General features: G+C 37.7%; 1 protein-coding gene across 3 annotated transcripts; it reads right to left on the bottom strand.

Moving 5' to 3' along the window:
* Positions 1 to 43,463: 43,463 nt before the first annotated feature.
* On the bottom strand, positions 43,464 to 116,645 carry SLC38A9 (solute carrier family 38 member 9; the record flags this gene model as incomplete). 3 transcript variants are annotated; one of them, XM_079702383.1, is made up of 14 exons in its annotated part: positions 43,464 to 43,629; positions 44,834 to 44,923; positions 49,255 to 49,403; positions 50,991 to 51,104; positions 61,129 to 61,235; positions 71,865 to 71,972; positions 74,759 to 74,953; positions 77,582 to 77,641; positions 88,242 to 88,412; positions 90,045 to 90,138; positions 90,768 to 90,831; positions 90,966 to 91,087; positions 94,522 to 94,654; positions 116,530 to 116,645. In XM_079702383.1, 14 exons carry the CDS (start codon positions 116,640 to 116,642, stop codon positions 43,464 to 43,466), a joined length of 1,686 nt encoding a protein of 561 aa, XP_079558509.1. The 3 variants fall into 3 exon arrangements, with proteins under 3 accessions (XP_079558509.1, XP_079558508.1, XP_079558510.1); XM_079702382.1 differs by lacking the exon at positions 74,759 to 74,953 and having other exon boundaries at positions 116,530 to 116,642; XM_079702384.1 differs by lacking the exons at positions 71,865 to 71,972; positions 116,530 to 116,645 and having other exon boundaries at positions 94,522 to 94,593.
* Between the last annotated feature and the right edge of the window lie 1,749 nt (positions 116,646 to 118,394).

Below are 118,394 nucleotides of genomic sequence, written 5' to 3'. Positions count from 1 at the left end.
CTTGGATGGAATCTGAACTTTTGACCTGATGAAGTTATCAAAAACACCGGCCAGAAACTCAAGATACTTATCGGACCCTTATCCTAAAATAACTCTTGACAGTCTATCTACTTATCAGACCCCTACCTTAATACAACTAGTGATCCCTTAAGGACAAATATTTTCATGTCAAAGTTTATCATAATTCTCTCCAGGCAACTTTTAACAAACTTGTGGCTTTTTGTCTGTATAAGCTCCTGACTCTTTCTTTTCCTTGGAACACTCCTTCGGAGTTACCCAAATCTGTGTCTCCCGAAATGCAATTCTTAAGACCCCAGATAAACTATTTTCTTATTTGCAGCCTCCTGCATCATCATCATCATCATTTTTATTATTTGGTTGGCAAACTATATTACCTTCAAATGATATCTGGGCTCTATACAACTCAATAAATCAGATATTTTGAAAGATTTGGTACAATATCCCAAAGCATAAATGCAAAGCTTGAAGCAACACAAATTGTTTAGTCTCTGTCAAACAATTACTGAAAGTGAAACATAACTGAAATGTGCTCCAGATTACCACAAAATGTTCTTTTTGGTCCAAATCATCCAGAAACTTTACCTAAATTCTCTCCTGTGTTTGGACACAGCCAGTAAACTAAGCTTGGTCATCATTTTGAATGTCAAGGTGAAGTGACATTTCAAAGAACTCCACTGGTCCCATATTAAGAAAGTTTTAAAAAGTATATGTCAAAAAGATTTTGCCAAACAACAGAAGTAATAATTGAAATCTAGCTGGTTTCCTGCAGAGCTTTATCTTCTCTTTCTGTGGATTTGTTCTTATGCAAGTTGTGGGGAATTTATTTGGTTTGGGGTGTTTTCCTGCTGTGTGACTGTGGTTGAAATAATAAGTTGTTCTGAATCAGTTGCCTCTTCTCTAAGGCTGTCCTGTGATTAACAACATATCTGAACTAATTTCTTTGCTTATGTCAGGCTTACTGGCCCAAGAAATGATTGAAAAGAGTGATAAATACACAGGACAGGGATTTCCCTGGTGGTGCAGTGGTTAGGAATCCACCTGCCAATGCAGGGGACACAGGTTCAAGCCCTGGTGCGGGAAGATCCCACATGCCGCAGAGCAACTAAGCCCGTGCGCCACAACTACTGAGCCTGTGTTCTAGAACCCGTGAGCCATAACTACTGAAGCCTGCACACCTGGAGCCCGTGCTCAGCAAAAAGAGAATCCACCACAGTGAGAAGTCCGTGCACTGCAAGGAAGAGTAGCCCCCACTCGCGGCAACTAGAGAAAGCCTGTGTGCATCAATGAAGACCCAACACAGACAAGTAAATAACTTAATTAATTAATTTTTAAAAATGTACAGTGCAGGTTTTAATGGCCAGACAAAAACAGAATTATTCTGAGGACTTATTACTTATCTCTACTGTGACAGATGCTGATGTATCTGTCTTTTCTTTAGGCTTGGAGCATCTCTCTCACCACTAAAACTGTCAAAAGCCAGAAGAGAGGAAGGAATGAAGATAAATCCTTTTCTTTGTGGCTTCATATCACAGTCCCATCTGTTTCCATAGTCAAGTGGAAATTTATGATAAATCATGCTCTGTGATGCCATATAATTCTACCTTTGAAATATAGTTAATTGCTCAGATTAAAATGTCTATTCCAAAAGGAGAAGAAAAACCCCCACCAAATTCTTTTATTGGGTTTATTGAATTAGCACCTTGTTTTGAACGCTAAACAATGGCATACTATTATTGTGCTCTGAACAGAGTGGTGTTCCACAAATTCTTGTTAATTATCCGAGGTAAGAAGTGAGAAGAAAAAAATCCTCATATGGAACTATCCCAGTTGGAATTTGATGAAGACATGTGGCTTAAACAGAATCCAACCCTCTTCTTTGAAAATATGTTTCTACTATTGCTTTCCTTTAAATTAAAAATATTCTGTCTGTACAGTAAGAGCTAAAATTTATATCTCGGAATTTCCTAAGATACCTTACAATTATGGCACGAGGTCAAGCCACCAAGAAAAGACAATGGAGTGAATTGATGAACAGAGGAGGAAGTTGCATGCTTGTCTGGGCTTCTTCCTCTCAGGCTCCCACGAACTATACTGAGGAGAGGCTGCCAGTGCAGTACAAAGGTCTGCCCTTTGCTACAAATAACTGTGCTATTCTGAGGCCATCAAGGCCTCCACAAGGCAATGAAGCCAGTGCATTTGTGAGCTGAACTCAGTCATAAACAATTTAAGATTCCAGCAAGGAAGTTTCTAGTGGATCCTGCTAAATCAGGATGAAATCAGTATTAGATTAATTCCTTTATAAAACTATATGTGCTGAGAGTGGGAAATAGTGGGAATTCTCGATGGCACTTCTAAGTCTGAATCCCACAGAGACAAACTAGTTTGGCCCTGATCCAAGCTTGCAAATTTCTCTCTATTCCTAGTCAATTGCGTTACCAGTGACAGTTGTTCAGAAGGGTGAGAGGAGGAAGAAATCTATGCATATCCATCACCCCTAGAAAACCAAGTATAAGCCCAGCAGCTGGTTTTTTTTATAACATCTTTATTGGAGTATAATTGCTTTACAATGGTGTGTTAGTTTCTGTTTTATAACAAAGTGAATCAGCTATACATATACATATATCCCCATATCTCCTCCCTCTTGCATCTCCCTCCCACCCTCCCTATCCCACCCCTCTAGGTGGTCACAAAGCACAGAGCTGATCTCCCTGTGCTATGCGGCTGCTTCCCACTAGCTATCTGTTTTACATTTGGTGGTGTATATATGTCCATGCCACCCTCTCACTTGGTCCCAGATTACCCTTCCCCCTCCCCGTGTCCTCAAGTCCATCCTTTGCAACTGCATCTTTATTCCTGTCCTGCCCCGAGGTTCTTCAGAGCCATTTTTATTTTTATTTTTAGATTCCATATATATGTGTTAGCATACAGTATTTGTTTTACTCTTTCTTACTTGACTCTGTATGACAGACTCCAGGTCCATCCACTTCACTGCAAACAACTCAGTTTCGTTTCTTTTTATGGCTGAGTAATATTCCATTGTATATATGTGCCACATCTTTATCTGTTCATCTGTCGACCAGCAGCTGTTTTTATAGTCAAAAGACAGAATGTTAACTAATAATCAGAAAGTTAACACAAAATTATCTCAAATTAATCTTTCTTTTGCTGTTGCAATCATAATATTCTGGGCCATGCCAGGATATAAGTTGGTAGGAGCAATTGTTGTTATGACTATTTTTCTAGTCAGCACATCTCCTGATGTCACTATTTTTGCTAATGGTTCCATCACTTACCTATCATCCAGCCTTGAAACCTCAAAGACTCACCTTAAACTCTTCCATCAATTGCCACATATAATTAACCAATACAGTCAATCTATTATTTTTTTATCCCCTGCCAAATGTCATACTCAGTATTGGGCTGGTTCTTCGTTTTTTGTTTTTTTTTTTTTAATAGTGTTTATTTTTACTTGTTGACAGTTTGCTTTATTTATTTATTTATTTTTGGCTGTGTTGGGTCTTCGTTTCTGTGCGAGGGCTTTCTCTAGTTGTGGCGAGCGGGGGCCACTCTTCATTGCGGTGCACGGGCCTCTCACTATCGCGGCCTCTCTTGTTGTGGAGCACAGGCTCCAGACGTGCAGGCTCAGTAATTTTGGCTCACGGGCCCAGTCGCTCCGCGGCATGTGGGATCCTCCCAGACCAGGGCACGAACCCGTGTCCCCTGCATCGGCAGGCAGACTCTCAACCACTGCGCCACCAGGGAAGCCCTGGTCCTTCGTTTTGAAGAGCTTCTTTATCAGACTTATGTTGTTTTTAAAGCTTCATTACTTGACACGGTGGCAGAAAATTATGGAATCCAGGCTGTGGTCAGTTACTGAGCCTCATCTACGGATCTATACATTCTGGAATCTGGTGGGTTCTATATGATAAATGCTTCTGTATATGAAGCAATTTGATTTTTAGGTGAAAAGTACTGAAATGTGAAACATTTTGCCAAGAGGAATTTAAGAGACTGACTTGTACTTTGCTATTCAAAGTGCGGTCCACAGACTAGCGTTGTTTCATCTAGAGCTTGTTAGGAATGTAGACTCTTGAGTGCTACCCTGACCTCCTGATTAGAATCAGCATGTTAATAACAAGGTTCCCCTGAGGAGATATGCACAGCAAAGTCTGGGAAGCTCTAGGACAATCCCTATCTTGAGATCCAGAATGATTGTATGACAAGATGAAATGAAAGGGGCAGTGTGAGATAATAGAAATAATTCTGAAGTAGGAACCAGAAGTTGTGTGTTCCATGTTTACAAGTTGGGACCCCGGAAAAATCACTTAACCATCCTGGGCCTCACTTTCCGATATTTCAAGTGGGAATAATATCTCCTTGCTGTTTCATGGGGTGGCTGTGAGGTTTGCGAAAAAAATGTGAAAGTGATTTAAAAATCATGTAACATTTACACATATTTTAGAATCATTTTTTAAAATTGCTTTTCTCAGGATCACACAGCTTCTTTGTAGCAGGGCAGGGACCGCAACACAGCTCCCTGACTTCTAGTCCAGTCCACAGCGAGTGAGGCTCCCGTCACCACAGACTTTAGAAGGCCCTTGGCGTTGCAAGAAGCAGTGTTGGAACAATCTTTTAAGAAAAGAATTTGACAATTCATCTCAAGAGTGTTTCAATGTGTTAATACCCCACGACCCTGTAGTTTCTCTACTACGAACCTAACTTAAGGAAATAATTGAAAAGAGATGAAGAGTCTTAAGTAATTATGTTCACCGCAGATTTACTTATTATAGAAAAAAAAACCCTGCAAATCTTAATGTCCAACAACAGGGAATGGTCAGATACGTTGTAAGACGTCACAGGACAGTATATCATGCAGCTATTAAAATTTTTGTCTAAAAAGAGTTTTCAAGAACATGAGAAGATGTTTGATATAATATTAAGACAAAAAAAGAGATAGATCAGAAAGTTATATAAGTATGATCTCAACTATGCTCAAAAAAATATGTGTGGGGAAAAGGCTACAAGGAAACATAAGAAAATATGAACTGTGCTTGTTTCTGGGCAGCAGCATTTTTTGTTCTGACCTTCATTTTTTTAGAATGAGACTGAATGATTTTGATCAGTGTATGTGGGCATGCCTAAAATGGATTAGGAGAAGTGACAGTTTTTCTAACGATTTGTGCAATGGAAATTGAGTTGTGTTTGTTGGTTAGTAACTGTGGCTACATTTTAAACAATTTTTTCTGTCTTTGTCTCTGTCTCTCTCTCTTTCTCTCTCAGCTTGAATAAAGCATATATGCACAAGTTAAAAAAAAAATTGAAGTGGTCCCAGCAGTACAGTTAGGGAAACTATATAGTAAATCTCCCTCCTACACCATTCCTCAGGCCAATTCCCCATCCCAGAAGGAAACACTGGTATCAGCTTCTGTTTCCTTCCAGAGGTAGAGTATACATTTCTCCCAAAAGGTAGTACACTATAGACTGCTGTGCACCTCTTGTTTCTTTCTTTGTAAACTTTTTCTTTTTATTTATTTATTTATTTATTATTTTTTTTATAAGGTTTTTTTTATTAGTTTCTGCTTTATAACAAAGTGAATCAGTCATACATATACATCTGTTCCCACATCCCTTCCCTCATGCATCTCCCTCCCTCCCACCCTCCCCATCCCACCCCTCCAGGCGGTCACAAAGCACCGAGCTGATCTCCCTGTGCTCTGCGGCTGCTTCCCACTAGCTATCTACCTTACGTTTGGTACTGTATATATGTCCATGCCTCTCTTTCGCTTTGTCACAGCTTACCCTTCCCCCTCCCCATATCCTCAAGTCCATTCTCAAGTAGGTCTGTGTCTTTATTCCCGTTTTACCCCTAGGTTCTTCATGACATTTTTTAAAAAATTCCATATATAGGTGTTAGCATACGGTATTTGTCTTTCTCTTTCTGACTTACTTCACTCTGTATGACAGACTCTAGTCTATCCACCTCATTACAAATAGCTCAGTTTCGTTTCTTTTTATGGCTGAGTAATATTCCATTGTATATATGTGCCACATCTTCTTTATCCATTCATCCGATGATGGACACTTAGGTTGTTTCCAGCTCCGGGCTATTGTGAATAGAGCTGCAATGAACATTTTGGTACATGTCTCTTTTTGAATTATGGTTTTCTCAGGGTATATGCCTAGTAGTGGAATTGCTGGGTCATATGGTAGTTCTATTTTTAGTTTTTTAAGGAACCTCCATACTGTTCTCCATAGTGGCTGTACCAATTCACATTCCCACCAGCAGTGCAAGAGGGTTCCCTTTTCTCCACACCCTCTCCAGCATTTATTGTTTCTAGATTTCTTGATGATGGCCATTCTGACTGGTGTGAGATGATATCTCATTGTAGTTTTGATTTGCATTTCTCTAATGATTAATGATGTTGAGCATTCTTTCATGTGTTTGTTGGCAGTCTGTATATCTTCTTTGGAGAAATGCCTATTTAAGTCTTCTGCCCATTTTTGGATTGAGAACATTTTCTTTTTAAAAAATTCAAACCTTCAGAAAAGTTGCAACACTAGTAACATAAACTCTCGTATGCCTTTCACCTAGATTCATCAATTAATATTTTGCCACAATTGCATTCTCTTTATATCTATAGATAATTTTGATTATCATTATTATGGTTACTATTATTATTGCTGAACCATTTCAGAGTGAGTCGCAGTGCTCAAGCTCAGCGGCCATGGCTCACGGGCCCAGCCGCTCTGCGGCATGTGGGATCCTCCTGCACCGGGACACGAACCCGTGTCCCCTGCATCGGCAGGCGGACTCTCAACCACTGCACCATCAGGGAAGGCCTCAGACATCTTCATCCCTAAATACTTGTTTATGTATCTCCTAAGAACAAGGACATTCTTGTACATAACCATGATACAATGAGCAACTTCAGGAAATTTAATTGTCCCAGTACTATCCTTGGTGACAATTTTTTTTATCTGCGTATATTGAAACATATTGTAAGCAGTTTGTAAAGCAACCTATTTCTTTTTTAACAGTAATATAGCATCCCACTGAATGGATGAAGCATCATTTACTTAATCAGTATCCTATTGATGAAATTTCAAGTTGTTTCCAATCTTCCCCTACTCCACACAATATGCAAGCTGCAAATTTCTTTGTACACCTATACAAGGAGGTGTGTGTCTATCTGATAAGTTGCTTGAGATGAGATTGTTGTGTCAAAGATTATGTACATTTTGCTTTTTGATGGCTGTTGCCAAAACATAGCTTCAAAGAGGATGTACCACTTGACACTTCCACCAAAAATGCGTGTGATTGCCAACTGTCTTTCATCTGACCTAATGCTGTTTATTATCAAATCATTTGATCTTTGATAACGCATATGTGAAAAGTGTGCTTTAATTTTTTTATTTTTCTTATTGTGAGGTAGAAAATATTTCATATATTTAAAATGTAATTTCATTTCCTTTTTTATGAATTGTCTTTTGTTATTATTTTTGGCTCTGTCTCAAACTCACGCATAATCCCAAGTTGGGACTCCCAGGAAGCAGTGCTTTTCTAGAAAGCAGGGGTTTTTTTTTTGTTTTTTTTTTCCACGTTAAGTCTCAGGTATCTCCACAGCTTGAGACCCCAAATGTTTGGGGATCCTATTGTCCATTCTTAGCAAGCACTTGGCCTATCAATTGTTCTTTAATAAGCAGTGCTTTCACTGATGAATTGGGTATATTCTAGGCCTTTCATCATCGGTTCTCTCCTTTACTAGAGTCCAGATGGTACCAGTGGATGTATTGGGAAGCCATAGATGTCATCCAAGACAGGTCTAGGTCTAAGTTGTCCATGAGGTGAGCCCATCTGTGCTCTTCTGCAGACCACTCCCGTGATATGAGGTTTCTCAGATGACAAACTGGTCTGCTTGATTTTGTTCTCTGCCTCCAGGCCTGTCCCTAACGTTTGTGGAACCTAGGGAAAGAATACAAATGAAGGCCCGCATACAATGCATCTAATTATGAAAAATAATAAATCAAGCCAACATGCTTGATTTATTTCAACCCCCTTCCTTTATAAAAATACCTTCATAATGACCTGGAAGGCTGGCTTCAAGTTTGGCATTATCAGAGTTCTTCAGAGTTCCGCACTGGAATGTGGAACACCAGCTTCTGGTCTATTCCCCATTCCCTTTGCACCCATTGCCCAACCCAGGTTCCACTCCTGGGATTCTTGCACACACATGTGTGGACACCCCAGTCACCCATACCTCCGCCGATGAACACCTGTTGTTCACCTTTTGGGCTTGGAAAATGCACACTACCAGCTCAGTGACCCTCTGGAGGTCACATTTCGGGAAGAAGGCTGTGCAAGAAGCAGGTGCAGGGGCCTGTTCTGGTTCCCAGATGCTTAGAGCATGATCTAGAAGTGGATGAGCTTGGCTCCTTGGATTTCTGGGCCTGTGGGAGAGATGGAGGCCAGAGGAGGACCACAACTGGGCTCCCTAGATCCTGTAGCCCAGGAAAGGCCCCTTGACCAGGCCTAAGCCAGTGCCATCTGCCTCCTTGTCTACCTAGTACGTCATCACACAGTGTATTACTGAAGAACTCTCTGTGACTTGGCTTTTTGTATACTTTTGGAAAAAAATTTGAAAGTTTGTTGAGTTTTCCTGGTGGCAAGCTTCTACAAGGACTTTGTCATCTTCAGGTTATCGCAGCAAGATGTGTAAAACTACAAAGTACTTTATGCTTACTTTCATGTGTATGTGTTTCAATAGCACATGTATTCATAGAGATATTTATTGCTGTTGTTGCTGTTCTAACTAAATATACATTTTTTCTTACATAAAAGTAATATATGCTTAGAATAAACAATCCAGACATCGCTTAAAGGTAAAAAGAAAAATGCAAAAAAACCCACCTATAATCTCACCATTTAGGAAGAACCACAATTTACATTTTGGTATAAAGACTTCTAAACATTTTTCTGTGGATACACACACACATGCTTTTTTATGCAAAGATGAAATTATTCAATTCATTCAGTTTTGTGCTGTGCTTTTCCTTTTAACAATAGTTGACAGATAGCTTTCCATTTCAGTGAATTTAAATTTGCATCATCATTTGTAATGGCTATAGAATATCTACTATATTTATTTGTTTATTTATTCAATAAATAGTCATATATGTACCAGTCACTGAGCTAGGGTCTTGAGATACAGTCATATGTAAGCAAGTTTTTAAAAACACAAATTTCCCATAATTCATTAAATTAACCCCCTATAGCTGGACAGTAAAGTTTTTCAATTTTGCTATTATAAAAAGTTACGATGAATATCCTGTACATAGATTTTTATGCCCGTGCCTGAATAGTTCCTTAGAATAAACTCCTAGAAGTGTTAATTGCTTGATCAAAAGTAAATATATTGGGCTTCCCTGGTGGCGCAGTTGTTGGGGGTCCGCCTGCCGGTGCAGGGGGCGCAGGTTCGTGCCCCGGTCCGGGAGGATCCCACATGCTGTGGAGCGGCTGGGCCCGTGAGCCATGGCTGCTGGGCCTGTGCTTCCGGAGCCTGTGCTCCGCAATGGGAGAGGCCACAACAGTGAGAGGCCCGCGTCCCGCAAAAAAAAAAAAAAAAAAAAGTAAATATATTTTAAATATTGATAGAAATGCAGATCAACTTTCAGAGAAGTTGTTCCAATTGACATCTCATCAATAGCACTGACTGCTCCATATTCTTGCCAACACCAGGTGTTAACAATTTCTTAAATCTTTGCCAATCTAGTGGGCAATAATTAAAATAAGCGTTATCTCTTTTTCCCTTTTTCTTTTGTAAACTGACAGTTCATATCTTTTACCTTGGGATGTTCATCTTTTTCTTAGTGAAGGTAAGAGTAATTATGTACATTAAGGGAATTGTCACATATTTTACAAATACTTCCTAATTTTTTGTTTGTCTTTGGACATGGTTGTGGTATTTTAGACACACTGAAGTTATTTTTCCCCAAATAGAACTGCCCATAAATTTTTTTAAACATCTTTATTGGAATATAATTGCTTTTCAATGCTGTGTTAGTTTCTGCTGAATAACAAAGTGAATCAGCTATACATATACATACATCCCCATATCTCCTCCCTCTTGTGTCTTCCTGCCACCCTCCATATCCCGCTCCTCTAGGTGGACACAGAGCACCGAGCTGATTTCCCTGTGCTATGCAGCTGCTTCCCACTAGCTATCTATTTGACATTTGGTAGTGTATATATGTCCATGCCACTCTCTCACTTCATCCCAGCTTACCCTTCCCCCTCCCTGTGTCCTCAAGTCCATTGTCTATGTCTGCGTCTTTATTCCTGTCCTGCCCCTAGGTTCTTCAGCACCATTTTTTTTTTTTTAGATTCCATATACATGTGTTAGCATATGGTATTTGTTTTTCTCTTTCTGACTTACTTACTTCACTCTGTATGACAGACTCTAGGTCCATCGACCTCACTACAAATAACTCAATTTCATTTCTTTTTATAGCTGAGTAATATTCTGTTGTATATATGTGCCACGTCTTCTTTATCCATTCATCTGTTGATGGACACTGAGGTTGCTTCCATGTCCTGGCTGTTGCAAATAGTGCTGCAATGAACATTGTGCTACATGACTCTTTTTGAGTTATGGTTTTCTCAGGGTATATACCCAGTAGTGGGATTGCTGGATTGTATGGTAGTTCTATTTTTAGTTTTTTAAGGCACCTCCATACTGTTCTCCATAGTGGCTATATCAATTTACATTCCCACCAACAGTGCAAGAGGGTTCCCTTTTCTCTACACCCTCTCCGGCATTCATTGTTTGTAGATTTTTTGATGATGGCCATTCTGACTGTTGTGTGGTAATATCTCATTGTAGTTTTGATTTGCATTTCTCTAGTGATTAATGATGGTGAGCATCCTTTCATGTGTTTGTTGGCAATCTATATCTTCTTTGGAGAAATGTTTATTTAGGTCTTCTGCCCATTTGGGTTTTTTGTTTTTTTGATATTGAGCTACATGAGCTGCTTGTATATTTTGGAGATTAATCCTTTGTCAGTTGCTTCATTTGCAAATATTTTCTCCCATTCTGAGGGTTGTCTTTTGGTCTTGTTTATGGTTTCCTTTTCTGTGCAAAAGCTTTTAAGTTTCATTAGGTCCCATTTGTTTATTTTTGTTTTTATTTCCATTTGTCTAGGAGGTGGGTCAAAAAGGATCTTGCTGTGATTTATGTCATAGAGTGTTCTGTCTATGTTTTCCTCTAAGAGGTTGATAGTGTCCGGCCTTACATTTAGGTCTTTAATCCATTTTGAGTTTATTGTTATGTATGGTGTTAGGAAGTGTTCTACTTTCATTCTTTTACATGTAGCTGTCCAGTTTTCCCAGCACCACTTATTGAAGAGGCTGTCTTTTCTCCATTGTATATTCTTGCCTCCTTTATCAAAGATAAGGTGACCATATGTGAGTGGGTTTATCTCTGGAGAACTGCCCATAAAGTTTAATAGTGATTGATGATTAATAAGCTTATTGAGTTGAAAGAGTTTGAAGTGATCAGGATCTTTGTGTGTAGAGACACAAGTATGAGTGTTCAGATCTCCTGTTGAATTCTTGGCAGAGTGAATTGAAGCCCTTAGAAACATGCAAGAGGAACAGTAGAATTACCTGAAATTCTGTTCCTTTGCATGGGGCAGCAGTAGTTTGTGTTGAGAGGAAAATGCAAGCTAAGTGATTTAAAGAAAGGGAGTGGGGAAAGAGGAAACAACCAGTTTGGCTGTAAGAGGTCTCAGGAGGAAGATGAGGCAGAGAGAGAGAGAGAAAGAGATGTAGTGCCTGTGGTGGGGAGTGGAAATCTGAGGAAAGAGAAAGAGGTTTACCTATAATTTTTAGGAAGTTTGTTGGTATGATAGCCAGTTCTCACAAAACCTGTGGAACAGAAACCACGTTACTCATCCTACTTTGAAGTTGGGTTTGGATATATTTTTGGATACAAGAGTGGGAGATGAACCCCAAGGCAGCTGCTGGTGAGTGCATTGCCAGCCCAAGGCACCCAACTGTGTTTAAGGTCCCCAGCATGGTCACACTGAGGTTGACTCCCCAGTGCTCCATCCATTGCCACATAATTAATCCAAGCTGCTCATGGTAACCGCTCCCTCACCAGGACTCTGTTCAGGAACTTCTGCCAATGAGATGTCAGGGAATCCTTGCTGGGGCTTTCAGAAAACAGAAGTGAGTGTCTCTCCTGTTGAAAAATAACAAGGAAACACATTGTCCCAGGTTGTGTGACCTCAAGGAGAAATTGCTTTAGAGAGAAGCTGAACAGATAATTAGCAGAGAGACAGACAGAAAGAACTTGGGTCCCTAGTGACATTGTTTTTGTTGTTGTTTTTTATTTTATTTTATTTTTGGCTGCATCAGGTCTTAGTTGCAGGATCTTCATTGCAGTGCGCGGGCTCTTCCATTGTGCGTGGGCTTCTCTGTAGTTGTGGTGCATGGGCTCCAGAGCACCTGGGCTCTGTAGTTTGCAGCACATGGGCTCTTTAGTTGAGGTGTGCGAGCTCAGTAGTTGTGGCATGCAGGCTCAGTTGCCCCGCAGCATGTGGGATCCTAGCTCCCTGACCAGGGATCAAACACCCGCACTGGAAGGCAGACTCTTAACCACTGGACCCCCAGGGAAGTCCCCTAATGACATTGTTAAGCCGATGAATCCACCAACCCTGAAGTCTGCCCACCCTGTCATATGAGATAATAAATGTCCTTAATCTTTAAACCTGTGGGAGTCAGCCTCTGTTACTTGCAGCTGAAAACATTCTAACAGACTGACACAGAGTAAAGTGTGAATAAGCTGGAACCCTGGCAAAGTGCTGAATTCCTAAATGTAATAGTCTGGACTCAGTGCAGACCAAATGTTTAGATTGGACCTGAACTGCTTTCAGTTCCCAGAACATGCTGTGTTCTCTCCCACCTCAGGGTCCTTGCATATGCCATTTTCTCTTTCTCCTCAGTCTGCTCTTTGTATCCCTGACTCTGGCTCAACTTCAGGCCTCTAGTAGGAAGCAAGGGGTCCAGAAAGATTTCCCTGGCCCGTCATGTCTGAGTGGGTGTTCCTTCCACATGCTCCCACAGAGCCGTGTGCTGTAAATTGCCTGTATCTCCCTGTGAAGGCAGGAATATATCTGTGTTGGTCACAGTTTGGATGAACCTTGAAGACATTAGCTAGGTAGAAGAAGGCAGACACAAAAGGCCACCTGTCATATGATTTTATTTATATAAAATCTCCAGAACAAGCAAATCCGTAGAGGCAGAAAGGAGATTTGTAGTTGCCAGGGGCTGGAGGGTAGGGAAATGGGGAGGGACTGCTAATTGGTATGAGGTTTCTTTTTGGGGTGATGAGAATGTTCTGGAATTAGATAGTGGTTATGGTTGCAGATATCTGTGAATATACTAAAAACCATTGAATTGTATACTTTAAAAGGGGGGGGGAGGCTATGCTATGTGAATTACATCTCAATTTAAAAAAAGAAAAAACCTCCACCGTTTTCCTGTTTTAGCTGATGAAACCAGCTAAAAGAAAATGAAAAATATCAATATATACTCATTTATTTAGTGAAATACATAGAATTTCACAATAAAGTATAAGTCATACTAATTGTAGCGTATGTCAGGGCTTCATTCCTTTATGTGTCTGAATAATGTTCCATTGCATGCATATATCACATTTTATTTGTCCATTCATCAGTTGATGGATATTCGTGTTGTTTCCACTTTGGGGCTATGATGGATAATGATGCTATGAACATTAGTATACAAGTTGTTATATGAACATATGTTTTCAATTCTCACAGGTATATACCTAGGAGTGGAATTGTTGGGTCATATGGTAACTCCATGTTCAACTTCTTTGAGGAACTGCAGGACATTTCCAAAGTGGCTGCATTGTTTTACATTCCCACCAGCAATGTGTGAGGGTTCCAACTGCTCCACATCCTAGCAAAGATCCATTTGAGTAAATTTATTTTAGGCAAACAGAATGCTGACCTGGAGAAATAGGAATGATACACTTCATACTTACATAATTAATGTGCATGAATCAAATGATCAGTAATGACCTTGCCAATCTGCCTTTTGACATCCAAGAGCTCATAAGGAAAAGGCAAAAGAAAAGAAAACGACTAACTTGGGAATGAATAACTGATATTATCTGTTTAAAAAAAAAAGGCATACATTTTGGCTAAAGAGCCTACAGTAAATTTAAACTTGAAAGTTATATAGCAATGGTCTCCTTAGCTTAAGCCTAAGCCATCCCCTGCTGGGGTTCAGATGTGTCTGGGCCTGTTTGGTGAAGTCAGATGTCAGAAACCGATTTTTTAGAGGAAGAATAAACTTGGGAGAGAGAACTAATTTAAGGGAAGACAGACTTAAACAGAAAAGTTTATTAGGCTTTTGGTGAGAGGCATAGTTCCGAAAACACAGGATTCCCCAAACCCTGGTCTTGCCTCCATGTACCCAGGACTGAGTCCTAGAAGAGAAAGGCCTGTGCGTAAAATTTGAAAGCATGATTTCTATGGTTTGTGTCCTCCTAAAATTCAGTTGTTGAAATCCTAACCCCCCAATGTGATGGTACTAGAAGGTGGGGCTTTTGGGAGGTGATTATTAGGTCATGAGCTTGGAGCCCTCATGCATGGGATTAGCACCCTTATAAAAGAGACCCCACAGATTTCCCTAGCTCCCTGTGCCATGTGAGGATACAGCAAGAAGTCAGCAGTCTGCAGCACAGAAGAGGGTCCTCCCCAGAACTCAACCATGATGGCACTCCGATCTTGGACTTCCAGCCTCCAGAACTGTGACAAATAAATTTCTGATATTTATAAGCTCCCTAGTCTGTGGTATTTCTGGTATAGCATCCCGAATGGGCTAAGATAATTATTCTCATTAAAAACTCTAAGAGGGGGCTTCCTTGGTGGTGCAGTGGTTGAGAGTCCACCTGCCGATGCAGGGGACACGGGTTCGTGCCCCGGTCCGGGAAGATCCCACATGCCGTGGAGCGGCTGGGCCCATGAGCCATGGCCACTGAGCCTGCGCGTCCGGAGCCTGTGCTCCGCAACGGGAGGGCCACAACAGTGAGAGGCCCGCGTACCACAAAAAAAAAAAAAAACCTCTAAGAGGGACTTCTCTGGTGGTGCAGTGGTTAAGAATCCGCCTGACAATGCAGGGGACACGGGTTCGAGCCCTGGTCTGGGAAGATCCCACATGCCTCGGAGCAACTAAGCCCGTGTACCACAGCTACTGAGCCTGCGCTCTAGAGCCTGTGAGCCACAACTACTGAGCCCGCATGCCACAACTACTGAAATCCTCGTGCCACAACTACTGAAGCCTGTATGCCTACAGCCGGTGCTCCACAACAAGAGAAGCCATCACAATGAGAAGCCCGCGCACCACAACAAAGAGTATCCCCCGCTCGCTGCAACTATAAAAAGCCCGCGCGCAGCAACAAAGACCCAACGCAGCCAAAAATAAATAAATAAATAAACAAACAAATTTATAAAAAAACAAACAAAAAACCCCTCTAAGACACTGGATGAAAGATAGTAGTGCCTCAGTATTCCATTCGTATAGATATATTACCCAAAAGGGAGAGGACTTTCTCCCATTTTGTCCCCAAACTTCATGACCTCCAGAATATTCCTCTCCACATTGGTACACTGAAGGCCCCTGTGTATTGGGGGTGGTGGCAGTGGCAATGTGCCTGCATGAGGTGTTGGCTGGGGACATTGGAGGCAGCCTTGAGGGACCATCGTACAGCTGCCTGGGGAGTGCAGCCTGGGCAGTTGACATCACTGGAGAGGGACAGGGCAGAGGAAGACAGTGGTGGCAGCCCATGATGGTCCTGCGCTTTTTGGTGAGTCCAGGTGAGATGCTGTCTGGGGACTCTCAGAAGGGGCTTTGGTGGGGACTAGAGGTGAGGATAAAAGCAAGAGAGACTCAGATCATCACTCTTTGTATATTCAGAGTGCACAGCATTCTGGCTGGTGTGGCCTAGAGAAATACAGTCTAACCACTATTGAAAAAAAAAGGAAAAATAAGTAGGTAGCTGAGGAATGAGCCAACTTTGAAATGAATGGCTAAAAACACATTGTTCTTCTGGGATGACTGGTAATCTTATAAAATAATAATTTTTCCACCCCAAGAGTCTTTGCTATTTGTGATAGCTGACGTAATAGAACTGTTTAGTGGCCTTTCCCACCATAGGTTGCTGTGTTGTTCTCACATCTGGGAACTTTCCATTGCTTCAGAGATGAACTTTCTCACAGTTTTCTATCTCATGGCATCTGAGGTTATAGATGAAAATGTAACTAGTGGTCAATGGCAGGAAAATTAAGTGGCTGATAGAGTGTGTAATAATCAAAAAATGAAGCAAGTTCAATTCGATCCAAGATGTTGCGTTAACACAAAACCAATGCAACAGAGCCAGTGAGGACAGCCATAGCCTGGGTTCTCCCATCTCACAGGGGAGGTGAGGGAAGCATCTGTAAATGCTGCCTTCTTGACCTCAAGGAAATGAAACCACGTGATCACACTTCTATTTTTCTAGGAGAATAAAATACATTAAGTTCAGGCCAATGCTCTTTTTTGAAAATAACACAAGTTATTATTAGACTCATTTTCCATCAAAGGACACGTTCCAACTTTTAAGAAAGAAATACAACAAATCTCACCCGATAAAGTTCTTGGCATGTGTTGAAGCATAAAAGCAGTTTGCGGGGTGGGGAGTGTTGTTTGGGGAGCAGCTGTGGAGTCAGGATCAGAGAAGATCCATATTCCCTCTGTGTGTGGGGAAGACGGACCAGAACAATGGCTTTCAAACCCTGGGTTCCATGGGGCCGAACAATACCCTGAAATTTCCCTGGGGTGACTGGGGGAGGGGCCACGTGGGTCCACAGCCTCCACAAAAAATCAGACAGACTGAATCTTGATCTCTTTTGTGTAATGGTTTTTATCTAAAATGTATATTTGAACATAGGGATTTGCTGCCAAAGAAAGGGAAAAGAGAGAGAGGGCCTGCGAGAGAAAGAGACTGAGATTGAAAACCACTGGGGTTTGCTTGAATCCACGTCTGCAGATGTTATGGTTTCTCAGGAGGGGCCTTCTACCGGAGGAATCCTGCATGTTAATCACAGTCGCAGCAAACTCGGTTGCTGTTTTCCTTACTCACACCGGGAATTCATCTATTCCTGGCTCCCAGAACATGGTCTTGGCAATACTCGTCCTGGCTGCTTTGTTTCTGAGCCGCATGGTGGAAACTGAGCAGAGCCCTTGGCTGGATCCGTCACACCAACCCCTGGCTGACCTTCTGAACTGTACATCTCCACATACAGAGGAAGAAAACTCAGGAGCCCCGGAGAGGAGAGGGCTGACCAGCTGGTCCTGTCCAGAATTGGGGAAGCTCTGCTCAGGACAGCTGAGATTAAAAGAGAGTCAGGAAAGAGAAATCAGCGATTCCTTTAGGGGCCAGAAAACTTATGGAAATGCCAAAAGATGGCAAATCCAGAGGGCTTGGAAATTTGGTCACTTTAGCACTCAGCTCTCTGACCTTTGGAAATGACACATTACAGTACTGAGTCCAAAACCAGCTTTGATAGATTTTTTGTTCATCTTTGTACTCAGGCATTTTAAGACACTGTAGAGAGGTCTTCTGATGTTTTCCACACACCATAATGGCATAAAACCAGGAGAGGAGCAGCGACAGCCAGAAAGAATTACAAATAGATAATAGAAGACAAAAAAATGTGTGTGGGGGGAGGCTAGGGGTACATCTGTGGGCTTAATCAGTAACTTAATCTGGCAATGCAAACTTAACCAGTTAAAAGTAAACAGAATCCAGTTAGGCCCCTGCCTCCTAATGAGCCCTTACCCCTACCTTGGGCTTTTGGGGTCCTCAGCCAACAACATGCAGACATGTCAGTTCCTGCTGGCGTCAATCCTGTCTGGCCTCTGGAACAACGGCCAAGCACTTGATCATTCAGCATTTCTCAGTCCTGAGCCTCCGAAGGCTACACGTGGCATTATTGGGAGTTCTTTGCTTATTCGTGGGCTTGGAATTTGCCTGCTGCACCCACATCTGGCCCCCAGATGGTGGGATTGACCCAGGTGTGCACTAAGCTGTAGGTTCCCTGTGTTTATGGTCAGTGTGCCTGCCTGGTCCCTGCTTTTTCCCTGGGACTGGAACGTGGTCCAGAGCTGGCTGGGGCTGCCGTGCCTCCCCTGGCTTCTGCCAGTCTGCTCAGGCCATCTTTTCCCTCTCACTGCCACTCTTCCACCCTACAGCAAAGTTGAGAAAACAGTACAATAAATAGCCGTATATCCCTCACTTAGATTTACTAATCGTTAACACTTTACCACATTTGTTTATCTTTCTTTCTCTTCCTATGCACACAGACACACACACAATTGTCTTGATAATGTCTTTTTTAAAAAAATAAATTTATTTTATTTATTTTATTTTTGCTGCGCGCGGGCTTTCTCTAGTTGCGGTGAGCAGGGTCTACTCTTCGTTTTGCTGCGAGGGATTCTCATTGTGGTGGCTTCTCTTGTTGCAGAGCTTGGGCTCTAGGCGTGCAGGCTTCAGTAGTTGTGGCTCACGGGCTCTAGAGTGTAGGCTCAGTAGTTGTGGCGCACAGGCCTAATTGCTCCATGGCACGTGGGATCTTCCTGGACCAGGGCACGGACCTGTGTCCCCTGCATTTGCAGGCAGATTCTTAACCACTGCACCACCAGGGAAGCCCTTGATAATGTCTTTTATGGCTGTATTGTTTTTCAGTTCAGGATCCAATCAAGGATCATGCACTGCATTTAGCTGTCATGTCTCTAGTTTTCTTTAGTCTAGAATAGCTCCCCCCACCTTTTTTTTAATCTTTCTTTTTTTAAAAAAAAATTTTTTTTGGAGGATAGTTGATTTACAATGTTGTGTTAGTTTCTGCTGTACAGCAAAGCAAATCAGTTATACATATACATATATCCACTCTGTTTTAGATTCCTTTCCCATATAGGTCATTACAGAGTATTGAGAAGAGTTTCCTGTGTTATACAGTAGGTCCTTATTAGTTGTCTATTTTTATATAGTAGGGTGTCTTGACTTGGATATTTTTGAAGAGTTCAGGACAATTGTTTTGTAGAACGTCCACAGTTTGGATGTCTGATTATTTCCTCCCGATTAGATTCAGTGGGACCACAAGGATTTCTTTTTCCATTCCCTGCGCTGCTGCATATGCAGCATTTTTGGCAGGAATACCTTCTAGTTACGACTGCCTCTTAGGCATAGGCTGTACCCAATGCCCACTTGCTTTCCTCTGTACATCACTGTAACCACCTCCTCGCTGTCCCGGCCAGAAGGCGACATGGCAAGGGTGGCCAAGGAGCTTGTGCCGGGCAGACCTGGGCTCCCAGGGGCCTGGAAGGGTTGCTGCCACCAGACACCACTCTGACTATTCAGCCCAACTGGATTGGTTCAGAAGGGAAATAGCTTAAATGTTCTTCTTTGGCTCCCACTTTCATTTGTCACAGCTGAGCTCTCAGATATCCTGGGCTCTTAGAAATCTGTCATAGTCCAGTGGTGGTTAGGCTGAGGAAGCAAACAGGGCAGAGATCCCACAGAGGCAACATCTTAGAGGCTCCATAGGATATAACCTTTGGTATGTGGACAAAACTTCTGAACTCAAGTGGGAACTCCAGGCAAAGGGCTGCTGTGCTGGGCTTCAGAAACAAGAAGAACCAGGAGAAGTTGGGACCAGGTGTCTGGTCGAGTTCAGGGATTTGGCAAGTATCCATGTACTGCATTAGCAAGAAAACCAAGTTCCTCCTTGGAAAGGAAGCTATAAGTTCAAAAAGTCAAAGTCAAAACCCAAATCCAGAGCCCTCATAGGTTGGAGGAGACCTGGAACCAGGAGTTCTTCCAGGGCAGGAAGGCTTTCCTATTATCCTGTGCATCCTCATGACTGAGCACCATGCTTGGTGGGTGGGAGACACCCAAACCTTGCTGTTGAATGAATGAATGGATGAATAAATAAATAAATACGATTTCTAAAGAAGAAGAGTCAAGTTTAGTATCCAAGAGTCCAATTTAATTGGGAGGATTTAAGAGTCAGTGTCTGAGGGTATAGATGGGGAGAGACGGCAGAATTTCGAGATACATACATCAAGGGTAACTGAGTTGAAAAAGGGGGTTGAGCCACAGTAAGTTGTTGAAATGTGTTATAATTCATCCTCAATCGACCTAACTCCAGATTTTTCTTTTATGATGAGCTCATTGGTGTCCTGGTTTTCTTCAGGCAGAGAGAGAGCTTTTGTTCAGCCACTGTGCAGCCAGGAACATGCCTGTCCCATCAGGCACACAATCTGCCTCTGAGAAGCTGGGAATGGGGCCACAAGGATGATTTTTCCCCCCTTTCCTGCCCTGCTACAGGTGGCAGAAACAGAAGGTGAGATGTGGACACACTCATATAATATCCAGGCTTTTCAAACCTGATACAGTGACACGCAAGCTCACTCTCCAATATCATAAAAGCTGGGAGGAAAGTCCAGGAGTGGGAATGGAGAAATTCCATGGAAAGAAAGCTCAGGAAGCTCCTAATAAAACATAGCTTAAACATACAAATTTGGCACTTTATCAAGACAAGGAAAATAGTGAGGGGTCGGTGACTGAGCTACGGACTGCATTTAGCATCTGGAGTGTTGGAAGCTTCCAGCAAGGCCTGCTAGATTGATAAAGGGGCCCTGGAAGATCTCTTAATGGATATAAGTGCTGTGCAGGGGGGAAAAGACTTGTCAGGTGATTCAGAATAAAAGTATTTTTAAGTTGAGAAGAGTGCAATTGTATTACCATTCCCACATTTAGAGATGAATAAAAAAGGCACAGAGAAAGGAAGTGGGCTGTTACTGGGCCTCCCATAACTACAGTCCAGCTCAGCTTCCTTATATAGGTTTCTTTTCACACACATGCTGTCAGGTTAGGTTTCTAAAACTCATGGTTTTTATTTATAGGTTAAGCAAACCCCAATTTTTCTAAATACTGAAGACGATGCTGGCCAGAACTTAATTTGGGTTATCACCATGCCTAGCAGTCCCTCCCTCCTGCCTTCCTGTCTGAGTCCCTTGAGGAACCTGGGTGGCCGCTTCATTTCTATAAACTTTCCCAACTTTCTTCTCCTTTTCCTCCCTCCTCCCTCCTCCCTTCCTCCCCTCCTTCCTTCCTACCTTCCTTCCTTCCTTCCTTCCTTCCTCCCTCCCTTCTTCCCTTTTTTTTGCCAACGTGTCAGTACAGCTGAGCCCCCCTGATCCCTGTTGGCTGCACAGACCCAGCTCCAGTGCTGTCCTTCTTTTACTGGGGAACTGATGTCAGCATGGCTGGATGACAGCCCAGCAACCGTTCTGTTACTAATGAATTGGCAGGGAGAACAAAACACTCTTCTGGAACAGTTTTGTCATCTATAGTTGGAGCACAGAAAACCTTGGGATTTGGAAAAGAACAAATGTCATTCGAGTTTGCTTATTTACCTTCAGATGTCAGGACCCCCGGTTCACGACGCCCTGAATGTTTGTCTGATTACAGAACTCCTGCAAATAACAAAAGGTTAAAGGAAAACTCCACCCTTGCAGCATTTCCCTACTCATTTTCCGCCCTCCAGGACTGGCTGGCAGGCTTGGGTCGGGAAAATTTTCATATTTATAGTCCCATAAATAGGGGGGCCAGACTTGGCAGCTTCAAAAGGGCTGAGACAATCTTGGAAAGCTGGGATTGAAAGAGCCCTTAAGGAGCATTAAGGCCAACATTCTTCTCTAAATATGAGAAGCTGAAGCCAGAGAGGTTGCCGGTGTTATGGGTTGAATTGAGTTTCCCCAAAATTCATTTATTAAAGCCTTTACACGCAAGATCTCAGAAAGTAATCTTATTTGGGATAAGGTCTTTACAGACATATAAGTTAAAGTGAGATAAGCGGGGTTGGGTATAAACCAATATGCATGGTGTACTTATAAGAAGGAGAAATTTGGACAGAGGCGCGTATACAGGGAGAATACTATATGAACGTGAAGGCAACCATCTGCAAACCAAGGAGAGGGGCAGGGAACAGATCCTTCCCTCACAGCCTTCAGAAGGAAACAACCTTGCCAACACTTTGATTTTGGATTTCTAGCCTCCAGAACTGTGAGACAATAAATTTTTGTTGTTTAAGCTCAGTTTGTGCTACTCTGTTACAGCAGCCCTAGCAAACTCTTACATCTGGAATCTCAGTTCAAGAATGGCCTCGCCAGTTAAATCTTCTGAATGCCTTGCCCAATGTTTCTTTTGTCACATTGCCACCTAGACTGGATGCATACTATGAAATTACTATTTACAGAAAACAAGAGCACTTTTCCAAAGGGACAATTTGTCTAAGAATTTGAAGAGCAATGCCTCTGATCTTCCATGCTGGAATCTCTATGTGTAAATAGAGGCAGGAAGATGCTCCCCACCTACCCCCATCTTATTCAGTTTAAAAAGCTGCTCCCATTTAATTCACTTCCTCAGAACCCAGGATATATAGGCTTTCTCTTTTTATACGATTGACCTCATTTTTAGTACTCGTCTCAATCTCTTTAAAAAATTACCTGGCCTTAAAAGAGCACAACTAGAAATATGAAAATTATGAAAGAAAAAAATCTCATTGGTAGGGCTTCCCTGGTGGCACAGTGGTTGAGAGTCCGCCTGCCGATGCAGGGGACACGGGTTCGTGCCCCGGTCCGGGAAGATCCCACATGCCACGGAGCGGCTGGGCCCGTGAGCCATGACCGCTGAGCCTGCGCATCCGGAGTCTGTGCTCCGCAACGGGAGAGGCCCCAACAGTGAGAGGCCCGTGTACTGCAAAAAAAAAAAAAAATCTCATTGGTAAAGGCAAATATACAGTAAAATCTCATTGGTAAAGGCAAATATACAGTAAACGTTGTAGATCAACAACATATAAAGCTTTTAGGAAGGTTAAAAGACAAAAGTAGTGTAATCATCCACATTCACAATAAGTGGTTATGGAATACACAAAATAAAAACATGCAAAATATGATGTCAAAAACATTAAATGCAGGGGGAGTAAAAATTCAGAGTTGTTAAAAATTTCAGGGTTGTTAAAATGTACGGCCTTTTTCTACATCTTATGTAATTCAGTTTGCCGATATTTTTTGGGGAGGATTTTGCCATCTATGTTCACAAGTGAGAGGGCCTATGAATTGCATTTCTTACACCAAAAAAAAATTACCTAGCCTTTCTCTTTTTGTGAGAATAGTCTCAGTTTAGCTACTATCATCTTCTATTTTGTCCAAAGTTGTGTTCCTTACTTGTTATTAATGGTACCTTTCGTTTCTATCAACTTATAATTATGAATGGGCTTGAATTTTATTTGTGTGCAGATAAACCATGGCACTTTATTACTGAAGGAACATATTTGAGGAATGGAGTGATAAGAATAATTTGCAATAAGTTTTCACAATAGATTGAAATTCTGTCCTCAAAGCAGTTAAAACAACATCATCAAGAACAAAAATAGCCTTTGCTATGATGGCAGGCTCTCTTCCAAAGTGAAGACCCCCAACAGGGGTATTAGGAGATCGGGGAATTGACTGAAAGCAAGAGAAGTCTCTCTTCTCTGCACGTCTCGGTGCTGAGAGAGGCTCAGGGGCAGTGAAACATTTGAACTAAGCTTAGGAACATCCCAGAGAAATCCTGGGGGCCAGGTGAAGAGCCCAAGGACAAGCATTGGGCTCAAGGGGCCAGGGATTTGCCAGCTGGCCCCAGAAGAACATTCTGTGAGAAATCTGTGCCTCTGCTATCACCCCAACACATGACCGTCAGGCTGGCCTGTGCTGCCAGGGACCAGCCACTACACTGACTTTACTACATGGCTAGTTGGTGTAAACCCCTGTGTTAGAAAGGGTGTACCCATGTGGGCTTGTGATCAGTGGCTCCCAGAGTTTAGGATTTCATGACACTGTCCCCTCACCTCCTGCCCAGTAAAAGAGGGACACTGGCAAATGGTTGGCAGCTTTTAATTCTGGCAGATAAGAATATTACTTAAAACATAGTATCTTCTACCAATATAATTTCGTAAAAACATGAACATTTAAACAATTATTTAAATTAAAAAAACAAAACCTAAGTACAGTTACAATCTTTCCATTGTAACAAAAGAATGTCGCCTGCCGTATCAGTAAACAAAGGATGTTTCGGCCGTCAAGCCATCAGCCATTGCAGCTGGTATGATAACTTGGTATGATATTTTCATAAGTTATAAAATAAAGGTAAATGAGATAAGAGTTTTCAGGTGAACTCTTTAGGAATAATTATGTTTTGGTATGTCTATCTAAAATAGTTTCTCCAGGTTTTTGGTAACTTGAAACTTTATTGCTAAATTAACTTAAATGAAGAGAATTCATATAATAGCCAGGTCATTTTGAATAAGATAAAATACTGGAACATTAATTGCTAAACAGGTCTGCTTTTGTCTTCTTATGAGAGGAAAACTAAAGATGTTTGGGGTTTATTAGACACATTTCTTGCACAACACTGAGAAAAGAAATTATGCTATCAGAAGAAGTATGTTTCTAGAGGTTATGAAATATTCCTAAATTTGCCAACCAGGAAATGCTGGTATGACCAACAGTTCACAATTACTTGCAGCTTGTCAGTTTTCACTAGAGATTAAAGTTTTTAAGGGTTAAAATTGTAATATGTAAATAAAGCTACTAGAAATAATAAGGGAAACATGTCAGTATGCAAGGAAAGTAAGATGTGTGTTTTCAACAAGAGAAGGTATGAAAAATGGAAATACATTTTCTTAAGGGGCAAGGGTGATTTTGTCCTACAGCTTGTTATCTCTAAATGGAACAGGAGAATAAGAGATAAACTAATACAGACACAGAAAGTTGTGGAAGGTTTGTAGAAAGGGAACTCTGAGAGAAGAGTTTTGTACATGGTAGGCTGGGATTGGGTTAAATATAATAGGTAAATAAATTTTTTTATTGAGGGTGGGCTGGTGCAGGACTGGAATTTGGTTCTCTCTCTGTTAAGAGAACGAAGTCTTCTTGGAATGTTGAGCTACTTTTAATAACAAACTGTGAATTTATTTGCCTTCTAAATGATCTGTATTTACCTTAAAAATCTTTTATTGTCACTTTGGTTGAACAAATAAGTATTGTTTCACAGCAACCTATGATCCTATTTAACCAAGTGTTTTAAAACTTTTTGACATCTTTCACAAACTTCCCCTAGTCAAATTCTAAATAAAGTTCATTTGACCTCCAGCTAACTTTGGGGTGCTTCAAAGGGCCCCTGAAACATCCCAAAGGGAGATATTAAATTAACTAGGTTTATTTATGTTAAATTACATGAGAAACATTGTCAAATAAGTGATGATAAAACCTTCTTAGGCTGGGATGAATGAGAGAGTAGCACTGACAGATATAGAGAAACATTGTCAAATAAGTGATGATAAAACCTTCTTAGGCTGGGATGAATGAGAGAGTAGCACTGACAGATATACACTACCATGTGTAAAATAGATAGCTAGTGGGAAGCTGCTGTATAGGACAGGGAGATCAGCTCAGTGCTTTGTGACCACCTAGGGGGGTGGGATAGGGAGGGTGGGAGGGAGGCTCAAGAGGGAGGGGATATATATATATACATATAGCTGATTCACTTTGTTGTACAGCAGAAACTAACACAACATTGTAAAGCAATTATAATCCAATAAAGATGTAAAAAAAAAACCTTCTTAGGTTAGATGACTTTAATATGTATATATTCCAAAATTTATATGGCATTCCTAAAAGTCTGATATGTCCTGGTATAAGGTTATCAGGCATAATTCTAGTTATTATCTTAAAATGTTGTATGTCACAGAAATATCCAAGTTCCTTATCAATTGCATTATAATCAACTCTTTAACCATGCCATTTAAAGTCTTTTGCTGTTTAAAAACAATCATTGTTTTACTCTGATGCTTTCATAAAATGAAGATCTTCAAGACAATTCATAAAAAGCACTTTTTAACAATTATAAGTTTCTGATAACTTTTAGATCATACCACTGAACTGGGTAAGAAATTAAAAACTCTAAGGGAAAACCTGATGATTTCATCCAGATCAACAGGAATTAATTACACAGGACTGAATGAACTGATAAATATGGTTTATAATTTTATGACTTTTAAAAAATATACTGGCTTTTACTCTTTGTTTTCTAGAAAATCTTTCCTCTTACACTAATTATGATCTACAACAAACTGATAAAGTATACTTTTGTAAAGAAGATGAAATATTTATCTTTTTCTCTCAACCTGATCCTTCCAGAATTTGGCTTCTCCACCTGGCTCCCCTGTGGACCTGATGGCTTATTGTGACCAGATTACAAATAGTGATACCAATCATTGTTTTAATGTGCTCTCTCTTGTTGTTTTCAAATTATTTATACCTTGTGGCTCTCTCTGTTGTACTATGACCTTATTAATGTTGCTAGTTGTATTACTTATATCCTGTCTGTTTTATAAGATTGTTGTCTCTTGCGTTACGAATGTGTAACCTGGCCTTCAACAAAATTAATGGCATCTCAAGATAGTTGATCATATATGTAGCTCTATATAGAATAATTGTCATAGTGCAATTCTAGGTATGAGAAAAAGCAACAAGGGAAAACATTTCCTCGATTATACTAAACTCATAAGCCAGGCGACCCAGAGAATTTTAGATTATCAACACAGTGAGTGGCCCAGAATTTTTGCCTGGTCTAGGAAGACTTCCTAGTGCCTTGGGACAAAATTGCTCATGAAATGCCTCCCAAATGTTGGTTGAATTTATGACCAAGATGAGGCCCTGTGGACAAAGAACGTTGCCTTATCAGCAAACAAAGGATGTTGTAGCCATCAAGCCATCAGTCACGGCAACTGCCTCCAGCAGTGCACCCCAAGAAAGATACTGGCCCTAGATAGTTAAGATGCAAATCAAAGGAATAATTTCATTAAGAAGCCCAGACTCTTGCATCTTCTCATACATAGAAAAGCACTAAATTCATTAACTTGAGATGTCTGTTTTTTCTTTAATTAACAGTAATCTTTTGGTGTTTGACTACCTGTTTTTTTTTTTGTTTTTTTTTTTTTCAAAAAACTCCTATATATCCTGGCTTCTCCCTTACTTCTTTAGAACAGTCCCTCAGAGCTATCTGAGAGCCCATCTCCTGGACTTACATCCTCAGTATGCCTGCTGAATAAAACATAATTCTCAGCTTTTAGGTTGTGCTTTTTTTTCAGATAACACCATCAAACGACGTTTGGCAATTCTGAAGTGACATATTATTTTGAAATAAGGATATATTTATAATTTTTTCAAATGGAAAAATCACAATGTAATATTTTACTTATCACTGCCACCTCTGGTACAGTTACTGGTGCTTGAGCCTGGACCTCTCTGCGGTCACAGCCTCTTATGGAGATTTTCTTAGCAAGCCCAGCACCCCCAATGTTTCAGCTAGATGGTGTCAGGTACGATAGGGGTTCCCTACCCTATCTTTCATAGCTCCCTTGTTTCTACAAAAACAGAAGAATCTTTGCATCTCTCTACCGAGTGAAGAATTACAATTCATTATTACTTATAGGTAGCTCCTTAAAGTGCTTTGTTAGCTAGTATCAGTGCTCAAAAAGATATGTCATCCCCCACTATAAAGGTGATGTCCCCTCCTGTCTTAGTTTGGGTTCTCTCAGAAGCAGATTCTGAAAAAAGGATTGGAGTGCAAGTCGGTTATTTGGAAGGGGATCTCGGTAGAGGAATGGGGATGTGAGACGGGGAGGGGAAGGCAGTTCATAGAGAGGAAGCATTCACAAGCCCATTGCCACTGGGGCAGCTGGGAGACTCCTTGAAAACTGCAGAGTACCCCTTGGAGTGTTGTACCATAATTCCCACCTGTTACTGGTTGAATGCTGCTCCTGAGGGCATGGATTGCCCAGCACTTGCCACTTGCCCTGTGCACAAGCCACGTGAGCTTCTGCAACCAGAGCAAAAGTCTTCAGGAAGAGTCACAGAAGCCAAGTGCTTTAATCATAGCAGGGAGTGCTAGAGAATGTGGGTAGGGCACCAAAGGAATCTGCTATCCCTACTTCGGCAACCTCTGAACTCTTGATATGAAATCATATCACAGACCCTGCCCTTTGATAGATAAAGCAGGAAGAATTATGACTCACCTCAGCCCTTAAAGGAAAAAGGAAGGGTCTTCTTCCCCAAAGAGCCACATCCTATTTTTCCCTGGGTGGCCAGACCACCTCCAATAACCCTTGTCTCGAATCTGTGTGTGAGACCACTGATGCACATCATGGTGATAAAATGTGTACACTCAAGACAAAAATCTTCCACTAATACCACGGGACTTTTACTAACAATGACCTAGACTAGAGATGGCAAACTGATTCCACCTGTGGGTCAACACTTATCAATTGGTGTTGGCTGCCAGAGCACTGTGTTGAAAAGAATTCTGAAGCATGGAGAGAAAGAGTGGGTTATGGATTAGGGCAGCTGGGTACATATACATAAGGGGTACCAAAAAAAATCACTGAAAAACTTCAAAATCCTTTCAGGAATGTACTATATGTGTACCTATGCTACCGGAAGGAACATTTTCATAAGATCCTTGGAGGTTGTATGTGGATGAAGCACGCAATGGAACCCTCAGAAGGCAGCATGCTCTAGCTACATCTAGAGCTGGGGCTGGGTGGAGGATAGACAGACAGTCCAGGTTTTATTGTTGACATGGTAGACAAAATTACATTTAAAAGTCTCTTAAAATGTCCTAAAGTTGCTAGTACCTGGGCCCTCAGAAGCTTAAAAGCCTGTACAGTTAAACCCCCAAATGCATACATGATGCAACCGTTCTACATGGTCCCTAACTGGCCTTCTAAGGTATCCACGGGGGTCAGGTCTGGCAAGCTGACGGCTTTTATTTTGTTGAGTGGATTGTGTAACCTGGTGGCTGCCTTTAGCTGCCTTCCTTTCTCTTCCCACACCTAGCGCTCCGCTCCTCCTCTCATACTCAATATTGACAAAATGAGGAAGTTAGGCCCCCATCTCACATAACACAGGAAATCACATTTCAGATAGATCAATGAGCTAAATGTAAAAGACCAAAATTATTTTAAAAACTTAAATTCCCTGGTCGTCCGGTAGTTAGGATTCACTGCTTTTACTGCCATGGCCCGGGTTCAGTCCCTGGTCAGGGAACTGAGATCCTGCAAGCTTCGTGGCATGACCAAAAAAAAAAACCAAACAAAAAAAAACTTAAAAGTTTGATAATATCCAGTGTTGGCAAGGATGTGCAGCCATGTGTACAATTTCCTAAGAGGACTATTTCTACTAAAAGTTTTACTTCGTTTCTGGTTATCTATCCTGTAAAAATACTAAGTAAATACTAAGACACCTGTACAAGGTTATTCATTGCAGTATTGTTTATAATAGTGGAAAAAAATTGGAAATAACCAAAATATTCCTCAAAGAAATATGGCTAAATAAATTAAGATGCATCCTTATAGAATGTTGCACAGCTTTTTTTTTTTTTTTTTTTTTTTTTAATAAGGTAGGGCTTCCCTGGTGGCGCAGTGGTTGAGAGTCCACCTGCCGATGCAGGGGACACAGGTTCGTGCCTCGGTCCGGGAAGATCCCACATGCCGCGGAACAGCTGGGCCCGTGAGCCATGGCCGCTGAGCCTGCGCTCCGCAATGGGAGAGGCCACAACAGTGAGAGGCCCGCGTACTGCAAAAATAAAAATAAAAAATAAAAATAAGGTAAATGTATACACAATGACAGGGAAATAGCTCTAAGACATGTCAAAACTTACTTGAATTCAATTTATTCATCTGTAAGGTGGAGAGGGTTGGACTAAAAAAATCTCTTAGAGTCCTTCTAACTTCACTCTATGAAAAGGGAAGTATATCATATGGCTCAAGAATTTTGTGCTCCTAAAAATAGAATTGTCCCCTTTTCAACTTTTTCCCTGGGAAAATCTAATATTCACAAAACCCGTAACTCCCTCTCTACTTTTTCTCCTTTCTCAAGGTTAAATCTTTCTTTCTCAATTCAGATGATCAAGGTATCTTGGAACCTAAAAGTAAATAATAAAACTCTGAGAGTAAATACGTTCAAACAGCTTTACTAAGCGAAAAACCCCTGAATACATGGGTTTCATAGACAATACACTCCAGGGCCAGCAATTAAACGGATCACTCTACATCCTCTGGGTAATATTGGTGACATTGATCAGCAATGGCCTGCTTGGCCAGAAGAGGGCTGTTTTTTCTGTTGTTGTTATTTTTAAAAGGCTAGGTTTCTTTTTTTTTTTTTTTTAATATTTATTTAGGCTGTGCCAGGTCTTAGTTGCAGCATGCATGCTGAGATCTAGTTCCCCAACCAGGGATTGAACCCAAGCCCCCTGCATTGGGAGCTTGGAGTCTTACCCACCAGACCACCAGGCAAGTCCTGAGGGCTGCATTTATATGAGGAGAGGCCTCATAACCAATGACTGGGGTGTCCTGGAGAAAACTGGTTCCAACTAGAGGGGACTCCAAATTTACATGTGTCAAAAACAATCTCCTAGGAACTGATAAAATGGAAAGGATTTAATTTTAAACAAACAGGAAAGATAACCTAAGGAAGCAGAAGTTTCATTCCATTTTGACTAGATTTCCATAACCACTTGAGAACCTAGAGTTCCTCTGTTGCCCTGGTAGGGAATTTGCTTAACCTTTCTGGGCCCCAGCTTCCCCCTATGGAAAGCAGTTATGGGACTTCTGACTCATCTTTCAGGATCATTTTGAAGAAAGGTGAATATTAGAAAAGCCATCTGAAAAAAGAAGAGAACACATCAATCACTGAGGGAAAACCAGGACATAGGGCATAACAAACAATAAATTATCTACTGCCTAAGAAGGTCCTGGAACCAATATAGACAATTATTTTGGTTCTTATTTACAGCCAGAGAGGCCTCTGAAGCTCATTACAGTCTGGAATTACTTCATACTCTGGGCTGGAAATTTCAAAGGAAAATTTCAAGAAATTCTAAAGGAAACTTCCAAATCCACTAGCTGGTTTGCTCTTCACTAGATGTTAACTGGATTATTTACTTTTAAAAGTCAGGCTGACTTTTGCACTGACTGAGCCAAATTTTGCATCTATCTCTGAGCAGCTCTTGCTGTTGTCAGTGTAGCTTCCACGTGTGGACAGGAGAAGAAAATACGGGCCATTGTCCTACCAGATGCAAATTATGGTCCCGATTCAACAAAAAACATCTGTCCTCCACACAGGGAAAATAAGAACAGACTCTGAAGCCAGACTGATCTTTTGTGACATGGCATCCTGCTCTTGTAGAAATTCACATTGTGGTTTGTGATTAGCAAGCAAAAAAAAAAGATTCTGAAATTCACATGATTTGTAATTTTTCTCAGTTTTGAGGCCTGTGTTAATGATAAAAACTATTAAATTTTAATTAGAATAAACTGATAGTTTTTTGAAAGAGAGAAAGAATTTTGAAAGAAGAAATTATTTGTCTGACATAGCTATACATAACAAAGTTGATGCTATATTCCATCATTCTCTCTGGGCCTTTGAGAAACCAATACCCAATAAAAAGCAGTATCGGTAATATAACGGGTTTCATAATTTTCTGTAGTCACTGACGATTCTTTCATTGAAGGTATGAATGACTGAGATTAAGTGTTGGTGGACTTCATATAGATCACACCCCTCAAGTTAATCAAATATATTTGATCCCTACCTACCTATAATAGAATAATACTATAATATTAATCTTACAGTTCTCAATTCTTTGTACTCCTACCCCTCTCCCATCATTTCAGCAGCAGTGAGGGCTTTTTTTTTTTTTTTTTTTTTTTAAGCCTAGAGCTTTAGACAGCTCTGGGATATTTATTTATTAAAAAAATGGTTTTTCTTGGCTGCATTGGGTCTTAGCTGCGGCACATGGGATCTTCGTTGAGGCATGTGGGATCTTCGGTTGTGGCGCGAGGGCTCTTCGTTGTGGTGCATGGGCTTCTCTCTAGTCGTGGCTCGTGGGTTTTCTCTTTTCTAGTCGTGGCGTGCAGGCTCCAGGGTGCATGGGCTCTGTAGTTTGCGGCACACAGACTCTCTCATTGAGGCGTGAGAGCTCAGTAGTTGTGGCGCGCGGGCTTAGTTGCTCTGCGGCATGTGGGATCTTAGTTCCCCGACCAGGGATCGAACCCTAGTCCCCTTCACTGGAAGGCGGATTCTTGACTACTGGACCACCAGGGAAGTCCCAGGGCTTTTGTTTTGTACTGCTCCTAAGGTAGGGTCTAAACAGCTAAAATGCAGAGAGAGAAACTGATTCAATGCCTAGCTTTGAGTTTTAAAATCTTGGCTTTGATGATCAAGAGCAAATATGGAGTGTGCCCAACTAGAGTACCCTAGTCAGTAATGAGCACTGATTTTTTTTTCTTTTTCTTAATAGTAGTTGTTAGGAAATGGTTTTTATTATTTTATGACTGTATTTGTACTTCCTCTTTTGTGAATTGTCTGTTTTTATGTTCTTCCCATTTTTGAACTGGAATCTTAGATTTCTCCCCCTTATTTACTTTCACATTGATATGCCATATATGTAGCCAATATTTTTTTTGATCTGTAGAGCTTAACAGTTTTATGTAATCAAATCTACACCTTTTTTTCCAGATGATTTCCTCCATGGCTCGTAAACTTAAGATAGTTTTTATCCACACACAGCCAAGAGAAGCATTCACTCATACTTTCTTCTATTTTGTTTGTAGTTTGATTTGTTACAACAAATTATTCTACCAGGTATCTTGTTCATTCCATCAACAAGTATTTCCTGAGCATCCATCTGCCCTATGACAAAGTAACAGGTGTTAAGGTTAAAGCAGTAACCAAAACACTTAGAGAGTAACAACTGGCAATTTCCAAACTGTTGTGTAGTGCTGGGGAAATAGGTTTGGCTGCTTTTGGTACAGTATTGAGCCCAGTGAAGTCGGTCAGGGTTGAGAACTACTGGAACCTCTGCAAACCTTAGCTTTTTTTTCTGCAGAGAACCCCCTGGAGTTAACTTGATAAACTAACACAATTCCTGCAGCAGTCTAAATCTGATTAACCATAGAGCATTAATATGCTCCAGGTACTAGACAAAAGGTCATCAGAAACAAAGGAACCAAGAGGACTACTTGAGAAGGACTTAGAGAAACAACAAAATACACATTCACCAAGATTTCGAATCAGGACTCAGAGTAGCAAGGCTGTCGGAGATGATTTAGACTTGGTCTTTGCATAATACACAATTAAAGAAAACCTTTAGAACAACCTGTTAATGTGAAAAAAAGAGAACAAACTCAACTGTAATTAAAGACAGCCTCTGAGTGTTTCACCAGCATCAGGTTAAGTTTGTCATTCAAACTGTGACCTGGGAGATGCTGGGCCCAATGGATAGGATTAGAACTGCTTTGTGAGGGCACTGTTTGCTGCTGGGCCTTGAGCAATGGCCTGACCAGAGGATCCCTTTCTGCATCTCACTCCTGGCCCCAGGACTGGCTTGTCCCTGCAAGCTGTCCCAGTTGGGCCTCATCTCTGTGTTTCAGAGCTGCTTTCTGCTGGACCTGCTATCACATGACACGCTATCTCCTAACACAGCACACCCAGCATCGCCACTGGACATTCAACCTTAAGAAATTCCTGGAAAACTGATAAGGAAGGGAGGGGGAAACTCTTTGCAACCTGCTGCTGTGATTTGAAAGTTGGTGAGTATGATGGCTAATTTTGTGTCATATTGGCTAGGCTGTGGTTTCAGATTATTTGGTCAAACATGGCTGGATGTTGCTCTGAAGTTCCTTTTAAGATGAGATAAACACTGAAATCAGTAGACTCTGAGCAAAGGAGATCACTCTCCATAATGTGGGTGGGCCTCGTCCAATCAGTTGAAGACCTTAAGAGAAAGACTGACATCCCCTGAGGAAGAGGGAATTCTGCCTGTAACATCAGCTCTTTCCTGGGTCTCTAGCTTGCCAGCCTGCCCTGCGGATTTTGGACTTACCAGCCTCTACAATCACGTGAATCAATTCTTTAAGATACCTTCCTATCCATTTATTTATCTATCTATCAATCATCATCATCATCTATCTACCTGTCTCCTATTGGTTCTATTTTTCTGAGAACCCTGACTACTACAGTGAGTAAAGGGCTCAAGTAACCCTACTTTGGGCTTAGACTGAGGAAAGAGCTGAGGGGTAAGATATCTCCTTTACTTTTTATTTGTATACATATAACATAATGATGGTTTTGCCAGAAAAGTCAGAACTAGGACTAAATAGTCCTGATTTGTATGATGTAATTAAATGCATCAATATTTTGCTTCTATGATTTCCAGATGTTTTATCACCCACACTCACTTGAAAACCATTCAACTGACTGTACAAGATTTCTTTTCCCAACCCACTGCCATGCTTCTCTTCTTAAGCTGTACAGCCCCTCAATAGGAGGAGTCTGGCCAATTCCACGAAGTGTTTTTAGGAATGTAATGATATAATCCCCAGACTGAGCATTTGTACAGTGTATCACAGCTTAATAAGGTGTTTTTACATAGTGTTATATATTCTTCTAAATAATTATATAAATTAGGTAAAAGAGGTATAATTATTCTAACTACCTCCATTGTGGCAAAGAGGAAACTGAAGGCCAAGAAGTGTGAACGTGCCATAAAGCTAGTCTATTCAGTGATTCTATGGCAAAGCCAGGATTAGAAATCCGTTCTCCCATGCCCTCACATAGCACTTTTTCTTACCACCCAAACATGTATCTGACCAGGTAAGCAAACTCTTTGCCAGATTAGAGTGCCAGCTCAGCATCCTAAAAAGGAAATTTACTGTCAGTGGTTTTTGACAATGAGATGAGAGGAAAGGAAGCTGGGGCAGTGGGAACCAGGCTTAGCTAGGGCTGAGGGTAGCTGGAGAGCTGGAAGTTCAGGGAGTAACTGGTGAGTCATTTCCATTTTCTACAAAATGAATTTCTAAAGTGTATCAAGGGACTCAAGGCTTTTATTCCTCCTTTCTGCAACTTGTCAAAATAAGTTTAATTCAAATGGACCCTATTCTGGAAAGCAATTCCTAATTACCAAGTCAAAATTAATCACTAACTCTTCTGTGTGCTCATTCACATCTTTTATTACAGGACTAATCATATATTAGACAGGCATATCTCCTTAATTAGACCGAGTGCCTTAAGAGCAAGGACTGGGTCTTTCTCTGTGCACTCATTCAACTAAGATTGCAGGCACCTCTTCTATTGCAGACAATGTGCTAGAAGCAGTGGGTACAAAGGTGAACTTCCTCCTCTGGATGGTGAAATATACACAGCCAGTAATTACAATACAATGTGATAAATGCTACAATAAAAGCATGTGTGAAGTGGACAGCACAGAAAAGGGGGCACCTAAACTATTTGGGAGGCAGTTAAGGCTGATTTCCAAGCAACATCCTGAAAGACAAACATCTGTCAAGTGTACAAAAGGAAAAGGGCACGTCAGGCTCAGGGCACAGCATGTACAAAAGCAGATTGAATAAGAGAGAATTAGTAGTTTTGTATGAACTGGTGTGAGGTTTGAAAGGTATAAAGATTGTAATAAAAAGCCTTGGTTACCATGCTAAAGCATTTCTATTTTATTCTCTAGGTTGGTCCTTCCCAACCTGCAGACCACAGAGTTGTTTCAAAGTTTATAATGTAGACTAAATAAATAGGTCTAAAAGGTGTGTGTGTGTGTGTGTGTGTGCAGGGGGGTGGGGGGCGCTTGTTTAAATGTTTGTAGATACTTTAATAATATATTCAAAGCTATGTATAAGTGGTATAGAAGTTATAGTAGCTTTTGGTCATTATTTTTATAAATCGATAAATACTAAAAACAGAACTACTATTGTGTGAGGGTCCAAAGGATTTTGTTATATCATCAAAAGGGATCCTTATAGTTAAAAGTCATGAGAAGTCAGTGAAAGATATTTTCTTTTTTAAGAAAAAAAACTTTTATTGCTTTTTTTCATAAAACATGACACATTTAAAAACTAGAAAATAGATAAACAAATGAGAAAAGAAACACCCAATAGTCCTAATACCCAGAGATGCCCAATATTCATGTTATATAAACTTCCAAATATATACATATATATACACAAATGTTTTAAATACTACACATAATTGTACTCTCTCTTCACTTATATTTATAAACATCTTTTTGACAATTACATATAGGCATCTGCATCATCATTTTAAATAGCTAAACAGTATTCTACTGATGGGTATTCTATAATTTATCTCCTATTGTTGGACATTTAGGTTGTTTGTAATTTTTCCATTACAAATAGTAAAGAGATAAATACCTCTTTGTGTTTATATATCCACACCTCCCAATTAGGACATATATCTGGAAGTGAGTCAAAGTATATGAGCATTTCGAGGCTTTGACGCATATTGTCAAATTACCTTCAGAAAGTTTACACCCACTTTTACCCCAACCACTTGTGTATGAGTGTTCATTCCCATACCTTTGTCACTGTAAAATAATAATAATAATAGTTATTATTATTTTAGTATTCAACAAGTAGAAAACATTTTAAATTACTTTTCTACTGAGGTTGAACTTTAAAACTGCTTCAAGGGATAATTTACACTTCCTAAAATTCAATGTAAGTGTACAATTCAATGATTTTAGTAATTATATAGTTGTGCAACTATTACCACAATCCACTTTTAGAACATTTCTATCACCCTAGAAAATCTTTCACATAGCCATATACAGTGAATCCCTGCTCCCACCCCCAGACACAGGGAACTACTATTTTGCTTTCTGTTCCTATAAATTTGCCCTTTCTAGACATTTCATATAAATGGAACTGTTAGTCTTTTGCATCTAGCTTCCTTCACTTTCATGTTTTTGAGGTTTATTCATTAGCACAGATCAGTATTTCGACTCTGAACTTTTTAAATCTTCATGTTAACTTGCAGTTGTTCCTCTGAGAGCTGTCTGTTACCAAGGCCCTTGCCCATGTTTCTATTGAGGCACTGAAGGATTTTACAGAGGAGGGATATAATCAGGGTCATGTTACATTAAGAGAATTCTAGCAGCACTGGGAAGGATAACTCTATATTTGCATTTCCAATTCTAGGACAATCATCAATACGTTTACTGCATTGAATTATGCTTTATCTACCTACAGTAAAGAACTATAATATGAGCTACAAAGAACTATAAAATTATAAAAGGTATAATTATTTGAAGAGTTTCCTCTCCTTAAGGAGTGTCATAAAGTCCTAATTTAGTCTCTAAAAAAAGAGACTTAATTGTGCAAAGTTGATTTTACTTTATTGTAGTGAAAATAGGTCCCTTCTGGGACAAAGTGAAGTATGAATAAATAAATGTTACCTTATTCTAATGTTGCTCTTGGCGGCTTGTTTTCTGCATCAAGAGCCCTTAAAATATTCCTCATCTCTAAGATTCACTGAATAGGTATTTGACAAACAGTATCTTTGAACTCTATTAATAATTTCTATAAAGTTAAAAGGAAACCCCCCTGCTGCAAAACCCATTCCCAAGTAAAACCTCTCTAATCTAAAAAAGAAAAATGTCCTATTGTGATCCCATATTAACCATTACTGAATTTGTATCCCATGCTATTTTGCTAAATCCAATTAGACTCTTTGAGAAGTAAAGGCTCAGATCTAGTAAAAGTCACAGTTCTTAAAGGTAGCAGAGGCACTCAAAACTTGACATATCCGAGTGCTGAAACTTTTCTTCATTACACCTCCTTCAGTCTTCTAAATCCCGTCCCCAGAGCTGTGTGGATGATTTACCTTAAAGCTAAAAAACGTTAAAGCAAGGGATCCTCACTTGTAAGGGGTTCTTCCTAATTTTGTATGTTTTTCCTTAAGAGGGAAGAACAAATTATATAACTTCAGGCCCCACTAAACCTGGACCTGCCCTGTAACCAATGACCTCTATCCCCCATCCCAAAGGTTCTTTGTAAGTTGGTCCTTTACTTCATGGCTTGAGTATAGATAAATTTCTACAAGCCTTCTTTTAATACAGACATCCTTTTAGAAAGTTTGTCATGCAGATAAAGTAACAACATAAATGATTCACCTAGAATCTCATCACTTCAACAGGTAACCCACATTTATTCTTCAGTGGCCCCTTCCAGTTTTTGTCCACATGTCTACATAACTTTGTGTGATTATAATTAAAGTTTTATCTTGGAAAATGACCAGCTGCCGGAGTTCAGAGGGTGGGCAAGGATGCTGACTGTCAGGGCCACATCCACCTTGTTCACCACTGGATGCTCTGTGCTTAGCAGAGTCTGGCATCCGGTTAGTACTTAAATATTGGCCGAATGGGCTGAGAGACTAATTCTGAACCTGAATGGCCCAATTTTTTTTTGGGGGGGGGGGTATTGAACCCCAAGTAGAAACGAAAAACTCTTAAAAAGTAGCAATTACTGTTTTCCATTAAAGTGGAATCCTGCCTCATTAACTGATTGATCAAATAAGTGTATATTAAGTGTCTGTTAAAACCAAACACAGTTGGATTACTTGGGATATCAAGAGAGACCCAAAGGAGGAAAAATCTGCAGAGTGTGCTCTTTCTAATCCCCATCCCAGCCCTGTACTTTATGGCCTGAGATGAATAAGGAGAATGGAGGAATTTTTAATTTTTTAAAAAGACATAGCCTTATTTTATCTTTGCAGAAGAGTTGAGAAATATAAAAACAAAAAATGACATTGGGGAAAAAAAGGAATTTTACTTAAGGCAGGCAGAAGATTAGAGCTCTCTATTGCCTTAAATGGCTCTGTAAGATTATGATACTAAGCTCTTTGCCAGAAACTGGGCTACGCTTATCTGAAGTGCCACATTCATTCTGAAATGCTCTTAGAGGGAGAAGTCACACAGTTTATTGTCCAAAAGGGATGATCATTTTAGGTTTTGGTTAACATACAAAGGATATACCTTTTTTTTTTTAGGATCTAGAACATGAGGGAGGGCATGTGAGACATGCGTCGGTCACTTGAGTGACCTGATGTGACACACACAGAGTCACTTGAGAAGTCTGACCCTGCAAAAGACTGTCTCCTTCTACCCTGGGGTCAGTGCTACTAGGCAATGGCATTTCCTGGCAAAGTTCAATTAAACAAAATCCCAGAGTCGTTTTTCTTCAAAATAATTTTGATTTAATTTCTTCTTTTATATAAAAAGACAACAAATTACATTTCAGAGAATAGTGTTTAGGTTATGAGGTTCCCGTCAGAGCTGTTTTGCAATACATGTTTACATAATCTGAAGTGAAGTCGGCAGTCGACTGTGAAACTGGGGCCAGCCAGGCTGCCTTGTGAGCGTTCCATTTTGGACAACAAACTAATGTAACATTCTATTGTTTAGGTGTCAGCTAGATTTGGATTTTCTTTTGGACGTTCGAATTGGGATGAGAAAACAAACCACCACCACGACCAGATTCTAAAAAGCAACAGGTCACTGCTTTGTAAAGAAAACAAGCAGCATCAATATTTTCTGCTCTAATCAATGAGCCCAAACATTTGACATTTTGAATGCAAATAAGTCAAATTTTTGGAGAGAAAATCTTATAGAATCTTTCTGTTTGTACTGCCCAATGTGTTACTGATTATTTCCCCTATTGACCAATTGCACTTTGCTGTCCAAGATTCACAGAAGTGAGTCTTGCAGTGTTAAAATGCAAAGAGAACAATAAACAGTATACAGAAGCAGTTAAATACTTCTTATAAAACTTAGCTTAGAGAAAATTTGCCAAAGTAAAAGCAATTACACTTTAGAAGATCCCACTTGACGGTGAATGTATCAAACACCTAAAATTTTGGACAGTTATTAGAAGGCTGAAAATGTGTCCTTGCAGCTTTACCACTCAGCTTCCTTTACCTGCCCTCCCTGAGGATCCCAACTGGAAGGCATCTGTTTCTCTTTGTCTGAAAGTGCCTTGCATTATAGTTATCTGTAGGCATAGTTCCTTTACTAGACCACAAGTTCCTTTAGGATATGAGTGATGTCTTATACATATTTGCCTTCTCCAAAGTACCGAACATGGCAGTGCTGGGGCTCAGGACAGGCTGCCCCAAGATATGCCACAGTGGCATAGTGATTATTTTGAATTAAAGTTACTTGAGAAACAGCTGGTGGAAACAAAAGATATAAAAAACACTCTGACTTCCCCCTGCCCCATGAAAGCGAGAAATAAATCTCCCAGGTGAAGGTATCCTCCCTATACCAGGAGGCTACAAAGCGTCCTTATCACCCGAGTTAGGGAACTCAAAGGCTTAGAAAGCTATACTATAAACAAATGTTGTTACTTCTTCATCAGTTTGCTCCCTAGCATAACTTAAATCTTCACAAATCTTTCTTTGTCTAAAAATGATATATGAACAGCTTGCTTTGGTCACTTCGGGGGTCCCATTTCTATGAGAATTCTACACATGCAAATTAAATTGTTTTGTTTTGCTTCTTTCTCCTGTTAATGTCTTGGGTCAATTTAATTATTAGACCAGCCAAAAGAACTCAAGAGGGATGGGGGGAAATTTCCCCCTCCCTGACAGTAGTTATTCAATTATTTATGGAAATGAGTAAGTCAAAATACAGATAAGAAAATTCTCCTAATGAACTCCAAGTAGAAACCAAAAACTCTTCTGCCTCTACATTTAGTGGCTGTATTATATTTGCAAAATATATTTAGCGTAAATGAAGTGAATATTTCCCTCTAATACAGTCCCTTTTTGTGGGTAAACTTATTCTTTATTCCAATACATTTTTCGGGTGTGATGATGAAACTGATTTTGGATGATCATCCATAGGTGTCAAATGTCAAAGCATATTTCTTTGTCTTTCTGGCACAGTATTAGCATACCACATATTCATCCAGAGCCTTTCCAAGGAAGAGCTCTCTAAACAAGCTATTTTAAATTTTATAACGTCCTCAGTTATGTGTTAAATTCAAAGAAATTAAGATTAACCACATTAGAGCAAAAAGTGAAAGAAATTTAATTAGAAAATTCAAAGAGATGACAGCAGAGAAAGTCTAAAATTAATTGTAATATGATCAGAATGAGATCTCATCTCATCATTCTAATTTGTGAGCCAGGACACACATACACAAAGAGTTTTCCAGCCAAGCTAATTAATAGGCCAAAGGAGCTGGTTTTGTGAAGAAAAACCTAAGGAGGCAAAGTCATTCAGCAAAAGTCTAACGTAGGATTTTGGAAATTCTAAATCAGCAAGTCTCTTAAAGAAAACATAAAGCAGATATCACGTTGCTTTTTAGTTTAATCAATAATGCATTCATATTCACTTTGATTATTAAATGCGCAAAAATAAATGACTTTTCTATGTGTTAAAACATTCAAGTATATCACTGAAAAAAGGCAATGCAACTTTGTCTCTGAAGTTTTTAAAGACAAGGGAGGCAACTAGAGATAAACAAGGATTAAGCCTGGAAGGTCTCTCAAGGTCTGGCTTTTTATTCCTATGTCTCTAACTGAACAAAACTCTCAAGTCATAAAGATGCAGAGGCACAGAGACACATTTTCTCCACGCCTTATATTCCTGTTCTAAGAGAGGTTAACACAGGGATCCAGGCACGTAATGCAGAATTTTCTAATTACCTAACTTCTACCAGCAGTTTCTGCTAACAACAACAACAAACAACTTCAGAGAGACTGTCTCCCTCAATAAACGTAACTAAGTTCAAGTGCATATTAAGGTTTGTAGAGATGAAATGACATAACTTGAAGACTGACTTGAAAATGTTTCAGTGGAAAAGAAAAAAAGGGGGATAGGTGAGCGATGTGGCAAAGTCTTATAATTACTAAATGTAGGGGATGGGTATGGGGTATTTATCATATTTTTTTCTACTTTTGTGTATGCTTGAGAATTTTCATAATGAGACTTTTTAAAAAAAGAGCTTTAGGCAATACAGTTCATCAGTATAGGTATGGGTCTATGGACTAGATAGAAAGCTCTGCTAAAAAGAAGAACGGCTGGTCTTGCATCTGGGGCTCTTTACCAGGTTTAAAAAAACATTTCACCTGTCTTTCTTAAAGGAAGGAAAATAACACAAATCTACACATTATCTTGGGATGTGTATTAACACAATACACCGTTTAATGTTACCATAAAATTAGAGAAATCTAACTTTTCCAGCTGAACATGGAGGCTATATTACATGAAAGACATGGATTTAGATTTTGGTTTAGCTTTTAGTTTGAAAGAAAAAGAGGAGAGTGTTAATCAAAGAATTCAGATTCCCTAATCCTTTTCTCAGATCCAAGTAGTTTTTCTTTTGGGGATTTAACCTCTACCCTGACAGTTACAGAAGTAAGTTGAGGGGGTCTCCTTCTGGAGGTTATACTTTGAACAGAAGTAATCCTTTCTTGTGTTGAAGAAATCACTTTCACCCCCAGCAGAGAATACACTTTTAAGGAGGCCTCACTCTTTCTGGCCCCTCTCTATTCCCTTAACGCCTCATATATCCCTCTCTTCCACGCTTCCTATATTCTTCCCCACTGGTCCTGTCATCACATCCTATGCAATCCTCAGAGGTCCAAAAAGCCAAAGAGCCCCCTGGGTCTATGAGGACAATACTTGTTCCTATGAAAAATGTGGCTTGGGGAACTGGAACTGGATTAGAAACAAAAGAGGAGTCAGATAGCAACAAATTCTCTCCTAGTTCCTTTATTTTACATGAGTTTCATGACCATGGGGCCTGTTCTGACATTGCTTTTTTGTTTTTTCCTTCTTTCTTTTTTAAAACAGAGATTAAGGGCTCACGTAAGAATTCACTCTACCAACACTGATGTCATGGACACTTCTTTTTTAAAATGAGGTATTTGGTTTACTGTCTAAAACAGTAAAGGTTTGGGCAAACTGCAGAAATGATATAGCAAGTAATAAAATAAAAGTGAATAACTGAAACATAAAACAGAAATGGGATCTGGCAATATAGTTGCTCTGACACTCTGAGAATCATTATTGTAGCCAAAATAAACCCACCCACCCTACATCTCTAAAAGCAAAACCCAGCATGATTTTTCCTAGGGGCATATATTTCTATTCAGAAAAGACAGTGAGAATGAAGAGATGAGTGAATATGAAAAAGGGAAAGAGATTAAGACCACTCTTACTGCCCTTTTCCCCATTCTAACAAGAATTACTTATTAATGGACCACTATTTCCCTTGGTTTCAAATTACCTTAGGAAAACATTAATAATTACAGCAACAACAGCATTTACAAGTGAGTTTATGTGGAACTGTTGTCAGAGTTCAAAACACCATGAAAGATCTGGAGAACACAGGTGACTATTTCACATAAAAAACTGAACAATTAGGTTAGCCAGGCCCAAAATAATGATGAAAATGTGAAAGATTAACTTAGGCCATGTTAGACGCTCTTCTTGGTAGAGGGAAATTATATAGATGAGAGATGGATATATGAATACAAAGGCCAGGCCACATGCTGCTCCTGAATATCTGCAAAATAAAAGCTTTTGGGTTAATATTCATCCTGCGTTTTTCTGATTTACAATTATGGTAAATATAGTACAATTTAAATCCTCCTCAGTCTGATATTACAATACAATTGTTTTTGATTCATTTGTTGTTGACATAAAGCATTTGAGTTTAAAACTTATTTCACTTGCTAAGTTAATATAAAATATTATTTCCTGTTCATCTTTACAGCATCTGCTTGACAAAGAGTTTTTTATTCATCTCTCAAATCTCCCTAGTTCCTCTGTATCTCAGTGATTATCGCTACTTCCTCAGAAACATCTGGAGATAGGCTTCCTACCTTTGATCTTTTATAAACTAATTATAAATTCTGAGTTGTTGAAGGACTGCTAGCATCTGCTTAAGACTGAGAGTGCCTCCTTGGCATTCAGCATAATTATCAAAGATAGTAACAAAAATACCTAAACACATGACAGAGGAATCTATACTTTCTTCTCTCCTTCCCTACACTTAGTTTTCTTGAAAACAGGTTAATGGGAACTTGTAAATCCATTATATTCAATAAGCATCAGGCTAAACATCTCCCCTTTTGTTTCTTGCTACTTTCTTAGGTAAGGGTCTTCCAAAAAGTGACTCAGTACTGCTTTCTACCCGTCAAGGAAATCAGATCATTCGAAATTTCAGTTTTCTGTGAGAATCTGAGGTCACTAATATATTCCCAATCTACTCAACCTATCACAATGTATTTGGAGAAAGGATATTAAGGAAAGAGCCATCTGGGATCTAAACTCTTACTTTATGACTACAATCGACTCTGAAATATATTCTTGAGTAGAAATGGATTAAGAAAGTTAGGACATAGCCTTGACATATTAGAGACATTTGAGGTACCCCAGGAAGTTATATATTATATATTAAAAACAACTTTATTTTGGATAAAGAAAAAGGAATACAGTAGAAAATTGTGAGAAAAAGAAAAAAGAGAAGGGGAAAGGTACATAAGGCTAAGGGAAAATGGGGCTTCTAGAGTCAGGAATAAGCAGAAATGGAAGATAATGAGCACCTTAACTGATACCAGGGAACTACATTTGAATGTTACCGGTTTTAAATACTCACAGGAATTTTATACAATTATATCAAAACAACAACTACAACAACAACAACAGGAAAAGCATAAAAATAAAGACCAATATATGAAGGGGCAAAGTTCCCTTACAGGCAGTACCTTATGATTCCTCCTATGTTTGGGTAGAAACAGGCCATGAGCACGCCAGCTCCCACAATAATTAGATTAAGAATCAACACGTGGAAAGTGCTAAAAGTTGAGAAAAGAGTTTGGAGGAAGAAAAAATATAAAAACAGGCCAATTATAACAATTAATATGAGAATAAAATTCATTATTATCATCTTTAAAATGAGAATGTCTTAAACTTGACAATAAAATTACAGCATAAATAGAAGGCAACAATAGTACTCAATACTGGTGATGGGACAGTGATACTGGCCCTTTTGTGCGATTATATAAATAGGTTAAATTTTGTAGGAGCAAACTGGTAGTGTGCATCAAGGTTCACATTCTTTGACACATAATTCCATTTGGGTGGAAAATCATAAGAAAATAATTGAAAAAGCTATTAACATAAAGATATTTGTGAAAAGACAGAAGCATACTAGATATATGGCAGGGTAATAATTTACTTGATGGAATATATTAAAAAACATTAAAAATAAGTAATCACTGTTACCTAGATGGTAAAAATCCATCTAGGCAACTTGAGGAAAAGTTAGTTAGATTTTTACTACACAAGAAAATCTGAAAACACTTGAAAAAATATCAGAAGGAAATACACTGAAAAGGGTGTAGTGACTGTTATAATTTGGGATTTGGGGTAATTTTTCTTTGTTTCTATATTTAACAAATTTTATATGTTTTACAATATTTCTTTGTAAAGTGTTTACTTTTATAATTAGAAAAATAAATTTTATTAAGGGGTAAGGCAAAATGGGCAGGTTTTTATTTTTCAGATTTATTCATTTAAAGCTATTCAGTATTTACCATGAATAGAATATCTGCTAAATAACTTGAACTAGACGTTAACAATTCAAGGTTTGGGAATCAATTCTGGACACAAATAAACATAATGTAGATGGAATACGATGCTCAAGAAATAACTCCATTTCCCCCAAAAATGATCCTTAAAAGCCAAATTTACACATCAAAGCAACATTTTGAGCCCAAGTTATCAAAGGTTAATTAATCCTAGGTAAAGATTACAGAAAGAATTAAAAATAAGGAAAATTATTTACACAAATAAGTGGTTAGTCATCCATCTTGATGAATTACAAAGATATTCAGGCTTCCAGATCTTACTATATATCCAGAAACTCCAACTTTAAAATTGCTTCAGAGCTTTGAGAGAGACATTGGTTGGGCCTTTGTTATTTCTATATTGTAAAAGGAATCAACTTTGTGTATTTTCCAAAGTAGTGGTTCTCAAAGTGTAGCCACAAACCCCAGGGAAGTTCCCAATTCCCTTTCAGGAAGTCCTGAGGTAAAAATTATTTTCCAATCAGACAAAACATTACTTGCTTTGCAAAAGCATTGGTGGGTAAACTGCTGCCCCCTTAGCATGGATAGAGGCAGCTTCACCTGTCTGTATTCTATACTGTATTCTTTACTGCCAAACACTCTCAAAAAAAAAAAAGTTTTATTAAAAATTGTCCTTGATAAAGGAGTAAAAATTATGTTTTATTAAATCTCATACTTTGAACATACATCTTTTTAATATTCTGTATGATCAAATAGGAAGTATATAATAAAGCACATCTGCTGCATACTGAAGTAAAAAGGTTGTCTTGAGGAAAAGTACTCGTGCAACTGAGCTGGGGGACAACCCTGCCGTTTTATCCAAAGACTGCTATTTTTACTTGAAAGGCAGATAAACTATGGTTCTTCAGACTTGGGTATTTGACAGACATTTTCTTGCAAATGAATGATATGATCTTATCATTTCAAGGAAAGCAACTGGTAGTTTGTGTTGCCAATGATAACATTTGAGCTTCTGAGTAAAAACTAGAATTTTGGAGAGCTTGTATTTGCCACCATGAGAGCTCGACAGTTTTCCAATAAATATCTAAAGACTTTTGATATTAATGAATGTGGGTTTTGAAGTGTGCATAATGAAGTGTGTCAACATTCGGAAGATCTACAGAACTCACTGAACCAGTATTTTCCAAAGGACTAACCCTGATGTTATAAAATCATGCATGGGTTAAAAGATCCAAAGTGTAAGATAGACCAATGGATTTTAATGTAACTGAGTTTCAGATTCAACGAACTTTTAAAAAACTACCACTTGTCAAGGTTTAGCATAATATCAAAGAAGAATATCCACAATGATCTGAAAAGGCTATTAAAAGTACTCCTTCTTGTTCCAACTATGTGTCTATGGGAGGGTGTATTTTCTTCATATATTTAAACAAAAATTACACATTACAACAGAATGAATGCAGAAGAAGCTAGGAGAATCCAATGATCTACTAGCAAATCAGACATTAATCAGTTTCCCGTTGCGGAGCACAGGCTCCGGACGCGCAGGCTCAGCGGCCATGGCTCACGGGCCCAGCTGCTCCACGGCATGTGGGATCTTCCTGGACCAGGGCACGAACCCGTGTCCCCTGCATCGGCAGGCAGACTCTCAACCACTGCGCCACCAGGGAAGCCCCCATTAAGTCAGTTTTAATGTCATTAATCAGTTTTGAAAGGTAAAAGAAAAGTTTTTTTGGAAATCGTTATTTTTCAAAAATGTTATTTATGTTAACAAGTAATGGTTTTATTATTGCTTTTCAAATAAATTAATAAACATTTAAAAATTTCTGTTCTAATTTTTCATATGTTAAATATTGATGGATATAACCCACACAGGCTAAAGTTCCTGGGGGTCCTCAAATAAACCTTAAAGGGGTCCTGAAATCAAAAAGTATGCTCCAAAGTATGCAGTCTGTAGAGTACTTGTAACTGTAGGATAAATGATAATGTGTTCTTGGTGGCAGGGGAAGAAATGTAATGTGAACACAAAAGGGAATTCCAGACTTTTTACAAGAAGAAAAAACATTCTAACAGCCAACATTATGCAAAATAATGGCAGAAAACAGGAATAAGGCATTTACCTAGAATTTTTTTCATCTATTACTTCTCCGTATTTATTTTATTTTGGTGAATGTAAATATAGCAGGGAGTATAAACACAATAGGAATAATATTTACTGAAATCCAATGTGAGAACTGTAGCTGCTGCTATTGTCAATGCTAGAAGCCTGGTAACTCTTGATTTCTACTTTTAAAAGCTTTTTTGGGGGGCTTCCCTGGTGGTGCAGTGGTTGAGAATCTGCCCGCCGATGCAGGGAACACGGGTTCGTGCCCCGGTCTGGGAAGATCCCACATGCCGCGGAGCAGCTAGGCCTGTGAGCCATGGCCGCTGAGCCTGCGCGTCCGGAGCCTGTGCTCCGCAAGGGGAGAGGCCACAACAGTGAGAGGCCCGCGTACTGCAAAAAAAAAGAAAAAAAGCTGTTTTGTTTTTAAACCTACATATTTATAACTATTTATTTATTTATTTATTTGCGGTACGTGGGCCTTTCACTGCTGCGGCCTCTCCCGTTGCGGAGCACAGGCTCCGGACGCGCAGGCCCAGCGGCCATGGCTCACGGGCCCAGCTGCTCTGCGGCACGTGGAATTTTCCCGGACCGGGGCACGAACCCGTGTCCCCTGCATCGGCTGGCGGACTCTCAACCACTGCGCCACCAGGGAAACCCGCTAATTATTTATTAAATGAGGGGAAAGACGGCATTAGTTCACTTCAAATGAACTGGTTAAGACCACTTGTTTAGCTGGTTACCGTAAATGTAATTTTTTTCAAATTTTATCCAAAAGTTTTCTTCATATAAGATCATTTATTCCCAACAAAATAGGTCAGGACTAGGTACTTTTTACTAGAATGAATCTATAATAAAACTTAATTAAGAGTAGGAGTTAACCAGGGGTCCACAAGGAAGTTTCAGGGAAACCTGAAGCAGTATATGGAAACTTCTCTTGGATGAGGGTGACTAGCTTTGAACAGATTTTCAAAAGGATTCACAACTCCTCCATTACCAGTAAGAGATTAAAAATTACAGCAATAGTTACAGAAGCAAATAAGAATTTAAACTTGTTATGTATCTCACCTTCAATCCTAAACAATGATCATTTATATAAAAATGCATGAATGTTAAATATACAAGTAAATATCAATAACCAATAATTAAAAGAGTTGCTTCTCATTAGCCATACAGGTCCTACATACTATTAACTTCTTGGCAAACAGTAGATTAATAGCAACTAAATCATAAGATAAATATAACTGGTATCAGAGCTAACACAAATACACTGGAAGGAATTAACTTTAAATCATTCTGGACAAGGGAGAGGCTTCTGTTTTTAAAGCTCTTCTGGGACAAGAACACCAATGATCTAAACTTGGTGTTAGGCAAATTTTTCATTGCTCATTAGGCAAATTTTTATAGCAAAAGGATCAGTCACATTTTAAACTGACCTGTTTGCACAGTCATTTGTTGCTTGGCACATCTTGCTGGTCAAGAGAAGAGCCCTTACCTAGGATAAACGTCACCGAAGATATGGCCCAACAGCTGGACACGAGCCAAGTAGCCTAGGAGTGGATATACGGTCATCATCTGGAACAGCAGGAATATCCTTGCAATGAAGGACAGGATGTCACTGCTAGGGAAGTTGTCTAAAAAATTCTAATCCAAGAAAGATAATAATGTTACAAATCAAATTCAGTATATACAAATTTATAAAATGGAATTTTTTCGCTTCATTTGAACATGGGTGCCACTCAAATTGAGGTTTGTGGACGGGAGTCCATCCACAAACTGTTTGTTAACTATTATTCTTCAATGAGCTAAGTACAGAAATTGAAAGTAAGTGTTTGGAAACTTAAAGACATTTGACATTAGAATAAAAATGTGGCATTTTACGAAAGTATCAGTCTGCAAATGATTTGATATTGAAACAACAACAACAAAGAAGACCTGTCCACCACTGACAGTCTGAGAAGTACTGTTCTATAAGGTTCAAGCATAAATTTGTTTGAATAAATTTAAATAGCTAATTCAATGCTACTTCATCCTTAATAGTTCTCTTGCTTTTCCTCCTCTGAAACACTGTTACACTTTCAAAGTAAGATTACAGAATAAGGTGAGAGTGTATCTATCACCTACTATCATTATTATGTACAGTCTATCAATAAATAGAAAAGAATTTATTTCTCCTTCCTTTCATGATTCTTTTCTCCATTTTCGTTAGGCATCTAAGAAAAAAAAGCTAATCACTCAGATTTTTTTTCCCTTGCAAATACAAATACCACAGATATTCTTATTCCCAAGGGAGTGGGCTTTATATGGGATTGTTCACATCAGGGGAATTTTCAGCAAACATCTGGCTGCCAAAGAACTTCTGGAATCAAGGAAATCAAGAGAACATTTCAAGCTATCATAACAGCAATAACTCAAACCTATTTATCTTATAAAGATGAGAACATTATTACCACTATTATGCTGAAATAACCTTTATAATTCATCTGTAATAAATCATATTATATACTCCACTATACTCTATTAGAGGAATTTCTTCTGCCTAGAAAGAAAATCACCTGTGCATGCTATTTCTTGTGAGAAATTCTTCAGTTACATAAAACTAGAGATTACACTATTCCCAGGTTTATGACAGGTCAAAGCAAAGAAAATATTATTTATGGCAACCTTTTAGTAAAAGAATGTTTCTTTTATTCTTTCTGTCTCTCCCTCTATCTTTTTAACAGTCAAATAGTCTTTCTTTGCTTTGATACTTGACACATAGTACCAAAATGGGTGTCAGACCTATTATTACGGACTGATGAACTAAGACACCAGTTTATTCAAGACACTTCCATATCTGGACTTTGGAAAATAAGGGAATTGAATATAGTCTCTGTGGAGGGTTTACAAATTCAAGACTACTACTAGTACAGTTCTCCACACACACAAAAATACTATGCATATAATAGGAATCATTTATTTGAGTACCACAAGGTGCCAGCATGCAGTAGGCCTTCTCAGAGAGTCCATCTAAAAATCTATGGAGTATCTATTATAATATTTAATGGAAGAGGAAACCAAAGCTCACAAAGGAGGGGTAAGGTGCTTAAATTCCCACATGCATGGTAAATAGTAGAGATTGTATTCAAACTCAGGCCTGTCTGGTATTATATTTTGCTACTGTATCACACTGCTTGCTCTGCAGATATGAAGGTGTAAACAATCACACAGAGAGGGCACACAGTGCCTTACCTGCTCTATACAATCTTTGGATAACGGTGGTGAAGGAAATGAAACAAAAACCAGGACTCCAATATAGAAATAAGTTAATGTCACCAGCATATAAGCAATGGACAAGTCCCTCACCTGTAAAGAGAGAATAAAATTTCCACAATGTTGAATAAATTTTTAGTAATTAAGTATGCCTGAATAGGCTAAATAATAAGACTGACAAATAAATATAAGATTTATCTTTTTGCTCTGTGTGTCTGTGTATACCTCCTGGGTATCCAGTTTGCTCAGAGAAAGTAGTTAAAACAAGATTCACATACTTTACAATTAGTCTGACAACTTTTAAAAAACTATTCTGGAGTATGTAGACTAAGCTACCTGTTGGCAGACTTAGAAAGTTAACATAAATGGTGATTTAACATGATTGAAATTCTGACTTAATTTCAAAATGTAGTTCATTTGCCAAAATATAAAATATTTAACTAAAATAATAAAGCTAAGGGACAACAAGAAATCAAGAATAGGCTACTTTCTGTATGACTTATGGAATTAAAAAATTTTTTTCTTTTAGTGAATTAACTTGTTAATTCATCAAAGCATGCCCAGACCAAAAGAGACTGGTATATATTAAAATATATTTAATAAAGAAGGAAAGCTAATGCAGACAATAAGCAGGTATTAAAGACAAGCTTAATAAACCTAAACAGTAAACAAAAGGAAATCAAAAGGCAGCTGCTCAAACAGCTGCACAATCTTATGATTGGAACCAGTAAACAAATGCAGACCATTAAATAAATTGGATTGCTTTCTTCCACTGCTGTTCCCATCCTCCCAACCATCCCCATGCAAAGTAAAAAGCTCCAAGATATTTAATGAAGCCAGCTGTCAGATCCAAACAGAACAGATCCCACAGCTTATAAATCTGGTCTCCATCACCACTAAAGTTATGGCCAAATAATTCAGCACAACTAAATTATGGCTATAAGCCTATTCAGTTTTCATTTTAAACACACATTACTTTGAAAGCTAAGAAAACAGGTAAGAAAAAAATTATATACAATTTTGCTTTAGTTTGATTCCACAGTAAGAAAACTGGACATTTGGTGTTAGAGGACATTTCTGATTTTTGGGAAAACATTCCTCCTTAAATGGGCTAAAGCAATAGTACAGAGTTATAAACTTAAATGTTGATAAATTCACTTAAAAAGCAAGTAACAACCTATGAGAAATCCAAAGTTAGGTCTAAGTTGACAATCAGCTTGAAAACAAAACAGGGATTTCAAACCCTAAATTAGACAGTGGATAGGCTATGGAACTACAGGAACCTGGATTACGGAGATTGCTTCCAGCCTTTTCAGAGTTTCTAATTGTGTAGGGTTGAAGAAGGAGAGGCTGACCAAACCTCCAGGGAAGTTCCAAAGTCTTTCCTCTAGTTCTTGAAGCTCTAGGGCCCATCGCAGGCTAGACTTCAGTCACCCCTTGGGTTGCCTGATGGTCTTGTGTAGTATTAACAGAAATGAACCAGGCAACTCTTATTTTCATATCAAAGGGTAGTAGTCTCCCATTATGACATTTGAAAGTCATTCTACCCTCAACCTACTCAATGTCACTCAAGAACAAAGAAGTTTTGCAAAACGCAAAATCTTGGAAGGCCAAGAGGGCTGTGTCAGAGAGAGCTATATATAAAAAAGGACAGCTACCATTTCATGGGGTCTTTAGCCAGTATACCACATGATCAACACATTATTTTGGGCAGGTTTCCTGCAAAGATGTGTATCTTAGCAAACTTTGGGGAAAATCTGATGAAGATATAAAAAGGCAAAGATGCAAGGGCTTCCTGATAAGATAGTCTCCCCTTTCTGCTTCCCTGTTCTTATAGCACTGTACACATATCTGAACTATAGCATCTACTACCCTATATTGTAATTGTCATGAATTTTTATTATAAAAGAATCTATATATATGATATGAGGATATCAACTGGAAAAAAAATGTCCTTTGACACCCAAAAAGTAGTCAAGGTTAATAGTTCTTCTATCATGCTGGTATTTTAATTTTTCCATATCTAAGTTGGTCCATACTACTAGACTATGAGACCCCTGAGGACAAGGATGGTGTCTTCTTCATCTTTGTACCCCCAATCCCCAGGACAATACCTGGCACATAGTAGGAACTCAGTAAATGTAGGTAAAAATAATCATGCTGTCTACAATTATTAAGTGCTTCTAGGTACTAGGCTCTGTGCAAAGCACAGTACATATATTATCTCACTTAATGTAGGTACAATCCTTTTCTTCATTTTATAGATAAGTAAACTAGTGCAGCTAGGTTACAACACTTTTTTTTTTTTTTGGTGGCGTTAGAGGTCTTTGTTGCTGCACGCGGGCTTTCTCTAGTTGAGGTGAGCGGGGGCTACTCTTCACCGCGGTGCGTGGGCTTCTCGCTGCGGTGGCTCCTCTTGTTGTGGAGCACGGGCTCCAGTAGTTGTGGTGCACACGTGGGATCCTCCCGAACCAGGGCTCGAACCCGTGTCCCCTGCATTGGCAGGCAGATTCTTAACCACTGTGCCACCAGGGAAGTCCCTACAACATTTTTCATGGTTACACAGTGAACAGTTGGTGAAGTCAATATTCAAACCAAAGACTTTCTGGCTCCAAATTGCATGCCCTTAGCTACTACAATGGAGAGCTAACCAGTTTCTAATACATTTGTGTCATAGTTAATAAACAATAGTAAAGAAAACGGTGAAAGAGAGGTAACAAGTTTTGAGTAACAAACGATACAGTAAAGCACACATATAGATGCAAGAGAAATAACTATAATCAGAAAAGTTCTATTTCACAGTAGCATAAATGTACATTCAGTAGAACTAGGTCAAGAGTTACATATTTGGGGACTTCCCTGGTGGAGCAGTGGTTAAGAATCTGCCTGCCAATGCAGGAGACACAGGTTCGAGCCCTGGTCTGGGAAGGTCCCACATGCCACAGAGCAACTAGGCCCATGCACCACAACTACTGAGCCTGTGCTCTAGAGCAGGTGTTCCACAACAAGAAAAGCCACCACAATGAGAAGCCCGTGCACTGCAACGAAGAGTATCTCCTGCTCACCACAACTAGAGAAAGCCCACGCATAGCAATGAAGACCAACGCAGCCAAAAATAAACAAATACATAAATTTATATATTAAAAAAAGAGTTACATATCCATTTTCATCTGAAAATACTCTAATGAACAGAAATGATATTTTAATATAAAAGGCAGCTGAGGTTTAGCACAATCCTGGGAAACATGCCACCTATGAAGAGCATGCACACATGTGGGCTTTGCTATTCTCTGGCTTGAACACAAGCCATCACTATTCTAGGCCTGGAGATACGGCCTCTTAAAAGCCCGTTTAATGGAAAATGGTGGAAAAAACCCATCTTTTAGAAAATGAGGCTCAAAGTAAAAAAATATTTAAAAAACAGGCACAAGTGACCATATGAACTGGTAATGTGTCAAGAATCCTACACATTAATAAGGTAACTTATTCTGCCTCACAAATAAGCAGTGGCTAGCAGGGCTGGCACTAGAGAACTAATGACAGGAAGAATGACAACTGGGACACAAGTGGGTCTGGGAGCACATTCTGTTTCTCAAATACGTTTTATAATCTATCTGTTCCACGTACTGTTCATAGTGAAAATACTATCCAGTGGAGCATTTACTAAGAAAATGACGGACCTACCCCAAACATTTACATAAAAACTTCTGCTGATGTATATAGTATATAGTTGAGTAAACTACACAGATTCATTAGAAGAAGTGAATAATAAATTAAGATATAAGGCATCTCAAATAGTTTTTAAAGAAGTAAGCAGGGCATAAAACTAAACAAAGATAGGCAAAACAAAACAAAAAAAGCACAATATAGGTTCTGATTCAAACATGATGAGGAAATTCAAACAAGATGAGGGAATACCATATCCAGGATGGTTATAAAGAATATATATTCTGATGATAAGAAATGAGTTGGATGATCTTCAGATCTACAACTTTTTTTTGGTAAGGTATGCCTTACTAAAAATAGAAATTATATCTCATTTAGTTATACATATAAAAAATTATGTTTGGTGAAAGAAAACCCATGAAATTAAGTAAAATTTGGAAAACCTGGAAGCTCTGAGCACTACACCTGTTTAGGAGCCTCATTGTTCTCCTTCACAGATGTCTTTAGATCCACGGCCAACTATAGGTTATATAGAAGAGAATGAGGCCTTTTTTATTCTTATATCTTCTTTTCTATTTTCAAGCTTTTTTTTTTTTTTTTTACTGATCTGTGAATGACTAACTCAACATCAACATTAAGAATTCAGAGTTCCTGACAAGCTTCATATTTTCTGACTTAAATCTCAAGAAAATATTGTATCATGATATTAACAAAACGTCTGTGAGTCAAATTACTTACTGAAACCTGATTAAAAGTACAATCATTAAATAAATCAAATGACAAAAGTTTTTCTCAGAATATAGTACCCATTTAGCTTAATTTATGTAATATGTAAGTATAGTCAAAAGGAGAGTGTTTACATTTACAAGTATTTAGACTGCTTAGAATTTTGCTGGCACACAGTGCTTCATAAATATTAGCTTTATCATTAGTAATTATTAATATTTTAAGAAGTTAACATGAAGTATAACTGATTTTTTGAAAGCTGGGCCACATTTCATATACTAGTTTCAATCAATTAAGACAGTAAGAAGACATCATCCATTTCAACTTTTATTTTTAAGCCTTTAAAAAAATATTTTCCACAAGTGACAAAAGTTGAGTTACATTTCATTAGCTGAACCTCACATACTAGTTCTACAAAATGCTAGTCCCCTAGTCCCAAAACTCAGTAGAAACAAGAACTCATTTTATGGTATTTACATATGGAATACGGATTTCAAGGCCCATTGAGCGTTTCTGTATGAAAGGCAGGCAGGACTCTTCCCATGTCCTTCGGGGACTATGAACAGGAACATTCATCTCTCTACCCAGTCCGGAGCTTCTCACACTGAGGAATGCACACCTTCAGGTAAACTGGTGTAAATTTCCAGCAAAGCTCTTCCTCTTAAGAATTTTCAGAAGTAAAGCTAAGTATAGACAGTCCTCTCTTTTCATGGTAGTATGAGACTGTGAAAGCGCCTGGACACCTTTCTGAGGAAGATGCCTTCGCAGCTGCAGCACCGGTGGGGTCGGTCTGCTCCTGCCTCACCGCTGTTTGCTCTCACCCAGGAACAGGTCAGTCAGGAAGCTGCGCTGCAGCAAAGGCTTGCAGATACTGGGAAGACCCCTTTAACACCTCACCAAGGGAGAATTACTCCATCCAGCCACAACATAAAATCTCTGGAGAAGGGGTGTGCTGACTCGATCAGAGGCACAAAGGAAAAAAATCTAAAAACAAAAGGACCAGTTCAGACGCCAACCAAGACTCTGGGAGTCACTACAAGAAAAACTCTTTGAGACGAAGGTTCTAAGACTCTAAGATTTTTCAAAGTTGGTTCCAGATGAAGATCCGTAAGTGATTCATTGACTTGTACAGTCTTGTACAGTAATCTGTTAAGCAGATTACTTCCACCAGTATTGAGCAGTTGAAGTTACCAGTGCAGATGCTTATATCAACTATTTTAATAAATTAGTGGTTGTTAAAAAAAATGACCATTCAGTGTGATCATAATAATCAATGGGAAAAATTATGATTGTTCTGTGATGCTTCCTCTTTCTCATGGTATAATTGTAAGAGCAAACTTCTTTTCTATGCTTTGGTGAACTGTCATATTCCTTTCTTCTAAGTTTTCATCAGCTTCCAACATTTCATTTTTTGTGCTTTCAGTGTTGTGAAGTATCTCTAAAAATTCTTTCAATGTGAAGTTTTTTGATAGTGTCACTTCCTCTGGGACATCTTCATCCTTTTCATCACAACCACTTTCTTCATTCATGTTGATAAGTTCACCTTCCCTAAGTTCCTCTGGCTGCATACCTAGAGTCTCTCGAATGGCAGCAATGTCAACATTTCCACAGTCAAATATGTTTGATTCAAATTTCATTTCCACCATTATTACTTTTTGTTTCATTTTTGTACTTTTGCGTTTGTTTGCCAATTTCCTCTTGATTCTCCATTTTTGTAAAATATAATGTGGGTTTACCACCTGGTGACAAGGAGGCAACTGAACTATCTGCTTTGTCATCTGGGTTTAATGTGAATAATAGATGGGCAGTGACCAACCTCTGACAGATTTTGAAAGAAGTGGTGTGACTGGTAACTAATCATGTTGTGCATCTGTAATTTATGGAGTGAATTATGAACTGAAGGGCTAGTAGTTACTACTTTATGCAAGTACTCATAGTTCAAATCCTGTGGCAACCTAAATTTGAACCATGTGGTTAGGGGGTACTGACATAATTTAACTATGCCATAGTAACTGAAATTCATGCATATGAGAACTGTGCAAAGTGAAGTCTGCCTGTAATTTAACTCATTATTATTATTATTTTTCTGCGGTACGCGGGCCTCTCACTGTTGTGGCCTCTCCCGTTGCAGAGCACAGGCTCCGGATGCGCAGGCTCAGCGGCCATGGCTCACGGGCCCAGCCGCTCCGCGGCATGTGGGATCTTCCCGGACCGGGGCACGAACCCGTGTCCCCTGCATCGGCAGGCGGACTCTCAACCACTGCGCCACCAGGGCAGCCCTAACTCATTATTTTCAGACTGTTTTCTAGTAAGACAAACTAATTATGAGTACAATAAAAATATGCATGAGTGTTTAAGGTAAAACATGAGAGTTCACTGAAATTGTGTTCTTCACCCCCAGATACCCAGCATATACAAAGTGTTCTTCCCTGTCATTAAGGGGACTTTGGTGGTAAAGTTTGAGAAACACAGCCTTATGGATAGAATGACCCAATATACATGAGAATCCAACTTCACAAAATGTGTTTTTGTGGTACTTGGTCTAAGCTGGCATAGTTGATAAGGATAGACAGGTGACTTGGCTGACACCAAGGTATACACTGTTAATGACATACACTATTTCCTGTAAAGATAAAATAGATTTTTCCCACATATCTCTAAACTTCCTAAACTTGTGGTAGGCAGCTTAGTTCAAGTGGCATTGAGTCAGGAAATTTGTGAAGGAGAGGAATTTAAGAGTAAAGGCCATAAAAAGTATATCTTCAATTTTCCCTCTACACCCCAAAGTTCCAAATGATTATTTAGGATAAGTAACATTTTCTTCCTATTCCCTCAAAAGGTTTAAAACTGTTTATGATAAAAATACAATAAGACTAAACATTTCCAAAATAAAAACCTTATCTAAAGTGTGAGGGATACAGGGAAAGATAAAAACTCTAAAAATACATTTGCCTAAGAAAAGTTATAGAAAAAGATAAAAGAACTTAATACTTTAAGTTTTCCAAAAGTCAAAGCAAAAATAGAAACAAGAATAGTTATATGACCCTTATTGTCAAACAATGAGTTTATTAAGAGAAACTTTTTCCTAGCCTTGAACACAGGAAATTTTCTCTCCACAGTCTTTGTATAAAGGATGTTGAGCAATTTAACAAAGACTATCACAATTACAGTTCTTAATAAACAGTGAAGCAACATTCTGCATATGGCTTTCTTGTATTACCCTGAACCCTTGGTAAAAAGCCAGTTTTAACATTAAAATCTAGTGCAGTGACGAGAGAAGAGAGAAAGAAATAACTGATGTGGTTCAGTTATATATTTTTCTGAGACTCTAACATTAATATCATAGGAAGAAATCTTGGAGAAGACTTAGTATGTTCTCATTGCAAAACAAATTTAAAGGCACTAGAAAAAATCTGCGGGATACTCTCTCCTATTAACAGAAAGATCCACAGTTTGTAAATGTCAAGAAAGCAAGGGTAAGAGAGGTAGAAAAGCTAAAAACTTCTAGCCCCTACTATACACCAGGTCATGTTAAACACTTTTCCTATTTTATAATATTTGATTATGATTAAAAACTTGAGAGGTAGGTATCAAATTAGGCTATTTTTATATACAAAGAAAATGAAATTTGAAGATCACCAAGCTAGGAAGTTGGGAAAAATCAAGGTTTACTCAATTCCAACACCACTCACAGGTAATATGCCAGTCGTATGTAACCAGGTAACAATAAAGATGAAAATGGAAGAGCTTGACTTATATTCTTGCCCTAATTTGAGACCTAAATTCCTTCTATTTAGAAAGGTCCTCATAATGACTCTGCCAAACATTACTTGAAGCCTTCTCAGAATCCCCAGGCACAGTGAACTCTTCTTTCCTTTGTATTTCAGTAACAATTGTATAGACTCCTATTAGAACTTCAGCATTTTTGTTTACATGGTTAGAAGCTATCAAATTGAATTCAAATTGTACAAATAAGGCCACAGGTAACTGGTTAAATTTTGCTTCCTTTGGGTTTAGTTTGCCCTTCTTTTTTCCAGTGTCTTAACATAGAAGGTTAGGTTATTGATTTGAGATCTTCTTTTCTAATGTAGGTGCTTACAGCTATAAATTTCTCTCTAAACATTGTTTTAGCTGCGTCCCATATATTTCATTATGTTCTGTCTTCATTTTCAGTAATCTCAGAGTACTTTTCTAATTATTCTTGTGATTTCTTTCTTGACTCAGTTATTTAGGAGTACGCTGTTTAATTTCCACATATTTGTCAATTTCCCAAATTTCTTTCTATTATTGATTTCTAACTTCACTGTGGTCAAAGAACATACTTGGTATGATTTCAGTCCTTTCAAATTTACTGACTTGTTCAGTGACTCAGCATATGGTCTATCTTGGTAAATGTTTCATGTGCATTTGAAAAGAATGTGCATTCTGCTGTTGTTTGAGAGAAGACTTTTATAAATGTCAGTTAGATCAAGTAGGTTGATAGTGTTTTTCATGTTTTCTATATCCTTACTTATTTTCTATTTGCTCTATCAATTATTAAGGGAGGGGTGATGAAATCTCTAATTATAATTGTGGATTTGTTTACTTCTTGCAGTTTTGACAGTTGCTGTTTCATTTACTTGGAAACTCTGTCACTTGGTGCATACATGTTTAGGATTATTATGTCTTCTTGATGAATTGATCCTTAAAGATCAACATACAATGTTCCTCGTTATCTTTGGCAGTACTCCTTGTTCTGAAGTCTACTTTGACATTAAGATAGCCTCTCTTGGGGCTTCCCTCATGGCGCAGTGGTTAAGAATCCACCTGCCAATGCAGGGGGCGTGGGTTCGATCCCTGGTCGGGGAAGACCCCACATGCTGTGGAGCAATTAAGCTGGTGTGCCACAACTACTGAACCTTTGCTCTACAGCCCACGAGCCACAACTACTGAAGCCCGTGCGCCTAGAGCCTGTGCTCCGCAACAAGAGAAGCCGCCACAATGAGAAGCCCACGCACCGCAACAAAGAGTAGCCCCCGCTCGCCACAACTAGAGAAAGCCAATGCGCAGCAATGAAGACCCAACACAGCCAAAAATAAACAAATACAAAACAAACAAACAAACAAAAAAACCCCCAGCCTCTCCACCTTTATGTTTAGTGTCTGCATGGTATATCTTTAAATTTCTTGTAGACAGCACATAGTTAACGTTTTGTTTTTTAATCAGGCTGACAGTCTCTGTCTTTTAGTTGTAGTCTTTAGACCATTTTTAATGTAATTATCTATACTACTCAGTTTGAATCTATTATCTTTCTGTTTGTTATCTATTTGTCCCATATATTCTCGTTTCCTTTTTCCTGTCTTCTTTTAGATTACTTGGGTATTTTTAAAGATCTTATCACCAGTATTTGCTATTATCTGTACATCTTTTTTTTCTTTTTTTTTTTTTTTTTTTTTTTTTAGTGACTGCTCTACAGTAAACTATGGCCCATGGGTGAAATATAGACCACTGTCTGTTTTTGTAAATAAAATTTTCTTGCAACACAGTCACCGCCCACTTGTTTACATATTATCGTTACTTTCATGCCACAATAGCAGAGCTGGGTCATTGTAACCACATGGCCCACAAGGCCTAAAATATTTATCACCTGAACCTTTACGGAAAAGTTTGCAGACCACTGTTTTGTGGTTTAAATTTAAAAATTAGTATCCGGTAACAAAAGTCAAATCCTCAGGTAATTACTCACATTGTTTTCTTGGTTCTTGTTGTTCTTCAAGAGGGTGATAATACAATTATGAATAAAGAAAGCAAGGGTAAGCACCCCAGTCAGCTGTGGAAACTGAAATCTTATCTCTAGGAGAAAAAGAGGGGGTGAAAAAAACACATTAAAACTGACAGTTGGAAAATGCATATTAGTAGCTGAAAGTTGATTACTAAAAGTCAGTTGTCTCTGTTTTGTCCAGGGAATAAGAATATTAAAATGTCTTTACAAAGTTCCTCAAGGCTAACATTATACTAACAAATACTTGAAAAGGGAAAGAAAAGGAGTCAAGAAATGACTCTGTGAAGGTACTTTATATCAGTTATTTCTGTTTGAGGTCATACAACTAGTATGTGGCAGGGCAAGATCAATTTCAGGGTCTGTCTGATTAAAAAATGGGCAGAACACTATGGAGAACAGTATGGAGGTCCCTTAAAAAACTAAAAATAGAACTACCATACGATCCAGCAATCCCACTACGGGGCATATACCCTGAGAAAACCATAATTCAAAAAGAGTCATGTACCACAATGTTCATTGCAGCTCTATTTACAATAGCCAGAACATGGAAGTGTCCATCGGCAGATGAATGGATAAAGAAGATGTGGCACATATATACAATGGAATATTACTCAGCCATAAAAAGAAACGAAACTGAGTTATTTGTAGTGAGGTGGATGGACCTAGAGTCTGTCATACAGAGTGAAGTAAGTCAGAAAGAGAAAGACAAATACCGTATGCTAACACACATATATGGAATTTAAGAAAAAAAATGTCATGAAGAACCTAGGGGTAAGACAGGAATAAAGACACAGACCTACTAGAGAATGGACTTGAGGATATGGGGAGGGGGAAGGGTAAGCTGTGACAAAGCGAGAGAGTGGCATGGACATATATACACTACCAAACGTAAAATAGCTAGCTAGTGGGAAGCAGCCGCATAGCACAGGGAGATCAGCTCGGTGCTTTGTGACCACCTAGAGGGGTGGGATAGGGAGGGTGGGAGGGAGGGAGACGCAAGAGGGAAGAGAGATGGGAACATATGTATATGTATAGCTGATTCACTTTGTTATAAAGCAGAAACTAGCACACCATTGTAAAGCAATTATACTCCAATAAAGATGTAAAAAAAATAATTTTTAAATAGAACTACCATATGACCCAGCAATCCCACTTCTGGGTATATATCCAAAGGACTATATTGAAGAGACATCTGCATTATGTTCACAGCAGCATTATTTACAATAGCCAGGATATAGAAACAACCTATAAGTCCATCAACAGATGAATGGATTAAGATGTGGTAAACATATACACTGAAATATTATTCAGCCATGAGAAAGAAGGAAATCTTGCCATTTGTGAAATGGATGGACCTTGAGGGCATTATGCTAAGTGAAATAAGTCAGACAGAAAAAGACAAATAGTGTATGATATCATTTATATGTGGAATTTAAAAAAGCTAAATTCATAGAAACAGAAACCAGAATCCTGGTTATCAGAGGCTGGGGAGGTAGGGGAAATGGGGAGATGTTGGTCAAAGAGTACAAACTTCCAGTTATAAAATGAATAAGTTCTGGGGATCCAATGTATAGCATCATGATTATAGTTAATAATACTGCATTACTTGAAAGTTGCTAAGAAAGTAAATCTTTAATGTTCTCACCACAAAAAAGAAATGGAAATTATGTGAGGGAGATGTTATCTAGTGCTATGGTGGTAATCGTTTTGCAATATATAAGTGCATCAAATAAACACGTTGTACACCTTAAACTTTCACAGTGTTATATGTTAATTATATCTCAGTAAAGCTGGGGGAAAAAAGAATTCAAAGTAAGGGAGCTACAAAGAAAATTTTATATAAATAAATAAATAAATATATGAAATCAACATCTTTCTTATATACCTATAATTGGTTAGGATATAAAGAGAAATTAAAGCATTCCATTCACAATAATAAAATAAGCATACAAATTGTTAAGTATTGTTAAAGGTATTCCTAGGCCATAACTAGGAATAACATTAATATTAGCATGACAAATTTATATTAAAACACTATAAAACTTCACTGTTGCAGCCATGTAAATGTACTACTCTGATATCCAAGTGAGAACCTGATGCAAGGCATGCAGTGAGTTGATAAACTCCAGCTGCAGTCTCTTTGGGCTGTGCTGACCTAATCAAGAAGTCACACTTTCCCTGGGCATCTCCTAGCCAACGACTGTGCAAAGCAGAGTACTGATCTGGCCACTTTTGCCCAACCCTAGGCTCCTCTGAAGGCAGTCTTTGACAGAGCTTCACATTGGGTTGGCTAAGACTTTCTTAATCTATTCCTACCCAATCCTCCTTCTTTCCTTTTCTCCTTTTGTAGATTTGAGCTACAATGTGGTCTGATGTAGCTACCTACTCCAGCTCACCCTCCTCTCTTTCACAAATGCTCCCCTACAAAATTTCTTGTACTTCTAACTCCATTTTGATGGCTGCTTACTGATATTGGAAGTTGTCTAAGAAAGCAGACAGTGAGATGGGATTTGGGCATGGAATCAGTCATCACCCATCTCTGAATTACCATGTCAGCAATGCTTTAGCGATATCCCAAGGTTCTAACAGTGTTTTCACTATCATTGCTTTTCTACAGATTCTGTTGATTCAAAGAGGCTACAGCACCTCTGACCTCAACTTACCTTTTATGAGGGTGGTATCTGACTGTAGCAGCTCCATTATGAATCCTATTTTTAGACAGGGAATTATAGGACTACTCTTCCTCTACCCTATTGACCTAGGGACACAGAAGCCTAACTCTTAGTTCAGCCAATCCCAAATAAGGGAGAAGGAGGGTCTCATAGCCAACCAGAGTTATTTCTAGCTTAAAATAGAAGACTCTTCATGATCTGGCCTTTGCCTCTTTATCCGTGTCTCCTATTACTTCACCAATAAGTATTCTTTCACTTCAGCCATCCAAATTCTTGTAATTTCCTAAATGGGTCATGGTATCTCAGGCCTTAACTGTTTCTTAAACATATTGATCCCTTGACCTGGCATAAACCCATTCCTCCAATTCTTCATTTAAAGAACTCCTTTTGGCCTTAAAATACTCTTATTTAGAACACTTCTCTGATTCCTAATTCTTATTCACATGCAATTCCTCTATACTACTATGTCTCTTGTGTATCTTCATACTGTGATCATTAATTCACAAAGCAGTCTTACAGCTCAACTGCGAGCTCCTGAACGGCAGGGGGCCATGTCTTTTTGGACAATGCATGAAACATAATCAGAGGCGTTCATTTATTTTCATAATAAAGGACTCTTGGCCATGAAAGTGGTCAATGTTCTACTTTAAACGATTCTTCAGAATGATTTTGCTTTTTGCTAAGATTTACTAGTTTTCGATAAGCTCTTTTCAATTTAGCTGATCTTTCCTGTCTTCTGGAGCACTCAACGTCTATTACTTCTAAGATGCCTCGTGAAGCAACTTGTTAGTTGAGTCTTCTCTAATTCAGGCAGGTGATACCACTGTTGTTTCTAACTTGTCAAATTAGAGTGAGTGAATATCCAGCTTTTTCCAATTAACCAACAAAAACTGAGTAAATTTCTTGAAAACCTAAGATTATCTTTAACAGCTCTATTGAGATATAATTTACATATCTTTCACCCATTTAAAGTGTACAGTTAAAAGTTTTTAGAATATTCCCAGAGTTGTACAACCATCACCACAATACCTTACTCCTTTCTATTGCCAAATAATATTCCATTGTACGGATATACCACATTTATGTATCCATTCATCAGTGATAGATATTCGGATTGTTTCCACCTTTTGACTACTATGAATATTGCTGCTATGAACATTCGTGTACAAGTTTTTGTACGAAAAATATGTCTTTTAAAGAACCCAGACATTTATACCATGATCAATGTGTAGTAAATTAAAGAAGACAGATTCCTTCACAAAGTGGTTTTAAAGAAGCCCCAAACCTCCAATCATTCTCAAACTGCCTACTTTATTCCTCTGAGAAGTCATATTAAGAAAGGAAGTGGGGCTTCCCTGGTGGCGCAGTGGAAGGGTCTGCCTGCCAATGCAGGGGACACGGGTTCGTGCCCTGTTCCGGGAGGATCGCACATGCTGCGGAGCGGCTGGGCCGGTGAGCCATGGCCGCTGGGCCTGCGCGTCCGGAGCCTGTGCTCCGCAATGGGAGAGGCCACAACAGTGAGAGGCCCGCGTACCGCAAAAAAAAAAAAAAAAAGAAAGGAAATAAGCAGAGGGGGAGAAGATAATTGAATATATAAGACAGGTACTTAGAAAGTAAAAAGAACTCCTATAAATCAATATGAAAAAAATAGAAAATGGGCAAAAGACTTGAAAAGGCACTTGACAAAAGAGGTAATCCAAATTGGCAATGAACATATAAAAAGGTGTTAACTTCATTAGCCATCAGGGAAATGCAAATTAAAAGCACAGTACCACTACACACCCACCAGCAAGGCTAGATGAAAAAGAAAACAGAAGTGTTGATGGATGAAGACGTGGAACAACTAGAACACTCAAACACTGCGGTTATGGACGTAAATTGGTACAACCATTTTGGAAAGCTGACTGGCAATATCTGCAAAAGTAGAATATATGCATACCCTTTGACCTACCAATTCCACTCCTAGGTTTATACTCAAGAGAAAGCAGGCATATATGTTCACCAAAAGATATGTAAGAGAATGAAGAGTGCTATAATAAACATAATGGTCGCAAACTGGAGACTACTCAAACGTCCCTTAATAGGAAAAAGATAAATTGTGGTATAGTTATAAAATGAAATACTAATGAGAATGAATAAACTACAAATACACACAACAATATGGCTCAATATCACAATATAATGTTGATTGGAAGAAGCCAGACACAAAAGAATACATACTGTATATTCCAATTATAGTCAGTCAAAAAAACAGACAAAATTAATCTTTGGGGTTAGAAGTTAGAACAGGTGGTTATCTCTGCAGGGAGACAGCAATTGGTAAGGAGAATGAGAGGGACTTCTGGGGTGCTAGTAATTTCTGGTTTTGATCTGGGTGCTGGTTATCTGGTTTGTTCAGTTTGTGAAAATTTTGTAAGACTTTACTTTCTGAAAATACCTTTATTGTACTCTAACAGTTGAATGAGAGTATGGTGGGATTCAGAATTTTAAGTTAAAATAATTTATTCTGAGACCTTTGATGACACTTCTATTGTCTTCTAACTTTAAAACGGCCATTAAAACGGCTGATACTATTCTGATTCCAGACCTTTTGTACAGACTTGTCCTTTGTCCCTGAAAGCCCTTCTCTTTATCCCTGGTGTTGTAAAATTTCATAATGATGAGCTTTGGTGTGGGTCTTATTCACAATGCTGGGCATTTTGGGCCCTTACATCTAGAAACACATGCTCTTCAGTTCTGGGGAAATTTCTTAAATTATTTCTTTGATAATTTCCTCACCTTCATTTCCTTTCTTCTCTATGAAACTATTTTTAGTTGGATATTGGGCCACCTGAATTAATTATCTATTTTCTCATCTTTTCTGTCCTACTTATTTTTTTCCTCCCTCCCTCCGTCCCTCCCTCTTTCTCTCCCTCCCTTCCTTCCTTCTTTCTAACTATCCATCCATCTGTCCATCCATCCACCCATCCATAATTTCTAGTCTTTTGGGGAAGTTAGCTTTATCTTCCAAATTTTCTTTGAATTCTTAATTTCTATTACATATTTTATTTCCAAGATCAACTCCCCATTTTTCCTTCCTTGCTTGGCATCCAAATATTGTTTCATGGATATCACTGTCTTTTGTTACTTTGAGGATGTAATTTTTTGGAATTTGCTTTTGTTCCTTCTTATTATTTTTCCCTTTAAATTCCTTTTTTATCTTTCTTTTTTTAAAATATTTATTTATTTATTTGGTTGTGCCGGGTCTTCGTTGCAGCAGGCAGGCTCCTTAGTTGTGGCATGTGAACTCTTGGTTGCGGCATGCATGTGGGATCTAGTTTCCTGACCAGGGATAGAACCCGGAACCCCTGCATTGGGAGCATGGAGTCTTAACCACTGCACCACAAGGGAGGTCCCCTTTTTTATCTTTCTTGTTTTATTTTATTTTATTTTATTTTATTTATTTATTTATCTTTTGCAGCATGCGGGCCTCTCACTGTTGTGGCCTCTCCCGTTGCGGAGCACAGGCTCCGGATGCGCAGGCTCAGTGGCCATGGCTCATGGGCCCAGCCACTCCGCGGCATGTGGGATCTTCCCAGACCGGGGCACAAACCTGTGTCCCCTGCATCGGCAGGCGGACTCTCAACCACTGCGCCACCAGGGAAGCCCTCTTGTTTTATTTTTATCTAAGAGGTCTTCCACAAATATCTAGTGCTCTTTGTATGTTTGTTTATATTTAAAAGTGAAGCACTAAAAAAATGCATACTTAGTGGACATCTAAATGGTCTGACACAAGCAAGGTACCTGCCATTTCTTTGGTAGAACCCAAATATCTGAGACTCTAGGTCTTTCCTCTTGGGCTTAGTTTCTCCTGAGAAGAATCCTCTATTATCCTATGCTATCAGCATTCTGGGAACCAAGGAATAAAGAAAAGAGAATTGGAGGGGTAGACAGTGGGGTATGGTCTCACCATTCAGCATATATGCTTTCACTTAACCTGTTTTCAGACTAGAGGCTTATTCCTACCCTTCTGCTGTATTTGGCAAACCCGAGTCCAGAGAGTGCCTGATTTAGTTTCTTCCATCTCTTGCTAGGTTGAAGAGGGAAAGGGGATAGATTATAGCTAATTATTCCTGATATAAACCTTCAAGGAATTCTCCCATTTTAAGCCCTTCTCCTTACTCTTGCTTTCAGAGTTAACCAGTTTTCTCCAAACACTCAGGCTTTCAAGAATTGTGTAGTTCAAACTGGCCTCCTCTCTACAGGTACTTACATTTCAGCTTTCTCTGCTTTGCTGTCAGTTACCAACCATGTATCAGTTTTCGAGCTTCTAAAAATCTGTTGCTCTCTCTCATTTGCTACTGTCTCTTCTATAGAGTCTCTTTGTGTTTGTTTTTTACTTTTATTTTTTTAATGTAAATGTTTTAATGGGATTTAGAAAGGAGTGCATATAAACACATTTACTCTCAATAATTATTTATTGAGCACTCATTATATGCCAGAAGTATTATAGGCCTTGGGGACACAATAGTTAATAGAGAAGTATAAAAAACAAAAAAAAAACATTTCTTTTCTCAGAGAGCTAACATTCTAGTTAAGGGAGACAGATACACAGGTTAAAAAAATAATACAGATATTTCTTACCATCTGAACTTGCACTACTCGAATTCAAGAACCAAACAGATTCGGGAACAGTTCTAGGTAAGTCTCTTGTTATCTTAACGTCTGCTACTTTTTATCTGAAACTCAGGAGCTAAGTTGATTAGAATAACAGATATGCCTCAATATTCCAACTAGTCAGAATCAAGAACTTAATAGATTTAGATGACCAGGGATACCTGCATATAAGGTTTGGTAGTGATGAGGGCTCTAAAGAAAATAAGGAACAAGAAGGAGGTGTGAGAATGGGCAGGAAGTCAGGGAAGACCTCTCTAACAATACCAACCATGTAGATACCTGAGAAAAAGACAACAACATTTCATGTACAGGGAATCCTAAGTGCAAAGATTCTGACGTAGGAGTGTGCTTGGCATTTCTGTGGAACAGCAAGGAAGACAGTGTGGTTTGAGTGGACTGAATGAGTGGGAAAGTCATAGGGGATGAAATAAAAGAGGAAGCCAGGAGTCAGATCATATAGGGCCTGTGGACTATGATAAAGACTTGCCTTTATTCTGAATGAGTTGGGAAACCACTAGAGGCTTTTGAAGGTTGTTTCAAAAACACCAGGGCTTCCCTGGTGGCGCAGTGGTTGAGAGTCCGCCTGCCAATGCAGGGGATGCGGGTTCGTGCCCCAGTGTGGGAAGATCCCACATGCCGCGAAGCGGCTGGGCCCATGAGCCATGGCCGCTGAGCCTGCGCGTCCGGAGACTGTGCTCTGCAACGGGAGAGGCCACAACAGTGAGAGGCCCGTATACCGCAAAAAAAAAAAAAAAAAAAAAAAAAACAAACACCACTCCATCTGCTAGGTGTAGAACAGACTATGGAGAAGGAGACAGTGGAAACAGTGAGACTAGTTATGAGGCTACTGCAATAATCTGGCTGAGAGATTAGGAGCTTAACATAATTCTTTTCAGTGGAAATGGTAGAAGTAGTCAGATTCTCAATTTATTTTACAAGTAGAAAATAGATTGTGCAGATATGGGGGATGGAAAGAAAGAACAGTCAAGTATGACTCCAAAGTGTTTGGACTGATCAAGTGGTAAACTGGAGCTACCATTTTCTGAGAATGAGAAGCCTGGGAGAAGAGCAGGTTAAGCAGGCTGTTGGGAGGGGGTGGAGGAGGAAGAAAACAAGTAACTGATTTTTGGAAATTAAGTATACAAAATGGACATCCAAGTGGAGATGTAGAAGGGGCAGGTAGATATATGAGTATGGATTTCAGTGGAGAGATCTGGGCCAGAGATAAAAAAAATTGGGACTAGTCACCATATAGCATGGTGGCTAGATGACATTATTTAGGGAATAAAGGTAGAGAGAAGAGGGGTTTGTGTACTAAACCCTGGATGACTCTATCATTTAGAGGTCAGAGATATGAGAAGGAACAGTTATGTAGAAGAATCAAGAGAGAATAGGGTTTTAGAAGTTAAATAAAGAAAGTATTTTAAGATGGAAGGAGTGAAAAAATTTGCCCCATGCTGCTGACAGGTTGAGTAAGAAGAGATGTGAGATTTGGTCATTGAGTTTGGAAGGATGCAGTCATTGGTCATCAGTCAGTGGAGTGACTGGAGCAAAAGTCTAACAGAAGTGAGTTCAAGGCAAAATGGAAGGAGAAGGGGAGACAGTGAGCACAGACAACTCTTACAAAGAGTTTTTCTTTAAAGGGAAACAATAGCTAGAGGAGAATGTGGGGTCATATGAGTTTTTGTTTTTAGATTGAGAAATAGGTTTGTATACTGGAAGGAATAGTTCAGTAGGAAAAATCTGATGATACATGATTAAAAAAAGAAAGAGTAACTGCAAAAGTGAAGTCCCTGAGGAGGCAGGAAAGGATAGGATGAAATACATGAGTAGGTTTTTCTCATTATTTTTCCAATTACCTGGGAAGAGGGTGATGGGATTTACCGAACTGAAAAATAACTTTTTAGAAACAAGAGTACATAAAGATTCAATTAGAACTAGAAGTTTATGAGAATTCTTCATCAGGACGGTAAAGATTCACACCCTCCAATTCTCTGATTTTTAATTAGCCTTTACTGAAAAAGATTTATGACATTTTCTTTCTTTAGAAATTCTTCAATTACAATAATTTCAGGACCACAAGTATTTACATGAACCTCTTTTAGTCCTCATGATTCTCCCCTCATATCACTTAGAAATGAAGTAAAGTGAAATAAATGGCTTGATATCTATTTAGGTATATTCCCTTTTCTATCTTTTAAATAACAATTTATACTCTCCATTTCTCCCATATTTATCTCTAATGTCCTATCATTAGCAGAAATGTTTATCACTAAGTCTCAATATAAGTCAATATGGATCTACTTTTAGAACATAATATCCTAGACTATTTTTATTAATCAATGGAAGAACTAGCTTAAAGTTGCCATTCTCATCACTGTCCAATTTTAAATACAATCTGTGAGAGAAGATGCCTTGCAAGCCCTACTACTTCCTTTATCCTGAATTTACACTGACTTTTTAGTCTTTGTGGGCTTCTAATAGAAATTTTAAAAAATCAAAGCTGATGCAGCCAGATGATCTGAAAACAAGTAACCGTGATAACATAAATAACATCTTCCAATGACCACCAACTCAGCACACCTGGAAAACTCAGGAATGTTGTAACAAAAGAAACAAAAGGGTGGTAGACAACTATATTTGCAGGTTTTAGAGACTAACACCAGAAACTGAATAGAGATTTGAATTCTAGACTGCCAGAATCAACAGTTGAAGATTGGAAAGAAAGCAGTCTTTCTAAACCAACAACAGAATTTTGTACTACTTTCCCCTTATTATTCGTTTTTAAGATACGAGTGTAATAGTTACTTCCATTTTCTAGTCTGTCTCCTCATTTAGCATTATCCATTCATTGCTTCATGGTGCTTCTATCATGTCCAACATCCTCTAAATTTGGGTGAAACTTAAGAAATTGCCAAGTTATAGCCATGGGGGAAAAAAAAAGGTGGGAAAGAACACTTAATAATCACCATCCTAATTAGCCTGAAAAACAGCAATACTAAAAGAAAAAAACCCATAAGGGGAACAAGGATGTTAATTACCAGTATTATCCACATATATTTATCACTGACTATGTTCTAAGTCTCTGAAATTCTAGGGGTATGTTTCCTCAGAGACAGTCTAGAGAATGAGTTCTTGATTTTTCAATTGCATTGTGACTTTAACTCCCAAGTAGAAATGACAAAGGGTACTGGTTATCCCTAACTGCAAGAAAACCACAGTAATTTCAACTGTACTCCTGTTTTTAGCTTAACAGCATTAATAAAAGTGTTCATCATAAAATCTACCAATACATGTTTTATAGTAACAATAGTTAACTGAAGATCACATTATTATAATTTATTAATTCTTTACTTGCGACAAATAGCTCACCTGGGACAAAAAATTCTGTTGGTGTAAACCAATGAAACTCCACATGAAATCCCAAGCGAATAGCCTTCAAGGTGACAAGAAAAATCAAGTAGAGAACGGACACTGTGCCTGTAAGGAAAAATTCAGAAACCGTTTATCAACTTTGTTTTACAGACTATTTCAAAATCAAGTTTTGTTTCTACATTCTCAGCGTAGTTTAGAAAATTATTACCTGTGTTGCTTATACTCACTAAAACCCAGGTAAGATCTAAAGAACAGAAACAAGCTATGTGAGATATCAAAAAACAAAGCAAAAAACTATGTAGTAGGCCTAAGAAGAACTTACGAGCTGAGTTTAGTGGAAGATACATGCAGAGTCCATTATAAAATTGTAAGGTTACATAGGAGAGAAAAAACAACCTGAAACTGACTCTTATTCTTTGTATTGAAACTATTAGAGGGGAATTCCCTGGCGGTCCAGTGGTTAGGACTTCTCGCTTTCACTGCTGAGAGCGCAGGTTCAATTGCTGGTCGGGGAACTTCAAGATCGCGCAAGCTGTGTGGCGTGGCCAAAAAAAAAAGAAATAAATAAAAACTTTAAAAATGAAAAGGAACGAGTAAAATTAACTTAAAAAAAGTATGAGAGACAGTCAATAAGTTGGAAAAGTCTGTCAAAATATTTAGTATAAGAAAGAAAGTAAAGAAAGAAAAGTAGTCAATGTGGATCATAAACTTATTTGAGAAAGGCAATAAGCCACATAATCCATGAACAGTCTGATCTACTATCTAGATGAAGTTTTTTTTTCTTTTTTTTTTTTCTCTAATATTTTTCCATTTTCTATTTTCTGATACTTTTTTTTTTTTTTTTGCGGTATGTGGGCCTCTCACTGCTGTGGCCTCTCCCGTTGTGGAGCACAGGCTCCGGACGCGCAGGCTCAGCGGCCATGGCTCACGGGCCCAGTTGCTCTGCGGCATGTGGGATCTTCCCGGGCCAGGGCACGAACCCGTGCCCCTGCATCGGCAGGCAGACTCTCAACCACTGCGCCACCAGGGAAGCCCTAGATGAAGTTTTGATTGAGCAGTACTACCTGCTAGATGGAAAGATTCCAGATTCCATTCACTGTGTAAAGTAAATGTCCACTTTATGCAGGGTAAAGTGGGCATTCAGAATTTCAGGATTTTTTAGTAGTCTAGATGTTAGAGCATTTAAGGAGTTAAGTCCAGTCATTATGGAGTAGAGTCAAGAAATCCAGAAAGGTTTCTAGAGGAATTAGACTCTAATTTTTCTAAAGAAGCTATATGTAGTTTTAAAAGGGAAAGTACCAAGAAAAAGTGCAAAAGAAACATATCCTTAGGGAGGTAGAGAATAATCAACCTGGTTAGAAGCCTAGTGATTGTTTTGCCCAACTGAGCAAATTCTTCTATAAGTTTACATGCTAACTTTTAAAGATCTGTTCCACGGGAAGGTCGGCAAGCAAATCAGGAAACCACAAATGAGCTATATAAGCTCTACTGTGGGTTTGGAGGTTAGCTGATTCAGAAAGGATGAATACAAGAGGCTAAAGCTTATATAACCACAACTCTTCATTTTCTGTGTGTGTCTGTGATAGTCAGTCTTACAGTGAATCCTGTTGTGAGGCAGAGGTATAGAGAAATATCCTTACCTCCTCCTTTGGTCTTCTGAAAACCCAAAGCCACCTCCTTGATGTGATGAGTAATCTAATTATTTCATACTCTAGGCCGCCTACCAAGAGGTCAGAACTATAGGGAGGAGGTGAAATCCTATTATCTATTTAGGTTATCAATTCTTTATGAATGATATCCTTGTCTTTAGTTAACCAGATCTGAGCTTTCATAGGGGTTCCTTTTCTAAAACAGGTCTCACAAAAATAAGTCTGTTCCTTTAAGGAGGCAACAGTGTTCTAAGAAAGAAAAAGCACAGAGGAAGAGAGCAGAAGCAGAATAAACCTAAGGAGCTTCAGCTAGAGAACAATATCCCAGGTTGAAAGTCAAGCGATAATTTTGTGCTACACTCTTAAATAGATACTGTAGGAAAAAAATATTCCATAACCTCCCTTAGTAAGTTCTAATATTTCCAACCCTTAGAATTGAGAAATTCCTAAAATAACCACTTTGGATCTCTCCTGCTAAAATCTTAGTCTACTTCCTCTAGCTGTTCTCTTAGAGGAAATGAGGAATAGTTGTTCAGTAAGGATAGAATGGAAACCCCAGCAACTCATTCTTTTTTTTCTTTTTTTTAATTTGGTTGAACCGGGTCTTAGCTGTGGGAGTTGGGCTCCTTAGCTGCAGCTTGAGGGCTCCTTAGTTGTGGCATGCAAACTCTCAGTTGCAGCATGCATATGGGATCTAGTTCTCTGACCAGGGATCAAACCCAGGCCCCCTGCACTGGGAGCACAGAGTCTTATCCACTGTGCCACCAGGTAAGTCCTTTTTTTTTTTTTTTAATGCACCCAGCAACTCATCTTGAAAAGGGACTTGGACTTGAAATGGTCATCTATATTTTTCTTTTTTTTTTAATATTTTTTTGATATGGACCATTTTTAAAGTCTTTATTGAATTTGTTACAGTACTGCTTCTGTTTTATGTTTTGGTTTTTTGGCTGCGAGGCATGTAGGATCTTAGCTCCCCCACCAGGGGTTGAACCTGCTCCCCCTGCACTGCAAGGTGAAGTCTTAACCACTGGATTGCCAGGGAAGAGCCCACCTATATTTTTCTCTCTTCCAAACTCCATAAAGAAAACCAAAAAGCAGGGTAACATATGCATGAATAAATTAAACATAGATGAACAGGCCTGGAAGGTAAGTATTGATATTTCCCCAGTCAGACCATATTTCCACGGAATCCAACATGTATTGTACTACACAGAGGCTCTATAACACAGTGCCTTGGCTTACCTAGGATATTAAATTTTGAAAAAAATGAAGGAGATTTGAAATTAAGCAGTGGCAGGAGGAGCCCCACGAGGTAAAAGGGCACTGTCTTGGACTTATTCCACCACTTTTCAAACTGCTGGAGTCCCGAGTCATTGGTGTAGAAAATCATAGAGCCATTGTCAGGATGGTTACCACTCATGGCACTTGGACAAATCACTGCAATAGGGAAGCAACAGATTAGAGAAGGCAACAAAGAACAGAAAATGACTATCCCAAGACTGACACTTGTTCTGCCAACCTCAATTTTTACCATGAATGCTAAGTTTCTTCTTTCTAGAAAAAAATAGAGGGTTATATTTAGATATATTAGGAACCTTTTTTATTTTTATTATTTATTTTTATTGAAGTATAGTTGATTTACAGTGTTGTGTTAGTTTCAGGTACACAACAATGTGATTCAGTTATTTACATATTTATATATTCTTTTTCAGATTCTTTTCCATAATAGGTTATTACAAGATATTGAATACAGTTCCCTGTGCTATACAGTAGGTCCTTGTTATCTATTTTATATATAGTTATATTAGAAACCTTTTACCTATAAATAATTAAAGGTAGGAGAACATTAGAAAATTTTGAGGTATAGCCTTAATTTCTACTGGAAATTATAAAATTATCCTACCAAATATCCTTTGGTCCAATTGCTAGAGAGAAAATACTGGGTTGGATGATATTTGATCCTATTTATATAATAATATAAGAAATATCATACAGGTGATTGTTCACTGTGCTAATAACCTACACAAAAGACAAAGAACAGGTTTCTTCTAACAATAAACAAAATCTCTGGGTTTGGAATAAAAAGTGGACACCATCAAAACATCTGCCATGGTATTGCCAAAATCTAATTATTGCTTATAGCTTAAGAATCTTGAATTCCAGCAATCCAGAGTAACTGTCCTGGACGTTTATCACACCTTGTAGCAGCTTAAGAGCCCAGATGATATGCAGAGAACTGGGAAGCGAGTAAAACATATTTTTCCTAACGCTGATCTTATGTTAGCAGAGAGAATACAAATCATCCTCACTGTGTTTCTAGTTTCATAATAGTACTTTTTCTAATAATCAGCTCTTTGTAAAGAATGTTTAATGCTAGTGAAAAATGCTGACAAACAATTTTATTCTCTATCCGTCATTTCACATACCACAAAGCCAAACAACTTTCTTTCACCTTTTTTCTTAGCACTTTAACATGCACATTTTTCTTCTATGCTCTGGAGAGAAGTAAATTAATTTGAATTTTTGTGCTAATAACTGTACTAATAATTACAGTGGTAAAGAGCACAGGCTATGGAAGTATATTGACTGAATAAAGAATCTCGACTCTGTCACTTAATAGTTATGTAAACTTGGGCAAGTCACTAACTTCTCTGTACCTTCGTTTCTGCACAGAAAATGAGAGAAAAGATCTACCTTATGGAGTTGCTGTAAAATATTTAGAACAATGCCTGCACACAGTAAGTATCCAATAAATGTGAGCTGTAATTTTTAATATTAACTGAGACAGATTGTTTCACACTCTATTTAATACACTGTTCAAAATAAACCAAAGAATCAAGAAGTGCTACTATCAACATATCACTATGCAAACTAAACTGACTTTGCTGATGGTGCTCTCCAAATTATCACTGTAATTGTGATATTTATGAACTCAACAATGAACTCTAGTGAAGAAATCCTATTAGATATTAATAAACTAGTTTTATCAATTGATTTCAGAATAGCTATAGTAAAATGAATTTCTCTTTTAAGACAAGTATGTTACTTGGTCTTTTGAAAATTCTGAGGTAAGGAACAGGGTGCAAGAGATATATGTTTAAATTATACTAAAATACTTTAGTATAATTATTGAAAAGTGTGTATGTGTGTGTTCACAGAAATAAAAGCTGATACTTCACTCATTTTCTAGTGTTAATAAATGACAGGTTAATCAGTTTAATCAAGGGGTAAAACAAGACACTGAATAGAAAACATGGGAATGTACGCTTTATGAGAGGAGAAACTCTTGTCTGTCCATTATATCCCAGAGCCTAGAACAGCTCCTCACAGGTAATAGGCTTAATAAATATGCATTGAATGAATTGTCCTCTTAGTGATCAATGTGTACCTCCATCAAAATGCTATGAATTCAGTATCTCTGAAACTTAAACACATAAAAGCTTTAGGTGATGTTAGTTACACTGTTAACCAGGTTATGTTAGCTTTTCTATTCACTTTTCCTATGACTGCCATATTGGATAAACCCATAGGCCACAAACGTTTATTTTTAATAAATTAATTAAAAGAAACTTTTCTAAGAAATTAAGGGTTTTTTTGGACAAATCTTTATTTTTCTGTATTTACTAACCTTGGTTCATTATTAGGAAATTTAGGCCACAGATTTGTATATATTAAATACTACTAACTAAAACAATAAATGTCTAAAACTAAGTTAACAAACTGAGAACTATGGTTCTAGACTTCCAAAACAATTAGCAGTGATATAGGTTCTTCAAAATGTGTATTGATCATAGGCAAATATGGATACTATAGATGTGAGCTATAACTGTGAATTGAATAATATAAACTAAATATTGTTTAGCTCACATTAACACAAAATTTTGTAGTTTTTTTTTTTTGAACATACTGACTGCCAACAATTTAACAGTGGCTTACTTAACTTAACATAATCATTTTATGCTGTTCATTTACCTAAAATAAAGTTATAGGCTCTACATTAAATCATTTCTGAAGCAAGGTGATGAATAAATAAACAAGCCAAACTTTCAATTCCAAACTACTTACCAGGGTTGCTATCGTTGGTGCTCAGTATAGCATCTGTGTCATTAATGTGATGAATAAAGTCTAAAAATTAAGGGGAAAATATAGTTTAATACTGAATGAAAGATGCTAAATCAATCACCCTCTAAAGTCTTTTACCTATAAAAATCTTTTAAGATCTACTGTGTGGTAATATTACCTAGTACACTGAACAAAGGCTACTTCACTGTTAACATAGCTTTACCTTCTTCAGCTTTCTCTACTTACAGGAACAATGTCATTGGTGTCACAGTCCCACTGTGTTTTACATGACTGAAGATTTTTTTAAAAAACTACTCACAAGGCTGAATTTAGTTAAAAGCCCTGGAATAAAGACAGTGTGCACAATTTTTTTACCTATACGGACACTAATTTATATAAGTATAGTTACATCTTACATATTAAAGTTCTAAAGTCTGCAAAAGAGGTAAAGCCAAGTACTCATAACAGCTGAGTTTATCTGGAAAATCACTTAAAGTTTTTACAAAGTATAGGACGTGCTATTATAAACTGAAGGCTATATAGTAATTATTGCTCACAAGCACCATTAAGTAATACTAAAAGAAGTAGCAAAACAAAAAGCTATTGCAGATACCTGAGCATTCATGTCATTCTACAGTGAATGAGAGAATGGGTAAAGAATATGTTTTTACTTGCCTGAGGGAATTTACTTTATTCTGTTTGATGTTAACCTTTTATAACTTTAGTAAGCATTAATAAAAGTAATGTAAAACTTAAAAATAGGATGGTAAAAAATGCTGGAGTAAGTTAAATATGTGAATTATTCATCTCCATTGTACGTTAAATATGTGAATTATATTGTAAGTTATATAAAAGTAAGTTAAATATAAGAATTATTCATCTCCATTGTAAAGTAAGTTAAATATGTGAATTATTCATCTCCATTGTACACCTCTCAAGACAGAATGAAAGAAGTAGTCTAGTGCTCTAGGTTTTTACAGTTATCTCCAGGGCTTATTAGTGATTTAAGATCAGAAGTTATGAATCTTTAAGGAATTCCTGGTGCCAAAGACTTACATAACGCTAGTAAAACCTTGATACCAAGTATACTGGGCTGAACAGTATTCTCCCCAAATCCATGTCCATCAGGAAACTTAGAATGTGACCATACTTGAAAACAGACTCTATGTAGAGATAATCAAGTTAACATTAGGTTATACTGGATTAGGATAGGCCCTAAATTTAGTGACTGGTGTCTTTAGTAAGAGCAGGAAATTTTGGACACAGAGACACTGAGGGGAGATGGCCATGTGAAGGCAGAAGCCGAAATTGGAGTGATACACCTACAACTCAAGGAATACCAAAGACTGCCAGCAGTCGATCATCAGAAACTAGAAAGAGGCAAGAAAGGCTTCTTCCCTAAAGGCTTCAGAGGGAGCAGAGAGCCCTACAGATATTTTGATTTTGGACTTCTAGTTTCCAGGACTGTGGGAGAGAACAAATTTCTCTTGTTTAAAGCCAAACAGTTTATGGTAATTTGTTACAGCAGCCCTAATACATCAAGGCTCAATGAGGACAGTATGAGAAAGAAAAAATCTACGCCACTATCTCTTATGAAGAGACACAAAAGTTCTAAATAAAACATTACTCCTACTCCTCTCAAAAGTAAACTGAATCCAGTAAGAAAATTTAAAATATACATCATGACTTACAAACTAATTTAAGTTTGTCCCAGAATATAAGTATGATTTAAATATTATAAAATGTATTCACTTAATTATCCATATTAACAATTTAAAGGAGAAAAGCTTTACAATCATTTCAAGAGATGTAGATTAAATATTTAATAAAATCCAGCACACATTAATAAAAATGCTTAAGAAAACAATAGGCTAGAACATCTCTGAATTACTAAAGGATACAACCCTTTGATCCTACAACTAATGCAATATGTAATGGTGAAACATTAGAAAGATTTGCTCAGGAACAATATAAGGATGTCTACCAGCACTGCATCCATGCAACTTTACAGTTTAAAAAAAGATAAATATATCTATATGTGTATATAAGTAAACATATATACATGTGTGTGCATGTGCCTGTGTGTATATATGTATGTATGTACATATTAAATATAAATGTATGCATATAGATATGAATCATTCAAAAAATAATAACTAGAGAGGAAGAACTTTTCACTATTCATGGATGACATAACTACCTAAATAGAAAATCGAAAGTGAATCTACAAAATTATAAGCAATAAGAGTTCAACACATTGACTAGATTCAAGATAAATATTAAAAAATTAGGTTCTTTTATTATAACAGCAAAAAATAATCTGAATTTTTTATAATTAAAAACTATATCACGAGAAGCAAGAAAAACTACAAATCTGCAGCCTGTGGAAGGAAAACCCCATTCACAGAAAGATAGACAAACAAAAAGGCAGAGGACTATGTACCAGATGAAGGAACAAGAAAAACCCTCAGAAAAACAACTAAATGAAATGGAGATAGGCAACCTTCCAGAAAAAGAATTCAGAATAGTGATAGTGAAGATGATGCAGGAGCTTGGAAAAAGAATGGAGGCAAAGATTGAGAAGATGCAAGAAATGTGCAACAAAGACCTAGAAGAACTGAAGAACAAACACCTAGAAGAATTAAAGAACAAACAGAGATGAACAATACAATAATTGAAATTAAAAATAAACTAGAAGGAATCAATATCAGAATAACTGAGGCAGAAGAATGGATAAGTGACCTGGAAGAGAGAATGGTGGAATTCACTGCTGCAGAAGAGAATAAAGAAAAAATAATGAAAAGAAATGAAGACAGCCTAAGAAATCTCTGGACAACATTAAACGCAATAACATTCATATTATAGGGGTCCCAGAAGAAGAAGAAAGAGAGAAAGGACCCGATAAAATATTTGAAGAGATTACAGTCGAAAACTTCCCTAACATGGGAAAGGAAATAGCCCCCAAGTCCAGGAAGTTCAGAGAGTCCCAGACAGGATAACCCCAAGGAGAAACACGCCAAGACACATAGTAATCAAATTGACAAAAATTAAAGACCAAGAAAAATTATTAAAAGCAACTAGGGAAAAATGACAAATAACATACAAGGGAACTCCCATAACATTAACAACTGATTTCTGAGTAGAAACTCTACCAGCTAGAATGGAGTGGCACGTTGTATTTAAAGTGATGAAAGGGAAGAACCTACAACCAAGATTACTCTACCCAGCAAGGATCTCATTCAGATTGACAGAGAAATCAAAAGCTTTACAGACAAGCAGAAGCTAATTCAGCACCACAAAATCAACTCTCCAACAAATGCTAAAGGAACTTCTCTAAGTGGGAAACACAAGACAAGACAGGGACCTACAAAAACAAACCCAAAACAATCGAGAAAATGGTAATAGGAACATACATATTTGATAATTACTTTAAATGTGACTGGATTAAATGCTCCAACCAAAAACACAGGCTCGGTGAATGGATAAAAAAACAAGACCCATATATATGGTATCTACAAGAGACCCACTTCAGACCTAGGGACACATACAGACTGAAAGTGGGGGGATGCAAAAAGATATTCCATGCAAATGGAAATCAAAAGAAAGCTGGAGTAGCAATACTCATATTAGAAAAAATAGACTTTAAAATAAAGAATGTTGGGCTTCCCTGGTGGAGCAGTGGTTGAGAGTCCGCCTGCCAATGCAGGGGACACGGGTTCGTGACCCGGTCCAGGAAAATCCCACATGCCGTGGAGCGGCTAGGCCCATGAGCCATGGCCGCTGAGCCTGCACATCCGGAGCCTGTGCTCCGCAATGGGAGAGGCCACAACAGTGAGAGGCCCGCATACCGCAAAAAAAAATAAAATAAAATAAAGAATGTTACAAGAGACAAGGAAGGACACTACATAATGATCAAGGGATCAATCCAAGAAGAAGATATAACAATTATAAATATATATGCAACCAACAGAGGAGGACCTCAATACATAAGGCAAATGCTAACAGCTATAAAAGATGAAATCGACAGCAACACAATCATAGCGCGGGACTTTAACACCTCAGTTACACTAATGGACAGATCATCCAGACAGAAAATTAATAAGGAAACACAAGCTTTAAATGACACAGTAGGCCACATAGATTTAATTGACATTTATAATACATTCCATCCGAAAACGGCAGATTACACTTTGTTCTCAAGTGCACACAGAACACTCTCCAGGATAGATCACATCTTGGGTCACAGATCAAGCCTCAGTAAATTTAAGAAAATTGAAATCACATCAAGCATCTTTTCCGACCACAACGTTGTGAGATTAGAAATAAATTACAGGGAAAAAAAACGTAAAAAACACAAACAGGACGTCCCTGGTGGTGCAGTGGTTAACAATCCGTCTGGCAATGCAGGAGACACGGGTTCAAGCCCTGGTCTGGGAAGATTCCACATGCCGCGGAGCAACTAACCTGTGAGCCACAACTACTGAGCCTGTGCTCTAGAGCCCATGAGCCACAACTACTGAGCCTCTGTGCCACAACTACTGAGTCTGCGCTCTAGAGCACGTGCTATGCGACAAGAGAAGCCACCACAATAAGAAGCCTGTGCACCGCAATGAAGAGTAGTCCCTGCTCTCCGGAACTAGAGGAAGCCTGCACACAGCAACAAAGACCTAATGCTGCCAAAAATAAATAAAGTAAATAAATTAAAAAGAAAAAACACAAACACATGGAGGCTAACCAATATGTTACTAAAAAACCAAGAGATCACTAAAGAAACCAAAGAGAAAATCAAAAAATACCTAGAGACAAATGACAATGAAAACACGATGGCCCAAAAACCTATGGGATACAGCAAAAGCAGTTCTAAGAGGGAAGTTTATAGCACTATAATCCTACCTCAAGAAGCAACAAAAATCTCAAATAAACAATCTAACCTTACACCTAAAAGAACCAGAGAAAGAAGAACAAACAAAATCCAAAATCAGTAGAAGAAATCATAAAGATCAGAGCAGAAACAAATGAAATAGAAACAAAGAAAACAATAGCAAAGATAAATAAAACTAAAAGCTGGTTCTTTGAGAAGATAAACAAAATTGATAAACCTTTAGCCAGATTCATCAAGAAAAAGAGGGAAAAAAAAAAGAAAGAGGGAGAGGACTCAAATCAATAAAACTAGAAATGAAAACGGAGAAGTTACAACATACACCACAGAAATACAAAGCATCATAAGAGACTACTACAAACAACTCCATGCCAATAAAATGGACAACCTGGAAGAAATGGACAAATTCTTAGAAAAGTATAACCTTCCAAGACTGAACCAGGAAGAAATAGAAACATGAACAGACCAAGCACAAGTAATGAAATTGGAACTGTGATTAAAAATCTTGCAATAAGAGGGAAGAGATATGGGAACACATGTATATGTATAACTGATTCACTTTGTTATAAAGCAGAAACTAACACACCACTGTAAAGCAATTATACCACAATAAAGATGTAAAAAAAAAAACTGCAACAAACAAAACTCCAGGACCATATGGCTTCACAGATGAATTCTATCAAACATTTAGAGAAGAGCTAACACCCATCCTTCTCAAACTCGTCCAAAAAATTGCAGAGGAAGGAACACTCCCAAACTCACTCTACGAGGCCACCATCACTCTGATACCAAAAGCAGACAGAGATACTACAAAAAAAGAAAATTACAGACCAATATCACTGATGAATATAGATGCAAAAATCCTCAACAAAATGCTAGCAAACAGAATCCAACAACACATTAAAAGGATCACACACCATGATCAAGTGGGATTTATCCCAGGGATGGAAGGATTCTTTAGTATATGCAAATTAATCAATGTGATACACCATATTAACAAATTGAAGAATAAAAACCATATGATCATCTCATACATGCAGAAAAAGCTTCTGACAAAATTCAACACCCATTTATGATAAAAACACTCCAGAAAGTGGGCATAAAGGGAACCTACCTCAACATAATAAAGGCCATATACGACAAACCCACAGCAAACATCATCCTCAATGGTGAAAAACTGAAACCATTTCCTCTAAGATCAGGAACAAGACAAGGTTGCCCACTCTCACCACTATTATTCAACATAGTTTTGGATGTCCTAGCCATGATAATCAGAGAAGAAAAAGAAATAAAAGGAATACAAATCGGAAAAGAAGAAGTAAAACTGTCACTGTTTGCAGATGACATGATACTATACATATAGAATCCTAAAGATGCCACCAGAAAACTGCTAGAGCTAATCAATGAATTTGGTAAAGTTGCAGGATACAAAATTAATGCACAGAAATCTCTTGCATTCCTATACACTAATGATGAAAAATCTGAAAGAGAAATTAAGGAAACACTCCCATTTACCATTGCAACAAAAAGAATAAAATACCTAGGAATAAACCTACCTAATGAGACAAAAGACCTATATGCAGAAAACTAAAAGACACTGATGAAAGAAATTAAAGATGATACAAACAGATGGAGAGATATACCATGTTCTTGGATTGGAAGAATCAACATTGTGAAAATGACTATACTACCCAAATCAATCTACAGATTCAATGCAATACCTATCAAATTACCAATGGCATTTTTCACAGAACTAGAACAAAAAATTTCACAATTTGTATGGAAACACAAAAGACCCCAAATAGCCAAAGCAATCTTGAGAATAAAAAACGGAGCTGGAGGAATCAGGCTGCCTGACTTCAGACTATACTACAAAGCTACAGTAATCAAGGTAGTATGGTACTGGCACAAAAACAGAAATACAGATCAATGGAACAGGACAGAAAGCCCAGAGATAAACCCATGCACATATGGTCACCTTATCTTTCATAAAGGAGGCAACAGTATACAATGGAGAAAAGACAGCCTCTTCAATAAGTGGTGCTGGGAAAACCAGACAGCTACATGTAAAAGAATGAAATTAGAACACTCCCTAACACTATACCTAAAAATAAATTCAAAATGGATTAAAGACCTAAATGTAAGGCCAGACACTATAAATCTCTTAGAAGGAAACATAGGCAGAACACTCTTTGACATATATCACAGCAAGATCCTTTAGACCCACCTCCTAGAGAAATGGAAATAAAAACAAAAATAAACAAATTGGACCTAATGAAACTTAAAAGCTTTTGCAGAGCAAAGGAAACCATAAACAAGATGAAGAGACAACCCTCATAATAGGAGAAAATATTTGCAAATGAAGCAAGTGACAAAGGATTAATCTCCAAAATTTACAAGCAGCTCAATATCAAAAAATCAAACAACCCAATCCAAAAATGGGCAGAAGACCTAAAGAGACATTTCTCCAAAGAAGATATGCAGATTTCCAACAAACACATGAAAGCATGCTCAACATCACTAATCATTAGAGAACTGCACATCAAAACTACAGTGGGATACTACCTCACACCAGTCAGAATGGCCATCATCAAAAAATCTACAAACAATAAATGCTGGAGAGGGGGTGGAGAAAGGGGAACCTTCTTGCACTGTTGGTGGGAATGTGAATTGGTACAGCCACTATGGAGAACAGTATGGAGGTTCCTTAAAAAACTAAAAATAGAACTACCATACAACCCAGAATCCCACTACTGGGTATATACCCTGAGAAAACCGTAATTCAAAAAGAGTCATGTACCACAATGTTCACTGCAGGTCTATTTACAATGGCCAAGATATGGAAGCAACCTAAGTGTCCACTGACAGTTGAATGGATATAGAAGATGTGGCACATATATACAATGGAGTATTACTCAGCCATAAAAAGAAACGAAATTGAGTTATTTGTAGTGAGGTGGATGGATCTAGAGTCTGTTATACGAGTGAAGTAAGTCAGAAAGAGAAAAATAAATACCGTATGCTAACACATATACATGGAATCTAAAAACAAAAAAAAATCGTTATGTAGAACCTAGGGGCAGGACAGGAATAAAGACGCAGGTGTAGAGAATGGACTTGAGGACATAGGGAGGGGGAAGGGTAAGCTGGGACGAAGTGAGAGACTGGCATGGACTTATATACACTACTAAGTGTAAAACAGACAGCTAGTGGGAAGCAGACACATAGCTTAGGGAGATCAGTTTGGTGCTTTGTGACCACCTAGAGGGATGGGATAGAGAGGGTGGGAGGGAGATGCAAGAGGGAGGAGATATGGGGGTATATGTACATGTATAGCTGATTCACTTTGTTATACAGCAGAAACTAACATACCATTGTAAAGCAATTATACTCCAATAAAAATGTTAAAAAAAGATCCAATGCAGCCATAAATAAATAAACAAACAATTTTTTTTAAGAAGGAAAGAAAACAGGTGAGGGGAACATGAAGGTTCCTTATGTTCCATTTAATTTGTACATGTTTGAAATTTTCTATAATAAAAAGTATGTGTATTTGAATATTAAACTAAAACTGCTTTACCAAAGAAAAAATATTTTAGGGTCTTGAGAATAAAATAAGTCTAAAAATAAGATATGTAAGACCTTTATCAATAAAAATTTAAAAGATATTTAAAAAAACCTAAATAAATGGAGAACTATTCCATGCCGTGATCATGGACAGTAAGACTCAGTATCCTAATGATATTATTCTGTCCACATTTATAAATCCAATGCAATGCCAATCAAATTCTAAAGTCAGTACCCTAATGACATCAATTATGGTAGTGGTTGATACATTAAGGTACACTGACTGATAAATTCAATACAATTTCAATCAAATTCTGATTGGAATTTTTTGTGGAATTTGACAAGTTGATTCTAAAATGTATGTGGAAGAGTTGTGGACCATAATGAAAAAGACTGAGTAATTTTAAAGTAAAAGAAAAACTTCCAAACCACAGAGCCACCATAGACAAAGTGAAGATAAGTCACTAACTGGAAGATATTTGCATACATTAATGAATAAATATTAGTATCCAAACTTTACAAAGAGTTCCTATAAATAAATAAGAAAAAGACCAACAATCCAAAAGGAAAATGGGCAAAGGATATAACAAGCTATATAATGTCCAATTAAGAAAAGATGTCTGGGGGCTTCCCTGGTGGCGCAGTGGTTGACAGTCCACCTGCCGATGCAGGAGACACGGGTTCATGACCCGGCCCGGGAAGATCCCACATGCCGCGGAGCGGCTGGGCCCGTGAGCCATGGCCGCTGAGCCTGCGCCTCCGGAGCCTGTGCTCCGCGATGGGAGAGGCCACAAAAACAAACAAACAAACAAAGGTGTCTGGGATCATTCCTTATGAGGAGAAATGCAAATTAAACCATATCCCCACTGGCAAAATTTAAGTCTGATAATATCAAGTGAGGATGAGGATGTGGAACAAGGGGAAGTTTCATAAACTGTTGGCAGGAGTATAACTGGTATAAGAATGATAAAGAACAATCCCGTAATTTCTAGTGAAGTTGAAAATGTGAATATTCTAAGTTCCAGCAATTTGTCTTATAGGTACATAGTTTGAAGAAACTCTCCCACATATACACAAGGAGACAAACAATGATGTTTAACAAAATCTTGTCTGTAACAGGAAAGTACATAACTGAAAACAAATTAAATAGCAAGAGAATGGATAAAGAAGTCACGGTACATTCATATTATGGAATAAAACAGTTAAATTGAACTAGAACAATGTATTATTGAAGATGATTACAGAAAAAAGCAAGTTGCAATAGCATTTATACAGATTAAAAACATGCAAAATAATACGGTATGTTGCTTATATATTTATATAGTAAGATAACAAAAACATGTAGGTACCACTATTTTGTACCAAAATTAGGGAAGAAGGAAAATGAGATTGAGAAGGAGTACACCTGGGGCTACATTTATAGGTCTGTAAGAATAGAGAACTAATGTAAATATGGCAAAATGTTAAGACATGAAAACTCATTTGGTGGGTACAATGGTATTTCTATTACCCTCTGCATTTCCTTGGTAGTTTGAAACATTTCATAATTTCTCATACAATAAAAATGATTGTTAATAAAAAAATTAATTAAAATGCTAATTTTATAGTTTAAAATAAAAATAGAATTTATCTCCCTCACTCACCTGCCTCTCAAAAGCTCTTAGGAAAATTAGCTGTTGTAGTTCTTTTAGAACTTATTTTGAAATTTGGTTTTCATGTAAATCTAGATTTTAAATATATAGGGCTTATTTAATAATATATTTCCCACATAAATTCCACTATTCTATTGTTTCCTAATTTTAGATCCTAATATTTTGAAAATACATGACTGAAATTTGTTTCTTCAAGACTCTACACATTGAATTCTTTAGCAACAAACACCAAGGAACTTCATAAGTTTTTCTGTTACACTAAAATTTTGTGATAAAAATTGAGCAATGCTTAAAACATGTTAGAACTTGGAAATATTTTATGTTAATTAGAGAATTTGAAGGAATATTATTTATTCAAAAATTAATTTTTGGAAATTAACATACACATTATATTTGAGATCATAACCATAGAAAACAAACTGAATCAAGCATATCTTCTAGAATTACAAATATTACTTTTTACTTTATTAATCCCAAGGCCAGAATTTAAGGTTGAAACGAAAACATTATAGTAGTTATCGTATCTGAAAGTAACTGTGTTAAAGCATATGATATGGATACTTACTAAAAATAAACTTTCCAGTATTAAAAAGAAAATTAGACATAAGCACCCAATACACTATCATTGCTCCAATGAGAGACACCAAGGAGCAAAGGAGACTTGACCACTGCCCAAAGGAGCCAAAATAATATCTGCAGACATCTGGATATTCCCAGGTAGTGGTATCCACTGATGCTAGATAAAATATAAAAGGGAAAGAATAAAATTAGATGTTAATCATATATTCCATATTCATAATTTGTGCTCTCCAAATTAAATCAAAACATTTAGCAAAAGATTATGGGTATTCCACCACCAGGTATTAGACCATGTTATGAAATAACAGTAATTAAAACATTATATACAGCAGAAATTAACACAACATTGTAAATCAACTATACTTCAATTAAAAAAAACAAAAACAAAACAAAAAATTATAGAACAAATACATAAAAAGAAATGTAGGTGAATGAAATAGTACAGGTAATCTGAGAAGTAGATTATAGTATCATAAAATTTTATAATTAATAAAAGCAAGTGATAAACCAAGGCTAGAAGAAATCATCAATAAGGGACAGAAGACATTATCCAATATTTGGCATACTTAATAATAACATAGAGGAAAGTTTTGAGTCACACTTCACACCACATGCCAATTTAAATTTCAGATAATGAGGGAAGTGGGGAAGGGCAATAGAGCAGTAGAGGAATAAGAGGTACAAACTATATATTATGTATAAAATAAGCTATAAGGATATATTGTGTAACATGAGGAATATGGCCAATATTTTATAATAACTATAAATGGAATATAAATTTAAAAAATTGTGAATCACTATATTGTACACCTGTAACTTATATAATATTGTACATCAACTATACTTCAATTTAAAAAAATTTGAGACAATTGAGTTAATTTAAAAATTAAATAACAGAAAATTTAGATGACAATGTAAAAATAGCACCTGAAAGGTTATCCTTTTCTATCACTGAAGAAATAGAAATTACAGTGGAAAAGATAGGCAGATATAAACAAACTAATACAATACAAAAGCCATTCAAATATTGCATAGGAAAGAAATTAACAAAAAATAACAGGTAAAGGGCTAACTGTCTACCTCATATAAAGAATTTAGCATATCTATAAGAGCACCAAGGGACTTGTGGATAAATGGGAAAGGGATATGACTAAATAATACAATTAAGAGAAAATGGACCATTGCTTAGTAGAGACAGAATAAAACAGGAGGCAAAGCCTGGTCTGTTGATTCGTACTTGCTAAGATTCAATGAAATAATGTATGTCTATTTAGGTCCTAAACTAAAACAACCTAAAAAGGTATTTCCCTGATCTAAATTATGGAAATGAGTGGAGGTAACGCGTTGGTACAACTTTGAGAATTCATTACAAAGGACACATTGCTCACATTTTCATACTTACAATTTCTACTTTTAGGAGATTCCAACATTTAGATCTTTTGGTAGGGATAGGTCAAAACAAGTCACCATAAACTGATAAGAATCACAGAATTCTCAATTTAGTTCTAGCAAACACCTTATTTTTAAAATACAACTTTTAAAATGATTCTTATGAGGAAATTAGCACCAAAGTAAATGCACTCTGCAAAGAACTAGACTCTCAGAATTTCAAAGGTGGCCACTACATTCATTAACATATCAGTTCAGTCAAATGCTATGAATTAGAGAAGTAAATCTTTAGGCAGAAAATAGTTAACACATTTCTGAAATGTACACATTAGTGATCTACCTCAACATAAATTCTTAGTACCCATATCACTCATCTGTTTTTACAGTGGCAAGTTCTTACATATGATAGCTCGTGATTTCACCACTCTGTAGCAGCAATAAAGTGTTAAAAGGCCCATCAGCATGATGACACACATTCCAGTAGTAAACCCAGCCTGTTTAAAAAAATAAAAATACAGAACAACATATATCATCATTTTAGAATAAATTCATATATAACCATATTGTTACCCTAAACAATTATGATTAAAAACCAGACAACTAATGTAAAATTAAATATAATCATCTAGGGACCTCCCTGGTGGCGCAGTGGTTGAGAATCTGCCTGCCAATGCAGGGGACACGGGTTCCATCCCTGGTCCAGGAAGATCCCACATGCTGTGGAGCAACTAAGCCCGTGCGCCACAGCTACTGAGCCTGCACTCTAGAGCCCATAAGCCACAACTACTGAGCACACGTGCCACAACTACTGAAGCCCGTGTGCTGCCACTACTGAAGTCTGTGCGCCTAGAGCCTGTGCTCCACAAGAGAAGCCACCACAAATGAGAAGCCCGCGCACCACAGCGAAGAGTAGCCTCCACTCGCCGCAACTAAAGAAAGCCCGTGTGCGGCAACGAAGACCCAACTCAGCCAAAAAAATAAATAAATAAAATTAAAATAAATAAATATAATCATCTATTTTCTTTAATAAATTTTATGTAGATTTATTAAAACCTCTATTGTAAAACTTAAAATACAAAGAGAAAAAAAATTCTGGCAAAAAGTGTGCTGAAAATTATATTACCTGTTTTATGCCCCAAGGAATACTCAGTATAGATGTTCCCATCATGGTATTCCAAATCATAAAACTGAAAGCAGAGTAATAGCAGTAAAAATATGACGTTTGACTCTTCAAACATTTTAATTAAGACAAAAAATTAAAATAATCAATAATTTTTGTTTACAAAAAGTTTGTTATGCTCCAAAAAGTAGTTTTACTCACATGGTTACTAAACTGGTGTTTTTACCGTATCCTTCAGTGTAACTTTGAAGTTTATAAGCAGAACCCAATGGACTATACACATAGCACTCTTCTGGAGCTGGAACTACATGATCTGGGGCAACCTGGTTAAAAAAAAAAGTACAGAAATGTTAGAACCAGTAAATGTGCAACAGAGGATATTTTCTATACAACAGAGTACCTGACTCTAGACACATTTCCAAATATCATGAACAATTAAATAGTGTGTATATCTGATTAATAAATATAAAAATTATTTTTCAAATATAGTAGAAGATCTAAAGGAGCAAGAGTTTAAATACTATAAGCAATAAACTGTTCATCTCAAATGAGAATGAATTCCTAGAGTATGCAATTGTCAAAATATTCTTCTCTTCATTTTCATGAGATAGGAGGAAGAAGAGCCAGCAAAGACCTAGGTTAAGTAATTCTAGATGGAGGAGACTTGGGTCTTAAGTGAGGGAAATTTTAAGAATGAAGTGGTCACCAAACTCCTATGTGAAGGTGGTTTTAGCAAAGAGGCAGGTAGGGAACTCAAACTATAAAGAATTGAGGAGTCAACAGAAGGGAAAGAAAGGAATAATAAATATGGACTATTCTTCTAAATGCTTTGGTACCAGAAGAAAAAGGCGAGCTAAAGTGGCTTAAGGAAAAGGCAAAGCAAGGGTCCTTAAAGACAGAAGATATAAGCAAAAGGGAAGGAGCCAATAGAGAGAGGTTGAAGACGTACACAGAAAGAACTTGAATAGATACACATTTTTATACACATAGCTCCCACCTTACCCTGACACATTTCTTTGTAATTCTACCTCCCTATTTTGGAGGGACAAAAAATACGGTTTCCTGATGGAATTCTGACCATCTCCCTGAGAACTGTCCTTTGAGAATATGTAGTCCTTACACATAATATTAAAGACATAGGAGCTGACTGGTATAAATCAACAATCTTTTATATCAGTACTTACTACGTAAATCTACAACTCTGTGCTAGGTTTAGCATTCAAGTAAAAATAATATACAACCCTTAACTTCAAGAAGTTTAAATTCCAGTTGGAACACATGTGAAACAATTAGAAAACGCTATAAGAATAAAAATTAAGTGTTCAACTCGAACAAGGAATGACAATAATAATGATAACAACAGCAATGGGGACTAGAATAGTTGGGAAACACCTCAAGAAAGTGGAGCATTAGGACTCAGCAAGTAGACAGGATATGAACTGGTGCAAAAAGAAAAAATATCAAATCCCCCCCTTTTTTTTTTTGTTTTTGTTTTTGCGGTACGTGGGCCTCTCACTGCTGTGGCCTCTCCCGTTGCAGAGCACGGCTCCGGACGTGCAGGCTCAGCGGCCATGGCTCACGGGCCCAGCCGCTCCACAGCATGTGGGATCTTCCCAGACCGGGGCATGAACCCGTGTCCCCTGCATCGGCAGGCGGACTCTCAACCACCGCGCCACCAGGGAAGCCCAAATCCTTCTCTCTTTATGCATATGATTGGTGGTGTCTTGTGGGCAAAGAATGTCCTGAATGCCATGCCTGGTGTGGCTTTGGAAACAACTATTTCCTATAGATACAAAAGCATATATGGAAATAGGTCTGCTGCCTTCTCTTTACCCTCGGTCCTCTTGGGTGTGAGTTCTGCTGTCTTCTACTATGGAGTAAAAAGAAAAAATGGGCAGGACCATGTCTGTATCAGGCAGCAGATAAACCATGATATCTAGCAGAGCAAGTTCAGAAAAAGTGAAAATCAAAAGTTATCAGGGATAGGATCAGAAGCTACAGGATAAGAAATTATTAGGAGAGACAGAAAAATTGGAAGATTGGATCCCACACTCTCGTTAGTGGTCTAGGACAGTGCTTTTCAAACTTGAATGTTCTTGTGATCCACACAGAGAATTTGTTAAAATACAGATTTTGATTCAGTAGATCTGGAGCAAGGACTGAGATTCTGCCCTTTTAACAAACTCTCAGTGATGCTGATATTGCTGGCCTGTGCAGGCCACACTTTTATTAGCAAGCATCTAGATGTCAGCAGCCAAATAATTTACTACCCTCCCCCAATTTAGAGTAAAAATATTAATGTAAGTGGGGAAATCTTCAGAAATAAAAAGGTGCAACTGTGTAAAGACTTGACACCTGTGGTTTCATATTACTCTTCCCTAAAAGGTCTTTTAGGAAAAATAATTTTGGGATTCTCAGAAAATGAGCATGGATGCATACACACAATCATTAAAAATGGTCATAACATATTATTAATTTTAGATCAGTTTATATACTTTGATTAACTAGACTCATCTCACTGTCAGTTAACAAAAGGGATTCAACTTGGTGTACAATGCTGACTTAATTTCCAGGCAAACAACATATACTCAGACGTAGACTGGCCCAGTTGGTATCTCTGAAGTTTGCTTCCACAAGTACAGTCTCTAGGAGGTCTGAACTAGACCCAGAGATACTGGATTACTTCTACTCCCCAGAAGGCTTAGATAAGTCTGACATGGAACTAAGACTTTATCACAACTATTGATGTAAAGACCTAGGGGAAGAAAAAGTGAAAAAATTGGGGAAGAAAATTATCCCACCCAGAATATTTTGGAAGTCCCTACTATGATTACACAGAAGGAGATCTTAATAATTCACAAGGCTTAAAATGAGATATCTGTGTTCAAGTGACTAGCCCAGTCCTTGCCCCTCAGTAAACATCTAGAGTGTTGAATTCCCTTCTCCCTTTTTATTATTACCTATAAAAAATCATTATTTTTTTCTCAGAATGCTTCATTTTTCTTTCAACTTCCAAATTTCTGAATATCGGTAATTCTTATAAGAAATGAAATTACTTATATATTTTTGATTCTAAGATAATAACACAGATTTTGTAAGATCAAGAGTCAACAAACCATAGCCCATGGGCCAAATGTAGCCTTCAACCTTATTTTAACAGCCCCTTTGGTAAGGGGCTGTTTAAATGATTATAAAACAAAAGTAGAGAAGAATATGCAACAGTAGGTGGCCCACAAAGCTTAAAATGTTTAGTATCTGCTCTTTGACCCTGCTTTTTGATCTATAAAAGAACATTACCAAATAGGAAAATATACATATATATATATGTATGTATATATTTCAGTTTCTCACTCCTGTAGAAAATTTCTAAAAACATTTTTCCCTTGTAGCTTCAAACTTAAAAATTGAATAGACTAACCAGAACTTGTTATTATTTATGTTATTAATCAATGACCTAAACTACTTCAACAGTTTATCCTCCTCAAAGCTTTTAGGATTGTGGATTAGCAGAATTTAATCCAACAAATCTCTAGGCTGTTGTCAAGGTAGAGAGATTGTTTCAAATCTCTCTATGCCAGGCTAATAAGAATGAACTAGCCTGAGATGTAAGATGTATTAATTAATATCTTTGACTTTCCATGATGCTGTCCTTGGAATATGGCCAGCAAAAAGTTCAACCACTGGGAGCTGCCGTGGCTTATGTTGTTCAGTTCATTTCAACTTAACCTTAGACAATTAGCAATGCTTTGCCCCTTACCAGTGCCTTGTCTGCAGGAGCAGTGAGCCGGCTGTAGTAATGAATCCTCTTGTTCATTGCAGAGGCATGGTCACTAACCCTCTGAATGACATCATTCACATTGACGATGTTTGTGGGCTCTATATAGAAAGGCCTAGAGAAGGGAATATACACTTGACAAAGAACGTTCAGGCAGAAATTCTGGAAGTCAGCCATTGAAGAAAATAACTACTTGTCCTCCATTAGAAATGGGATGTACCAAGGCAAGGCATTCACTTCTCACTTTTGGTGGGAAAAGAAAATGTCACAAGAGAAGTATTATCCAATCCACAGAATAAAGCTTTTGTTTCATAATGCTATTACTTTAAACACACTTTTTTAAACTTAAGGAATTTTGCAATAGAGGAGACATAACAGAAAGACCTTCAATCAGTTATTAAAAAGAAATATAGCAGCTGGCAGTTTTCAACAATGAAACTCAGACAGACACGGCTTTGAATGTTCTCTCAAAAAGCATCTGGCACTGAATCAGAGAAATTACAGACAAAAATGTTCCTCCAGTTACAAGTCACTACTCCTTCTTTACGGGCCAAAGTTACTTCTTATGATAAACACAATTCCTATTTGTTGGTTCATGTACTAAGGATTAGTGATCTCAACCATCTCCCTTGTGAAACTTATCCAAAATACTATCAAATAGAACATCAACACACTAGAGATACTTTGTCTCGTTCTACTTTTCTTAGATTTCAGTAACATACCATTATGTTACTATTTATATGTATGCTTTCTCCTCATAACTATGTCCCAATCAACTGCAGATTCTGGTTTTCAATCATCATTTTCAGTCATTAACCCATTCAGTTCCTTACTGAAACTCCCTCCATTTGCTTTCTTTCCATTAATAAGCTACCCAAAATGGAAAGATCTGGCACAAGCTCATGAAATGACTGCATTCCTCAGATCCCCTGAAGTCACAAATGACACTGTCTCCCAAATTGTATATAATTTGCTATTTCAGATTATACACAGATCCAAATAAGAATGGGAAAAAAAGCCAGGAGGTTTATCACTGGTTCCACATAAGTCTTCTACATTTACAGTTCTGAAATAAGCTTAAAAGTTATTAAAGTATGGTATCCATTTTTGGAGACACTGTTAATCTAATCTTGTGGGAAGCACTTGAAAAACCAAGTGACTGGAATTTTAGTTTATGCTATTTTTCCAAATAACTCTGTGATATTAGAGAAATTAAATTTAGCCTAGTCTCTCTAGTTAGCATACAGAATCTTTGAATCTTTCTTTTATTATTTACTCTCCATCACAGCATCTAAATTTGGTGGGTACTTTCTAGTTCAGTCCAACAAATATCTAAGAGCACTTACTAGAGCAAGTATGTGGATATAGAGATCAACATGACATACTACCTATAGTAAGCATATAACTGCTAAATGAATTCATCGGTATCAATAAATCTCAAGGGGATACAATGAAAATGAAAGGGTAGGAGGCCAAATAAACTATCCCTACTTATATATTTGGTAGGCTGAGATAACTACCTCTCCTTCCAAAGCATTAAGGTGTTCTAAATAATTTACATCTCTACTGTGACACTCAGTAGTACTAAAAAGCAATGTAAAAATATTTATGTCTGGGAGACAGTGTGGGGTCACACTCTACAGGGCATTCTCTTCTTGTTTTGTAAGTATGATATCCGACAAAATTAAAGCTACAGCTTTAATGCCAACATAAAGCAGAGATTTAAGCTAATCAAGGATTACTAGTAGAGACTAATAAGTATGATATTGATAGAAAGAGTTGTAGATGTTCTAGTTGTAGCTTATTATCTGAAAATTCAATGGTATTAATATCAAGCACTAAGTTGGCTTGAAGGCCTGTTGAAAAGCAGTCCAGGAAGAGCTACATTTCTTGGCTCCTGGCCTCTTACAGAAGTGTTAACTGTACCAGTTTAGTTGGCTTGGGTACTCAGAGAGCAGAATGACTCTGAAAGTTTTTCTTTCTCAACAGTTTTCATCAAGATGCTGAGTGCCTGTTCAAATAAATATTTTGGAATCTTTTCAATGCAGATTCTTTAAAAAAATATACAACCCAGCATATTTTAACTGAATTATTAGAAACATATGCTTAAAGCTTCATCTGAGAAAGCAAAAAATATAAATTATATTTCTAAATTGAACTTTAGCTGGATCTGAAAACACTTTTAAAATTAAAACTATACAGAGGACAATATTCAGAATAAAACATTTTTTGAAACTTGGGCTTTTTCTTTTGAACACAGTTTCACATGAGTGCTCCCTATCAATGTTACTTCCCATTTGAAATGTAGCTCAACTGTGCCACACTGAAAAAAAATCATAATATTTTATGTAGAAGTTATATTTGTCTCACCTTAAAAATATTTATGGTCATGCTACAGAAAAAAAATGCTTTTAACATTCAGAAAAAATTTAAAAAAATATTTTAAAATGTGACTCAAAACCCTTTATTTTCATTTAATACACTTATAAACAAAGAAACCTTATTTCTACCTAACACCTTTTCTAGGTTCCACTCCTTAAATTCCTTAAAAATTTTTGGCTTTTAGATCTGTCTCCACCCTTCTACTGAAGGGTTATGCTTCTCTGAAGTTTAATAACAATTCTATGACTCTTAAGAAGGTTCATACTCAACATGAAGACCCTTCATTTAAAACTATTCCTTTAGGGCTTCCCTGGTGGGGCAGTGGTTAAGAATCTGCCTGCCAATGCAGGGGACACGGGTTTGAGCCCTGGTCCGGGAAGATCCCACATGCGGCGGAGCAACTAAGCCCATGTGCCACAACTACTGAGCCGGCGCTCTAGAGCCCTCAAGCCACAACTGCTGAGCCCATGTGCCACAACTACTGAAGTCCACACACCTAAAGCCTGTGCTCCACAACAAGAGAAGCCACCGCAATGAGAGGCCTGCGCACCGCAACGAAGAGTAGCCCCCCTCGCCGCAACTAAAAAGAAAGCCTGCACACGGCAATGAAGGCCCAACATAGCCCAAAATAAATAACGAAATAAATTAATTAAAAAAGAAACAAACTATTGCTTTATTCACATCTTTATGGAAGCTGCAACTCTCAAGCACCTGCCAGATTGGAGTAGTTTGCTAGAAAATGAAATCAAGTATTCAAAATATCTCATGCAAATAAACATTCAAAATAATGAACCCACTGTACTTGTTTCTACCTGCTTGGTAAAACACTATGTCTGTCAGGCAGCTTTTCAATAAAGACCGAAAAGAAGTTAATCAAGCCATTGTGCCTAGATATTTACTGCTACAAAAAAAAAACTGGTAACTTCTGGCTTGCCGACATGTTTCTTGCTTCCTCTGATGCCTAAATAACACCCTCTTTCACAAAAACCCTGCTCTACACTCCAACTTCACTCACTGTCTCCAACGGCTGAGCCTGTATAAGCTCTTCTCTTTCTATTATGGCTAATTAATTTATTGGTTCTCTAGTTTATTAAATATTATTTAAGTGCCAACCAAGTATTCAGCACTGTGCTAAATGTTAAATGATGAATAGGACATAGAACCTCAAGGATCATAATCTACTAGAGGAGATACATAAGTAAGCAATTCCAATCCAGAGAGAAAAACAGAAAAAGAGAGAAAGTGCTTATGAGCAATAATGGGAGTAAGAAGATTGTGTGATGCTGGGTATGTGTAGAGTACATAGAAGGGGAAACTAAACCACGTCTTGCAGACCACTGAGGAAGCTATTGTGGAGGTGAATTCTAAAAGATATAAAGGAGTTAATCAGGGACAGGGAACAGGAGGAAAGAAATAGTGCTTCAAAGAATGGAAAAGCATGTAGAAAGAACCCAGAAAAAGAGCACAATATATTATTTAAAACTATAAGTAGTGAGAAGAGAAGTAGTATGAGGTAAACCTGGGTTAGTACATGGAGGACTTCACACGCCAACAAAGACATAATCCTAAAGGGAAGAACTCTGTCTCCCTTGCTGATTCCTTCTCAAACCCCCAACCCTTAAATGTCAGAGTAACCCAGAGTTTAATCCAGACATTTTCTCTTCTCTGTCTATACTCAATCTCTTGGTGGATTCATCTAGTTACATAATTTTAAATATCATGTGTACGCTCATGGCACTCAAACTATTATCTTCAGCCTGAACTCCTGATTCATATATCAAACTGCTCTCTGCTACCTCTCCCCTACCCCACCTCTAGGACTTCACTGTCTACCACACTAACCACAGTAGTTTCCTCACCATTCCTGACACACTGCAAGCATGTACCTACTTTAGGACCTTAGTTAATAATTTCAGGCATAAACAAAGGCTCTGAAGGCCTTTTCCCTAAATATCTTCATGGCTTGCTTTTTTACGTCTTTCAAGTCCTTCCTCAAGGTCCCCTTTCTCATGAGGCATTTGGCTATGCTTGTCACCATACCTAAAATTTCAACCCCTCTTCTCTATCCTTGTCATTTCCTATATACCATCTCTGCTTTTCTACCTTACATTTTCTCTTTAGCATTTATACTACCTAGGATAATACATACTTTTTATTTATTATTGATTACCTCCAGTAAATATAAGTTTCATGAGGGCAGGGATTTTTGTCAATTTGGCCACTACTATATTCCCAAGGCCTAGAATAGTACCTGGCATATCGTAGGAGCTCAATAAAATGTGGTGAATAAATGTATTTTGAAATAATTTTAGACTCATACAGAAGTTGAAAAAATAGTACAAAGAGCTCCCATATATACATCATGCAGGTTCCCCCCAATGATGATATCTTATATAACCATAGTATGATCATCAAAACTTGTATTGCTTTTATAATCAGAAAAAAAGTTAATAAAAAATTATAAGAAAAAAAATTATAAGGATAATGCTTTGAACTTTTCTTTAGTTAAAATTTCTTTTAAATAAATATCTGGGGGAGAAATGATGGAGGCAATAATCAAAAGTATCAAATGCTATAAAAAATGAGAAGCAGCAACCTATAAGAAAATCAATTTATTGTGGTATCCTCAAGCAAATTAAAGACTTTTTCAGGGTTAGAAAATGACTGTCAAGTGCTACTGCTAAGTCAAATGAGATGAGGACTAGTCGATGAAATGACCACGGGTAACCTGCATGTGAGCAGTTTCAGTGGAGTGGTTAGAACAAAAGCTTGTCTGAACTGGGTTCAAGAGAAAAATGTGGTACGGTGAGCACAGATAATCCTTGCAAGGAATTTTCCGTAAAGAGGAAAGAGAGCAATGAAATGGTAGCTGAAGAGGTAAGTTTAAGTACTATAGGAAATATTTTAAAAGAATAAAAAATATAAAAATCACCTATAATCCCACAACCAGTAATCATTAATAACATTTTACCAACCTCAATCTCTTGGAAAAAAATAGAATGAGATACCACTATATGTTCATCAGAATGGTAAAAATTTAACAATCTCGCAATATCAAGCAAGAGTAGGAGATAGAGCGATGGAAACTCTAGTGGGAATGTAAGTTGGTATAATCCCTATGGAAAACAGTCTGGCACTATCCAGTGAAGTTGAATATACACATACACTACCGCCAAGCAAATCCACTCCCAGGTATATATCATAGAAAAGTTCTTGCATATGTATACCAGGAGACACATATATTAATGTTTATAGAAGCATTCTTTGTAGGAGCCCCACACTAGAAACATCCCATATGTTCTAAAGTAGAATGGATAAATATACTGCAGATACTTACAGAATAAGATGCTAGAAACCACTGGCAATGAAAGTAGAGTTATATACAACTTGGATGAAAATTATAATGCTAAACAAAAGCCACAAAAGAATACATACAGTGTGATCTCATTTACATGAGATGCAAAAACAGGTAAAGCTGAATTCAGTATTTAGGGATACACAGACAATAAATTATAAAGAAAAGTAGGAAAGTGATCACACAGATGTCATGAGAGTGATTACCTGTAGGGAGGAAGAGGGATGTGCTTGGTGAAGGACACAAGGGGAACTTCTGGGGTGCAGCTAATTTCTAGACCTTGTTGTTGGTTGGATGCGTGTTGGCTTTATTATTTTTTTAAATTGAACATATGTATCATGCACTCTTCTGTATATATGATATATCATGTGGTAAAAAGAACTTTAAAAACAAATCTTAAAGTAACATATTCTTTCAAAATTTAGTAATGAGACCAAGAGGGACTGAAAAAATTTTGTGTACCATACAGAAATTTGCTGGTTATCTTGTTGCAAAATATCTTAAAAATTTGTCAAACTTAAGTACGAATTAGCTACTTTTCTTCTATAAAAAGACAACTGTTCCAAATTTGACCTCTTCTATGATGACTTGTGGCTATCAACAGTATGCTACATAAGTACACAGCAGGTATCAAAAACCAAAATAGCCGCCCATGTATCTAATCTATCTGCCTTCAAGGTAAAGATATTTTAACAATGACTGAGAAAGCAGTTGCTCTTTAAAAAACTCACAATATACAGAGAATATTCTGATAATGGATGTTTAAAACTGTTTCCATTGTTACATGATTTTATTGTTGAAAATAATGTCTGTCACCAATAAAAACTCAAAACTGCAGTTTTATAGACATGGAATAATTGGTCGAGAAAAACCAAGGACATTCCTGAAGTATTGTATTTAGCTCCCCTCCAATGGAGCTTTCAGACCAGCTAGGCAGCTCCTGCATTCTGGCCAGAAGCCACTGGGTTGTAACAGTTTTGATTTTAATCCCAGTTAACCTGGGAAGGATGATTCTATTAATTTCTCCCCTTCCCCGAGCAAAGAGATCAGCTGCTTTCTGAAGGCTCTCTCTAAATCAATGCTTTTTTTTTTTTTTTTTTTTGAAGCAGAGGAGAGGTCGGAGGATAGACTGGAGAGAGAACCAAGAAAGGTGAACAAAGCTACTGGCTGTTTCCAAATTAACAGTTTTAAGCCAGTAAAGATAGGAGTATTTTGGACTTTAAAAATAACATGGGGGGCTTCCCTGGTGGCGCAGTGGTTGAGAGTCCGCCTGCCGATGCAGGGGACACAGGTTCGTGCCCCGGCCGGGAAGATCCCACGTGCCGCGGAGCGGCTGTGCCCGTGAGCCATGGCCGCTGGGCCTGCGCGTCCGGAGCCTGTGCTCCGCAATGGGAGAGGCCCCAACTCAGTGAGAGGCCCGCGTACCGCAAAAAAAAAAAAAAAAAAAGTAACATGGGATACCAGAATACACAAACTAGCACAGCAATCACTAAATGTAAGAACTAAGTCATATCAGGGAGGATAAATTTAACCAGGCAAATTTCAACAAAAACTTCCACATAATTGTAGGATGAGCAGAAATGAATTTCAAAACAGCTTGAATTACTATTGTGGCAAGGTGTTATAAGAGTTTCAAAAATAATGAAGCATATTCTATTGTTACTGTTAATATTATAAAGTGAAAACAGAAGTTTTAATGTATTGTTAATAGATAAAATTTTAAAGTTAATTTTATCAAGATCATTACATCTTATAATTTAAAATTTTCTATTTTTATGTTTTATAATATACATAATTTATAAGTATAGAAGTACATGTATATAATTTGCAAACGAACACACATACACACACATAAATATATACAGTCCCAAAGTTTTAGGTTGTTATTATTTTTTTAACTGATGAGGATGATATGAAAAAAGTAAATGTTAATAAACACCTGGTTGAAGGTTATGGGTTTTTTATTTTAGAATTCTAAGCTGTTACTAAGCCATGAGTAGACATCTTCATTAATGACATATGGACAAAGAACTTGACCTGAATATTAATTCTCAGGCCTAATTAAACTATATGTTTAATTAAATGCAGATTCTGCTAAGAATGAATTTAAAAATTCTTTCAATGCAATTCATGCTTTCAAATTTTGGTTTTTAAAAACACATAAATTGTTTTAATTCTACTGTCCTAAAAACAAACAATCTCTTCTTTCATGGTTACAAAATGATCAGTAACAGAAATGCAAGGTTTTTTTTTGTTTGTTTTGTTTTTAGTATCAGCACAGGAATGAGGCTAAAAGAATTATATAAACATCAGGAACTTTCAACAAAGTTAAGATGCTAGAAGCACCTGTAAGTAAATACAAACATAACAGTTCTTTAGTTTTTCACTAGGTTGATATAAAACAGTAACAACACCAGCATCACCACATCCTATCTTCTATCTAGAAAAAGCAGTTCCAATGGAACATACTGACTGACATTCCACAAAGGAAGATTAACAATACTTAATTATAAATTATAATTAAGATATACTTAATTATATACTTAGTTATAAATAATTATATTAATTATAAACAAATAAATTACAGAGACACTGTAGGCTTCAACCTGTAATGTCATGCCATTACTACTCTCCTTCTTACACAAATCTACCAAAAGAATTTCTGGAAAAGAAATGAAATTTCTAGTTTCAAAACCTAGTTATTCCCCATTAAAAAGAAAAAAAAAAACAGGGAAGAAAATTGCCAGGCCAGCATTTTAACTAAAATTTCCTCAAAAACTTGAAACGTGGGCTTCCCTGGTGGCACAGCGGTTGAGGGTCCGCCTGCCGATGCAGGGGACACAGGTTCGTACCCCAGTCCGGGAAGATCCCACATGCCGCGGAGCGGCTGGGCCCGTGAGCCATGGCCGCTGAGCCTGCGTGTCCGGAGCCTGTGCTCCGCAATGGGAGAGGCCACAAGAGTGAGAGGCCCGCGTACCATAAAAAACAAAACAAAACAAACAAAAAAACTTGAAACGTAATGAAAGAAGGTAAATATTTCATTAAGTATATATATTAAGATAAATCTTATTTTTAATATATACATGTGATTCTTTGGATGAACACTAAAATTGCTTTCTTCATTATCTTCATTCTGTTATCTAGACACTGAAAACACAAAAACCAAAATTCATCTACTCTTTAAACGGACTACCAAAGAAAAAGAGCCTCTTTCTTATTCTTCTTCTATAACTTAAGAAAGGGATACTAATTATCACACCTTAGAAGTCTTTATCATGGCTCCCAAGAAAGGTAAACGGGCTAAGAGAACTTCTGCTTTGCCACTAGAAAGACAGCAACAAATCGTCTACACAAACTGGCCTTTCAGGTGACCATGGCTGTATTTTCAAACCAGACGGCAAACGCTGTAGTAGTCTGACCAGAATCCATCGTTGGTTGTATGACATGTTACTCTGCAAACCAATCCCAAAATAACAGAATAGACTGATAAAGGCAAGAGTCCAACGTGAAACCTGCTGCCAACTGGCTCTTACCAACTTTTACATATAGGAAAGTTTCATAAACAAAATATAAGATGTTTTAGTAAAAAAGAAAATAAACAGTGCTAGAAAGGGGATTTTGAAACAGGAACTTTCACATATTGCTGGTAGGAGTATAAAGTGGCACAACCTTTCTAGAAAACAATTTGGCTATATATATCAAGAACCTTAATTGTGCTTTACATCCTTTTATTCTAATAATTATACTTTTGACAGTCTATCAGAAGGAATCAAAATATGGTTTAAATACGATATGTAGAAAGCTGCTAATCAAAGCATCATTTAAAATAATTAAAATTGTAAACAGCTTAATAAAACATTAAGTGGTTAAACATTGTTAAATTATAATATATTTAAATAATACATATTTATTTAAAATGATATTCAGAAAGAATATGGAAAATTGCTTACAGCTTTTTGGGACATTTCAGTGATTCTTAAGAATAATTTTTATTGTAAAACTTTTTACTATTCCTTGAAACCTGGTACTTTCCCCTTATTTATCACTCCAAGCTTCAGTCACTATCTCTACAGTTTATGGCAGTTAAAATCCCTGGATGACCTTGCCAAAGAACTCTAGGCTTGCTGCAAGGGCATGAGGTTCAGGGGGAGGCTGGAGATTGTTTTGTTGTCCAAAAGGCTACTTTGGTTAGAACAACTTCATTAAAAGCAACTGTGAGGGTGGAGTGAAATTAAGGTGAGTGGGCCTCACTTTTTTAACTTCTCTAAAAGCAAGGCAAGAGGTATCCCTAGGGGTCACAGCAGTAGGAAGTACCAGTCCCTATGGTTGCTTACACCTGAGTCCAGAGTCTCTCCTTGCAGACTAGAGGTTGGTAGTCACGGACAGATAGGAGAAATCTGGTCCATGGCCTGTTTTCATAAAGTTTTATTGGAACACAGCAAGGCCTGTGTGATTACGTGTTAGCTATGGCTGCTTTCACTCCACAATGGCAAAATTGAGTCCATATGCCCACAAAGCCTAAAATATTTACTATCTGGCTCTTTACAGAAAAAAAAGTTTGCTGACTCCTGCCCGAGACCACTGAATGTTCTTACACAGAGCAATGCCTGCACCGAAACCCCCAAAGCACCTAGCCGTCAGTACCACAGATGACCTCATTCTACTCCTGGCTGGGCTTAACCATACCCTACAGCATAGTTACTCGCTGGGATATGATCCCATGGGTTCTTTGTAATGCTGGATCAGGACGGGTTAAATCAGTATTTTTTTCCTAATGAACATTGAGTACTGAGTTAAAAAGAAAAAAATATATATGTGTGTACGTTTGTATACATACATAACAAGTCAAATATTTATAACCCCTCATCATAGTGATTCCCCCCCTTTTTGTTTGCTGAGTGTCTATCTCCTTCCCCAAAGTGTCTGGCACCAAAAAAGAGCTTAGTGAATGTTTACTGACAAAAGGAAGGAATAGAAGAACAAAAGGAAGGGAGGAAGGAAGTAGAGAGGGAAGGACAGAAGCAGAGAACGAGAGAAGCAGGTAGGCAGGCAGGCTGGCAACTTGGGAATAGCTTACAGATGTAACAACAGCACTCAACAGAAATTTAAACTGAAAAAGTAGCACATTAAATTGTATATAGTATATGAGCTCATAAAATATCATAGAAAAGGATAGAAAAAATATACTAAAATGTTTTAACAACACTTGCCTCTATGTGATGGGAATATATTTCTTTATGCTTTTTTTCCAGAACATTCTCTATACGAGAACAAAACAAAATAACAAAACAAAACATCCCCTAAGTAGAGAAAAAAGATAATTTGTGTCATCCTATAGAAGCACAGGTGATTTAAACATTGTTTCTAATAAAATGGGCTTTTCATTTTGTATATACTATTTTTATCCTAAATTATAGGAATGCTCTATTTTCTGAATAACTTTTTTCTCATTATAAAAGTAGTACATTGTTTATGTTGAGGATAATATAGAAGTTATAGAGGAAAATAAAAACCACCCATTAGAAATAATCAGTTAACATTCTAGTATATTTTCAAATGAGTGTAGACCCACATACGTGCACACAGGTGCACACACACAAAATTACTTTTACTTGTTTTTGAACTTTACATAAAGTGGAATCACACAATATGTATTTTTCTGTCTAGCTTCTTTTGCCAACGTTATCTTTCTGAGATTCATCCATATTCTTGTGTGCAGCTGTAGACTGTTAATTTTCATAGCTGTGTAATATTCCATTACATGAAAATACAATTTATTTAACCATTCCTGGTTGGTGGGTATCTGGGTTGTTTCCAGTTTGGCACTCCTATGAATAACTCATAGTCTATATTTTTGTACATGGCTCTTGGTGAAATGTGCACACATTTCTATTGATTATAAACAGCGTATACTCAATGTTAGCAGATAATTACAAACCCTTTTCCAAAGTGATTATGCTAATTTACACTTACTCTAGTATTGTATAATCATTCCCATTGTTCTACATCCTTGCCTTGATTTGTTTTCATCATTGATTGATTTCTTACCTTAGGCTATTGTTTTTTGTTTTTTAGTTTTTAGTTTCAGATTTTCCATTATTTTTTTATTCAATAAATATTTTCCATGAATTTGGTTCTTTTTCACATTTCTAGCTAGTGCCAAAATTCTCAACCTTATTTCAATTTCCCTGAACATATTAAACATAGTCTTTAAAAAGTCTGTTTCTGATAACTCCATTACCTGGATCATCTGTCAGTCTTTATTGTGTATCAAGTCTCTTAATTTCTAATCATGTTGTCTCATCTTCTCTTATGCCTAGCTATTTTTGATTAAGTACCTGGCATAATACTTAATAGAATTCTAGTATACAGAAAACAGTATAAAAAAGTTGAAGCCTAAAATAATATTATTTTCTTTAGAAAGGGTTTACATTTGCTTTTGGGAGCCAATTTGAGACACTTAGCAGTCCTAGATTACCTTAATCCAGTTTTACGGATTGAGATGAGTTAAAGTTGAGCTACAGTCCCTGAAAGAAGCCCATTCTATTTTCAGTTCACTCATACTTCTAGGCTTATAGACCTTAGGGCTTCCAACCTAAAGTTTGCATGGGGCCTACCTACTATTAGTGAACCCTGAATTCCAGTTTTTCTCCCTCTAGCCTTCTAAAGCTACTGAAAGCTCTGTCAATTTAATAGCCATTCAGCTAATAAACTGGAATTGGCAGATACCCTTGAGGAAATGCTGGACTCCCCTTTCTTTGTTTCCTCCTTCTTCTTGATCTAGACCCCATTATTCTTCATTGTTTTATCAGTTCTTCCATGTCTTTAGGCAGATTAAAAAAATTTTTTTTGGTCAGTTTTTCCAGTTATTCTCAGCAAGATGGTTGGTCCAAATTCCTTAATCTGCCCTTGTTGTAAGCAGAAATCCCCCATGTGCTCTTTAATTAAAAAAAAAATTATTAAGATATTAATTCACATACCATAAAATTTACCCACTTAAAATGTACAATTCAATAGTTTTTAGAACATTTATGGAGTTGTGTCTCCATCACCATAATCAATTTTTGTTTTTTTCAGCTCTGCCATGAGGCATACAGGATCTTAGTTCCCTGACCAGGGATCGAACCCATGCCCCGTGCAGTGGAAGCAGGGAGTCTTAAGCATTGGACCGCCAGGGAAGTACCACCATAATCAGTTTTAGAACACTTTCATCACCCCCAGAAGAAATCCTGGACTCCATCATCCCCTCTCTTCAGCCCCTGGCAGCCATTAATCTGCTTTCGGTCTCTATGACTTTACCTAATTTAAATAGTTCATATAAATTGAATCATACAATATGTGTGTTTTGTTGTGTGGCCTCTTTCACATAGCATGGTTTCAAGGTTCATACATGTAGCATATATTGATATTTTAATTCTTTTTTACAGTCAAATAATATTCTGTTGTATGGATATATCACATTTGGTTTATACATATATCAACTGAAGGACATTTGGATTGTTTCCACTTTTGGCTATTATAAATATTATGGACATTTCTTTATATTTGTGTGGACATATGTTTTCAATTCTCTTGGGTATATACCTAGGGGTGGAATTGTTAAGTCAAATGATAATTCTATATTTAAAATTTTTAAGAATTATCAAACTGTTTTACAAAAGTGGCTATACCAAAAAAAAAAAAAAGTGGCTATACCAGTTGCAAAAGGAGTCACGGGTATGAAATGAATAGTATGGGGAATATAGTCAGTGTAATATCTTTGTATGGTAACAGATCGTAACTAAACTTATCGTGGTGATCATTTTAAAATGTACAGAAATATCAAATCACTATGTTGTGTAATGGGAACTAATATAGTGTTGTATGTCAATTATACTTCAAAAACAAACAAATTCATAGAAAAAGAGACCAGATTTGTGGTTACCAGAGGCAGGGTGAGGGTGGGGAATGCATGAAGGCAGTGAAAACCTACAAACTTTCAGTTACAAGATAAATAACTACTAGTGATGTAATGTACAACATGATAAATATAGTTAACATTTCTGTGTGTTACAGATGTAAGTTGTTAAGAGAGTAAATCCTAAGAGTTCTCATGATAAGGAAAAATTTTTTTTGCTATTTTTTAAAGTTTGTATCTATATGAGATGGTGGATGTACACTAAACTTATTGTGATAATCATTGCATAATGTATGTAACTCAACTCATTATGGTGTATACCTTAAACTTATACAATGCTGGATGTCAATTATATCTCAAAAAACTGGAAGGAAAAGAGAGTGGCCATACCATGTTTCAATCCCACTAGCAACGTTTAAGGACATGCCCTCTTTTTAAGCAATTATTTTTAACACCCAAATTTACTAGCCTTAATAAAATAGACCAATTATTCCTCAATAAAGCTGAAATAAATAAAATAGAAAATATTCATAAAAATAGGGACTTCGCTGGTGGCTCAGTGCTTAAGAATCTGCCTGCCAATGCAGGGGACACAGGTTCGATCCCTGGTCCGGGAAGATCCCACATGCCGTGGAGCAACTAAGCCCGTGCGTCACAACTACTGAGCCTGCGCTCTAGAGCCCGTGAGCCACAACTACTGAGCCTGTGTGCTGCAACTACTAAAGCCCGCGCGCCTGGAGCCCATGCTCTGCAACAAGAGAAGCCACCGCAATGAGAAGCCTGCACCCCCGCTCCCCACAACTAGAGAAAGCCCGTGTGCTGCAACGAAGATCCAACACAGCCATACATCAATCAATCAATCAATCAATCAATAAGAAAAGTAATAAAAAATAAAAATAATTCTTTAACTATAATAAAGGAGAAACAAAATAAAAGTAATATAATAAATTAACATAAATTTTAATATGTAAGTTGTAGGGCATAACAACAAAGAAAGAATGAACACCAATGCCTACATCAATTTATAATGAATAAGACAGGATTTAAGAGAAGATTAAGCTATTCTAGAGAAGAGGTATAAGAAAATAAAAAATCAGAGGTATTGGTAGATATAAAAACTCGTGTTAGAATAAACAAGTCATATATGAATTTGAGGAAATGTAAATTTCAATTTGATGAAATTCAAATTCAAATACGAGATATGAATTGTTGGAATTCAAATTCAAATTTGAGACAAATAACCTTAATTGAAGTAGTGAGAACATGCCAAGATAAATGATAAACTAACTGAAATAGAAAAAATGAGGAAGTGTGATGCTGTTGCAATCAGGCTTTTTAAATTAAGTATAGGACCAAAGTAATTTTCTATGTTACTGTATAGAAAACATATTTCCTCACTTAAAATATTGAGGCATTCACTTATCTCTTAATATTTAAAAGATCTTGGAAACCATACCTTGTGACAAAGGAATACAGAACAGATTGCAAGAAGAAATCTTAAAAAAAGAAGCCATAGAAAAAAATATGTAATAGACTTTTGGAGACAATTTCAAACTAAGACTAAAAATTAATAGGCAAGCCAAAGATACATAATCTCAGTATGTTATTTTTACATCAGTTCCTTATCTTTGGGTTACAGTCATCCATTAGGCTTTTAACAAGATCCATAAATTTCATGTGCTTCCATAATTTTAAAATAATTGATTTTAAGTCTGTTAAAGGAGTTTCAGTTTTCTTATTGTACACTTGCAATTGGTTTCATTGCTTTTGCAGTAATAGTATAATTACTTGTGAAAGGAAAATCTAAATGGAGTTGGTATTGCTAGAGCTCTCTAAAATGGAGCCGGGAAGCCATTAAGGAATTGTGACTTATGCATGTCTCAGCCTGGATGGAGTGTGACCTTTTGACCTTACAAGCAAGTCATCCAGAACATATGCCAGAAATTCAAGATACTTACTGGATCCTTACCCTAAAATAACTAGTGACAGTCTATCTACCTGTAGGATCCCTATCCTAAAACAACTTGTGATTCCTTAAGGATAAATCACAATCCTTCCCAGGCAATTTTTAACAACCTCGTGGCTTTTTGTCTTTATAAGCCCCTGACTCTTTCTCTTCCTCAGAACACTCTTTCAGGATCACTCAAATCTGTGTCTCCCGAACTGTAATTTTAAGACCCCCCCCCAATAAACTCTTTTCTTATTTGCAGCCCCCTGCATTATTTTTTTTTTTGGTTTACACACTAAAAGCCTTTTCAACTATATACTTGGAGATGTTATAATACTGAGTAGACACAGAAAGATGCTAGCCCAACTCTTCATACCCTTTCCTCCCAACAAAACACACTTGATTGGCACTAACGAGCACCAGTCAAACTCATTAGGTTCCCTCTTTCTTCAGGCTTGTCCAAATGTCAATGAGGGAGGAAGAAAGGGAAGAAAATAAAGCATTAGTTTAGAGGCAACGAAGGAAACAGCAAAATCAGACAGACCAGAGAGAATAAGGAAAGAAGACATGGAAGCAACTCAGGCAAGCAGATATGGATACAAAAGGATAGTTAAGCAAACAAAGACATCTGGAAAGAGAGACAGAAGTAAAAGAACCTATGAACTTGAGAGAATAAAAAGGTTCTGATGGGACTAGAAATAAGATCCCATTCTAACAAAGTCCATAGTTAGATTTATTTATTTATTTATTTAAATTAATTTATTCTTGGCTGCATAGGGTCTTCATTGTTGTGCGCAGGCTTTCTCTAGTTGTGGTGAGAGGGGGCTACTCTTCATTGCGGTGCGCTGGCTTCTCACTGCGGTGGCCTCTCCCGCTGCAGAGCATGGGCTCTAGGCACATGGGCTTCAGTAGTTGTGGCTCGCAGGCTCTAGAGCGCAGGCTCAGTAGTTGTGGCACACGGGCTTAGTTGCTCCGCGGCATGTGGGATCTTCCCAGACCAGGGCTCGAATCCGTGTCCCCTGCATTGGCAGGAGGATTCTTAACCAGTGCACCACCAGGGAAGTCCCTTTAGTTAGATTTAAAGCATCTCTGAAACCATGGCCAGGGTTGCCCTCTTCAAGCATTTAGCAAAAAGAGTTCCACTGGAGAAAAATAATGGTGGAGAGTGGGGAGAAGAGAGGTTAGAGAAGTGGACTAAAAAGGGAGAGAAAAGAGGAGAGGGAAGAGAGTAGGGAGAAAAGGAGGAAGGAGAGGTAAGGGTACAGAAGTTGTAATACAATCAGCAAGTTGGTATCAGCTCCATGGCACTGAAAAATGGTTAAGGGCCCTGGTCCTGTCTATTTAACATGGATGGCAAGTTCCTCAAAATGCAATTTATGCAGCTCTGGAAACCAACCCTCCTGGGAAAACTATTTTTCTAGATCTGTATAAATCCTCAACTATGAAACCACCAAGCCTCAATAATCACTGTTATTGGTCCAGGGCACATTAATAGATAAACTCTTCACTTTGTTATGTGCCCCCCGACCCAGGACCACAAATACCAAAAAGAATCAATGCAGGCTGCTATTCAGTGATAGTATTATTGACAGATGAAAGTGAGAGAGGCCAGTTTACAGATGTGTAGACAAGTAGACACTCTAAAAAAAAAAATAGGGGTCATAAGCATGTTTAGTATGTTTGAAGGGCACCCAGAACTGCCTATTTTCAATGTCTACCTCTACCCCACTGGCTTACCAGAGTACTTGAAATGTTATCAATTAGAAAAATCTAACCTTTAGGTTAGGCTTTTATTTATTTACTTATTTTATGTAAATTAATTTTGGCTGCGTTGGGTCTTCGTTGCTACGCATGGCTTTCTCTAGCTGCAGAGAGAGGGGGCTACTCTTTGTTGTGGTGCATGGGCTTCTCACTGCAGTGGCTTCTCTTGTTGCAGAGCATGGGCTCTAGGCACTTGGGCTTCAGTACTGTGGTGTGTGGGCTCAGTAGTCGTGGCTCGCGGTCTCTAGAGCACAGGCTCAGTAGTTGTGGTGCACGGGCTTAGTTGCTCTGCGGCATGTGGGATCTTCCTGGACCAGGGCTAGAACCCGTGTCTTCTTCATTGGCAGGCGGATTCTTAACCACTGCGCCACCAGGGAAGCCCTAGGTTAGGCTTTTATATTCTAGGATTCTCCTTATTAAAATGCAAACAGCCATGGAAAAGTAATAGACTAGGTCTTTGACACATCAGATTGTTTGCCATCGTAACACCTAAACAGACAAGAGAGCCCTGCACGAATAGGACAGATAAGCACTAGTGAATAAGGGGAGGAAGAAAAAGTATAATTTACAAAGCACTGTCTAGAGGAAATTTTTGAGTGAATTCCCTGAGAAAAACTGGGCACATAGAGAGGAGTAAGAAAGCCCTAGGTCCTGGGAGAAAAGGAAGAGGAAACAGAGTTTGAGAAAATGGAAAAGGGAAGCGCAAAGCCAGATTAACCACTTCACAATTTGGTTTCATGCTGGCTGGAGTGGTCAACTCCCAAAGGTCATAATCCCAGAGCAGCAGCAAAGCATGAAGGAATCCTGAATACCAGGTCTAATATTTGGTTACCAGGAAGTCTGGGAAAAGCAGGAAAACAATCTCTAAGACCAGTGATTGCCAATGGAATATTATCAAATACAGTATAGCAGATTTCTAAACCTTCCTGTCCTGCCACCCACATTCCTCACTCCACCCCAAACCATGTAAAAAAAACTAATAGGGGAGGGGAGGGGAGGACAGGGGAGCGGAGGCATGCAGAGGGAAAAGTGGATTTGTGCAGTTTGCAAAAGTTCCCCAAATAATCCAAATAATTATGACATGTATCATTCCTCTACAGTGACAAGCTCCTTCTTCCACCTAAGTCTAATTAGACCCCAGGTCCAACAAAGTGATAAGCAGGTCCAGCACGTTATCTTTTAGTCCAAAGCAGTTCTTAAAATTCTTATATTTGAACCAAAACATGATTTTGACTGCCACCTAGTGGAAGAGATAAAGTCAACCACAAACTAAACTGAGGATAAGCAATCTAAAAGTATCAAATGTTGTTCTTTATATTCTAACAGGCTAAGACAGTTTCCAAAAGTGTGGTTATATGTAAGATGATTTTAGGTAGCACAAGGATAAATGCTATTTTAACTACTCGGTATTTACTGCAATGCATATTAGAAAAAAGTATAAACAATACTTCATCATTTCACGAATACATGAAGATGAGGTTAAATTAACCCTAATTTTTCAAAGTTAATAAATTTTAAAAAATATTAAATTATAATATTACACAGGTGGTACTGGGATATCACCAAAGTCATAAGGTGACACTAAAATGACTGAAGTTTTGGAAATAGTTGTCTAAGTTGGTTCTTCTAATTGAAGACACTTTTCCCTCACTGTGTCTGAGATTTATGTATATAAAGTGAAATAACAGTGTTTTAAGGTAGTCCTGTTTTTTCCTCATCAAATAAGTTTCTGAAATTATTTCACAAGCAAATTAGCATTCAATACTGCTAAACCCCTATAAATATTTGCCTTCCTTAAAACATGCTTACCTAGATAGTTATCCTGATTGAAAATAGTTGATTCCCTCTTATTTTGACAAGTTTCATTATAGAAAATATATTTCCATTTAACCTACACGGTTAAACAAATTATCAGAGAACTGTTTGAACTCCTGCCAACCTACTGCAGTGGAATACACTTTAATGACCTATGTTCTGTTGTCACAGTGGTCAATTATTTATCATAGAATTTAGAGTTTTCAAGAAAATCCTGAGCATTTAATCAGCATTCATTTGTCCTTGTATTCACTGATATTGGAACATATAAGTGAAAATTACAAGATTCATTTCATTATTTTCTCTGATGGCCACATTAAATGACAAAGATAAATTTCTCATGTAATAAATTTCACACTGTTCTAGCTGCAAAAAAGACTACAAAATTAAGTATCTGGAAAATGGAAATGGGATTATCTAGACTAGCTTAAACCAATCCTCCTTCATCTCCTGGATTGGAAACTACTTCGACCCTTAACACAGTTAGGCTTCCGCTGGCAAAGAGGTGGGGTTGTTGAATAGTTGGGCATTTACCGAATAGTAATCTGCCACACATCCCACCTCAAGCACTCAGTTTCCTTCTGAGGAGGCAACCACTCTTACAGTTTCCTATTTATTCCCCCAGAGTCATTTATACATATTTGCATAATATATAACTTGTTGATGTTGTTTTTACCCAAATGGTAGTATACTATATACACTGCTCTGCACTTCACTTTTTTCATTTAACAAAATAAGTTGAAGACTTGTTCCATTTTGATATGTAATAAAGCCACTTCCTTCTTTTCAATGGGTGAAAAATATTCCATTGTATCAATGTGCCATAATTTATTTATCCAGTCCTATAAGACATTTTAGTTGTTTTCAATCTTTTGCTATTATAAAAAATAGTGCATTAAACAACCTTGTGCATATATTATTTGACATTGCAAATTAATGCTTAGAAATGAAATTGTTGGGCCATGTAAACTTTGGAATTGGTAGCTGGCATGTTTTTTTGGTGAGGGGCAGATCACACTAATTTTATGGATTAAAATTTAAACAGCATGACATTCTATTTTAGAGTCTTCCCTACTGAGACCAGTATATGCCTTTTTGTTACATGTCTTATCTTATTAATTCTAATATGCACATTTAATCATTTCTAAAATATGGATGCATCTCATAATCCAGGACATCTTTTAATCACTGTCAGCCAGGTGGCAGCCACGAAAGTAATTATTTCTGGTGGCACAACAGGTAACTGTCACCTGTGATCGTTTTAGTCATCAAACCATTTAGGGACCATTTAAGGAAGAAATGTGAGCCACAGTGTTTAGAAAGCTTTCTGTGACACCTTCTGGTAAGATCAGGAAAGTGCAAGCATCAAAACTAAAAAGAGTCAGTGGGGCCTCCCTGGTGGCGCAGTGGTTGAGAGTCCGCCTGCCGATGCAGGGGATACGGGTTCGTGCCCCGGTCTGGGAGGATCCCATATGCCGCGGAGCGGCTGGGCCCGTGAGCCATGGCTGCTGAGCCTGTGCATCCGGAGCCTGTGCTCCGCAACGGGAGAGGCCACAACAGTGAGAGGCCCGCGTACCACAAAAAAAAAAAAATAAAAAAAATAAAAAAATAAAAAAATAAAAAGAGTCAGTGACTAGGAAGAAAATTCTTTCAAGAAATGTCACACTATCAATGTTCTCAGTGATACTAAGGACAATTTTGGGTGGGCAGGAAAAAAACACTGATTTTGATGACTGCAAGTCAAAAAGTGATTCAGAAGAATCAGACTCTATATGCGAAGAATCAGATTTGTAATATCTTAACTGATATATTTTGTTTATGTTTTAATTTTTATAATTACAAGAGTTCTTCTAGTAAACATCAAAATAAAATTCTAAGTGCAAAGAAATTGTTGCATCAGAGGTATGGGTAGCAGTTTATGTTAGTATTATATTAACAACAACAACAACACGGACTTCCCTGGTGGCGCAGTGGTTAAGACTCTGCGCTCCCAATGCAGGGGGCCCAGGTTCGATCCCTGGTCAGGGAACTAGATCCCACATGCATGCCGCAACTATGAGTCTGCATGCCACAACTAAGGAGCCCACCTGCCGCAACAAAGATGTGGCGAAACCAAATAAATAATAAATAAATAAATAAATAAATAGTTTAAAAAGAAAAAAAAAGCAGCATAACTTATAATCAGCATCTCAGATTTGAAGAAATACTCTACATGCTATTTTAGGTTTCTCAGTAGTACTTTAAAGTTTCTCTCATATAGATTTTGCACATCCTTAAGGCTATTCCTATGTATTTTATCTTTTTCTTCATTATATTTTCTCATCAGAATGCTATTTATTTTTGCCTGTTTTGTAAACAACCACGTTACTGAATTGTCTTATTATTTATAATAATTTTTCAGTGGATTCTTTTGGGTTTTCCAGGTACGCAATGAAATAAATTTTAAACTCTAATTATCTTAAACTATCTGCTGGAATTTAAGCTCAATGAAGGTAAGGATTACGTATTACTTTTACTGTTCTATCCCCAGCACCTCGCATATTACCTTGCACAAATCAGATAATCAATATATATTTGTTAAATGAGTTATATGCATCTTACTTCATAAAACTTCCCAACCACCCATGACAGACAAGTGGAGTTTAGTCTAAAAAGTCAGATATAAGTGAGAAAAGAGTATTTATATTTATTCTCTACCACATACAAACATACAGATCCTGTAAGAAATTGGATATTTTATAATCAAAGTTATATATATTTGGTTATAGTTAGTTCTATATTAATAATTAAAAACCTTAATTATAAAATAAATATTTTATTTTAAACACTTACCTTTTGGATCTTATATCTGATGAATCAAACTGGATATTCATAGGTCCAGGATTTATTTCATTATCTACCTCAGGGATGAGAAGATGGCTAGAATCACTATCCATATTTGCCATTTTTCTCAGACTCTAAGCACTGAAGAAGTCAGTCCTATAATAAATCAGAAAAGAGAAACAATTTAAAGTTTAATTTTAAAAATATTTTACTATTAATAGGTAATATATTTGCATGCATAAGAAATTGAAAAAAACACAGGAATTTGCTGAAGATATCTTAATGAGCTACATGCCTAAAATATTTATATTATCAGAAACTTGTTAAGTTGAAATGGAGTTACTGCTTATTTTTCAGCTTAGTAAAAAAAAAGAAGCAGGGCAATCCATTTCCAGTAATAAAATACATTAGGCTACTTGGACTCATTTTCCTGCAGAAAACAACTAAAAATACTGGATAAAATATTTTTATTATTTTTTTAATCAGAGATCTCATAGGTTCATTTTATTTTATTTTATTTATTTATTTATTTATTTTTGTCTGCGAAATATATTAAAACTTTGCTGATGACAGTTGGAAATCAAAACATTAAAACTTTTAACATAATAAAATAGCTGTGTTTGTGAAGATTTTTTTTAAAGTTTCCTAAACCAATAAGAGAGAAAAATTAAAAAGTAGTGAATAGGGCTTCCCTGGTGGCGCAGTGGTTGAGAGTCCGCCCGCCGATGCAGGGGACACGGGTTCGTGCCCCGGTCTGGGAAGATCCCACATGCCGCAGAGCGGCTGGGCCCGTGAGCCATGGCCGCTGGGCCTGCGCGTCCAGAGCCTGTGCTCCGCAACGGGAGAGGCCACAACAGTGAGAGGCCCGCGTACCACAAAAAAAAAAAAAGAAAAGTAGTGAATATACTACAAATTAAACATCAATTGAAAATGGGAGTCAGTGTGTTAAAAAAAATTAAGAGGTTGGTCAGGTATAAAGGAGGTCATCTTAAATTTCTAATACTGTTACAATATGTACAGCACAGCTGAGGTAGGGTGATGGACAACATGACCTCTTGAAGCCCTTTACAATCTTTTTGTTGTTGTTATTTTTTAAAATTTAATTTTATTTATTTTTTTATACAGCTGGTTGGATACAATTTTTTTTTTTTTTTTTTTTGCGGTACGCGGGCCTCTCACTGTTGTGGCCTCTCCCGTTGCGGAGCACAGGCTCCAGACACGCAGGCTCAGCGGCCATGGCTCACGGGCCCAGCCACTCCACGGCATGTGGGATCTTCCCAGACCGGGGCACAAACCTGTGTCCCCTGCATCGGCAGGTGGACTCTCAACCACTGCGCCACCAGGGGAGCCCTGGATACAATATTTTTAAAAAATTTTTGAAAAGCACCTTTTAGTAAGGAAAAGCAGGCCATTTGCAGGTGAATTTAAGGAACCTAGAAAGTAAGTAGCTCAAAGAAGTTGCTTCTGCTCTGAGGGTATTTGCTGTGCCAGGAGAAACTGGGCTGAGGTTTTCAAGACCTTGTGAAGTACTAAGAAAATAGAAGACAAAACCCAAGATTCACCCAAAGTAAGGAACGATTGTAGTAAGAAATCATCTCCTCTCCCTACTTCCCATACAGCTGGGACTACAAAGAACTTTACCATCAGATTAGGAGTTAACACGAAGTAAAAGTACCTCAACTCCCTCACAAAGGAATAACAAACAAGTTTTCCTGACACTGACTACAGCCTGTATGTGTGTGTGTGTGTGTGTGTGTGCTTGAGGGAAATATTATATACCACAAACTGCACCTCATGTGGATTTGCAAGGTGATCAAAGAACACTTAAAGCTGTGAATATAATTTCAGGTTATGTTCTTGGTAGAGCTTATAGG

Source organism: Hyperoodon ampullatus, assembly GCF_949752795.1.
Source record: "Hyperoodon ampullatus genome assembly, chromosome: 4".
In the NCBI taxonomy this organism is placed as follows: domain Eukaryota; kingdom Metazoa; phylum Chordata; class Mammalia; order Artiodactyla; family Ziphiidae; genus Hyperoodon; species Hyperoodon ampullatus.
The sequence above is the reverse complement of the archived record's forward strand: the minus strand, read 5'-3'. Positions and strand labels throughout refer to the sequence as shown.